We start from the raw sequence: 144,179 nt of genomic DNA, 5'->3' as shown, positions 1-144,179 counted from the left end.
AGGAACCCAATCACAGCTTTGTCATTGTCTGAAAACAGATGAGAAGAGTGGTAAAGGGGCATTTACTCAACAATGTAAAAGCAACACTGAATGCTGTTCAGCCTACAATGAATGGAGGGAGGAGGAGGGATAAATGGCCACTTGTTCATACAGTTCATCAAAGTAATATTATTTTGTTAATTGGAGTCAGAGAAAGGTCATATTCATACAAAGTGTATCATTTCAATCAGTCTGACTTGAGTATATTTATTGCTGGCTTCTGCATAAGATTCTGGAAATGTAAAACTACTTACAGCGAGTAGTAATGTGTGTTTCTATCCGTTTACTCGTGTATTTCCCATTGTATGTAAAGATCTGAAAAAAGAAGACATTCATGTATGATCCTTCCACCACAATAGTTCCTGGTCCCCACAAACCCACTGGGTTAACAGGAACGCACAATAATCAAGCCAATACTCTCGTTAATGATCATCCTGACTATGTGAACACATTACCTGAGAGACATACTGGTGAAACACCATTTCTACATCTTCTGTTTAACTCATCTACATACAGTACATAGAGCATTTCATTCAGCAGTATCTAATGCCACAATATATTACAGCATAGTCAATACATTAGGTTTTACTGTATGAATGTTGAATAACGTACCTGAACTGTGTAGTCTGCTAAATAGCTGAGGTCCGCAAATGTAAAATTGCATTTTTTTTGTTTTTTTTGTTTTGCCTCAGACCCAGTGATCGTTGCAATGTACCAGTTCTCTTTTCCCTTCCACTGAAATGGCTTTAATTCCTCACATGTAATGGTAAAAGCATTGTTCTGAGTATAAGTCACACTCGTTTTCCCCCGCACCTCATCAGGTACTGTCAAACACAAACATAGGCAACAGATTACATTATGGTCATCCTGTTCACAGATCCCAACAGATGTGAAGCAGTTATTTCATATAGGCCTGTTGTGAACTGCATTCTTCCACTTCATATTCTATGATCATTTACTACGGTTCAGAAACAGTTTTACTCAGCACCCTTCACTTCAACATTTGCACCGTGTAAAGATTGCGGCAGTATGTTAAAAATCATCATATTGATATATATTGTGAATGAAATGATATATGCAATGTATGTCACACTTACCTCCAGCTGCAGTTTGGATTGTCTCAGACACGCTTTGGAATGTATCGTAACTCATGTCTTTGTACCTTGGCTCAATTGAACAGATATAATTTGTGAACGGCTGCAATTGATTAAAATCATAATGTAATTCATCCGTGGTGTGACAATCTGAAAAATGGATGAAAAAGGAGTCAAAGCTTGATCTGAAATTCTTATCAATTAGTTGTTTGTTTTAAATATATATATAAATGATCTCATCTCCCACCTGAGGCAACTGCTTGTTCGACAAGCTGCCAGGGACATACAATTGTAAAGGCAACCACATCTTTAGGAAAACATACATGCCTGTGTATTCCATAGGGACTTATCATTAAAATAAGGTTAATTTGTTTGGTGGGTAAAATAATTACTTAACATGTAGCTTACCTTTAACTTTAACAGTCTCAATTCTACAGGAAACGCAGGAGTGAAATAGCTGAGTATTTTTGGGGCAGTTATTGCTCTGATTGGTCCATTTAAGGCTTATGGAGGTATTTGTGTTTGAAGACGTTTGGGTAATGTCCACTTCTACGGAGTGAAATATAAGAATAATATGATCATAGTGATACTGAAATAAATGCATGTTATGTCATGTTATAGGCTATTTTCAGTATTCAAATGTTTAAGTCGAGGGAGAGTTTATCTTAATATATGTTTTTATAATAACTTACTACACTTGATTTCAACGTCAATGGACTTGGTATTGATGACTTTACTGTTGTGAGTAATCTTTCCACTACAGTTGTATTTCTGAAAGGGTTCCAAATCAGTCAAGTTAATCGACCCGTTGTTTCCTGGACAAAAACAAGAGTGTTAGTGATTTCTTCCTTTGAAAAAATAAATTGTTATCATGTGTAAATTCATGTGAAATGTGGAAACATAATTTTTTACCTTCACAGGTGTAATGAATGTCCAGATCTTTAGGGCTACAGTTTTTTGGCTTGTTTTTCCATACTATTTCAACAGGGAGTACATTGTTGTATTCCAGATTGGGAGAGTGTTTGACTGTAGAATACTCTGTTTCAAAATAGGAAAGATTTAATTGTAGCCATGCACAAAAGAGACACAATAGTGATCCTGGTTAACACATGATGGTTTATCAGCAGCCGTGTACAATGTGGCCACAGCCTTTGATATTTGACTTTATTAGGATCTCTTTTAGTCCTCATTTGGACTAATCTTATAAGAGTATACAGTGCATTTGGAAAGTGTTCAGACCCCTTCCCTTTTCCACAAGTTGTTATGTTCCAGCATTATTCTCAAATGTATTAAATAAATACAAATCCTGACCAATCTACAAACAATATCCCATAATGACAAAGCAAAAACAAGTTTTTATAAAGGTTTGCACATTAATTATAAGTATTCAGACCCTTTGCTATGAGACTCGAAATTGAGCTCAGGTGCATCCTGTTTCCATTGATCAATCCTTGAGATGTTTCTACAACCTGATTGGAGTCCACCTGTGGTAAATTCAATTGATTGGACATGATTTGGAAAGGCACACACCTGTCTATATAAGGTCCCACAGTTGATAGTGCATGTCAGAGCAAAAACCAATCCATGAGGTTGAAGGAATTGTCCTTAGAGCTCCGAGACAGGATTGTGTCAAGGCACTGGGGAACGGTACTAAAACATTTCTGCAGCATTGAAGGTCCCCAAGAACACAGTAGCCTCCATCATTCTTAAATGGAAGAAGTTTGGAACCACCAAGATTCCTAGAGCTGGCCGCCCGGGGGAGAAAGACCTTGGACAGAGAGGTGACCAAGAACCTGATGGTCACTATGACAGAGTTCTAGAGTTCCTTTGTGGAGATGGGAGAACCTTCCAGAAGGACAACCATCTCTGCAGCACAATCAGGCCTTTATGGTAGAGTGGCCAGACGGAAGCCACTCCTCAGTGAAAGGCACATGACAGCCCGCTTGGAGTTTGCCAAAATCCACCTAAAGGACTCTCAGACCATGAGAAACAAGATTCTCTGGTCTGATGAAACCAAGATTGAACTCTTTGGCCTGAATGCCAAGCGTCATGTCTGGAAGAAACTAGGCACCATCCCTACGGTGAAGCATGTTGGTGGCAGCATCATGCTCTGGGGAGGTTTTTCAGAGGCAGGCACTTGGAGACTAGTCGGGATCGAGGGAAAGATTAATGGAGCAAAGTACAGATAGATCCTTGATGAAAACCTGCTCCAGAATGCTCAAGACCTCAACCTGGGGCCGTTGTCCAACAGGACAACGACCCTCACCACACAGCCAAGACAAAGCAGGAGTGGCTTCGGGACAATGTCCTTGAGTCGCCCAGCCAGAGCCCGGACTTGAACATGATTGACCATCTCTGGAAAGACCTGAAAATAGCTGTGCAGCGACACTCCCCATTCAACCTGACAAAGCTTGAGAGGATCTGCAGAGAAGAAAATGAGAAACTCCCCAAATAAAGGTGTGCCAAGCTTGTAGCGTCATATACTGTACTTTCCGAATGCACTGTACACTGTTGGTCAGGATTGTTTAAATAAAGGATAGCAGGTCATAGTGATTGAGAAATGTCCTTTGCTGTTGAGTAATTCCTGTTTAACATTTTAAATATTTTTCTTTCTGAGTGTTTATAGTAATCTCACCTGCTGTTATGGGTATAGTTTTGCTGATGTTGACACTGCAACCTCCAGGCACAGCTACATTGGTTGTGAAGTTTGTGCAGAAATGTTCATCTGAAAGCTCAAAACACTTGTCTTTGTCCCAGGTGATAACAGGACTGTTCCATTCAGCATCACTGATATCCCATTTCGTCACATAACACAAATATCCCGGCTTCGTGTTGGTGGAAAACTCTAGGTCATCTAAATCGTGCAAACATTTGTTAAAAGAAATATAGATTTTTAACAATTTTTCCAACATGTATTATTTTAGATAAGTATCATAGTCTACAGCTAGTTAACTACAAGTGAATTTACATAATAGTTATTATAAGTAAGTAATTTGTCATTGTATTGAGATTCAACCTAAAAAGATCCCTATATGTTACTACTAAACACAGTGACTGTTACATCCCACAATTTGTTTTCCTCCAAAGCATTATTTAGCCACAGGATTTAATAAGGATTATTAGTTCATATGTAATTAAATTAAACAGTGTATGCTCAGTGCCTTTGACATACCCATTTTCTCAGTCCTCAGAGTGCTATTTCCTTGGAGTTCACATTCAGGCTGAATCTTTGTCAAAGTGTATTTCCTGCAAGGCTTCAATGTTACCACAATAGTGGAGTTCACCGTTTGATGCTCAACAGTCATGTTTTTTCCTGATTCATCCTGGTACGATATGTTGTATGTGTCGGAGGTTGAGGCCTTTAAGTCAATCTGAAAGCCATAGCTGACAGGCATGACCGTGTATGTACCTATAAGATTAAATGAAAAGATTGATCATTATTTATTCATTTATTTATTCAGGTGAACTATCCCTATCATGCACAGTCTTAGAATGCATCTCAAACCAAAGAATTGGAACTCACACTTTGGCGGTGTTGGTTTAGTCTGGCTGCCTGAAAGACAGAACAGACAGGTGAGAATCCACGAGAACAACGTGACATTACAACATCACAACAATCCATTACAACATCACAACAATCCATTACAACATCACAACATTCCATTACAACATCACAACAATCCATTACAACATCACAACATTCCATTACAACGTCACAACAGTAGGAGAAACATGATCTACTATCAATGGACACAACACAGCATCCCATGGAGGAGAGGCCAACCTGTGGGGATAGCTGTAGTGGAAGTCAGGGTGCTTGCAGGTGAGGTTTGGTTGTGGATGGGTGGAGTGCTTGTAGGCAAAGATGGAGAGGTCGAGTTGTTTGTAGGCAAAGCCTGGGTTTGAGAGGTGGAGGTGTTTGTAGGAAAGGCTTGGGTTTGGTTGAGGGTGCTTGCAGGGTCAGATGTCTGGGTTTGGTTGAGGGTGCTTGCAGGGTCAGATGTCTGGGTTTGGTTGAGGGTGCTTGCAGGGTCAGATGTCTGGGTTTGGTTGAGGGTGCTTGCAGGGTCAGATGTCTGGGTTTGGTTGAGGGTGCTTGCAGGGTCAGATGTCTGGGTTTGGTTGAGGGTGCTTGCAGGGTCAGATGTCTGGGTTTGGTTGAGGGTGCTTGCAGGGTCAGATGTCTGGGTTTGGTTGAGGGTGCTTGCAGGGTCAGAAGTGCTTGTGCTCGAGTCGCCAGTTGCTATAAAATAGAGAACGACACTTTTGATGTGAGACAGAAACAACACATTTTACAGCATTAACAGACGTTAATGTAGGAGGTATACATTACCGTTGGAGAGGGTAGCTTGGCTTGATGCCTGAGTGATGATGTTTGAGGTGGGGGTAAGCGAACTGAGTGAAGGTGAGAGGGTGGTAGTGGTCGTCGTGGTGATGGTGGTGGTGTTTGGAAATAAGGGGCCTGATATAAATCATCTCAGTTAGAGAGAGAAATCACAATAAATAACAAAATGAATAAAAATGATGTGATCAGCTACTGGTAATGGCTTATTTTCCAACAGATCCAGCATGACTCGATGAAAGATTCTGCTTTGCAGGTTTACCTATGGAGTCGTTTGCTTTCTTGGTGGATTGTGTGGGTGAAGGAGTGGAGATGTTGCTTTTGTCTGTGGATAAAAGTGACAGAGTGAGTGTTGAAAGTTTATTTTGGGGAGAGTTGAGGCAGGAGAGAAGTGAGTGGATAGTTGGTTGGTTGGTTGGTTGGTTGGTTGGTTGGTTGACTGATGGAGGCTCAAAACTACAATGCTCTTGTTCTTATTCTGAACTTACCAAACCATGTTTCGTCCGTGACATAGACAGTGTGTTCAAAATCACCACAACTGACATTTCACAACTAACACTCTGACTTCACTTTAGAGAGAGAAATCAAACATATCACTGATGTAAACGGAGGTCGCCTACACCCGGACACTCCAGTGTAGTATTTACCTTGCTCATTTATGGGTGGAGGAGTGGTTGAGTTGGATGCTGTCTGAGAGTTTAAAGGTGTGATGGGAATGCTTGTGGGTTGGTTGGCGATGGCTACTATTCCTGGTGGGGGTATTGTTGCTGTGGAGCCTTGGATGAGAGAGTGAGAGTGAGAGTGAGAGGCTGAGATGAAGATTTTACCCCATAGAGCTAAATGTAGAAGCATAGGATCTCTATGGGGTTGACCAACTTTGGAGCTGGACACCTTGTTGCTGCCTCTGAGCATTAATGTGAATAGCATCTGCAATCATGCAACGGTCACCTTCAGATGTGGACAAATCATGACTGATTCTGGGGGATAAAGACATGAATTAGAGAATAATTTTAAGACCAACTGACCTCCTGAAGTTGCATCCCCGTCACCTATAAAATGAGAAGAGAATTATAGTTTTTTACATTCACACATTTAAGTCATCATCAAGGACTTATGGCCAACATTACTATCTAACATTACATCAATCTGAAAACGTATTTATCTGAAATGAACTGCTATAAACATCGACCAACATTGTATTTGGTCAGATTTATCAAGCACATAACTTCCTCCAAAGCTTTACCCTGTACATCACAGGAGGCTGCTGAGCAGAGAATGGCTCATAACCGTGGCTGGAATGTAGAATGGTATCAAACGCATGGAAGCTCTGTGTTTGATGAATTCAATACCATTCCATTCCAACCGTTACTATGAATCCGTCCTCCTCAGTTAAGGTGGCACCAGCCTCCTGTGGTGTATATATTGACTTCCTTACTGCTCGTAGCTAGCCGGGGAGGAAAGGGCGTTGTTAGCAGTGGTGGTTTGTGTGTGAGTGTGAGTGTGGCATAACCTGGTAGCCATGGTAACTCGGAGCAGAGCGAACACTCTATTTCAGCATCCGACCACAGTTTCCTGCTTCGCATCAAGCCCAGAGATGAGAACCCAATCCCCTTTCTGTTCTAAGAACAGCAATCGTTCATCTTCAGTTTTGTCCCAACTGCAGATGTACAGTATGATGTTTGACTATAATGCACACAGGTGTGAACGCACCAAGGCTCTTGACCATTTTAAATATATATATATATATATATATATATGTTGTTGTTTTTACATCACATGAGATAAGTATGGAATTTCGCTACACTCGCATTAACATCTGCTAACCATGTGTATGTGACAAATAAAATTTGATTTGATTTGATTTGATTTGAATGTTCCAGACCCAATTACACCTTTAAGGTCTGGTCTACTTTAGATGATTTGTGCTGTTAACATTGTACTGGATTTCCTGTAACCAAAACCCTGAGCTTCTAAGGCAAAATGCAAAATGCAGCAACTTCAAATGTTTACTTCCTTATTTCAATACAATAAGGTTGTCACAATGTTTCAGCATACACTTGCTTTGGTTTGGCTTGACCCGCAAGTATTTTCCTACATAGGACTCATACAAAACGACACACTTAGAGCTGTAGAAGTATTCAACCCAAAATGAACTGCTATAACACTGTGTTTCTCTTCCATTTGAACAGAGACCTACAGCAGAAATGAGAATGTGACAGAGGCTGCTTGAACAATAATTAGACTTCAGGAAGTGTTTTTTTTTTTGCTCAACTCTGGTTTATGTGTTTTAGTGTTTCCAAGGGAGATGGGTGCACCCTGCACTGCCATTTTACTGGTCCGCCCACCCAATGAAAACCTGGTAAGATGCTGCTGTTGTGACTGGCTGGGGATTCTTTTTGTTACTTTTTCACACGACTACACCTCTTCAGGCTTGAAAGGTATTACTCTCAGTTTGTGAATATGTAACTGAGGTAGTGGGTGAACCACCAGTGAGTCTGCTATCAAAGTTTGATTGCAGAAGTGAAATGTCTTCACACATCCAGTGTAGGTTGTTTGCAATTGCAAAAAAAAATCGACCATTAAGAGGAAGCTATGCATTTACTTAAAGGAGAGCTAGTTGCTAGGTACTTTGCATAGAGGCCTGTAGGGGTTCTGGTGGCCCGTTCTCATCAATGGCATGATGGCCAAGTTGGGGTGTGATAACGTGATAAAGATGGCCAAGGTGGGGTGTGATAACGTGATAAAGATGGCCAAGGTGGGGTGTGATAACGTGATAAAGATGGCCAAGGTGGGGTGTGATAACGTGATAAAGATGGCCAAGGTGGGGTGTGATAACGCGATAAAGATGGCCAAGGTGGGGTGTGATAACGCGATAAAGATGGCCAAGGTGGGGTGTGATAACGTGATAAAGATGGCCAAGGTGGGGTGTGATAACGTGATAAAGATGGCCAAGGTGGGGTGTGATAACGTGATAAAGATGGCCAAGGTGGGGTGTGATAACGCGATAAAGATAGCCAAGGTGGGGTGTGATAACGTGATAAAGATGGCCAAGGTGGGGTGTGATAACGTGATAAAGATGGCCAAGGTGGGGTGTGATAACGCGATAAAGATGGCCAAGGTGGGGTGTGATAACGCGATAAAGATGGCCAAGGTGGGGTGTGATAACGCGATAAAGATGGCCAAGGTGGGGTGTGATAACGTGATAAAGATGGCCAAGGTGGGGTGTGATAACGTGATAAAGATGGCCAAGGTGGGGTGTGATAACGTGATAAAGATGGCCAAGGTGGGGTGTGATAACGTGATAAAGATGGCCAAGGTGGGGTGTGATAACGTGATAAAGATGGCCAAGGTGGGGTGTGATAACGTGATAAAGATGGCCAAGGTGGGGTGTGATAACGTGATAAAGATGGCCAAGGTGGGGTGTGATAACGTGATAAAGATGGCCAAGGTGGGGTGTGATAACGTGATAAAGATGGCCAAGGTGGGGTGTGATAACGTGATAAAGATGGCCAAGGTGGGGTGTGATAACGTGATAAAGATGGCCAAGGCGACATGTGACGAAGGCTATCTCCCCCAATCTCTCTCTCAAAAGCTACATTTAATCCATTTTAAATTCAACACCACTAAATGTTGAAAAAATCGAATGATGGGAAACTTTCTTCAGAAAATATTCTCACCCCTGTATATATAAATATATATACAGTAACTTCAGAAAATATTCTCACCCCTTGATTTGTTCCACATTTTATTGTGTTACAGCCTAAATTTAAAAATAATTAAATTGAGATTTTGAGTCACTGGTCTACACATAATACCCCATAATGTCAAAGTGGAATATATCATTTTTGTTTTACAAATGAATAACAAATTAAACGTTTAAAATGTCTTTACTCAATGAGTATTCAACCACTTTGTTATGGCAAGTCTAAATATATTCAGGAGTTAACATGTGTTAAACAAATCACATAATAAGTTGCATGGACTGAACAATAATAGTGTTTAACATGACTTTTAAATGACTTCCTCATCTCTGTACCCCACCCATACAATGTCTCGCAAAGAAGGGCACCTAAATGCATTTTTAAAAAGCAGACATTGAATATCCCTTTGAGCATGGTGAAGTTATGAATTACACATTGGATGGTGTATCAATACACCCAGTTACAAACAAATATAGTTGCCAGAGAGGAAGGAAACCGCTCAGGGATTTCACCATGAGACCAATGTTGTCTTTAAAAAAGTTAGAGTTTAATGATGTGATGGTAGAAAATTGAGGATGGATCAACAACATTGTAGTTACTCCACAATACTCACTCACATTAATAATGACAGAGTGAAAAGAAGGAAGCCCATACAGAATACAAATATTCCAAAACAATACAACAAACACATCCTGTTTGCAATAAGGCACTAAAATAAAACTGCCAAAATGTGACAAAGAAATGTACTTTATGTCCTGAATAAAAAGTGTTTTGTTTGGGGAAAATCTAATACAACACATCACTGAGTATGATCATGTTAAACGCTATTATTGCACAGAGTGATTCCATGCAACTTATTAAGCAAATGTTTACTCCTGAACTTATTAAGCAAATGTTTACTCCTGAACTTATTAAACAAATGTTTACTCCTGAACTTATTAAACAAATGTTTACTCCTGAACTTATTAAGCAAATGTTTACTCCTGAACTTATTAAGAAAATGTTTACTCCTGAACTTATTAAGCAAATGTTTACTCCTGAACTTATTAAACAAATGTTTACTCCTGAACTTATTAAGCAAATGTTTACTCCTGAACTTATTAAGCAAATGTTTACTCCTGAACTTATTAAACAAATGTTTACTCCTGAACTTATTAAGCAAATGTTTACTCCTGAACTTATTAAGCAAATGTTTACTCCTGAACTTATTAAACAAATGTTTACTACTGAACTTATTAAGCAAATGTTTACTCCTGAACTTATTAAACAAATGTTTACTCCTGAACTTATTAAGCAAATGTTTACTCCTGAACTTATTAAACAAATGTTTACTCCTGAACTTGTTAAGCAAATGTTTACTCCTGAACTTATTAAGCAAATGTTTACTCCTGAACTTATTAAACAAATGTTTACTCCTGAACTTATTAAGCAAATGTTTACTCCTGAACTTATTAAACAAATGTTTACTCCTGAACTTATTAAGCAAATGTTTACTCCTGAACTTATTAAACAAATGTTTACTCCTGAACTTATTAAGCAAATGTTTACTCCTGAACTTATTAAGCAAATGTTTACTCCTGAACTTATTAAGCAAATGTTTACTCCTGAACTTATTAAGCAAATGTTTACTCCTGAACTTATTAAGCTTGCCATAACAAATGAGATGACTACTTTTTGACTGAGGACATTTCTGCATTTCATTTTTTATTCATTTGTAAAAATGTCAAAAAACACAATTCCACATTATGGGGTATTGTGTGTGAATACTTTCTGAAGGCACTATATATATATATATATATATATATATATATATAGTCATATATAGTCATATATAGTCATATATACTAGTCATATATATAAATATACAGTGCATTTGGAAAGTATTCAGACCCCTTGACTTTTTCCACATTTTGTTACATTGCTCTATTTCCTCATCAATCTACACAAAATACCCCATAATAACAAAGCAAAAACTGTTTTTTGGTAAGGTTTGAAAATGTATAAAAAAATAAAATAAACAGACATACTTTATTTACATCAGTATTCAGACCCTCTGATATGAGACTCCAAATTGAGCTCAGGCACATCCTGTTTCTATTAATCATGCTTTAGATGTATCTACAACTTGATTGGAGTCCACCTGTGGTACATTCAATTGATTGGACATGATTTGGGAAGGCACACACCTGTCTATATAAGGTCCCACAGTTGACAGTGCATGTCATAGCAAAAACCGAGCCATGAGGTCGAGGGAATTGTACGTAGAGCTCCGAGAGAGGATTGTGTCGAGGCACAGATCTGGGGGAGGGTACCAAAAAATGTCTGCATCGTTGAAGGTCCCCAAGAGCACAGTGGCCTCCATCATTCTTAAATGGAAGAAGTTTGGAACCACCAAGACTCTTCCTAGAGCTGGCCACCCAGCTAAACTGAGCAATAGGGGAGAAGGGCCTTGGTCAGGAAGGTGACCAAGAACCTGATGGTCACTATGACAGAGCTCCAGAGTTCCTCTGTGGAGATGGGAGAAAATTCCAGAAGGACAACCATCCCTGCAGCACTCCACCAATCAGGCCTTTATGGTAGGGTGGCCAGACAAAAGCCACTCCTCAGTAAAAGGCACATGGCAGCCAAATGGAGTTTGCTAAAAGGCACCTAAAGCACTCTCAGACCATGAGAAACAAGATTCTCTGAACTGATGAAACCAATACTGAAGTGAATGCCAAACGTCACTTCTGGAGGAAACCTGGCACCATCCCTATGGTGAAGGATGGTGGTGGCAGCATCTTGCTGTAGGGATGTTTTTCAGCGGCAGTGACTGGGAAACTAGTCAGGATTGAGGGAAAGATGAACAGAGCAAAGAACATAGATCCTTGATGAAAACCAGCTCCAGAGCGCTCAGGGCCTCAGAGTGGGGCGAAGGTTCACCTTCCAACAGGACAACAACCCTAAGTACACAGCAAATACAACTCAGGAGTGGCTTCGGGACAAGTCTCTGAATGTCCTTGAGTAGCTCAGCCCGAGCCCGGTCTTGAACCCGATCTAACATCTCTGGAGAGACCTAAAAATAGTTGTGCAGCAACGCTTCCCATCCAACCTGACAGAGCTTGAGAGGATCTGCAGAGAAGAATGGGAGAAACTCCCGTGCCAAGCTTGTAGCGTCATACCCAAGAAGACTTGGGGTTGTAATTGCTGCTAAAGGTGCTTCAACAAAGTACTGAGTAAAGGGTCTTGAATACTTAAGTACATTTGACATTTTATTTTTTATACATATGCAAACTGTTTTAAAAAACTGTTTTTGCTTGTCATTATGGGGTATTAATATAGAATATATTAATATATTAATATGAGAATAAAAAATCGAATAAAAATTTAGAATAAGGCTGTAACGTAACAAAATGTGGAGAAAGTCAAGGGATCTGAATACTTTCCAAATGCACTGTATGCTTCAGAACCCAAAAGTTGCTGACTTGATTGTTGACCAATGACTAGTCACCGGCATTGGCGCGCAAAGGTGAATGCGCATATCCTGATTCGTGACTAGAAATAACTTGTTTCATTTCCTCCAGATTTTCCTGGCAAACAGTTGGCTTATGTTAATCATCCATATGAAATACAGTTTATCAATCTACTACAGACTCATCTCTGCTAGAACATGGAAAGTACTGTATAGATGGAAAGCCTGATGTATTGATTTTAACTTTTAGTTTTTTGTTTAATATTCACTTTCATTTGCAATCTTCTGCTTTTAAAGAGCAACTATTTTAGTTTATCATTGAAGTCAAAGACCATTTCTTTCCCTTGATGTTAAAACAAGACTATGGCTTTAAATGTGATATTGTACCTTGACTTTAAATGTGATATTGTACCTTGACTTTAAATGTGATATTGTACCTTGACTTTTAAAAATTAAAACAGTATGTGATTGTATATTTTACTTTGTGATTTGATTGATCATTGTCATATTTCAGATGAGCCAAGATAGTGACCATTCTTTTTTGGGGCGTTGAGGGTCGAAATGTCAGCAAGACCACTGGGATACATGATAATGGTAACAAATGGAGTTGGTTTGGATATAATAATTGATATAGTAATGGGTATAGTAATGGATATAGTAATGTATATAATAATGGATATAGTAATGGGTATAGTAATGGATATAATAATTGATATAGTAATGGATATAGTAATGGATATAATAATGGATATAGTAATTGATATAGTAATGGATATAGTACTGGATTTAGTAATGGATATAATAATTGATATAGTAATGGATATAGTAATGGATATAACAATGGATGTAGTAATGGATTTAGTAATGGATATAATAATTGATATAGTAATGGATTTAGTAATGGATATAGTAATGGATATAATAATGGATATAATAATGGATATAATAATGGATATAGTAATTGATATAGTAATGGATATAGTAATGGATTTAGTAATGGATATAATAATGGATATAGTAATGGATATAGTAATGGATATAATAATGGATATAGTAATGGATTTGGTAATGGATATAATAATTGATATAGTAATGGATTTAGTAATGGATATAATAATGGATGTAGTAATGGATATAGTAATGGATTTAGTAATGTATATAATAATTGATATAGTAATGGATTTAGTAATGGATATAATAATTGATATAGTAATGGATATAGTAATGGATATAATAATGGATGTAGTAATGGATATAGTAATGGATATAATAATAGATATAGTAATTGATACAGTAATGGATATAGTAATGGATTTAGTAATGGATATAATAATGGATATAGTAATGGATATAGTAATAGATATAATAATGGATGTTGTAATGGATATAGTAATGGATGTAGTAATGTATATAATAATGGATATAGTAATGGGTATAGTAATGGATATAGTAATTGATATAGTAATGGATATAGTAATGGATTTAGTAAGGGGTATAATTATTGATATAGTAATGGATATAGTAATGGATATAATAATGGATATAGTAATGGATATGGTAATGGGTATAGTAATGGATATAATAATGGATATAGTAATGGGTATAGTAATGGATATAATAATGGATATAGTAATGGATATAGTAATGGATATAGCAATGTATATAATAATGGATATAGTAATGGGTATAGTAATTGATATAGTAATGGATATAGTAATGGATTAGTAATGTATATAATTATGGATATCGTAATGGATATAAAAATGGATATAGTAATGGATATAGTCATGGATATAATAATAGATATAGTAATGGATATAGTAATGGTTATAATAATGGATATAGGAATGGATATAGTAATGGATATAGTAATGGATATAGTAAAGGATATAGTAATGGATATAATAATGGATATAATAATAGATATAGTAATGTATATAGTAATGGATATAATAATGGATATAGTAATGGATATAGTAATTGAAATAGTAATGGATATAATAATGGCTATAGTAATGGATATAGTAATGGATATAGTAATGGTTATAATAATGGATATAGTAATGGAAATAGTAATGGATATAATCATGGATCTAGTAATAGATATAATAATGGATATAGTAATGGATATAATAATGGATATAGTAATGGAAATAGTCATGGATATAGTCATGGATATAGTCATGGATCTAGTAATAGATATAATAATGGATATAATAATGGATATAGTAATGGATATAGTAATGGATTTAGTAATGGATATAATAATTTATATAGTAATGGATATAATAATGGATATAGTAATGGATTTAGTAATGGATATAATAATTGATATAGTAATTGATAAAGTAATGGATATAGTAATGGATTTAGTAATGGATATAATAATTTATATAGTAATGGATATAGTAATGGATATAATAATGGATCTAGTAATAGATATAATAATGGATATAATAATGGATATAGTAATGGATATAGTAATGGATTTAGTAATGGATATAATAATTGATATAGTAATGGATATAATAATTGATATAGTAATGGATATAGTCATGGATATAATAATGGATACAGTAATGGATATAATAATGGATATAGTAATTGATATAATAATGGATATAGTAATGGATATAGTAATCGATATAATAATGGATATAGCAATGGATATAGTAATGGATATAATAATGGATATAGTAATGGATATAATAATGGGTATAGTAATGGATATAGTAATGGATATAGTAATGGATATAATAATGGATATAGTAATGGATATAGTAATGGATATAATAATTTATATGGTCATGGATATAGTAATGGATATAATAATGGATATAATAGTAATGGATACATTTTTCTTGTTTTTGCATTATACCCCCCCACCCCCCCAAAAAAGGTCTATGCACAGCCTTGCTCTCTCTCTGTCTCTCTATAATTTACATTTACAGATAAGATGTTGCTCTGCTACGCCTCATCCTCCTCTTCACCACATCCCCCTCTCCTTCCTGAAACACTGTTTTAATCATACAGCTCTATGAACATTTCAACACCGCTTCTTCATTTCAAAGGCTTCTGCTTTTCTCTCGTCATTTTCTTAAGTTTCATCTCAGCCACCGCCGGGACACGTTTATTAGGCAGGAATAGGCCATCGCCTATTGCGGAAGATTGACGAGGGTGGAATTTTCTGAGCTGTACTGATCAAGATGTACCTCCAACAACAATACATTAAACCTGACGTAATTCTGCCCCAAAATAATGACAGCTTTTTAGGGCGGCGTTGATGCCGTCCTGTGATAAGCAGTATCCACTTTGTCAAAGGTTGGGGCACAAAATATTTTTGCTTGTCCACTCCCAGCGCGCCTCTCCAGGATGCTGTTGAAGAGATGCATCGCTTCTAACATAAATCATGTAGCAGACATTGACATCTACATATACGGAAGAAAGAGTATGTGGCCTTTTCTGTAGCCTACAGGCTGGAGATAAAATGGATGACAATGTAATGAGACAGACACTTTTTACATCAGGTTTCTCCAGATCAAATAGCCTAAAGTAAAGTATGCCCAATCAAATAAAAAATGTGCTGTCATGTTAACAAACAACATATCCTAAAACCAAGACAGGTTCAAGTAAAATGGACAATATAGAATGGACAATCACAAGTTTCACCTCATTGTCATGATCAGTGGTTTCGAGTGTGTATCCTAAACATTTTTCACAATCTGAAAATAGTGAAAAAGAAAATTCTTCTGCATTTCCCACTGTGTAAACACATTGCAAATAGGCTCACGATAACTCCAGATAACGTTGGGTAGCTGATATTCATAGCTTAAATAGCCAAATTGATTAGTTACAGGAATCAGGATTAATAAAGCCAACTCAACGGCCTGTTTTACAAAATGGTGGGCCTACCACATGGATGGGCATTCATAAAATTCCATCGTGACCGACACGGTAGGCTACACCCCACTAAGCACGTGCCCTCTTTTTTTCTTATTTTTTTTGTGTTTTAAAAACGGTAGGCTTACCACATAGATGGGCATTCATAAAATTGAATTTCAGGCAATACTGTACGCTACACCTCAGTGAGCACGGGCCGACGCCTTTTGGAATTATTTTTTTGGACCGGCCTGACCTCAACGTCCACGGACATTGATTTTTGGTCCGGTCCAGACCAAATCTAAATCAATAATGTTTGGTTCACATTTTGTACGGTCTGGACAAGTCTTGATTTGTCCCAAATAAATCAAGGCTATAAATGACATATTTTCAACTTTCATTCAGAATCAAAGCTGAGCCTGATTTCAACATCCGGGAAACACATCTTTTCAACTGTCATTCAGAACCGAAACCTGATTTCAACATCTGGAAAATATGTTTTTTTCAACGTCCTGGAAAATATTTATTATAAACATATGGAAAACACATATTTTCACCTTTCATTCAGAACCTAAATTGATCCTAACTTCAGCACCTGGAAAATATATATTTAAAATATATATTTTATTTTAATTTTGCTTACTGGGACTATTCTAGTTTTGCCGGTGCATTTTTTGGTCTCGCCTAGTGTGGCAGAACAGCAAGGACCGGCCCTGACCTCAGCTATAGCTTTACCAGGAAGTGCAGACAGGCCGCTCAAAATGGAACACGGAAGTGGTTGAGCTGTGATCTGTCTAAAAAGAACCCCACATCTGAACTCTGTGTGTCTTACTGCAGTTGATAGAAGTACATTCTACATTCAGAACATTCACATGTATTGGAGATTCACGCTAAATATACACAAACAAGGGTGTACTTTTGCACACAGAGCAAGAGGTTTTGAATGTAGCGTTGTTGCACAGTGAAAGGCAGGTATTAGCTTCAGATTATTACTTAGACGTTAAGTCCCTGATCTAGATAGATATCCAATCACTGAATGCATTTTAGTGGACCAAGTTAAGAGTAAGAATTTGACTAATCACTAATCAGGTGTGTCCTTTCTCTGAGGGGAACATGAGGGGACCAACTCAGCAGACTTCTCTTTAAAAGCTAGTCCTCCAGGTGACGCCCACCCAGACAGTTTTGAGAAGGACTTGACAATCTCAGTTACTCTATTCCAACTCCGTTTTAATAGTTAAACCTAACAAAGTTATTTGCATTTTGATTGGTCTGAAAATAAGTATACCATATCCTGCTTGAACCACAGCCCTTTATCCCTCTCTCAAACATGATTGATCAATTGTCAACATTAGAAATTCCTGTAGAAAATGCCTCAAGTAAATTAGATTTGATCAACCTTATTAAATGCACCTCTTACACTCCTTGAGTGATCGCATCGGGCTACATTTTCTTAAACAATTCCATGTACTTTATTGGTGAATTTAGGCCCCACAGCCCTGTCACCATTAAAGGGATAACAGCCCTCCCATCAGCTCCATCCCCTGGGTATCATACTGTACTTACATATGGCCAGCTCTATGAGCCCAGTACATAGCAGCAGGATCTTCAGTCCATAGAGCCCTGCCATGTCCAGGAGCGACGATCACACTACCCAGAGACCATACGTCCTAAAGGTAACGCCAAAAGAAACTCTTACAAATTATCCGTCTTATTCTCAACAACAAAAAAACAAAAAAAAACGTTGAAATTGTGTGTATTTGTCTTTACGTATGTCTTCCCTCCGGTCTTATCAGCGGACACAGCTTCCTGAATGTGTTCCCCTAACCCTAAACCTCGCCTCTGGTCCCTCAGCGCTACGCGACAAGTGATGTCACAGCAAGCTGAGACTCTGTACTTTACCTTATTTTACAGGAAGTTCCATTTCATCTACGCCACACATCTCCTTCCCTCCACTTCTGCACTTTCCTCTAAGGTGCACAGCATCAGATACATACAAAATACATATGTTTGTTTAGTGTAGCCTGGATTTAAGTGTGTTTAGACATTTAACTAATCTTCAGAGAAGGAGAGGGTCTCACAGTGAGACATGGCTGATTTGTCCGTAAAAGTGTTAAACAAAAGGTTCTCTGAACTCACAAACGAGGATTACTTCCATATAACAGAGTTATAAGTGTTGAATAGTATAGTTTGTCCTGTGTGGTTCAGTTGGTCTTGCATGGTGCTTACGATGCCAAGAGTCGTGGGTTCGATTCCCACCGGGGCCACACATACAAAATGTATGCACACATGACTGTAAGTTGCTTTGGATAAAAGTGTCTGCCAAATGGTATATTAGTTTGTTCTGTGTGTTTTCACACAAAAGCAATTATTACTGCTACATAATGTTTTTTACATTTCAACTCTGTTGGCCTGTTGTACATATTTTGACAAGTGCTCTACTCTTTTGAAGTGACAGTCATCTTTGCAAAAAGTGTGGGGACTTTGGGGTCTGTGACACACCATGAAACCTGTAGTGGTTTCAGCATTTCTTCTCTTCATCTGACTCCTCCCCACTAGTTGAGAAGAAGAAGAGTATGCTCACATACTAGGCCTACATCGCTACTTCCTGTACTGGCCCCCCCCCACCTGCCCCTCTCTCTCTCTCTCTCTCTCTCTCTCTCTCTCATATCACCGGGGACCACCTGCCCTCTGGGACACCTACGGCACGTGATGTCACAGGAAGGCCAAAAAGATAATCAAGGACAACAACCACCCAAGCCACTGCCTGTTCCTCCCACTACCATCCAGAAGGCGAGGTCAGTACAGGTGCATCAGAGCTGAGACCGAGAGACTGAAAAACAGCTTCTATCTCAAGGCCATCAGACTGTTAAACAGCCCGACTCGACTCGAATCATTGGCCACTTTAATAAATTAAATAAATGAATTACTAGTCACTTTAAATAATGCCACTTTAATACTATTTACATATCTTACATTGCTCATCTCATATGAAAATATTGTATTTTATACCATCTATTGTTTCTTGCCTGTACATATTCTAATTCCATCCCTTTACATTTCAAATAAAATCAATTTGTATTAGTAACATGCGCCGAATACAACAGGTGTACTTACAGTGAAATGCTTACTTACAAGCCCCTAACCAACAATGCAGTTAAAAAAATTCTGGATAAGAATAAGACAAAAAGTAACAAATAATTAAAGAGCAGTAGTAAAACAACAATAGTGAGACTATATACAGGGGGGTACCGGTACAGAGTCAATGTGCGGGGGCACCGGTCCATTGAAATAATATGTACATGTAGGTAGAGTTATTTGAAGTGACTATGCATAGATGATAACAACAGAGAGTAGCAGCGGTGTAAAAAGGGGGGGGGGGCAATGCATATAGTCTGGGTAGCCATTTGATTAGATGTTCAGGAGTCTTATGGCTGGGGGGGTAGAAGCTGTTTAGAAGCCTCTTGGACCTAGACTTGGTGCTCCGGTACCACTTGCCGAGCGTTAGCAGAAGGAACAGTCTATGAATAGGGTGGCTGGAGTCCTTGACCATTTTTAGGGCCGTCCTCTGACATCGCCTGGTATAGAGGTCCTGGATGGCAGGAAGCTTGGACCCAGTGATGTACTGGGCTGTACGCACTACCCTCTGTAGAGCCTTGCAGTCGGAGGCCGAGCAGTTGCCATACCAGACAGTTTTGCAACCAGTCAGGATGCTCTCGATGGTGCAGCTGTAGAACCTTTTGAGGATCTGAGGACCCATGCCAAATCTTTTCAGTCTCCTGAGGGGGAATAGATTTTAGACTTCACCACTGTCTTGGCGATCTTGGACTATGGTGGTTTGTTGGTGATGTGGACAACAAAGAACTTGAAGCTCTCAACCTGCTCCACTGCATCCGGCAAACTTAATGATGGTGTTTGAGTCGTGCCTGGCTGTGCAGTCATGAGTAAACAGGGAGTACAGGAGGGGACTGAGCACGTGCCCCCGAGGGGCCCCTGTGTTGAGGATCAACGTGGTGGGTGTGTTGTTACCTACCCTTACCACCTGGGAGCGGCCCGTCAGGACGTCCAGGATCCAGTTGCAGAGGGAGGTGTTTAGTCCCAGTGTCCTTAGCTTATTGATGAGTTTTGAGGGCACTATAGTGTTGAACGCTGAGCTATAGTCAATGAATAGCATTCTCACATAGCTGTTCCTTTTGTCCAGGTGGGAAAGGGCAGTGTGGAGTGCAATAGAGATTGCATCATCTGTGGATCTGGTGGGGCGGTATGCAAATTGGAGTGGGTCTAGGGTTTCTGGGATAATGGTGTCGATGTGAGCCATTACCAGCCTTTCAAAGCACTTCATGGCTACAGACGTGAGTGCTACGGGTTGGTAGTCATTTAGGCAGGTTACCCCAGTGTTCTTGCACACAGGCACTATGGTGGTCTGCTTAAACATGTTGGTATTACAGACTCGGACAGGGAGAGGTTGAACATTTCAGTGAAGACACTTGCCAGTTGGTCAGTGCATGCTCGCAGTACACGTCCTGGTAATCCGTCTGGCCCTGCGGCCTTGTGAATGTTGACCTAAGGTCTTACTCACATTGGCTGCGGAGAGCGTGATCACACAGTCTTCCAGAACAGCTGGTGCTCTCATGCATGTTTCAGTGTTATTTGCCTTGAAGCGAGCATAGAAGTAGTTTAGCTCGTCTGATAGGCTCGTGTCACTGGGCAGCTCTTGGCTGTGCTTCCCTTTGTCTGTAATTGTTTGCAAGACCTGCCACATCCGACGAGCGTCAGAGCCGGTGTAGTACGATTCGATCTTAGTCCTGTATTGACGCATTGCTTATTTGTTGGTTCGCCAGAGGGCACAGCGGGATTTCTTATAAGCTTCCGGGTTGGAGTCCTGCTCCTTGAAAGCGTCAACTCTATCTTTTAGCTCAGTGAGGATGTTGCCATGGCTTCTGGTTGGGGTATGTACGTATGGACACTGTGGGGACATCATAATCGATGCACTTATTGATGAAGCCAATGACTGATGTGGTGTACTCCTCAATGCCATCGGAGTAATCCCAGAACATATTCCAGTCTGTGCTGCAAAACAGTCCTGTAGCTTAGCTTCTGTTTCATCTGACCACTTTTTTTTATTGATCTAGTCACTGGTGCTTCCTGCTTTCATTTTTGCCTGTAAGCAGGAATCAGGAGGATAGAATTATGGTCAGATTTACCAAATGGAGGGCGAGGGAGAGCTTTGTATGCGTCTCTGTGTGGGGAGTAAAGGTGGTCCAGAGTTTTTTTTATCCCTCTTGTTGCACATTTAATATGCTGATAGAAATGTGGTAAAAATGGATTTAAGTATCCCTGCATTAAAGTCCCCACCTACTAGGAGCGCCGCCTCTGGGTGAGCATTTTCTTGCTTGCTTATGGCGGAATACAGCTCATTCAATGCTGTCTTAGTTCCAGCCTCTGACTGTGGTGGTATGTAAACGTCTACGATAAATACAGATGAAAATTCGCTATGTAGATAGTGTGGTCTACAGCTTATCTTGAGATACTCTACCTCAGGCGAGCAAAACCTCGCGACTTCCTTAGATATCGTGCACCAGCTGTTATTTGCAAAAATACATAGTCCGCCTCCCCTTGTCTTACCAGACGCCACTGTTCTATCTTGTTCTGTTCTGTGCCTCGGATACAGCGTATAACCAGACAGCTGTATGTTGATATTGTCGTCATTCAGCCACAACTCCGTGAAGCATAAGATATTACAGTTTTGAATATCCCGTTGGTAGTTTAATCTTCCGCGTAGGTCATCTATTTTATTTTCCAAAGATTGCACGTTTGCTAGCAGAATGGAAGGAAGTGGGCATTTATTCGATTGCCTACGAATTCTCAGAAGGCAGCCCACCCTCCGGCCCCTTTTTCTAAGCCTCCTCTTCACGCAAATCACGGGGATCGGGGCCTGTTCCCGAGAAAGTAGTATATCGTTTGTGTCGGGCTCGTCAGACTCGTTAAAGAAAAATAAGGATTCTGCCAGTCCGTGGTGAGTAATCGCAGTCCTGATGTCCAGAAGTTATTTTCGGTCATAAGACACGGTAGCGGCAACATTATGTACAAAATAAGTAAAAAAATAAGTTACAAACAAAAACAAGCAAAAAAAACAATAGGTTGGGGACACGTAAAACATCTTCTTTCTTCTCTGGAGCCATTTTGTGTTTATTAGGTAGTTGTTGTGGAATTGTTAGATTAGTCGTTAGATTTTACTGCACTGTCAGAACTAGAAGCTCAAGCATTTCACTACACTTACATTAATATCTGCTAACCATGTGTATGTGACCAATACAATTTGATTTGATTTGATATACTGTATCTATGTGCTGAGGGAGGGGCTACAACTAGCAGAGTGATATACTCCAGAGGAAAAAAAGCTTGAGAAAATGTGTCACCCACCACTATATTCTGCGGACCCTGTAGTCTGTCTGTCCCTAATGATAACGAGTCATCTATGGCTGAGGAGGTGATCCTGGCTTGGGGATCTGTCCTTTGACTACTGATGAGAAGCAGGGCCTACTGTGAGTCCACAGACATAGTATGATACTAATCTGGTTCTATTTAAGGTGTAAACCCTTTATATACTGTATCTATGTGCTGAGTGAGGGGCTATAACTAGCAGAGTGATATACTCCACCACTCTCTACACTTCCCTGATCTCTTAACATCTCTTCTCTATCTTGTTCAGTCCTCATGCGTCCTCACAGTATCTCAATAGTCCACAGTGGCTTCCTCTACAACTTCTCATCTCCAGGTCATCTGCACTCTTTTGAAATATCAGGATAGATGAGAGCTATATGGTGGGACGTAACATGGTGAATGTCTACCAGTAATTAAACTATCAATTTTTTATTTTTTTTACATCAGTGCAGATGAAGGAAAGGAGACAAGGGGAAGAAGTCACTTTAGACTATCGAGACGCAGCCCGGGCCTCAGTTCCTCTGTTCTGAGACAGCTGTGGCCACAGGGAGGTGAGAATATAACATGGAACGTTGGTGATGCGCCTCTACAGCACGCAAAGCTCTCGCTGCTGTTTGCATGGCGCACCGTCACTTTGTATGTGGGTTACCCACGTAGGGCTTCAGACTTTAGTCAGAGACATACTGTAGGCTGGGTGCACCAGACATGTTCATCTCTTTACTGTTACAACTACGGACACAAACAAGTGTCTTTCTTAATGTTAATATTTAATGAATATTATATTTATATATTATTTTCCTTTCAATTTTAGCCCGAGACAACCAGGTGACGGGAGTTCTTTACTAATGATTCCTTCTATCTACAGTATCAGTGAAATGTCAATAACCATTTAAAGGACTGTTAGTTTGTTGGTGGGCACTGTGCAGTTAGTCTGTGGGTGGTAGTTTCACAGGGTTGCCTGAGTCTGTGGGTGGTAGTTACACAGGGCCGCCTGAGTCTGTAGGAGTGTTGAAACCACAGAAGCTCTCTGAAGGCTATAACGTCATTACTCAATCAGAAAGTTTCAATGACACCAACATTATTAGTAACTCACAGGGGTTTGTATTGTCCTCTGTACATATCTGCATGTTCTCTGATAGGCTTAGCTGGCATTACATTCAGACGAACAGTATATTTCAGAGAAAATAAGAAAAGTGTGGCGGAAGGAGGGACATCACACCCTCACTCTCACTTCCCTATTCTCTCTTCCTGGTCAGAACTCTGGGGAAGAGCTTGTCAGCCTCTGATAGGCTACAGACGTTTAAGAAACATTTCAACTACTATAATCTTTCTAAAAAATATTGAACCTCTATGGGATCGGTGTCACCCCCATGGGACGGATGAGCTAATGTAGGCTAATGTGATTAGCATGAGGTTGTAAGTAACAAAAACACGTCCCAGGACATAGACATATCTGATATGGGCAGAAAGCTTAAATTATTGATAATCTAACTGCACTGTCCAATTTACAGCTATTAGTGTCAGGATTTGGCCAGGGTTGTTCCGGGTTTTGGTCACTAGATGCCCCCATTGTGCTTTTTGACCTTATGTTTTTTCCCTTGTTCCCCATTATTATTTGCACCTGTACCTCGTTTCCCCTGATTGTATTTAAACCCTTAGTTTCCCTCAGTTCTGTGCTCTGTGTTTGTATGTTAGCACCCAGCCCTAGTGTTCTGTGTTTTCCTGTCGATTCCGGTGGATGCTCTTGTGGAATTCTGTTTTTGTTTTTGAGTGTCTCTTGAGGCTTTTTTGTGCTATTCCTACCACCTTTTGGATTTGCCATTTTTGTATTTAAGGACTTCTCCTTTTTACTTTATTAAATACACCGTCTTAAGTACTGCTGTGTCTGCCTCATCTTCTGGGTTCTGCTGACTATTCGTGGCTCAGTTGGTTAAGTGACTGTTTCTCACTCCGGAGACCCAGGTTCGTAACCGGGTCCTGACAATTAGAGTGAAAGAATACCATGCTATTGTTTGAGGAGAGTGCACAACTATGAACTTGAAAATGTATTAATAAACCAATTAGACACATTTAGGCAGTCTTGATACAACATTTTGAACAGATATAAAATGTTTCATTGGATCAGTCTAAAACTTTCCACAGACACTGCTGCCATCTAGTGGCCAAAATATAAATTGAGCTTGGGCTGGAATAATACATTATGGCCTCTCTCTTGCATTTCAAATATGATAGTACAAAAAAACCTGCAGGTTTTTTTCTTTGTATTATCTTTTACCAGATCTAATGTGTTATATTCTTCTACATTAATTTCACATTTCCACAAACTTCAAAGTGTTTCCTTTCAAATGGTATTAAGAATATGCATATCCTTGCTTCAGGTCCTGACCAATAGGCAGTTAGATTTGGGTATGTCATTGAAATAAAATCTAAAAAAGGGTCCGATCCTTGAGAGGTTTTTAAATTAAAATATTTTCACTCTTTGTTAATGTCATAGTGTTAAGCCGGACGGAGTAATTTGGTGTTATTTGGACTTACGGTTCATGAGAAGTCCTTCAAAGGTTTTCCAAAATTTCCAAGATGGAGGAACATCTATTCTGACGGATCTTATTGGTCCTTGATGCAAATTTGTTCAGCATGAAGAAAGACACCTACATACAAAGTTGCAGTGGTGGAAAAAGTATCACATTTTCATACTTTGGTAAAAGTAAAGATACCTTAAAAGAAAATGTAAAAGTGAAAGTCACCCAGTAAAAGACTACTTGAGTAAAAGTCTGAAAGTATGTGGTTTTAAATATACTTAAGTATCAAAAGTAGAAGTATAAATCATTTAAAATGTGTTATATTAAGCAAACCAGACGACACGATTTACTTGTTTTTAAAATGTACCGTTAGCCAGGGGCACAGTTCAACACACACCATTTACAAATTAAGCATTTGTGTTTAGCGAGTCTGTCAGATCAGAGGCGGTAGGGATGACCAGGCATGTTCTCTTAATAAGTGTGTGAATTAGACCATTTTCTTGTCCTGCTAAGCATTCAAAATGTAACGAGTACTTTTGGGTGTCAGGGAAATGTAAGGAGTAAAAAGGTACATTATTTTCTTTAGGAATGTAGTGAAGTAAAAGTAAAAGTTGTCAAAGATATAAATAGTAAAGTAAAGTACAGATACCCCCAAAAAAACTACTTAAGTAGTACTTTAAATTATTTTTACTTAAGTACTTTACACCACTGCAAAGTTTTAGGTCTCCAGTACAAAACAAGGTGTCGGATATGAGGGTTTAAGTAAGACTGCTTATAACAGCGTGACCCATTGGCCAATCGGTGGCATTCATTTGACCAAGTTACTCATGGCCTCTAATTTTTGTGTGCCAAATTAGGGAAAAAAAGTGACCAATCTATGTGTTACATTTGTAGAGACATTTGGATGGGTGGGACCTACACTGCTAAAATTATGTTTTAAGTTCAAATATATTCTGCGGACCCTGTAGTCTGTCTGTCCCTAATGATAACGAGTCATCTATGGCTGAGGAGGTGATCCTGGCTTGGGGATCTGTCCTTTGACTACTGATGAGAAGCAGGGCCTACTGTGAGTCCACAGACATAGTATGATACTAATCTGGTTCTATTTAAGGTGTAAACCCTTTATATACTGTATCTATGAGCTGAGGGAGGGGCTACAACTAGCAGAGTGATATACTCCAGAGGAGAAAAAGCTTGAGAAAATGTGTCACCCACCACTCTCTACACTTCCCTGATCTCTTAACATCTCTTCTCTATCTTGTTCAGTCCTCATGCGTCCTCACAGTATCTCAATAGTCCACAGTGGCTTCCTCTACAACTTCTCATCTCCAGTTCATCTGCACTCTTTTGAAATATCAGGATAGATGAGAGCTATATGGTGGGACGTAACATGGTGAATGTCTACCAGTAATTAAACTATCCATTATTTTTTTTTTTACATCAGTGCAGATGAAGGAAAGGAGACAATGGGAAGAAGCCACTTTAGACTATCGAGACGCAGCCCGGGCCTCAGTTCCTCTGTTCTGAGACAGCTGTGGCCACAGGGAGGTGAGAATATAACATGGAACGTTGGTGATGCGCCTCTACAGCACGCAAAGCTCTCGCTGCTGTTTGCATGGCGCACCGTCACTTTGTATGTGGGTTACCCACGTAGGGCTTCAGACTTTAGTCAGAGACATACTGTAGGCTGGGTGCACCAGACATGTTCATCTCTTTACTGTTACAACTACGGTGTGTTACGTTGGAGGTCTAGAGACCAGTGTAAATCCTGTGTAAATGTCTAAAGATCATGTCACAAACAAGTGTCTTTCTTAATGTTAATATTTAATGAATATTTTATTTATATATTATTTTCCTTTCAATTTTAGCCCGAGACAACCAGGTGACGGGAGTTCTTTACTAATGATTCCTTCTATCTACAGTATCAGTGAAATGTCAATAACCATTTAAAGGACTGTTTGTTGGTGGGCACTGTGCAGTTAGTCTGTGGGTGGTAGTTATTATTAGTTTCACAGGGTTGCCTGAATCTGTGGGTGGTAGTTACACAGGGTTGCCTGAGTCTGTGGGTGGTAGTTACACAGGGCTACCTGAGTCTGTGGGTGGAAGTTTCACAGGGCTGCTTGAATCTGTGGGTGGTAGTTTCACAGGGCTGCTTGAGTCTGTGGGTGGTAGTTTCACAGGGCTACCTGAGTCTGTGGGTGGTAGTTTCACAGGGCTGCCTGAGTCTGTGGGTGGTAGTTTCACAGGGCTGCTTGAGTCTGTGGGTGGTAGTTATACATGGCTGCCTGAGTCTGTGGGTGGTAGTTTCACAGGGTTGCCTGAGTCTGTGGGTGGTAGTTTCACAGGGTTGCCTGAGTCTGTGGGTGGTAGTTTCACAGGGTTGCCTGAGTCTGTGGGTGGTAGTTACACAGGGTTGCCTGAGTCTGTGGGTGGTAGTTTCACAGGGTTGCCTGAGTCTGTGGGTGGTAGTTTCACAGGGTTGCCTGAGTCTGTGGGTGGTAGTTTCACAGGGTTGCCTGAATCTGTGGGTGGTAGTTTCAGAGGGCTGCCTGAGTCTGTGGGTGGTAGTTACACAGGGCTGCCTGAGTCTGTGGGTGGTAGTTTCACAGGGCTGCTTGAATCTGTGGGTGGTAGTTTCACAGGGCTGTCTGAGTCTGTGGGTGGTAGTTACACAGGGCTGCCAACACTGTAGGAGTGTTGAAACCAAATTACCTCTCTGAAGGCTATAGCGTCATTACTCAAACAGAAAGTGTCAATGACACTGACATTATTAATAACTCACAGGGGTTTGTATTTTCTTCTATACATATCTGCATGATCTCTGACAGGCAAAGCTGGTAATACCTTCAGACACAGTACATTTCCGAGAAAATAAGAAACGTGTGGCGGAAGGAGGGACATCACACCCTCACCCTCACTCTCACTTCCCTATTCTCTCATCCTGCTCAGAACTCTGGGTAAGAGCTTGTTAGCCTCTGATAGGCTACAGACTGACGTACAGCATGTTTCAGAAACATTTTAACTACTGTGCTCTTTAAATTAATAACGTGGAATATTTTCACTGTTTATTAATGTTGTGAGAAGCCAGAAGCTTCTAGCCACTGGGATTTTTGCTCATTCTTCGAGGCAAAACTGCTCCAGCTCCTTCAATTTGGATGGGTTCCTCTGGTGTACAGCAATCTTTAAGTCATACCACATATTCTCAATTGGATTGAGGTCTGGGCTTTGACTAGGCCATTCCAAGACATTGAAATGTTTCCCTTTAAACACTCGAGTGTTGCTTTAGCAGTATGCTTAGGATCATTGTCCTGCTGGAAGGTAAACCTCCATCCCAGTCTCAATTCTCTGGAAGACTAAAACAGGTTTCCATCAAGAATTTCCTTGTATTTAGCGCCATCAATCATTCCTTCAATTCTGACCAGTTTCTCAGTCCCTGCTGATGAAAATGATGTTCTCAGGGTGATGAGAGGTGTTGGGTTAGCGCCAGACATAGAGTTTTCCTTGATGGTCAAAACGCTCAATTTTAGTCTCATCTGACAAGAGTATCTTCTTCCATATGTTTGGGGAGTTTCCCACAAGCCTTTCAGCGAACACCAAATGTGTTTGCTCATTTTTTTCTTTAAGCAATGGCATTATTTTGTCCACTCTTCCATAAAGCCCAGCTCTGTGGAGTGTACGGCTTAAAGTGGTCCTATGGACAGATACTCCAATCTCCGCTGTGGAGCTTTGCAGCTCCTTCAGGGTTAGCTTTGGTCTCTTTGTTGCCTCTCTGATTAATGCCCTCCTTGCCTGGCCCATGAGTTTTGATGGGCAGCCCTCTCTTGGCAGGTTTGGTGTGGTGCCATATTCTTTAAAATGTTTAATAACGGATTTAATGGTGCTCTGTGGGATGTTCAAAGTTCTGAAGGTAATTGGTTGCACCAGATCTTATTTAGGGGCTTCATAGCAAAGGCGGTGACTACATATGCACGCACCACTTTTCCATTTTTTAGAATTTTTTGAAACAAATTTGGACTATTTTGTGTATGTCCATTACATGTAATCCATTTAAATTGCAGGCTGTAATGCAACAAAACAGGAAAAACGCCAAGGGGGATGAATACTTTTGCAAGGCACCGTATGCGTCCTTACTCCACATTGACCGGAACGTTTCGAACAAAAGACAACGAATAAACTGACAGAACTCGTAAATGGAAATAAACTAAAACTTGTTTCTGACGAGTGTAGCATAGGTTGTGATTTCTGCAAAACACATGTCCACTCTGACAACGAGGACTGTAAATTACTACTAATAATAATATATTGAATGTATTAACCGAAATTAAATCCAACCAAACAAACACTGCAGTTCAGAAATGATGTGAATTAACGGTAAATCTAAGTTTTCTACTGGTGATACATGTCAGGGGTTCCCAAGCTCTTTCACGCAGTATTGGGGAACATCCTGCGCCTCCCATGCATGCATCACTTCTCTTTCTATGGGCACAAGCACTGTTCATGACACTAATTGTTCACACCCTTCTTGTTTGTGGAGAGAACCTTTCAGGTTTATTAAAGCTTAGTTCCTGCAATTCTACACATTTTTGTCATGTGGTGCTAAGACAATGTTGCCGTTTTAAAGCAAATTTTCTTGCAATTCTGTACATTTTGCCATGTCTAATGTGCATTCATGTGATATTTGAGTGACAAAAAAACCTGAACCAAAAACATCAGCTGACATCTGGATGTTTCTGACAGGTTATAAATAACTAACATGACAAGTGGAAATTGATGATGCAATACCCAAAATTGATGATGCAATACCCAAAATTGATGATGCAATACCCAATTTCGAAATTGCACATAGTGCATTCTACTATTACAACTTCCGAAAGTAAGTTGAAAGCCGGATTGAGTTGCAAAATGTTTTTTTGGGGGGGGGGTGGAGGGGATATCCGCACCCGCCACCGACCCCTAAAGCCCCCCACAGTTTGAGAATCATTGATATATGTAATGGGGAATTGATAGACACAGCAAACAGTGCACACAATGAAGTTATGAAACAATGAATAGCCATAAAATGGCGAGAGAGAGAGAGAGCGCATTCGGGAGAGAGATGTGCCTTGTTCATCTGAGGCACAATCCACATATTCTTGGACCGTGGCATCCACGTGGCCTCCAAGGGACTAGTCCACTGAGACAGGCGCAAATCAGACAGGTGTCTCGTGTGCCATGAAAAAAGTATCTATTTGCAACTGATAGACAATTTTTTTTTGTTTTCAATACAGACCCCTTTTGTCATACAGTATTCCATATGAGGACCCCAGACCTTATGAAAGTTGCACAGCATACCCTTAGTCTAGTGATGCATAATTTGACATTTCTGCCATCCATTGTGACATTGTGGGAGGATAACCAACCTTCCAATGAATAGCAATGCGCTATAACTTTTAGGCTACACAGTTTCTTCTGATAAGTCTCCAGTATCAACATTTCCAAGCAACAGAAACAGGGAGAAGGGAGAATCTGTAGACATGCTGAGATAAAATAACATACTCTTTTGCCAGAATTCAGCCATCCTTCACAAGACCATAACATATACAAATATGTCCCCTTATTGTGTTTTGCACCTCCAGCGGAGGAATTACATTTCTGAGTGATGATATTCAGTTTCACTGGTATATAGTAAATACTATGGATGGTGTTAAACTGCAGTCATTTACAGTTGAAGTCAGAAGTTTACATACACTTGGGTTGGAGTCATTAAAACTCGTTTTTCAACCACTCCACAAATGTCTTGTTAACAAACTATAGTTTTGGCAAGTCGGTTAGGACATCTACTAAGGACGTTCTGTACAAACAATAGTACCCAAGTACAAACATCATGGGACCACGCAGCCGTCATACCGCTCAGGAAGGAGACCCGTTCTGTCTCCTAGAGATGAACGTACTTTGGTGCGAAAAGTGCAAATCAATCCCAGAACAACAGCAAAGGACCTTGTGAAGATGCTGGAGGAAACATGTACAAAAGTATCTATATCCACAGTAAAACGAGTCCTATATCGACATAACCCGAAAGGCCGCTCAGCAAGGAAGAAGCCACTGCTCTAAAACCGCCATAAAAAAGCCGAAGAACACCACCCCAACCGTGAAGCACGGGGGTGGCTGCATCATGTTGTCGGGGTGCTTTACTGCAGGAAGGACTGGTGCACTTCACAAACTAGATAGCTTCATGAAAAAGGAAAATTATGTGGATATATTGAAGCAACATCTCAAGACATCAGTCAGGAAGTTAAAGCTTGGTTGCAAATGGGTCTTGCAAATGATAAATGACCCCAAGCATACTTCCACAGTTGTGGCAAAATGGCATAAAGACAACAAAGTCAAGGTATTGGAGTGGCCATCACAAAGCCCTGACCTCAATCCTACAGAAAATTTGTGGGCAGAACTGAAAAGCGTGTGCAAGCATGGAGGCCTACAATCCTGACTCAGTTACACCAGCTCTGTCAGGAGGAATGGGCCAGAATTCACCCAACTTATTGTGGGAAGCTTGCGGAAGGCTACCCGAAACATTTGACCCAAGTTAAACAATTTAAAGGCAATGCTACCAAATACTAATTGAGTGTACGTAAACTTCTGAGCCACTGGGGACGTGATGAACGAAATAAAAGCTGAAATAAATCCTTCTCTCTACTATTATTCTGACATTTCACATTCTTAAAATTAAGTGGTGATCCTACCTGACCTAAGACAGGGCATTCTTATTCAGATTAAATGTCAGGAATTGTGAAAAACTGAGTTTAAATGTATTTGGCTAAGGTGTATGTAAACTTCTGACTTCAACTGTATCCATTCATCATCATCAATAGTGTCTCCCAGGGCCTCCTGGGTGGCTAGTGGTCCCCTAGAAAAGGCCTTCCGGGTGGCACAGTGGTTAAGGGCGCTGTACTGCAGCGCCAGCTGTGCCACCAGAGACTCTGGGTTTTCACCCAGGCTCTGTCACAGCCGGCCGCGACAGGGGGGTCTGCGGGGCAACGCACAATTGGCCTAGCATCGTCTGGGTTAGGTAGGGTGTGTCCGGTAGTGATATCTCTGTGTACATGTCTCATCGAGCACTAGTGACTCCTGTGGCAGGCTGGGAGCAGTGCACGCTAACCAGGTCGCCAGGTGCACGATGTTTCCTCCGACACATTGGTGTGGCTGGCTTCCGGGTTGGATGCGCACTGTTTTAAGAAGCAGTGCGGTTTGGTTGGGTTGTGTTTCGGAGGACTTATGGCTTCATCTTCATGATACACCTTCACCTTCATCTCTCCCGAGCCCATACGGGAGTTGTAGCGATGAGACAAGATAGTAGCTACTAACAATTGGATACCACGAAATTGGGGAGAAAAGGGGGTAAAATAAAAATAATAAAAATAAAAATAAATAGTGTCTCCCAGGTCTTCTTCACATTTTAGTTTGACATGTTTTGTGTCATCTAGAAAAGCCTATCAACCATTGATACAGTTTGGCAATCAACTTTAGAGGTTTGTCAAACTGCCTTAAAATAGATTCACAGAGAGAATAAAGTGTTGTATCTGCCATATCCATAGCACCATGAGACTGGTCTTCCCTGGTTGCCTGGACCTGCTGAGAACTCTGTCACCATCTGATCCTCCTCAGGTGACACATTAAAAATAATGACCTTTGTGTACATTTCTACATTATATTATCCAATAATAGAATCAATGGTTCAATAATTGAATGTATATTTTTTCCTTCTGTGAAGTCAAACAGCAGTTACCTCGTCAGCCACATCAATCAAATAAAGAGTAGCCAGTTCCTGCTTTGCTTGCTTTTACAACTCAGAGAAAAAGTGCAACACACACAGACACCAGCTACAGACAGTATAATATAATAATAACAGCTTTGCGTTCCCAACGGGCACAGTTCGTCATAATGATGTCTTTTCCAGACGATGGTCAGATTTTGGTTGATTTGGAAAATGATGTGGACACTTGCTTGTCAAACAGCTTATTCCAAAATCACGGGCATTAACATGGCGTTGGTCCCCCCTTTGCTGCTATAACAGCTTCCACTTTTCTGGGAAGGCTTTCCACTAGATGTTGGAACATTGCTGCTATAACAGCTTCCACTCTTCTGAGAAGGCTTTCCACTAGATGTTGGAACATTGCTGCGGGGACTTTTACATTCTAGCAGACGCTCTTAGTGCATACATTTCCGTACTGGCCTCCCATGGGACTCAAACCCACAACCCAGGTGTTGCAAGCGCCATGCTCTACCAATTGAGCCACACAAGACTAATTGCTTCCATTCACCTCAAGAACATTAGTGAGGTTGGACACTGATGTTGGGTGATTAGGCCTGTTAACATTTTCCTTCACTGGAACTAAAGGGCCGAGCCCGAACCATGAAAAACAGCCCCAGACCATTATTCCTCCTCCGCCGAACTTTACAGTTGGCACTATGAATTGGGGCAGATGACATTCTCCTGGCATCTGCAAAACCCAGATTTGTCCTTCACCCAGATGCCGTGATTCATCACTCCAGAGAATGTTTCCACTGCTCCAGTTTGGAACTCGGTATTGAGTGTTGCAACCGAAGACAGACGATTTTTATACACTACGCGCTTCAGCACTCAGCGGTCACATTCTGTGAGCTTGTGCGGCCTACTACATCGTGGCTGAGCCGTCGTTGGTCCTAGACGTTTCCACTTCCCAACAGCAATCACAGTTGACCAGGGCAGCTCTAGCAGGGCAGAAATTTGACAAACTGACTTGTTGGAAAGGTGGCATCCTATGACGGTGCCACGATGAAAGTTACTGAGCTCTTCAGTAAGGCCATTCTACTGCCATTGTTAGTCTACAGAGATTGCATGGCTGTGTGCTCAATTTAATACACCTGTCAGAAACGGGTGTCGCTGAAATAGCCGAATGCACTAATTTGAAGGTGTGTCCACACACATTCTCAGTATGACGCCTTCTAGGAAACGTTTAAAAAACATTCATATGCAACCAGAATCCGACCTGATTTAGACGGCTTATTTCTGACGTCCTTATAACTCAAATCCAACCAAAATATGACCCGTTTAGAACCTCCCGGTATTTCTCATGTCATGCATCTCACAGCAGCAATGTTACCCGTTTCAGACATACTTAATATTTCACATCTATACTCAGAGGCTAAAATAAATGTTGAGGATGCATGCCAGCAAAGCCACAACACAACACTAAACAATACATTCATTGCACTATAATGGTGACAAACTGTGCCCACAATCTGTTAGGGCCTACATAAAGCTGTCCCAACAGCAGTCCCAACACCTTACCTGGCTATCAGCGGAGCCTTGTCTGGCAGCGAAACAGTTAATTTAGCCTCATTTACTACCTTTAAAAAAAACAATGCTGATATGGTTGACTTGCTTAAATAAATGTGGTTTCTACTGAAAATTGAGATGTATAAACTATGTCCTTTGTGGGCAAATTATTTCATCAAACTTTGTCATCAAAGTCTGTCATTCTCTGGATTTATAGTGCTTTCAAGACAACTGGGAACTCTGAAAAAAACAAGGTTGAATCATGATGACATCAGTGATCTTCAGGTCATAGCTCTAGAAAGAGGCCCAAGTTCCCGACTCACAATTCCAAGATGTATGAACGTTCAAAACATATTTTCCCAGTCTGAGCTTGTTTTTCCCCGAGATTCCCAGTTGCCTTGAACTCATTGAAGATAGATTTGCCAGTTCTGAGTTAACAGTTGTTTTGAACGTGGCAGAAATCATGCTGAATTGACAGCATGGCCAATGTTGAATGTTTATAATTTTAAGCTTGGAAAAGAGACCCTTAAATCCAGAATTGGGACCATGAACCCACTCGGGCTATTTCTTTGCAATGTTTGCAGTTAGCCACTGATTCTTTCCAAACCAGTCATTGTTGAATTAGCGATTTCCAACTTGTTGTGTAATGTTTTTGTCCAAAGGCCGATGAGCACCGATACATTTGATCTATAATTTCTCTTCATATGACAAGGATTGAAAAGGATTTGCCAGTAAATTGTTGACTTAATTCATGATGATGACTGCTAGCCAAGATTTTGAAACTATGATGTTGTCATGATCAGTCCAATCAAAGGTACTGTACATATAACATGATTTGACATCATTGTATCTGTAGCCAATGACCCTGAACCTTCTTGGACAGGCACTTCTAATGTAACTCTATGGCAGCATCCAAGGGGCTTGAATTTTCCAGCACTACCCTTAGATTTTGCAGTGACTTTAGTGTCCCCATGAGTGACAGAACACTGAGCCAATCACGGTGCAACTAGAGAATATTGCCAACCCCTACTCTCCGTATTTTCCGCTGGCTGCCCCACCACCACAGAGAGCACTGAGCGAGGCTGAAACACCTGCATTTTGGAGCTGCCTTCCTCAAGAAATCAAAACAGAGACCATGTTTGTCTGCGGCTTTATTAATATATATATTTTTTTTACATTGTTTGCGAACTGAAATGTGACACATATTAATGGCAAAATAACATGCAAAACAGGCACCCCCCCACCCCCCAAAAACAAACATTTATGTTATGTTTTTTAGCTAAAAATGTGTGACTCCAAAAAGGTGGGACTCTGCTCCACCTGCCCTGAATGTCGGGTCGTCACTGGCAAAAAGTATGTCATATCAAGTTACATTTCACCTGGGAAATCCCTCTTTCCCTAAATATAGTGAATTGTGTATATCAACAAAATTGCATCGGATGTCTGAAATACAGTAGACCATCTAGGAAACCATTAAACTAAAATGTGGCCTAATATCATTGTCAATACAGGATTCCTGCTTTGTCTGTTATCTTCAGCGGCTGCAGATGTAGAGTTGAGCCGTCCTGGTCTCCGACGCCGCTTTCTCAGGTTCCCGAGGCGTTCCTCAAGGAAACCAGTAGAAGTGGCATCATCTAAGGGTGTACCAAGCATCCTTGAACATAAAAGTCTGTGTTATTTTTATTTTTTAAAGACCCCTTTGTGTTCAATATGGCTAGGATTTCGTCAAGCCAATCCAAAGGTATTACACCTTCAAGGGCACCATTTTAGTGGAAATAGCAGAGCTCATGCATGAAAGATAATACAGTGAGTTTCAAAATGGAAACCTAACTTACAGTTTTTACCCCTCTGAATCCTCGAGGCAAAGGGACTGTTCCACTAATGAAAATGACAGTTGTCTTTGTCTCAGATGTTGTGCTGAAAGAAAAGAGGGTTAAACAGAAAAGACAAATTAAATCAAAGATGCAATATTTACAAAACAATCACAGTCACAATTCCCGTCATTAGTCGAATAATATTTTGGAGATAAATACACAACGCAGAGACAGAGGACGAGAGGTCAGTACAGTACTAACGATCAAGGGAAATAGTGTATTTTCTGTAACGGGGGATTAACGTGGAGAGAAGGCAGGAATTTGCCTATATATTGACTCTGAAATAGGATACTTGTTGTTTGGCCATTGGCCCAGTTTTATTACAAGTTATTCTAATTGGTCAACCACAGGGCTGGGTTATAAACTACATCCTGTTCCTTTGTTCACTGGAGAGAATCACAGGAGAGAATCACAGGAGAGAATCACTGGAGAGAATCACAGGAGAGAATCACAGGAGATAATCACTGGAGAGAATCACAGGAGAGAATCACTGGAGAGAATCACTGGAGAGAATCACAGGAGAGAATCACAGGAGAGAATCACAGGATAGAATCACAGGAGAGAATCACAGGAGAGAATCACTGGAGAGAATCACAGGAGAGAATCACTGGAGAGAATCACTGGAGAGAATCACAGGAGAGAATCACAGGAGAGAATCACAGGAGAGAATCACAGGAGAGAGTCACAGGAGAGAGTCACAGGAGAGAATCACAGGAGAGAGTCACAGGAGAGAATCACAGGAGAGAATCACAGGAGAGAATCACAGGAGAGAATCACAGGAGAGAATCACAGGAGAGAATCACAGGAGAGAGTCACAGGAGAGAGTCACAGGAGAGCACCACTGAGGACAGGGGAGAATGACCATCTACTTCCAAACATGATTTGTCCTATTTGAATAAACCTATTTTCCTCCCCCTGATTTGCTTTGAGGTCTGTATTATTAAAGAATAACACGAACTGCTAACATTTGGTGCCATGATCCGGATGAATTGATCTCAACAAAAACAAGAAAAACGTATCAACTGTATGTTGATCCAGAAAAAAGAGAGAATGCTGAGCGCAACCCACTTTGGGGAGTCAACACCTAATCTCCTGATAAATGGCATAAGTGCAGGGTGAGTCTATTTTAAAAGAACCAAATCAGGTTCAAATTAGTGCGTGCGATGAGTGATATGTATCGGTTATGTACAAGGGGTCGAGTCCTTTGTTCCATTACAGACTTCCTTTGTTCTCTATGAAAAGGTTTGAGGCCTTTGTCTTTGTTCTCTATTATAGGGGTTCAAGTCCTCTATTAAAAGGTTAGAGTATTTTCTTTTTGGTGAAACCTTCTTGTCGCATAGAAGTGAGTTGCTCGTTGAGTAGCAATTTTTTACAGGCGTGGTTAATGTAGGCCTTCAAGAAGCTTTTTGAAGTGAACACACATTTTTATGGGTAGCCAAGCCCTACAGAAACATGTTTGGTTCTAGAAGAGGTTTGAATCCTTAAAAGGGGTTACATTTTAGGATGAACTAAATATATAAAGATAGAGATATACATATTATACAGCTTTTGAAGTTAATGTAATGTCATTGTAAAGTGAGAAAACCACTCACTGTCTTGTGATATGAAGAACCATTTCAAAGTAGAGAAGTGTAGGCAAGAGATAATAAAGAAATATTCCTTCATTGTTGACAAAGATGGAATATGGAATCTGTCTGATACACAAAAAGCTTGGGGAAAAATTCAGAGGATGTCTAAATGGCTGACAAAAACAAGATGGTCTTTAACTGTTTTAGCCAAAGTAAGAAAATGGGATGAGAAATTATTTCAGGACAATCATGACATGACATTGAAGAGAGATACAGATACAGCTCTTGGTGAACAGATCAAAACCTTGAAAGAAGAAATTCAACAATTACAGACAAGGGTCGTAAAAAACAACTTGACCCCCATCTGAGGATCATTTGTTCCCTCAATCTTTCCTCAGGCTGAGTTGTGCAAAAGGCAGATCAGGTTTCAAGCATCTGGTCAGCACTGCCTGGCTTTGAATCAACATATACTGACAGCGGTGACGAAAGGATGGTAATAGAGGGGAGGTACGTGAGGCAACGTTGGCTCCCTCTGCTGGGAATACAGGAGCTGGGCACCCCGACTCGGACAGCTCCAAGTGGAGGTAATTAGAGGAAAGTGCCAACCAACGGTGAAGGCTAAATAAAAGGAGCACGATGGCACAACGGGGAGAGCACCACTGAAGACAGGGGAGAATGACCATCTACTTCCAAACATGATTTGTCCTATTTTAATAAACCTATTTTCTTCCCCCTGATTTGCATTGGGGTCTGTGTTACTAAAGAATAACATGCCAGTAACCAAAATGTCTCTGGTTTGAATTCCCAAGCAGACTAGGTGAAAAATCTGTTGATGTGCCCTTGAGCAAGACACAACCCTAATTGTGCCTGTAAGTCACTCTGGATAACAATGTTTGGGCACTGCATCTCAGTGCTGGAGACGTCACTGCAGACCCTGGTTCGATTCCATGCTGTATCACAACCGGCCGTGATTGGGAGTCCCATAGGGCGGTGCACAAATTAGGGGGCCGTCATTGTCAATAAGAATTTGTTCTTAACTGACTTGTCTAGTTAAATAAAGGTTAAATAGTCTGCTAAAATGTAATGCAAAGCCCTGCATTGAGGCTGGCCACAATGACCTTTGCCCTCCGGTGTTTGTCTATGTTCAAAACAGTGCCATTTGAGTCTTACACTTGATCTGCAGCCAATAAGAGAACTGCCACAACAGATGCAGAGCCTTAAAGAAGAATATAAAAATGTAATCAGTCACTGTTTTCACATAGTCAAACTACGTGTTAGATAATACATACAACCTGCAACAGCCCTCCTGACGGCATAAAGAAGTAACTGGAAGCCATGTTGAGATGGTGTACTGCACTTAGATGTGTGAAGAGATCTTTACAGTTATCGGCAACGTTTTCTTCTACAATAATCCCCATCCTTATCTACCATGCATTCACTGTTAACCAATCTTTGTGACGCAGGGCTCTACAGTGTGACCATTTTACTCCCGTACTGTATGTGTCAAAAAAAATAGATGTGAAAAACTGAAAAAAAAAGTCAAGTATTTGCAGGTGTGAGTTGTGCTTTGCATCAACAAATTGCTGTCATAGTTATTTTCAAAGTATTTAGTTTTCTGCCGTTTTGTTTCATAGAGGTAGCTAATCACACAAACTTCTATGAGTCGCATAAAGCCCACCTCAAGCAGCAACAGTACTTGGTGGGGGCTGTGCGCACTGAGTAAAGTGCTGAAAGAAACATATTTACAAGCACACAGGCACAAAAGTTGGTCTAACTTAACCACAAGTCTACTAAAGTGTGACTGTACATGTGTTCCTTGGCTATTTACATAATTCTGTTCACACACTAGTGTTTTTCAATGTTAGTTTAAGCTTGCTCAACCGCTAGCGAATAGACACGTCAGAGAATCTGATCTCTCACAAACAGACGTGTGAGTGCGAGTCCCACCAGAGTTGAGAGTTTTTATTCAACAAGTGCTTTTATGATAAGAAATTACTAACAGTTAACGAATAAAACTTTTTATTCAACAAGTGTTTGTCATTTATTATGATAAAATCACTCTCCCTCAAATATTTTCATTGTGCTCCTAAATGTATTTAGGACAACATGTGTTCCTTGTAGCCTGGGTTTCACTGTTGGTTTGTTTCCGTGTCTGTGTTTGTCGCCACACGGTACTGTTTTGGTCTGGTATTTTCACGTATTTGTTTATTGTTTCTTGTATTTCATTAGTGTTCAATTTCTGTTTTTAAAATAAATGATATGAACACGTACCACGCCACATCTTGGTCCGATCCTTACTCCTCTTCAGAAGAAGAGAAAATCTGCCGTTATACTATACTTATCTGTTTATTTATTCTCCCTTTCATATTTCAACTATTTGCTAATTATTGTCTATTCAATTTGCTTTGGCAATGTAAACATATGGTTTCCACACCAATAAAGCCCTTTGAATTCCATGTAATTGAATAGTGGGGCAGCTGAGGGGAAAAAAAATGTTTTTTTTTGCATTTTTGGCACAAATGTAGATTCATGGACCTTGAAAAGATTTGGATATGGAGCCAACACAGCTTCAGCCCCTGTGGAGCATGGCAGACCATACACTTGAATAAAGGAGGTCAGGTCCAAGCCACTAGTAAATTAGCTGGTTAGTTCCAGGGCTTTTAATGCTGTACCTTCTCCTGATAACACTCTTCTTCAAAGGGTGTATATTGTCTGTTGCTGTGTTTGGAAGCACTGACCCAATAATTATTATTTTGAATGATGAGGTTGGAGGTCCCTTAGAATGCAGGAAGTGATGGAACACCTCATAGGAGCTTAACTGCCATAGTGGACAGTTTGATTCTACAAGTGGACAGAACACTAGTCTGTCACAGGGCCTTGCCCCACTCCAGTTGCTTAATGCTGTGGTGGCTCCAAGCAGAGACGGTCTCATTTTTACTGTCTTAGGTACGGCTTGGCTGGGAATCTAATTAAGAACCTTCCACTCTCAGGGCAAACACTCTCACCAAAAAGCCACTGAGTTGGATATATACTACATGGCCTTTAATTTACAGAACATATTCAGCTGAAATTAGAAAAACTAGTGTGTCATACTTTGTTCATGTGTCACTTATACTCCCTCTCCAGGCTCTAGGTCACCAGGCTGCTCAATATCCCGCACACTTGTGCCTCATGACAATCACCAGGACTCCATCACCTCCATGATTATTTACATTTACATTTACATTTAAGTCATTTAGCAGACGCTCTTATCCAGAGTGTTTTGCTGACTTATATCTTCCCTATATCTGTCCCCCTATATCTGTCCCTCCCCTTGGTGCTTTCCTCAGGTGTTATTGACTCTGTTTCATGTCGGGGCCCTGGTTTGTGTTTATTTATTGATTAAAACACTTCCTGTACTTGATTCCTGACTCTCGTTGCACTCGTTACATCATGAAACAGGTTGACAGTAAAATATTTTGTGCCAGGCTCAGTTCTGACAAACACAGCTTAAGATTGTCCACAGCAATTGTGAACTATTCCAACTTAATGGCTGTGATATTTTCCAGCTTCCGCAGCCATTTGTTTACATGCTCATGTTACTGGTAGGATGTGAACCCCAGACATTAGACCTGAACAAATATTTAGAATATGGCCAAGGGTGGTTGTAAGTTGCAGGCAGGGCTACTTCATCACTAGAACATTTTAACTCACCTCTGCTACACTTAGCTTAAAAAAATTATAATAAATAAATAAAATGTTTGGCCTAAATGACTGTGTTTTCCTCTATAATTGTAATATCCTGTGTTACTGTCAAACCTTTTGGTTTTCAGGGGATCCAGGGCCAGAAATATGGGCAAGAAGTGTATTAATTTTAAAAGGCAATTACTTTTTGAAGATTAAAGATTTGTAAAATAGTGGTACAGTCTGCAGCCTTTTAGTAAAATGGCTGACACGGCCCCCTGGGGCCAAAGCTGTGGGGGTTCCATATCTAAATCTTTTCAGGGTACCTACATTTACCTCTGTGTCACATTTGGTGTGTTCATCTCAAAATAGGTCAACTGTAATTGTATTACTGTCTGTGGCCATTTCAAAAGATGACCACCACGCCCCTGGGTTGTCCATAAGCCCACCTCTGTTCCAAATTGTACCTCTCTTCTGAATTGGAAGATAATGGTAGGCCAACCGCTGGTGGCCATTTTGAAAAATGGCTGCCACACCCCCCCAGGATCCAAATCTGGAGTGGCTCTATATCTGAATCTTTTCAGGTGGGTAGGTAGCCTAGCGGTTAAGAGCGTTGGGCCAGTAACCAAAGGTTGATGGTTTGATTCCCAGAACAGACTATGTGAAAAATCTGTTGATGTGCTCTTGAGCAAAACACTCAACCCTAACTGCTCTGGATCAGAGTTTCTACTAAAATGTCAAGATTTGACAGGAATCTATCTCTGTGCATAATGTAGCGCTTTTATCACAAAATGCATGATCGTTCCAGATTTTTCATCTTAAAAGCTTGATGAGAAGATTCAGGGCCATGCACAGAGGTTTTTGGGTACATGTGCTCAGACCAAACATGGCACCTCAAAAATAACATTTCCTGCGACTGTGGTCCCAGACTTGTTGAGAAAGTTTTACTAACAAAAAGGGGAAAGCAGCACAGTCTTAACAATTTGAGGAGTAAAGTATTTTACGAAACTATTTTGAAACGGAATCAATTCTGCACTCATTAACAATAACCAACACAATTCCAGTCAAAATAGATGTAAGATGTACTGTACTATATCGAACCTAACTCCAAATGTTGCCTGTCATTACAACCATAAAGGTATTTTCAAAACGCAAGAGAGGCTACAGAAATAAACTGCATTTTACACCTGCATTTGGAGCAGAAAGTCATTCATGTTAGAAGCCAATAACAAGTAGGTATACATTATGTCACATCTCTGGAGTCCAGAGCAAGCTAAATCATACAACCATACGGCCTGCTTGTAGCAGAGGTTTCAGGGTCGGATGGAATGCATGTTCTGTGTGCACCATCACGTTGGAGGGGGTTTTCTATGGTGTTTATTCTATACAACAGCAAGGTAATGTTGATTATGAAGTATTTACTTCAACATCACTCTGTAGCGTGCATACAGTTCCATTCAGTGCATAGTAAGTCATGTCTAACTTGGCTCACTAGTACTATATAGTATCACACTCAGAAACACATAACAGCAGCACCATCTATTGGCTTGGCGACATCGAGTAACATCTTCCTTTAGCCCACAAATGAAGATAACTCCTATTCGACTCATTGAACAGGAGAACTGGGGTTAGACCCGTGCCAATGAAAACATTACCCTGGTAAGAAAAACACAGAACTAACTGTGTCTCATTCAAGTACCTTCAGAAGCATCAACTTTAAAGTCAACAAGCAGACGACCCTCTTCCATCTGGCAGTGGGACTGCTTCCATATCAGCAGCCTGTTGTTCACCACCTGCTGGGTTGACGGGTTCGTTCCATGGTCTTCAGTTATCCTCATCCGTGTTTGTTTGGTGGTCGATCGGGGGGTTGTTGTTCACCACCTGCTGGGTTGGCGGGTTCGTTCCATGGTCTTCAGTCATCCTCATCCGTGTTTGTTTGGTGGTCGATCAGGGGGGTTGTTGGCGGGTTCGTTCCATGGTCTTCAGTCATCCTCATCCGTGTTTGTTTGGTGGTCGATCAGGGGGGGGGGGGGTTGTTGTTCACCACCTGCTGGGTTGGCGGGTTCGTTCCATGGTCTTCAGTCATCCTCATCCGTGTTTGTTTGGTGGTCGATCAGGGGGGTTGTTGTTCACCACCTGCTGGGTTGGCGGGTTCGTTCCATGGTCTTCAGTCATCCTCATCCGTGTTTGTTTGGTGGTCGATCGGGGGGGTTGTTGTTCACCACCTGCTGGGCTGGCGGGTTCGTTCCATGGTCTTCAGTCATCCTCATACGTGTTTGTTTGGAGGTCGATCGTGTTTGTTTGGGGGGGGGTTGTTGTTCACCACCTGCTGGGTTGGCGGGTTCGTTCCATGGTCTTCAGTCATCCTCATCCGTGTTTGTTTGGTGGTCGATCAGGGGGGTTGTTGTTCACCACCTGCTGGGTTGGCGGGTTCGTTCCATGGTCTTCAGTCATCCTCATCCGTGTTTGTTTGGTGGTCGATCGGGGGGGGTTGTTGTTCACCACCTGCTGGGCTGGCGGGTTCGTTCCATGGTCTTCAGTCATCCTCATCCGTGTTTGTTTGGTGGTCGATCGGGGGGGGGGTTGTTGTTCACCACCTGCTGGATTGGCGGGTTCGTTCCATGGTCTTCAGTCATCCTCATCCGTGTTTGTTTGGTGGTCGATCGGGGGGGGGGTTGTTGTTCACCACCTGCTGAGTTGGCGGGTTCGTTCCATGGTCTTCAGTCATCCTCACCCGTGTTTGTTTGGTGGTCGATCGGGGGGGGGGGGTTGTTGTTCACCACCTGCTGTGTTGGCGGGTTCGTTCCATGGTCTTCAGTCATCCTCATCCGTGTTTGTTTGGTGGTCGATCGGGGGGGGTTGTTGTTCACCACCTGCTGAGTTGGCGGGTTCGTTCCATGGTTTTCAGCCACCCTCATCCGTGTTTGTTTGGTGGTCGATCGGGGGGGGGGGGGTTGTTGTTCAGCCAGTCGGTTTCTGTTTCTGCTGTATTTTTCTACCATTCGCTAGTACTTCATATGACCGGTCGCTGAGTTGTTGGAGTGGAGAGTAACTCTGACTGTTTGTCCTTGGAGGGTTTTGGGTCACAGGCATGTGGTGTTTTGCTGTCAGCCCTTGGGCTTGTTTACTCAGAATTACATTTTGTACCACTTGGGGTTTGAGCAGTATTGTTCATGGTGGGTAAGATCGTGTGTGTGTTCGTCTGGACATGAGTCGCTGTACCGGAGAACTGTTAAGTTCCTCTGTTGGAACTATTCCTCCATGCCAACACTGCTTTCTATGGGTCTTCACCATCCTATCGCAGCCTTTTTTAAGAACGTTTTGGACATTTTCACTGCTGATTTCACTTTGCCATTGCCTCGGCTGTGAAACGGTGATGATGTCACAGGTTTAAAGTCATCAGCACAGTTTTGAAAGTCCATTCCGGAGAGGAAGGGGAGGGGGGGGGGAATTATCAGAAACAACAGTGTGGGTAACACCATGTCTGCTGAACTGCTATTATCAGAATTCAATGATGGTGTCTGATGTGGTGTCAGTCAGTTCGTCGAGCTCCCAGTAGTCAGAGTAATAACCGACCATGATGAAGTAGTTGCTTTTATTGACTGTGAGTGAGTCCATCCCGATCTTTTTTTACATGTCTTTTTTATTTCACCTTTATCTTGGGCCATGAGAGGGGAGGGATTTGGTGGGGGATGAGTGTCTCCTTGTGTTGTCTCTTCCGGATGGAGTTGCAGGTTGCACATTTGCTGATAAAGATCTTTATGTCCCCCGTAATCCTCGGCCAGAAAACAGCATCACGTGCCTTTCTGAGACAAGCCTCTATATCTGAGCGGCCATAGTGTATTTTGTGTAGAAAGTCAGTGTGTAACATGTCAGGTTTGAAGACGCTGTTTCCTTTAATTATCAGTCCATTTTCTGTGGTGAGCTCCTCTTTGTACATCCAGAAATCTTTCAGTGTGTGACTCACAGCCTGTTTGGGTCCAGGCCAACCGTTTTTGAATTGTGTGTACAGAGCCTGAAACAGTGGGTCCTGGGAACAGTGTGCTTTGATTGACTCCATTGTCTTAGTTGAAATGTTGACGTGATAAGTGCCGTCCACCATCGTTACGCACACCTGCTACTCATGACAATCACCTGGACTCCATGACCTTCCTGATTACCTCCCCTATATCTGTCACTCCCCTTGGTTCTTTCCTCAGGCATTATTGACTCTGTTTCATGTCTGTATGCTTTTTTTGTGTTTCTTGTTAAGTATTATGTTCTATTTATTATTACATTATCACTCCTGGTTTTGCTTCCTCACTCCCAGCGTGCACGTTACAAAGATAGATTCTGTGTATTGTGATGAACTCTCTGCCATGCAGAATCCGGTCAAACTTGTCACATGCAAAACAATGGAGAGAAATTCTTTCTCAATCTGTGCACATCTTTATTCTGTCTGAATCAATGTTCTGGAGGCAAAGGCAACAGGTTGTCCTTTCTGTATAAGGGCTGTGCCCAAACCTGTCTCACTGGCATCACACTGCGGTGTGACTTCATCATTCAGGCCGTAGTATTTGAGCAGTGGGTGTTGTGTGACTAACTGTTTGATAGTCTCAACTGACGTCGGTCGATGTACCCATGTTCTGAATGGCTGTTATTTTCTCTGGGTCAGGGCGAAGGCCCTCTGTGGTTTCTTTTTGTTCAGCTTCAGGTTGACATCTCTTGCTCTCTGCAGGAGAGTTGTAATGTTTCTGGGATGTGCAGAGCACATTCTAGGTGAAGCTGGTTGAGAGAATGCCAAGAGTGTGCTAAGCTGTCATCAAGGCAAAGGGTGGCTACTTTGAAAAATATAAAATACATTTAATTTGTTTACTACATGAATCCGTATGTGAAGCTCTCCCTCGTTCTCCATTTGGCAAATCTGATCATAATTCAATCCTTCTGATTCCTGCTTACAAGCAAAAATTAAAGCAGGAAGAACCCGTGACTATATCAATAAAAAAGTGGTCAGATGAAGCAGATGCTAAGCTACACGACTGTTTTGCTAGCACTGACTGGAATATGTTCCGGGATTCCTCCAATGGATTTATGGCTGATTTAAGATGAAATGTTACTTTATTTGGCACTTAATAGGGTCATTTGTTTAACTTCATAAAAAAAACAAGTTCACGTAAAACAAATGACCCTATTAAGTGCCAAATAAAGTAACATTTCATCTTAAATCAGCCATAAATCCATTGGAGGAATCCCAGAACATATTCCAGGATTTTATAACTGAATGTAAAAAATTAAGTGAAATCAACGTTTTTTCTTCTTTACTTCCTAACTAAAGGCTAGAGCTGACGCTTTCGAGGAGCGGGACTCTAACCCGGAAGCTTAGCAGAAATCCCTATATCCCTTATCCCGCTATGCTCTCTGACGAACCATCACACAGGCAAAGCGTCAATACAGGACTAAGATCGAGTCTTACTACACCGGCTCTGACACTCGTCGGATGTGGCAGGGCCTGCAAACCATTACAGACTACAAAGGGAAACACAGCCGAGAGCTGCCCAGTGACACGAGCCTACCAGATGAGCTAAACTACTTCTATGCTCGCTTCGAGACAACAACAAAAAACACTGAAACAGGCATGAGAGCACCAGCTGTACCGGAAGACTGTGTGATCACGCTCTCCACAGCAGATGTGTGTAAGACCTTTAGACAGGTCAACATTCACAAGGTCGCAGGGCCAGACGGATTACCAGGATGTGTACTGCGAGCATGCAATGACCAACTAGCAAGTGTCTTCACTGACATTTTCAACCTCTCCCTGTCCGAGTTTGTAATACCAACATGTTTTAAGCAGAACACCATAGTGCCTGTGCCCAAGAACACTAAGGGAACCTGCCTAAATGACTACCAACCCGTAGCACTCACGTCTGTAGCCATGAAGTGCTTTGAAATGCTGGTCATGGCTCACATCAACACCATCATCACAGAAACCCTAGACCCACTCCAATTTGTATACCACCCCAACAGATCCACAGATGATGCAGTCTCTATTGCACTCCACACTGCCCTTTCCCACCTGGACAAAAGGAACAGCTATGTGAGAATGCTATTCATTGACTACAGCTCAGCGTTCAACACCATAGTGCCCTCTAAGCTGATCTCTAAGCAAAAGACATCCGCAACGCTGATCCTCAACCCAGGTGCCCCTCAGGGTGCGTGCTCAGTCACCTCCTTTACTCCCTGTTCACCCATGACTGCACGGCCAGGCACGACTCCAACACCATCGTTATGTTTGCACCGACAACAATGAGACAGCCTATAGGGAGGAGGTCAGAGACCTGGCCGAGTCGTGCCAGGACAACAACGTCTCCCTCAACGTGATCAAGACAAAGGAGATGATTGTGGACTACAGGAAAAAGAGGACCGAGCACGCCCTCATTCTCATCGACGGGGCTGCAGTGGAGCAGGTTGAGAGCTTCAAGTTCCTTGGTGTCCACATCACCAACAAATTAACATGATCCAAGCACACCATGACAGTCGTGAAGAGGCACGACAAAACCTATTCCCCCTCAGGAGACTGAAAAGATTTGGCATGGATCCTCAGGTCCTCAAAAGGTTCTACAGCTGCACCATCGAGAGCATCCTGTCCGGTTGCATCACTGTCTGGTATGGTAACTACTCGGCCTCTGACCGCAGGGCACTACAGAGGGTAGTGCGTACAGCCCAGTACATCACTGGGTCCAAGCTTCCTGCCATCCAGGACCTCTATACCAGGCGATGTCAGAGGACGGCCCTAAAAATGGTCAAGGACTCCAGCCACCCTATTCATAGACTGTTCCTTCTGCTAACGCTCGGCAAGTGGTACCGGAGCACCAAGTCTAGGTCCAAGAGGCTTCTAAACAGCTTCTACCCCCCCAGCCATAAGACTCCTGAACATCTAATCAAATGGCTACCCAGACTATATGCATTGCCCCCCCCCCCTTTTTACACCGCTGCTACTCTCTGTTGTTATCATCTATGCATAGTCACTTTAAATAAAGGACTCCAGCCACCCTATTCATAGACTGTTCTCTCTGCTACCATATGGCAAGCGGTACCGGAGTGCCAAGTCTAGGTCCAAGAGGCTTCTCAACAGCTTCTACCCCCAAGCCATAAGACTCCTGAACATCTAGTCAAAAGTCTACCCAGACAATTCGCATTGCCCCCCTCCCCTCTCCACATCACTGCCACTCTCTGGTTTCATCTATGCATAGTCACTTTAATTAACTCTACCTACATGTATATACTACCTCAACTAACCGGTGCCCCTGCACATTGATTCTGTACGGGTACCCCCCTGCATATATTGTTATTTTCTACTGCTGCTCTTTAATTTCTTGTTACTTTTTATCTCTTATTCTTATCCATATTTCTTAAAACTGCTATGTCGGTTAGGGGCTCGTAGCTAAGTATTTCACTGTAAGCTCTCAAACTGTGGTATTCGGCACATGTGACTAATAATATTTGATTTGATATTTCATAGTTTTGATGTCTCCACTATTATTCTACAGAGCAGAAAATAGTGAAACATAAAGTAAAGCTCTGGAATGAGTAGGCGTGTCCAAACGTTTTACTGGTACTGTCCAACAACGGGACATTTGTTCGAGCACAATGGGACATGTGCTCTGCACAGATAGAGTGTACCTGAGAAGATTAAATATTTAAATATGTATTTTATATAACGACTGCCATGAGACTGGTAATGATGTCTGGAATGAGTCAGTTTGGAAGCTGTTAGGCAAATGACGTCATAAAATTGCCATATTTTGGTCATAATAAAGACGTCTCAAAAAATACGTCTTAAACTGGTCATATTTTTGATCATATGACGTTGCGATCAGAATATACTCAGAATAAGAAATCAAAATTACGTTGTGTGCCAGTTGGGTTCACACAGCCTGCCCGTTGGGTTCACACAGCCTGCAGGTTAGGTTCACACAGCCTGCCCGTTGGGTTCAGACAGCCTGCACGTTCGGTTTACACAGCCTGCCCGTTGGGTTCACACAACCTGCACGTTGGGTTCACACAGCCTGCACGTTGGGTTCACACAGCCTGCCAGTTGGGTTCACACAGCCTGCCAGTTGGGTTCACACAGCCTGCCAGTTGGGTTCACACAGCCTGCCCGTTGGGTTCACACAGCCTGCAGGTTAGGTTCACACAGCCTGCCCGTTGGGTTCACACAGCCTGCAGGTTAGGTTCACACAGCCTGCCCGTTGGGTTCACACAGCCTGCACATTGGGTTCACACAGCCTGCCAGTTGGGTTCACACAGCCTGCAGGTTAGGTTCACACAGCCTGCCAGTTGGGTTCACACAGCCTGCACGTTGGGTTCACACAGCCTGCCAGTTGGGTTCACACAGCCTGCCAGTTGGGTTCACACAGCCTGCCAGTTGGGTTCACACAGCCTGCCCGTTGGGTTCACACAGCCTGCAGGTTAGGTTCACACAGCCTGCCCGTTGGGTTCACACAGCCTGCAGGTTAGGTTCACACAGCCTGCCCGTTGGGTTCACACAGCCTGCCCGTTCGGTTTACACAGCCTGCCCGTTGGGTTCACACAGCCTGCACATTGGGTTCACACAGCCTGCCAGTTGGGTTCACACAGCCTGCACGTTGGGTTCACACAGCCTGCCCGTTGGGTTCACACAGCCTGCAGGTTAGGTTCACACAGCCTGCCCGTTCGGTTCACACAGCCTGCCCGTTCGGTTTACACAGCCTGCCCGTTGGGTTCACACAGCCTGTCCGTTGGGTTCACACAGCCTGCACGTTGGGTTCACACAGCCTGCCCGTTGGGTTCACACAGCCTGTCCGTTGGGTTCACACAGCCTGCCCGTTGGGTTCACACAGCCTGCCCGTTGGGTTCACACAGCCTGCCCGTTGGGTTCACACAGCCTGCCCGTTGGGTTCACACAGCCTGCCCGTTGGGTTCACACAGCCTGCTCGTTGGGTTCACACAGCCTGTCCGCAGCTCTTACGACATGTTATTGTAATATTTGAGTAAAGTTACTTGTGTTACTCGTCTGTGCTGTCCTGACTATATTGGTCCCATTGACTGGGTGTAGCTGGTCTGGGTGTAGCTGCACCAGCTTCACCCAGACCACTACATGATGGCCACAATTAGGAATTACTGCAGGGTCTTACTATCACCCAAAACAACCCAAATGTTTCCCAAAATATCCATAAGAACCCCAAAGTACCCAAAACAACCCCAGACAGGTACCCAAAAGAACCCCAAACAGGTACCCAATAGAACCCCAAACAGGTGCCCAATAGAACCACAAACAAGTACCCAATAGAACCCCAAACAGGTGCCCAATAGAACCCCAAACAGGTACCCAATAGAACCCCAAACAAGTACCCAATAGAACCCCAAGCTGTTTTGCTGAAATCTGTGCAAATGACACATGAATTGCTTTTCCTAAGATAACCCTTTACTTATCTGTAAGACATAGCGGTCACATGTAGAGGATGGAGTTCGGTTGCAAAAGCTCTATGGTGAGATCAGCAAACATAAATTGCATTACCAGGTTTTGTTGGCACCCCCTAATCGACAACCTTTCTATTTTTCATACCAATGCAAAGCTGACAACTTCAACCTTTCAAATCTAGATCCCAATGCGAACAGTTAGAATTATGATTTCTATAGGAAAGGACTAAAACATCACACTAAGATGATATATATATATTTGGTTATTACTGCATTGTTTGGTTCTTACTGCATTGTCGGAACTAGAAGCACAAGCATTTCGCTACACTCGCATTAACATCTGCTAACCATGTGTATGTGACAAATAAAATTTGATTTGATTCGATTTTGATTTGATTTTTGATATATTAGGACATGCTGGTAAAGTTCTTTCAAAATGTAGACAATTTCAGCTAATTGAACCCTGCAGATTGTCCTCAGACAACACAAAACAAAACTAAGCAAATAGTATAGAAGTTGAAACGGTGTAATCGCCAAATCCTACCCAGGTCTATTTTTATATAAAAAAAAATTTTTTTAATTAAGCAATTAACATCCCATCATGCTTAGGGTCATGTATAAATAAGTCCAGTTGCCCATTATATTGTCTACCACGGCTAGAAGAAGAGATCTCAGAGACTTTGAAAGAGGGGCCACGAACACTTATGGGAGATTCTGGAGTGGTGCCTAGACAGCGTTTTCCACCACCATCAACAAAACACCAAACGATGGAATTTCTCATGAAAGAATTGTGTTGCATCCCTCCAATAGAGTTCCAGACAATTGTAGAATCTATGCCAAGGTGGATTGAAGCTGTTCTGGTGGTTTGTGGGCCAACACCCTATTAAAACACTTTATGTTGGTGTATCCTTTATATTGTCAACAGTATATATTAGCCTATTATCTACACTTTATCTGATATTATGGTCTCTCCTCCCTCTACTGGTCGAGAGCTATATAATTCTGATGAGTACTCTTACTGAAAGACATAGGTCGGTCTTAGTGTCCTCCTTTTAGGTCTAGAAGCGTCAAATATGGGAGTTAATACCTTTTGAGGGCTTATTTTATATAGCCAAATGTAGGTGGAAATCACAGGAGGCTGCAGAGAGGAGAACGGCTCATAATCATGTCGGGAACATAGTTGACCGAATATAAGTGTATTATTTACAGTCTGCATAATATCTTTGAAAGATTCCCTGTGGCGTAAATGTTGATCAATAAGGCTTGTTTCACTTCATTATCCATTGTCAATAAACGTTAACGTGCCGGATTCACCTGTAAAATACTGAGGTCAAGTGAGCCAACGCTGGCAAAACGCAGTAAAGCCATTTGAACTTTAGTCTGCTACTGAATTCAGGTGCATGAATACACAACATTTTAGAGTATTGCATGTTTTCCCGGAGGGAACAGTAGGCACTCTCATGCTCAGATAAAGGTGATAGCTACAAATCATTCCAAGCAAACAGATTTATTCAATCTTCCACAATAGAAATTATACCCAATTTGTTTATTTAATTTCTGTGCCATATTTAAAAATGACTCTGATATCACAGGTTGTGTGAGGCAGCAGAGCCATATTACAGAGAACTTTGAGGGCATATAACTCACGTTTTCCACAGACAAAATGTATTTATAAATATATTTTGCGATGTGTACCATTAGTAGATCATTAATCCAGAGTGATGACTACAGTATACTATAAAATGCCCATATTATGCCAAAGAGGTTTTGCGACGTGTTTTACTATCAGATCAATAATCAACATTCATGAACATTTCAAAATATAACATGCCCATATTATGCCAGCTGCAAGATTAGAAAAATACTTATTTTATTATATTATAGTAAACTTTTGTCCTTCTTCAACAAGAAATTATTAAGTGTCCCACTTTGGTCTCAGGACAATTTGTGTTTGAAGAAAAGTCATTGATCCTGTGTTTATTTAGTGTTTAGTGTAGTAGAGTTCTGAAGCTATGTAGAATGTAATCAAGTTGGGAGTTAAGACAATGGGACGATTCTGGAAGGTGTTCTGGAAAGCATGTTTTCAGAAAGGGCCAATACTCACCCTACTTAAAAGGGAAAAATATCCTTCCCATATTTTGTCAATCGATCTACTGTTTCTTCTTTCTCTTGTGAATGTTGATACTGGTGTTATACATAGAATAATAGGCAATCATTTGGAAAGGTGGAATTATATTATGTTTATAATAATTGACCGCTATCTAAAGGATCAATGTATTTATACAGCTATATTTTATATTATATTAGACCACGGCTCCCGATTGCCGCAGTGGTCTAAAACACTGCATCTCAGTGCAAGAGGAGTCACTACAGTACCTGGTTTGAATCCAGGCTGCATCACATCCGGCCGTGATTGGGAGTCCCATAGGGAGGCGCACAATTGGCCCAGAGTCATCGGGGGTTTGGACGGGGTAGGCCGTCATTGTAATTAAGAATTTGTTCTTAACTGACATGCCTAGTTAAATCAAATTTATAAAAAATTTAATTACTGTGCTGATAATGTATTATGTATTATTATGATGTATTATGTATTATATTATTCAAGAATATAACACAAGAGCTTTGTGCAATAGTTTTACGAGAAATAAATAAATAAATAAAAACATTTTTACAGTCTGGATTACACCCAGATTGATTATGAAATTACACTTAAATAAAATGTACATGTATTTATTTCTGCAATAATACACTAACATATAAATAAAGGCATAATAACATAAGGAGCCATTTGAAACCCACTAACCCACATGTAGTTTTCACCTCCACCATTCCTACTGTACAGCACCACATGGTTTGACGTTTTTCAAGCTATAACATATACAATTTCCTGAAATTAATTACAATTATTTATTTTTCTAAACAAACACCAGGCAACAGAGAATTAGTGTATGTGTTGGTACCCTCTTCTCTTTGACATAGGGGTTATCAATGTCGACTGTAATATGACTACTTCATTTATTTTTTTAAATATAAAGAATTGATAGACCAAGAAAAAGGTAGTTCTTTACAGTGACACAACTTTGGTTTTAGAACAGTCTACCTGCCCGCTCGGAGGCGTTCGCATGGTCCTAAAGCACACCGTGCCCTTTCTGAACGTAATTTATTATTTATTTCATCCATTCTGAACGTTAATGTATAATTTATGCTTAATTTCAACGATTAAAACAAATGATGGTCTTCTACGCTAATGTAAATAAATGTATGTCTATTGTAAGAACTACACATTTTTAAACCTTATATCACATTATCTGTAAAATAGTAAATTAGTAAAATAGTTCATTTTCTAAGTGATTCATCTACTCCATCCTTTCAGGTCCTGCAGACTTCCAAACCAACAACCATTGGCTATAACAGAGCAGGCTTAAGTTAACTGGTACACCACTTGGCGGTCCCTATGGCAGTATCCTTTGAAGAACCCTTTTGGGATCCATGTAGAACCCTTTGGGGTTCTATGTAGAACTCTTTCCACAGAGGGTTCTACATGGAACCCAAAAGCATTTTACCTGAACCTAGAGCCCTTTTCCTAGAACTGTAGCCTAGGTTACTGACACAGTCCAGTAGCCTTCCTTTTATCCTGTTGAATCTAGGGGGCACTATTTTCATTTTTGGAAAAATAACATTCCCAAAGTAAACGGGCTATTTTGTCAGGACAAGATGCTAGAATATGCATATAAATGACAGCTTAGGATAGAAAACACTCTAAAGTTTCCAATACTGTAAAAATATTGTCTGTAAGTATAACAGAACTGATATTGCAGGCGAAAGCCTGAGAAAAATCCAATCAGGAAGGGACTCTTATTTAGAAAGCTCTGCGTTCCTATGCGTTCCCATTGAGCAGTGAATGAGATATCAACCAGATTCCCTTTTCTATGGCTTCCCTAATGTGTCTAGTGTCACAATACATAATTTCAGGCTTTTATTTTGAAAAATGAGCCTGAAAGTCAACATTGCGTCAGTGGTCAGCTGGAGGCTCTCAGAGTGTTTTGTGCGTAAAAGACAAATGCGGCCATTGTTCCTCTCTTTCCTACTAGGAAGCCACCTGTCCCGGTTGATATGTTATCGAATAGATGTTTGAGAAACACCTTGAGGATTGATTATAAACAATGTTTGCCATGTTTCTGTCGATATGATGGAGCTAATTTTGAATATTGTTTGGCGTTGTCGTGACCGCAATTTCCGGTCGAATTCTCAGCCAAACGTGAAGAACTAACAGAGTTATTTCGGCTACAAAAATAATATTTTTGGAAAAAAGGAACATTTGCTATCTAACTGGGAGTGTCGTGAGTGAAAACATCCGAAGCTCATCAAGGGTAAACAATTTAATTTGATTGCTTTTCTGATTTTCATGACCAGGTTGCCTGCTGCTAGCTAGGCATAATGCTATGCTAGGCTATCGATAAACTTACACAAATGCTTGTCTTGTTTTGGCTGTAAAGCATGATTAAGAAAAGGCTAAGCTGTGTTTCAATATATTTCACTTGTGATTTCATGAATATGAATATTTTCTATTAATATTTTTTTGTCCATTGCGTTATGCTAATTAGTGTCAGTTGATGACAATTCTCCCGGATCTGGGATGGGTCGTTCCAAGAGGAGTGAAAATGATCAACTTTCACAGGATGAGAGAAAGAAAAAGGACAAGATGTCAAGCAGAGGCTCAAAAGGTAACTGATATTTTTACATTGTCTCCAGACACACACGTTTTATTGAGCCAAGTCATGGATCCAAGTGTCCACTGTGATTTATCATGTACATTATGGCCATGGTCTCTCTTGTGAACAGAGTAAGCCTCAGCCAGAGAACTTGTTTGAACCAGAGGCTGGAACACCTGGCAGACCAGAAGAGGATCATCAGCAAGCTGAAGGCTGGATTTCCCCCTACAGAGAAAGAGAAGCTGGCTGACAGCAAGGACAGCCAGAAGCTACTCTTGAAAACTGTGGCAGCTCACAAAAATATCAAACATTTTAAGGCTGAAGTAGTAACTGTGGTCTGGAAGTCCCGAGTGGCCTAGTGGTCTAAGGCACTGCATCTCAGTGCTAGAGGCATCACTACAGACACCCTGGTTGGAATCCAGGCTGTATCCCAACCGGCTGTGATTGGGAGTCCCATAGGGCGGAACACAATTGGCCCAGCGTCGTCCGGGTTTGGCTGGTGTAGGTTGTCATTGTAAATAAGAATGTGTTCTTAACTGACTTGCCTAGTTAAATACAGGATTTAAAAAATCCATCACTGTTCAATGGACCACAAGGAAGGTAAATCAGTCATATGTGTGTAAAGTATCGAGAACAGTGTGGTAGAAAGTTGTTGCACCTTAAAACAGTCCAGCAGAATTTGGGTGCGCAGTAGGACAGAGATATAGTGTATTTTGGTGAGCAGTAGGACAGAGATATAGTGTATTTGGGTGACCAGTAGGACAGAGATAAAGTGTATTTTGTTGAGCAGTAGGACAGAGATATAGTGTATTTGGGTGAGCAGTAGGACAGAGATATAGTGTATTCTGGTGAGCAGTAGGACAGAGATATAGTGTATTTTGGTGAGTAGTAGGACAGAGATATAGTGTATTCTGGTGAGCAGTAGGACAGAGATATAGTGCCTTCTGATGAGCAGTCGGACAGAGATATGGTGTATTCTGGTGAGCAGTAGAACAGAGATATAGTGTATTTTGGTGAACAATAGGACAGATATATTGTGTATTTTGGTGAGCAGTAGAACATAGATATCGTGTATTTTGGTGAGCAGTAGGACAGAGATATAGTGTATTTTGGTGAGCAGTAGGACAGAGATATTGTGTATTCTGGTGAGCATTAGGACAGAGATATAGTGTATTTTGGTGAGCAGTAGGGCAGAGATATAGTGTATTCTGGTGAGCAGTAGGACAGAGATATATTGTATCTTGGTGAGCAGTAGGGCAGAGATATAGTGTATTCTGGTGAGCAGTAGGACAGAGATATAGTGTATTTTGGTGAGCAGTAGGACAGAGATATAGTGTATTCTGGTGAGCAGTAGGACAGAGATATAGTGTATTCTGGTGAGTAGTAGGACAGAGATATAGTGTATTCTGGTGAGCAGTAGGACAGAGATATAGTGTATTCTGGTGAGCAGTAGGACAGAGATATAGTGTATTTTGGTGAGTAGTAGGACAGAGATATTGTGTATTCTGGTGAGCAGTAGGACAGAGATATTGTGTATTCTGGTGAGCATTAGGACAGAGATATAGTGTATTTTGGTGAGCAGTAGGGCAGAGATATAGTGTATTCTGGTGAGCAGTAGGACAGAGATTTAGTGTATTTTGGTGAGTAGTAGGACAGAGATATTATGTATTCTGGTGAGCAGTAGGACAGAGATATAGTGTATTCTGTTGAGCAGTAGGACAGAGATATAGTGTATTTTGGTGAGCAGTAGGACAGAGATATAGTGTATTTTCGTGAGTAGTAGGACAGAGATATAGTGTATTCTGGTGAGCAGTAGGACAGAGATAGTGTATTCTGGTGAGCAGTAGGACAGAGATAGTGTATTCTGGTGAGCAGTAGGACAGAGATATAGTGTATTTTGGTGAGCAGTAGGACAGAGATATAGTGTATTCTGGTGAGCAGTAGGACAGAGATATTGTGTATTCTGGTGAGCAGTAGGACAGAGATATAGTGTATTTTGGTGAGCAGTAGGACAAAGGTATAGTGTATTTTGGTGAGCAGTAGGACAGAGATATTGTGTATTTTGGTGAGCAGTAGGACAGAGATATAGTGTATTTTGGTGAACAGTAGGACAGAGATATTGTGTATTTTGCTGAGCAGTAGAACAGAGATATAGTGTATTTTGGTGAGCAGTAGGACAGAGATAGTGTTTTTGGTGAGCAGTAGGACAGAGATATAGTGTATTTTGGTGAGCAGTAGGACAGAGATATAGTGTATTTTGGTGAGCAGTAGGACAGAGATATAGTGTATTTTGGTGAACAGTAGGACAGAGATATAGTGTATTCTGGTGAGCAGTAGGACAGAGATATTGTGTATTCTGGTGAGCAGTAGGACAGAGATATAGTGTATTTTGGTGAGCATTAGGGCAGAGATATAGTGTATTCTGGAGAGCAGTAGGACAGAGATATAGTGTATTTTGGTGAGTAGTAGGACAGAGATATTGTGTTTTCTGTTGAGCAGTAGGACAGACATATTGTGTATTCTGGTGAGCATTAGGACAGAGATATAGTGTATTTTGGTGAGCAGTAGGGCAGAGATATAGTGTATTCTGGTGAGCAGTAGGACAGAGATATAGTGTATTTTGGTGAACAGTAGGACAGATATATTGTGTATTTTGGTGAGCAGTAGAACAGAGATATTGTGCATTCTGGTGAGCAGTAGGACAGAGATTTTGTGTATTCTGGTGAGCAGTAGGACAGAGATATAGTGTATTTTGGTGAGCAGTAGGACAGAGATATAGTGTATTTTGTTGAGCAGTAGGACAGAGATATTGTGTATTTTGCTGAGCAGTAGAACAGAGATATAGTGTATTTTGGTGAGCAGTAGGACAGAGATATAGTGTTTTTTGGTGAGCAGTAGGACAGAGATATTGTGTATTTTGGTGAGCAGTAGGACAGAGATATAGTGTATTCTGTTGAGCAGTAGGACAGAGATATAGTGAATTTGGGTGAACAGTAGGACAGAGATATAGTGTATTTTGGTGAGCAGTAGGACAGAGATATAGTGTATTTTGGTGAACAGTAGAACAGAGATATAGTGTATTTGGGTGAGCAGTAGGACAGAGATATATTGTATTTTGGTGAACAGTAGGGCAGAGATATAGTGTATTCTGGTGAGCAGTAGGACAGAGATATAGTGTATTTTGGTGAGCAGTAGGATAGAGATATAGTGTATTCTGGTGAGCAGTAGGACAGAGATATAGTGTATTTGGGTGAGCAGTAGGACAGAGATATATTGTATTTTGGTGAGCAGTAGGGCAGAGATATAGTGTATTCTGGTGAGCAGTAGGACAGAGATATAGTGTATTTTGGTGAGCAGTAGGACAGAGATATAGTGTATTCTGGTGAGCAGTAGGACTGAGATATAGTGTATTCTGGTGAGTAGTAGGACAGAGATATAGTGTATTCTGGTGAGCAGTAGGACAGAGATATAGTGTATTCTGGTGAGCAGTAGGACAGAGATATAGTGTATTTTGGTGAGTAGTAGGACAGAGATATTGTGTATTCTGGTGAGCAGTAGGACAGAGATATTGTGTATTCTGGTGAGCATTAGGACAGAGATATAGTGTATTTTGGTGAGCAGTAGGGCAGAGATATAGTGTATTCTGGTGAGCAGTAGGACAGAGATTTAGTGTATTTTGGTGAGTAGTAGGACAGAGATATTATGTATTCTGGTGAGCAGTAGGACAGAGATATAGTGTATTCTGTTGAGTAGTAGGACAGAGATATAGTGTATTTTGGTGAGCAGTAGGACAGAGATATAGTGTATTTTCGTGAGTAGTAGGACAGAGATATAGTGTATTCTGGTGAGCAGTAGGACAGAGATAGTGTATTCTGGTGAGCAGTAGGACAGAGATATAGTGTATTCTGGTGAGCAGTAGGACAGAGATATAGTGTATTTTGGTGAGCAGTAGGACAGAGATATAGTGTATTCTGGTGAGCAGTAGGACAGAGATATTGTGTATTCTGGTGAGCAGTAGGACAGAGATATAGTGTATTTTGGTGAGCAGTAGGACAGAGATAGTGTATTTTGGTGAGCAGTAGGACAGAGATAGTGTATTCTGGTGAGCAGTAGGACAGAGATATAGTGTATTTTGGTGAGCAGTAGGACAGAGATATAGTGTATTCTGGTGAGCAGTAGGACAGAGATATTGTGTATTCTGGTGAGCAGTAGGACAGAGATATAGTGTATTTTGGTGAGCAGTAGGACAGAGATAGTGTATTTTGGTGAGCAGTAGGACAGAGATATTGTGTATTTTGCTGAGCAGTAGAACAGAGATATAGTGTATTTTGGTGAGCAGTAGGACAGAGATAGTGTTTTTGGTGAGCAGTAGGACAGAGATATAGTGTATTTTGGTGAGCAGTAGGACTGAGATATAGTGTATTTTGGTGAGCAGTAGGACAGAGATATAGTGTATTTTGGTGAACAGTAGGACAGAGATATAGTGTATTCTGGTGAGCAGTAGGACAGAGATATTGTGTATTCTGGTGAGCAGTAGGACAGAGATATAGTGTATTTTGGTGAGCATTAGGGCAGAGATATAGTGTATTCTGGAGAGCAGTAGGACAGAGATTTAGTGTATTTTGGTGAGTAGTAGGACAGAGATATTGTGTTTTCTGGTGAGCAGTAGGACAGACATATTGTGTATTCTGGTGAGCATTAGGACAGAGATATAGTGTATTTTGGTGAGCAGTAGGGCAGAGATATAGTGTATTCTGGTGAGCAGTAGGACAGAGATATAGTGTATTTTGGTGAACAGTAGGACAGATATATTGTGTATTTTGGTGAGCAGTAGAACAGAGATATTGTGTATTCTGGTGAGCAGTAGGACAGAGATATAGTGTTTTTTGGTGAGCAGTAGGACAGAGATATTGTGTATTTTGGTGAGCAGTAGGACAGAGATATAGTGTATTCTGTTGAGCAGTAGGACAGAGATATAGTGAATTTGGGTGAACAGTAGGACAGAGATAAAGTGTATTTTGGTGAGCAGTAGGACAGAGATATAGTGTATTTTGGTGAACAGTAGGACAGAGATATAGTGTATTCTGGTGAGCAGTAGGACAGAGATATAGTGTATTTTGGTGAGCAGTAGGACAGAGATATAGTGTATTCTGGTGAGCAGTAGGACAGAGATATAGTGTATTCTGGTGAGCAGTAGGACAGAGATATAGTGTATTTTGGTGAGCAGTAAGACAGAGATATAGTGTATTTTGGTGAGCAGTAGGACAGAGATATTGTGTATTTTGGTGAGCAGTAGGACAGAGACATAGTGTATTTTGGTGAACAGTAGGACAGAGATATTGTGTATTTTGCTGAGCAGTAGAACAGAGATATAGTGTATTTTGGTGAGCAGTAGGACAGAGATATAGTGTTTTTTTGGTGAGCAGTAGGACAGAGATATAGTGTATTTTGGTGAACAGTAGGACAGAGATATTGTGTATTTTGCTGAGCAGTAGAACAGAGATATAGTGTATTTTGGTGAGCAGTAGGACAGAGATAGTGTTTTTGGTGAGCAGTAGGACAGAGATATAGTGTATTTTGGTGAGCAGTAGGACAGAGATATAGTGTATTTTGGTGAGCAGTAGGACAGAGATATAGTGTATTTTGGTGAACAGTAGGACAGAGATATAGTGTATTCTGGTGAGCAGTAGGACAGAGATATTGTGTATTCTGGTGAGCAGTAGGACAGAGATATAGTGTATTTTGGTGAGCATTAGGGCAGAGATATAGTGTATTCTGGAGAGCAGTAGGACAGAGATATAGTGTATTTTGGTGAGTAGTAGGACAGAGATATTGTGTTTTCTGGTGAGCAGTAGGACAGAGATATAGTGTATTCTGGTGAGCAGTAGGACAGAGATATAGTGTATTTTGGTGAACAGTAGGACAGATATATTGTGTATTTTGGTGAGCAGAAGAACAGAGATATTGTGCATTCTGGTGAGCAGTAGGACAGAGATTTAGTGTATTCTGGTGAGCAGTAGGACAGAGATATAGTGTATTTTGGTGAGCAGTAGGACAGAGATATAGTGTATTTTGGTGAGCAGTAGGACAGAGATATTGTGTATTTTGCTGAGCAGTAGAACAGAGATATAGTGTATTTTGGTGAGCAGTAGGACAGAGATATAGTGTTTTTTGGTGAGCAGTAGGACAGAGATATTGTGTATTTTGGTGAGCAGTAGGACAGAGATATAGTGTATTCTGTTGAGCAGTAGGACAGAGATATAGTGAATTTGGGTGAACAGTAGGACAGAGATATAGTGTATTTTGGTGAGCAGTAGGACAGAGATATAGTGTATTTTGGTGAACAGTAGAACAGAGATATAGTGTATTTGGGTGAGCAGTAGGACAGAGATATATTGTATTTTGGTGAACAGTAGGGCAGAGATATAGTGTATTCTGGTGAGCAGTAGGACAGAGATATAGTGTATTTTGGTGAGCAGTAGGACAGAGATATAGTGTATTCTGGTGAGCAGTAGGACAGAGATATAGTGTATTTTGGTGAGCAGTAGGACAGAGATATAGTGTATTTTGGTGAACAGTAGGACAGAGATATAGTGTATTCTGGTGAGCAGTAGGACAGAGATATTGTGTATTCTGGTGAGCAGTAGGACAGAGATATAGTGTATTTTGGTGAGCATTAGGGCAGAGATATAGTGTATTCTGGAGAGCAGTAGGACAGAGATATAGTGTATTTTGGTGAGTAGTAGGACAGAGATATTGTGTTTTCTGGTGAGCAGTAGGACAGAGATATAGTGTATTCTGGTGAGCAGTAGGACAGAGATATAGTGTATTTTGGTGAACAGTAGGACAGATATATTGTGTATTTTGGTGAGCAGTAGAACAGAGATATTGTGCATTCTGGTGAGCAGTAGGACAGAGATTTAGTGTATTCTGGTGAGCAGTAGGACAGAGATATAGTGTATTTTGGTGAGCAGTAGGACAGAGATATAGTGTATTTTGGTGAGCAGTAGGACAGAGATATTGTGTATTTTGCTGAGCAGTAGAACAGAGATATAGTGTATTTTGGTGAGCAGTAGGACAGAGATATAGTGTTTTTTGGTGAGCAGTAGGACAGAGATATATTGTATTTTGGTGAACAGTAGGGCAGAGATATAGTGTATTCTGGTGAGCAGTAGGACAGAGATATAGTGTATTTTGGTGAGCAGTAGGACAGAGATATAGTGTATTCTGGTGAGCAGTAGGACAGAGATATAGTGTATTTGGGTGAGCAGTAGGACAGAGATATATTGTATTTTGGTGAGCAGTAGGGCAGAGATATAGTGTATTCTGGTGAGCAGTAGGACAGAGATATAGTGTATTTTGGTGAGCAGTAGGACAGAGATATAGTGTATTCTGGTGAGCAGTAGGACAGAGATATAGTGTATTCTGGTGAGTAGTAGGACAGAGATATAGTGTATTCTGGTGAGCAGTAGGACAGAGATATAGTGTATTCTGGTGAGCAGTAGGACAGAGATATAGTGTATTTTGGTGAGTAGTAGGACAGAGATATTGTGTATTCTGGTGAGCATTAGGACAGAGATATAGTGTATTTTGGTGAGCAGTAGGGCAGAGATATAGTGTATTCTGGTGAGCAGTAGGACAGAGATTTAGTGTATTTTGGTGAGTAGTAGGACAGAGATATTATGTATTCTGGTGAGCAGTAGGACAGAGATATAGTGTATTCTGTTGAGCAGTAGGACAGAGATATAGTGTATTTTGGTGAGCAGTAGGACAGAGATATAGTGTATTTTCGTGAGTAGTAGGACAGAGATATAGTGTATTCTGGTGAGCAGTAGGACAGAGATAGTGTATTCTGGTGAGCAGTAGGACAGAGATAGTGTATTCTGGTGAGCAGTAGGACAGAGATATAGTGTATTTTGGTGAGCAGTAGGACAGAGATATAGTGTATTCTGGTGAGCAGTAGGACAGAGATATTGTGTATTCTGGTGAGCAGTAGGACAGAGATATAGTGTATTTTGGTGAGCAGTAGGACAGAGATAGTGTATTTTGGTGAGCAGTAGGACAGAGATAGTGTATTCTGGTGAGCAGTAGGACAGAGATATAGTGTATTTTGGTGAGCAGTAGGACAGAGATATAGTGTATTCTGGTGAGCAGTAGGACAGAGATATTGTGTATTCTGGTGAGCAGTAGGACAGAGATATAGTGTATTTTGGTGAGCAGTATGACAGAGATAGTGTATTTTGGTGAGCAGTAGGACAGAGATATTGTGTATTTTGCTGAGCAGTAGAACAGAGATATAGTGTATTTTGGTGAGCAGTAGGACAGAGATAGTGTTTTTGGTGAACAGTAGGACAGAGATATAGTGTATTCTGGTGAGCAGTAGGACAGAGATATAGTGTATTTTGGTTAACAGTAGGACAGATATATTGTGTATTTTGGTGAGCAGTAGAACAGAGATATTGTGCATTCTGGTGAGCAGTAGGACAGAGATTTAGTGTATTCTGGTGAGCAGTAGGACAGAGATATAGTGTATTTTGGTGAGCAGTAGGACAGAGATATAGTGTATTTTGGTGAGCAGTAGGACAGAGATATTGTGTATTTTGCTGAGCAGTAGAACAGAGATATAGTGTATTTTGGTGAGCAGTAGGACAGAGATAGTGTTTTTTGGTGAGCAGTAGGACAGAGATATTGTGTATTTTGGTGAGCAGTAGGACAGAGATATAGTGTATTCTGTTGAGCAGTAGGACAGAGATATAGTGAATTTGGGTGAACAGTAGGACAGAGATATAGTGTATTTTGGTGAGCAGTAGGACAGAGATATAGTGTATTCTGGTGAGCAGTAGGACAGAGATATAGTGTATTTTGGTGAGCAGTAAGACAGAGATATAGTGTATTTTGGTGAGCAGTAGGACAGAGATATTGTGTATTTTGGTGAGCAGTAGGACAGAGACATAGTGTATTTTGGTGAACAGTAGGACAGAGATATTGTGTATTTTGGTGAGCAGTAGGACAGAGATATAGTGTATTTTGGTGAACAGTAGAACAGAGATATAGTGTATTCTGGTGAGCAGTAGGACAGAGATATAGTGTATTTTGGTGAGCAGTAGGACAGAGATATAGTGTATTCTGGTGAGCAGTAGGACAGAGATATAGTGTATTCTGGTGAGCAGTAGGACAGAGATATAGTGTATTCTGGTGAGCAGTAGGACAGAGATATAGTGTATTTTGGTGAGCAGTAAGACAGAGATATAGTGTATTTTGGTGAGCAGTAGGACAGAGATATTGTGTATTTTGGTGAGCAGTAGGACAGAGACATAGTGTATTTTGGTGAACAGTAGGACAGAGATATTGTGTATTTTGCTGAGCAGTAGAACAGAGATATAGTGTATTTTGGTGAGCAGTAGGACAGAGATATAGTGTTTTTTTGGTGAGCAGTAGGACAGAGATATAGTGTATTTTGGTGAACAGTAGAACAAAGATATAGTGTATTCTGGTGAGCAGTAGGACAGAGATATAGTGTATTTTGGTGAGCAGTAGGACAGAGATATAGTGTATTCTGGTGAGCAGTAGGACAGAGATATAGTGTATTTGGGTGAGCAGCAGGACAGAGATATAGTGTATTTTGGTGAGCAGTAGGACAGAGATATAGTGTATTCTGGTGAGCAGTAGGACAGAGATATAGTGTATTCTGGTGAGCAGTAGGACAGAGATATAGTGTATTTTGGTGAACAGTAGGACAGAGAAATAGTATTTCTGGTCTTATAAAAAAAGGAAAACATCCCAATGCCCCAGGGCTGACACTGCCCTGTGTAGGGTGCTGTCTTTCGGATTGGACATTCAAGGGGTGTCTTCTGAGGTCATTAAAGATCCCGTGGCACTTATCGAAAGAGTATGGTTATTAACCCTGTTGTCCTGGCTAAATTCCCAATCTAGCCCTCAAACCATCATGGTCACCTAATCATCCCCAGTTTACAATTGGCTCAAACTGCTGTTCACAAATGCTCTCCATCCAACCTCACTGAGCTCGAGCTGTTTTGCAAGGAGGAATGGGAATAAATTTAGTCTCTCGATGTGCAAAACTGATAGAGACATACCCCAAGCGACTTACAGCTGTAATCGCAGCAAAAGGTGGCGCTACAAAGTATTAACTTAAGGGGGCTGAATAATTTTGCACGCCCAATTTTTCAGTTTTTGATTTGTTAAAAAAGTTTGAAATATCAAATAAATGTCGTTCCACTTCATGATTGTGTCCCACTTGTTGTTGATTCTTCACAAAAAAATACAGTTTTATATCTTTACGTTTGAAGCCTGAAATGTTGCAAAAGGTCGCAAAGTTCAAGGGGGGCGAATACTTTCGCAAGGCACTGTAGACCAGTTCCCTTGGCGTTCCTAGGCACAGGGACTATGTTGGTCTGCTTGAAACATGTAGGTATTACAGACTGGGTCAGGGAGAGGAACATGTCAGTGAAGACACTTGCCAGCTGGTGAGCACAAGCTCTCAGTACATGTCCTGGTAATCTGTCTGGCCCTGCGGCCTTGTAAATACTTACCTGTTATAAGGACTTACTCACATCGGCTACGGAGAGCATGATCACACAGTTGTCCGGAACAGCTGGTATTTAGTGTTGCTAGCCTTGAAGTGAGCAAAGAAGGTATTTCGCTCGTCTGGTAGGCTCGCGTCACTGGACTACTCATGGCAGGGTTTCCCATTGTAATCCGTGATAGTTTGCAAACACCTGCCACATCCGACGATCGTACAAGCTGGTGTAGTAGAATTCAATCTCAGTCCTGTATTGACGTTTTTCCTGTTTGATGGTGGTCGGATGATGTAGCGAGATTTTTATAAGCGTCCGGATTAGTGTCCCACACCTTAAAAGCTTCAGCTCTAGCCTTTAGCTCAGTGAGGATGTTGCCTGTAATCCATCGCTTCTGGTTGGAATATGTACAGTCGTGGCCAAAAGTTTTGAGAATGACACAAATATACATTTTCACAAAGTCTGCAGCCTCAGTTTGTATGATGGCAATTTGCATATACTCCAGAATGTTATGAAGAATGATCAGATGAATTGCAATTAATTGCAAAGTCCCTCTTTGCCATGCAAATGAACTGAATCCCCCCAAAACATTTCCACTGCATTTCAGCCCTGCCACAAAAGGACCAACTGACATCATGTCAGTGATTCTCTCATTACCACAGGTGTGAGTGTTTACAAGGACAAGGCTGGAGATCACTCTGTCATGCTGATTGAGTTCGAATAACAGACTGGAAGCTTCAAAGGGAGTGTGGTACTTGGAATCATTGTTCTTCCTCTGTCAACCATGGAGGTTTCCTGCAAGGAAACATGTGCTGTCATCATTGCTTTGCACAAAAAGGGCTTCACGGGCAAGGATATTGCTGCCAGTAAGATTGCACCGAAATCAACCATTTATCGGATCATCAAGAACTTCAAGGAGAGCGGTTCAATTGTTGTGAAGAAGGCTTCAGGGCGCCCAAGAAAGTCCAGCAAGCGCCAGGACCGTCTCTTAATGTTGATTCAGCTGCGGGATTGTGGCACCACCAGTACAGAGCTTGCTCAGGAATGGCAGCAGGCAGTTGTGAGTCCATCTGCACGCACAGTGAGGCAAAGACTTTTCGAGGATGGCCTGGTGTCAAGAAGGGCAGCAAAGAAGCCACTTCTCTCCAGGAAAAACATCAGGGACAGACTGATATTCTGTAAAAGGTACAGAGATTGGACTGCTGAGGACTGGGGTAAAGTCATTTTCTCTGATGAATCCCCTTTCCAATTGTTTGGGGCATCAGGAAAAAAGCTTGTCCGGAGAAGACAAGGTGAGCGCCACCATCAGTCCAGTGTCATGCCAACAGTAAAGCATCCTGAGACCATTCATGTGTGGTGTTGCTTCTCAGCCAAGGGAATGGGCTCACTCACAATTTTGCCAAAGAACACAACCATGAATAAAGAACGGTATCAACACATCCTCTGAGAGCAACTTCGCCCAACCATCCAGGAACAGTTTGGTGACCAACAATGCCTTTTCCAGCATGACGGAGCACCTTGCCATAAAGTGATAACTAAGTGGCTCGGGGAACAAAACATCAATATTTTGGGTCCATGGCCAGGAAACTCCCCAGACCTTAATCCCATTGAGAATTTGTGGACAATCCTCAAGAGGCGGGTGGACAAACAAAACCCCACAAATTCTGACAAACTCCAAGCATTGATTATGCAAGAATAGGCTGCCATCAGTCAGGATGTGGCCCAGAAGTTAATGCCAGGGTGGATTGCAGAGGTCTTGAAAAAGAAGGGTCAACACTGCAAATATTGACTCTTTGTCTCAACTTCATGTAATTGTCAATAAAAGCAAACGACACTTATAAAATGCTTGTCATTATACTTCAGTATTCCATAGTAACATCTGACAAAAATATATAAAGACACTGAAGCAGAAAACTTTGTGGAAATTAATATTTGTGTCATTCTCAAAACTTCTGGCCACGACTGTACACAGCTACCTCTTCAAATACAATCTGAAGGTAATCTGAAGCCTACTGTAGCATTTGAAGACTTCCTGTCAGACAGGAACTGACTAAATACTCACTTGGACGTCTTGCGCTGCGGGTTGTAGATCTTGTAGAGAAAGAAGAGGAGAGCCAGAGACATCAGGATGATGAAGAACACAAGGAACCCAATCACAGCTTTGTCATTGTCTGAAAACAGATGAGAAGAGTGGTACAGGGGCATTTACTCAACAATGTAAAAGCAACACTGAATGCTGTTCAGCCTACCATGAATGGAGGGAGGAGGAGGGATAAATGGCCACTTGTTCATACAGTTCATCAAAGTAATATTATTTTGTTAATTGGAGTCAGAGAAAGGTAATATTCATACAAAGTGTATCATTTCAATCAGTCTGACTTGAGTATATTTATTGCTGACTTCTGCATAAGATTCTTTGGACACTGTGTTAACAACCCTCCAGGCAAGCTTCAATGCCATACAATTCTCCTTCCATGGCCTCCAATTGCTCTTAAATACAAGTAAAACTAAATGCATGCTCTTCAACCAATCGTAGCCTGCACCTGCCCGCCTGTCCAACATCACTACTCTGGACGGATCTGACTTAGAGTACGTGGACAACTACAAATACCTAGGTGTCTGGTTAGACTGTAAACTCTCCTTCCAGACCCACATCAAACATCTCCAATAAAAAGTTAAATCTAGAACTGGCCTCCTATTTCGCAACAAAGCATCCTTCACTCATGCTGCCAAACATACCCTTGTAAAACTGACCATCCTACCAATCCTCGACTTCGGCGATGTCATTTACAAAATAGCCTCCAATACCCTACTCAACATATTGGATGCAGTCTATCACAGTGCAATCCGTTTTGTCACCAAAGCCCCATATACTACCCACCATTGCGACCTGTACGCTCTCGTTGGCTGGCCCTCGCTTCATACTCGTCGCCAAACCCAATGGCTCCATGTCATCTACAAGACCCTGCTAGGTAAAGTCCCCCTTTATCTCAGCTCGCTGGTCACCAAAGCATCACCCACGCGCTCCAGCAGGTATATCTCTCTGGTCACCCCCAAAACCAATTCTTTCCTTGGCTGCCTCTCCTTCCAGTTCTCTGCTGCCAATGACTGGAACAAACTACAAAAATCTCTGAAACTGGAAACACTTATCTCCCTCACTAGCTTTAAGCACCAACTGTCAGAGCAGCTCACAGATTACTGCACCTGTACATAGCCCACCTATAATTTAGCCCAAACAACAACCTCTTTCCCTACTGTATTTATTTTATTTATTTATTTATTTTGCTCCTTTGCACCCCATTATTTTTATTTCTACTTTGCACATTCTTTCTTCCACTGCAAATCTACCATTCCAGTGTTTTACTTGCTATATTGTATTTACTTCACCACCATGGCCTTTTTTTGCCTTTACCTCCCTTATCTCACCTCATTTGCTCACATCGTATATAGACTTGTTTATACTGTATTATTGACTGTATGTTTGTTTTACTCCATGTGTAACTCTGTGTCGTTGTATGTGTCGAACTGCTTTGCTTTCTCTTGGCCAGGTCGCAATTGTAAATGAGAATTGTTCTCAACTTGCCTACCTGGTTAAATAAAGGTGAAATAAAATTAAAATAAAAAAATCTGGAAATGTAAAACTACTTACAGCGAGTAGTAATGTGTGTTTCTATCCGTTTACTCGTGTATTTCCCATTGTATGTAAAGATCTGAAAAAAGAAGACATTCATGTATGATCCTTCCACCACAATAGTTCCTGGTCCCCACAAACCCACTGGGTTAACAGGAACGCACAATAATCAAGCCAATACTCTCGTTAATGATCATCCTGACTATGTGAACACATTACCTGAGAGACATACTGGTGAAACACCATTTCTACATCTTCTGTTTAACTCATCTACATACAGTACATAGAGCATTTCATTCAGCAGTATCTAATGCCACGATATATTACAGCATAGTCAATACATTAGGTTTTACTGTATGAATGTTGAATAACGTACCTGAACTGTGTAGTCTGCTAAATAGCTGAGGTCCGCAAATGTAAAATTGCATTTTTTTTGTTTTTTTGCCTCAGACCCAGTGATCGTTGCAATGTACCAGTTCTCTTTTCCCTTCCACTGAAATGGCTTTAATTCCTCACATGTAATGGTAAAAGCATTGTTCTGAGTATAAGTCACACTCGTTTTCCCCCGCACCTCATCAGGTACTGTCAAACACAAACATAGGCAACAGATTACATTATGGTCATCCTGTTCACAGATCCCAACAGATGTGAAGCAGTTATTTCATATAGGCCTGTTGTGAACTGCATTCTTCCACTTCATATTCTATGATCATTTACTACGCTTCAGAAACATTTTTACTCAGCACCCTTTCACTTCAACATTTGCACCGTGTAAAGATTGCGGCAGTATGTTAAAAATCATCATATTGATATATATTGTGAATGAAATGATATATGCAATGTATGTCACACTTACCTCCAGCTGCAGTTTGTATTGTCTCAGACACGCTTGGGAATGTATCGTAACTCGTGTCTTTGTACCTTGGCTCAATTGAACAGATATAATTTGTGAACGGCTGCAATTGATTAAAATCATAATGTAATTCATCCGTGGTGTGACAATCTGAAAAATGGATGAAAAAGGAGTCAAAGCTTGATCTGAAATTCTTATCAATTAGTTGTTTGTTTTAAATATATATATAAATGATCTCATCTCCCACCTGAGGCAACTGCTTGTTCGACAAGCTGCCAGGGACATACAATTGTAAAGGCAACCACATCTTTAGGAAAACATACATGCCTGTGTATTCCATAGGGACTTATCATTAAAATAAGGTTAATTTGTTTGGTGGGTAAAATAATTACTTAACATGTAGCTTACCTTTAACTTTAACAGTCTCAATTCTACAGGAAACGCAGGAGTGAAATAGCTGAGTATTTTTGGGGCAGTTATTGCTCTGATTGGTCCATTTAAGGCTTATGGAGGTATTTGTGTTTGAAGACCTTTGGGTAATGTTCACTTCTACGGAGTGAAATATAAGAATAATATGATCATAGTGATACTGAAATAAATGCATGTTATGTCATGTTATAGGCTATTTTCAGTATTCAAATGTTTAAGTCGAGGGAGAGTTTATCTTAACAAATGTTTGTATAATAACTTACTACACTTGATTTCAGCGTCAATGGACTTGGTATTGATGACTTTACTGTTGTGAGTAATCTTTCCACTACAGTTGTATTTCTGAAAGGGTTCCAAATCAGTCAAGTTAATCGACCCGTTGTTTCCTGGACAAAAACAAGAGTATTAGTGTAAATTCATGTGAAATGTGGAAACATAATTTTTTACCTTCACAGGTGTAATGAATGTCCAGATCTTTAGGGCTACAGTTTTTTGGCTTGTTTTTCCATACTATTTCAACATTGTTGTATTCCAGATTGGGAGAGTGTTTGACTGTAGAATACTCTGTTTCAAAATAGGAAAGATTTAATTGTAGCCATGCACAAAAGAGACACAATAGTGATCCTGGTTAACACATGATGGTTTATCAGCAGCCGTGTACAATGTGGCCACAGCCTTTGATATTTGACTTTATTAGGATCTCTTTTAGTCCTCATTTGGACTAATCTTATAAGAGTATACAGTGCATTTGGAAAGTGTTCAGACCCCTTCCCTTTTCCACAAGTTGTTATGTTCCAGCATTATTCTCAAATGTATTAAATAAATACAAATCCTGACCAATCTACAAACAATACCCCATAATGACAAAGCAAAAACAAGTTTTTATAAAGGTTTGCACATTAATTATAAGTATTCAGACCCTTTGCTATGAGACTCGAAATTGAGCTCAGGTGCATCCTGTTTCCATTGATCAATCCTTGAGATGTTTCTACAACCTGATTGGAGTCCACCTGTGGTAAATTCAATTGATTGGACATGATTTGGAAAGGCACACACCTGTCTATATAAGGTCCCACAGTTGATAGTGCATGTCAGAGCAAAAACCAATCCATGAGGTTGAAGGAATTGTCCTTAGAGCTCCGAGACGGGATTGTGTCAAGGCACTGGGGAAGGGTACTAAAACATTTCTGCAGCATTGAAGGTCCCCAAGAACACAGTAGCCTCCATCATTCTTAAATGGAAGAAGTTTGGAACCACCAAGATTCCTAGAGCTGGCCGCCCGGGGGAGAAAGACCTTGGACAGAGAGGTGACCAAGAACCCGATGGTCACTATGACAGAGTTCTAGAGTTCCTTTGTGGAGATGGGAGAACCTTCCAGAAGGACAACCATCTCTGCAGCACAATCAGGCCTTTATGGTAGAGTGGCCAGACGGAAGCCACTCCTCAATGAAAGGCACATGACAGCCCGCTTGGAGTTTGCCAAAATCCACCTAAAGGACTCTCAGACCATGAGAAACAAGATTCTCTGGTCTGATGAAACCAAGATTGAACTCTTTGGCCTGAATGCCAAGCGTCATGTCTGGAAGAAACTAGGCACCATCCCTACGGTGAAGCATGTTGGTGGCAGCATCATGCTCTGGGGATGTTTTTCAGCAGCAGGGACTGGGAGACTAGTCGGGATCGAGGGAAAGATTAATGGAGCAAAGTACAGATAGATCCTTGATGAAAACCTGCTCCAGAACGCTCAGGACCCCAACCTGGGGCCGTTGTCCAACAGGACAACGACCCTGAGCACACAGCCAAGACAAAGCAGGAGTGGCTTCGGGACAATGTCCTTGAGTCGCCCAGCCAGAGCCCGGACTTGAACACGATTGACCATCTCTGGAAAGACCTGAAAATAGCTGTGCAGCGACACTCCCCATCCAACCTGACAAAGCTTGAGAGGATCTGCAGAGAAGAAAGTGAGAAACTCCCCAAATAAAGGTGTGCCAAGCTTGTAGCGTCATATACTGTACTTTCCGAATGCACTGTACACTGTTGGTCAGGATTGTTTAAATAAAGGATAGCAGGTCATAGTGATTGAGAAATGTCCTTTGCTGTTGAGTAATTCCTGTTTAACATTTTTAATATTTTTCTTTCTGAGTGTTTATAGTAATCTCACCTGCTGTTATGGGTATAGTTTTGCTGATGTTGACACTGCAACCTCCAGGCACAGCTACATTGGTTGTGAAGTTTGTGCAGAAATGTTCATCTGAAAGCTCAAAACACTTGTCTTTGTCCCAGGTGATAACAGGACTGTTCCATTCAGCATCACTGATATCCCATTTCGTCACATAACACAAATATCCCGGCTTCGTGTTGGTGGAAAACTCTAGGTCATCTAAATCGTGCAAACATTTGTTAAAAGAAATATAGATTTTTAACAATTTTTCCAACATGGATTATTTTAGATAAGTATCATAGTCTACAGCTAGTTAACTACAAGTGAATTTACATAATAGTTATTATAAGTAAGTAATTTGTCATTGTATTGAGATTCAACCTAAAAAGATCCCTATATGTTACTACTAAACACAGTGACTGTTACATCCCACGATTTGTTTTCCTCCAAAGCATTATTTAGCCACAGGATTTAATAAGGATTATTAGTTCATATGTAATTAAATTAAACAGTGTATGCTCAGTGCCTTTGACATACCCATTTTCTCAGTCCTCAGAGTGCTATTTCCTTGGAGTTCACATTCAGGCTGAATCTTTGTCAAAGTGTATTTCCTGCAAGGCTTCAATGTTACCACAATAGTGGAGTTCACCGTTTGATGCTCAACAGTCATGTTTTTTCCTGATTCATCCTGGTACGATATGTTGTATGTGTCGGAGGTTGAGGCCTTTAAGTCAATCTGAAAGCCATAGCTGACAGGCATGACCGTGTATGTACCTATAAGATTAAATGAAAAGATTGATCATTATTTATTCATTTATTTATTCAGGTGAACTATGCCTATCATGCACAGTCTTAGAATGCATCTCAAACCAAAGAATTGGAACTCACACTTTGGCGGTGTTGGTTTAGTCTGGCTGCCTGAAAGACAGAACAGACAGGTGAGAATCCACGAGAACAACGTGACATTACAACATCACAACAATCCATTACAACATCACAACATTCCATTACAGCATCACAACATTCCATTACAACATCACAACAATCCATTACAACATCACAACATTCCATTACAACAGTAGGAGAAACATGATCTACTATCAATGGACACAACACAGCATCCCATGGAGAAGAGGCCAACCTGTGGGGATAGCTGTAGTGGAAGTCATGGTGCTTGCAGGTGAGGTTTGGTTGTGAATGGGTGGAGTGCTTGTAGGCAAAGCGTTTTTGTAGGCCTGGGATTGAGAGGTGGAGGTGTTTGTAGAAAAGGCTGGGGTTTGGTTGAGGGTGCTTGCAGGGTCAGATGTCTGGGTTTGGGCGACTGCAGTGCTTGCAGGGTCAGAAGTGCTTGTGCTCGAGTCGCCAGTTACTATAAAATAGAGAACGACACACTTTTGATGTGAGACAGAGACAATACATTTTACAGCATTAACAGACGTTAATGTAGGAGGTATACATTACATCAATCTATTTGACTATAATGCACACAGGTGTGAACACACCAAGGCTCTTGACCATTTTAAATATGTATATATTTTTTTTTACTTCACATGAGAGAGGTATGGAATGTTCCAGACCCAATTACACCTTTAAGGTCTGGTCTACTTTAGATGATTTGTGCTGTTAACATTGTATTGGATTTCCTGTAACCAAAACCCTGAGCTTCTAAGGCAAAATGCAAAAAGCAGCGACTTAAAATGTTTACTTCCGTATTTCAATACAATTAGGTTGTCACAATGTTTCAGCATACACTTGCTTTGGTTTGGCTTGACCCGCAAGTATTTTCCTACATAGGACTCATACAAAACGACACAAAATGAAACAGAAAAAAGCACTTAGAGCTGTAGAAGTATTCAACCCAAAATAAAACACTGTGTTTCTCTTCCATTTGAACAGAGACCTACAACAGAAAAAAACACTTAGGGCTATAGAAGTATTCAAGTGTTTTTCCTTGCTCAACTCCAAGGGAGACGCACCCTGCACTGCCATTTTACTGGTCCGCCCACCCAATGAAAACCTGGTAAGATGCTGCTGTTGTGACTGGCTGGGGATTCTTTTTGTTACTTTTTCACACGACTACACCTCTTCAGGATTGAAAGGTGTTACTCTCAGTTTGTGAATATGTAACTGGGGTAGTGGGTGAACCACCAGTGAGTCTGCTATCAAAGTTTGATTGCAGAAGTGAAATGTCTTCACACATCCAGTGAGGGTTGTTTGCAGTTGCGTTTGAGACAACAAAAAAATTGACCATCAAGAGGAAGCTATGCCTTTACTTATTAATGGAGAGCTGGATGCTATGTACTTTGCATAGAGGCTTGTGGGGGTTCTGGTGGCTTGTTCTCATCAATGGCAAGATGGCCAAGGTGGGGTGTGATAACGTGATGAAGATGGCCAAGGCGAGATGTGACGAAGGCTATCTCCCCCAATCTCTTTCTCAAAATCTACATTTAATCCATTTTAAATTCAGACTGAAACACCACTAAATGTTGAAAAAAATGGAATGATGTGAAACTTTCTTCAGAAAATATTCTCAGCCCTGTATATATAAATATATATTCAGTGAATTCAGACTTCAGAAAATATTCTCAGCCCTGTATATATAAATATATATTCAGTGAATTCAGACTTCAGAAAATATTCTCAGCCCTGTATATATACATTTTTATACAGTGACTTCAGAAAATATTCTCAGCCCTGTATATATACATTTTTATACAGTGACTTCAGAAAATATCCTCAGCCCTGTATATATACATTTTTATACAGTGACTTGTCACTAATCTCGCCGAAGATGGTGCCTCTTTCTGTTCGGGGGACGCTCGGCGGTCGTCGTCGCCGGCCTATTAGCTGCCATCGATTCCCTTTCCGTTTGTTTCTGTTTATTGGGTTTAATTGGGTACACCTGTCTTGAGTAAGTGTTTGTTTGTAGGGTATTTAAGGGCACTAGGCCCGCTGGGTATTTGTGCGGGCTTGTTCTCTGTTATTTTGGTGTTGGTGTAGAAGTGTATTCCTCATTATTTTCCGGACAGTTTTAGTCCGGTGTACTTTGGTCGGTGGTTTCTTACGCCCTAGTGTTGGCATGTCCATGTCTCCGCTGTCATTGGAATAAATAGATTCACGTACGACCTTACCTGCTCTCTGCGTTTGACTCCTCCACCGCACCATTTGTAGAAGTCATAACATGACTTCAGAAAGTTCACACCCCTTGATTTGTTCCACATTTTATTGTGTTACAGCCTGAATTTAAAAATATTTCAATTGAGATTTTGAGTCAGTGGTCTACACACAATACCCCATAATGTCAAAGTGGAATATATCATTTTTGTTTTACAAATTAATAAAAAATGAAACGTTTAAAATGTCTTTACTCAATGAGTATTCAACCACTTTGTTATGGCAAGCCTAAATATATTCAGGAGTTAACATGTGTTAAACAAATCACATAATAAGTTGCATGGACTGAACAATAATAGTGTTTAACATGACTTTTAAATTACTTCCTCACCTCTGTACCCCACACATACAATTATCTGTAAGGTTCCTCAGTTGAACAGTGAATTTCAAACACAGATTCAATCACAAAGACCAGGGAGGTTTTCCAATGTTTCGCAAAGAAGGGCACCTATTGGTAAATGCATTTTAAAAAAGCAGACATTGAATATCCCTTTGAGCATGGAGAACAATTATCTGTAAGGTTCCTCATACACACAGTCAATACAAATATAGTTGTCAGAGAGGAAGGTGACCGCTCAGGGATTTCACCATGAGGCCAATGGTGTCTTTAAAAAACTTTGTTTAATGATGAGATGGGAGAAAACTGAGGATGAATCAACAACGTAGTAGTTCACAATACTAACCTAAATGACAGAGTGAAAAGAAGAAAGCCTATACAGAATACAAATATTCCAAAGCATGCTCCTGTTTGCAACAAGGTACTAAAGTAATACTGCTAAAAACTTGTACTTTATGTCCAGAATACAAATTGTTATGTTTGGGGAAAATACAATACAACACATCACTGAGTATGATCATGTTAAACGCTATTATTGCACAGAGTGATTCCATGCAACTTATTAAGCAAATGTTTACTCCTGAACTTATTAAGCTTGCAATAACAAATGGGTTGACTACTTATTGACTGAGGACATTTCTGCGTTTCATTTTTTATTCATTTGTAAAAATGTCAAAAAACACAATTCCACATTATGGCGTATTGTGTGTGAATACTTTCTGAAGGCACTGTATATATATATATATATATATATATATATATATATACAGTGCCTTGCGAAAGTATTCGGCCCCCTTGAACTTTGCGACCTTTTGCCACATTTCAGGCTTCAAACATAAGGATATAAAACTGTATTTTTTTGTGAAGAATCAACAACAAGTGGGACACAATCATGAAGTGGAACGACATTTATTGGATATTTCAAACTTTTTTAACAAATCAAAAACTGAAAAATTGGGCGTGCAAAATTATTCAGCCCCCTTAAGTTAATACTTTGTAGCGCCACCTTTTGCTGCGATTACAGCTGTAAGTCGCTTGGGGTATGTCTCTATCAGTTTTGCACATCGAGAGACTGACATTTTTTCCCATTCCTCCTTGCAAAACAGCTCGAGCTCAGTGAGGTTGGATGGAGAGCATTTGTGAACAGCAGTTTTCAGTTCTTTCCACAGATTCTCGATTGGATTCAGCTCTGGACTTTGACTTGGCCATTCTAACACCTGGATATGTTTATTTTTGAACCATTCCATTGTAGATTTTGCTTTATGTTTTGGATCATTGGAAGACAAATCTCCGTCCCAGTCTCAGGTCTTTTGCAGACTCCATCATGTTTTCTTCCAGAATGGTCCTGTATTTGGCTCCATCCATCTTCCCATCAATTTTAACCATCTTCCCTGTCCCTGCTGAAGAAAAGCAGGCCCAAACCATGATGCTGCCACCACCATGTTTGACAGTGGATATGGTGTGTTCAGGGTGATGAGCTGTGTTGCTTTTACGCCAAACATAACGTTTTGCATTGTTGCCAAAAAGTTAAATTTTGGTTTCATCTGACCAGAGCACCTTCTTCCACATGTTTGGTGTGTCTCCCAGGTGGCTTGTGGCAAACTTTAAACTACACTTTTTATGGATATCTTTAAAAAATGGCTTTCTTCTTGCCACTTCCATAATGGCCAGATTTGTGCAATATACGACTGATTGTTGTCCTATGGACAGAGTTTCCCACCTCAGCTGTAGATCTCTGCAGTTCATCCAGAGTGATCATGGGCATCTTGGCTGCATCTCTGATCAGTCTTCTCCTTGTATGAGCTGAAAGTTTAGAGGGACGGCCAGGTCTTGGTAGATTTGCAGTGGTCTGATACTCCTTCCATTTCAATATTATCGCTTGCACAGTGCTCCTTGGGATGTTTAAAGCTTGGGAAATATTTTCGTATCCAAATCCGGCTTTAAACTTCTTCACAACAGTATCTCGGACCTGCCTGGTGTGTTCCTTGTTCTTCATGATGCTCTCTGCGCTTTTAACAGACCTCTAAGACTATCACATTGCAGGTGTATTTATACGGAGACTTGATTACACACAGGTGGATTGTATTTATCATCATTAGTCATTTAGGTCAACATTGGATCATTCAGAGATCCTCACTGAACTTCTGGAGAGAGTTTGCTGCACTGAAAGTAAAGGGGCTGTATTCAGACCCCTTGACTTCTTCCACATTTTGTTACATTACAGCATTATAGAATTGATAAAATTGCTTTTTTCCCTCATCAATCTACACAACATATCCCATAATGACAAAGCAAAAACAGGTTTTTGCAAATGTTTGCAAATGTATAAAAAAATTAAATAAACAGACATACTTTATTTACATCAGTATTCATACCCTTTGATATGAGACTCCAAATTGAGCTCAGGCACATCCTGTTTCTATTAATCATGCTTTAGATGTATCTACAACTTGATTGGAGTCCACCTTTGGTAAATTCAACTGATTGGACATGATTTGGAAAGGCACAAACCTGCCTATATAAGGTCCCACAGTTGACAGTACATGTCAGAGAATAACCAAGAAATAAAGTCGAAGGAATTGTACGTAGAGCTCCGAGAGAGGATTGTGTCGAGGCACAGACTTGGGGAAGGGTACCAAAAACTGTAATGGATAGTAATGGATATAATAATTGATATAGTAATGAATATAGTAATGGATATTATCATGGATATAATAATGGATATAGGGAAAGATATAGTAGTGGATATAGTAATGGATATAATAATTGACATAGTAATGGATATAATAATGGATTTATGGTAATGGATATAATAGTGGATATATTAATATCCATTACCATGGATATGGTAATGTAAATAGTAATGGGAATAGCAATGAATATAGTAATGGATATAATAATGAATTTAATAACGGATATAGTAATGGATAGAATAATTGATATAGTAATGGTAATGGACATAATAATGGATATAATAATGGATGCGGTAATGGTTATAATAATGGATATGGTAATGGGTATGGTAATGGGTATAGTAAAAGATATAATAATGGATACAGTAATGGATATAGTAATGATAGAATAATGGATATGGTAATGGATAAAATAATTGTTATAGTAATGGATATAGTAAAGGATATAGTAATGTATATGATAATGGATATAGTAATGGATAAGTAATGGATACAATAACTGATATGGCAATTGATATAGTAATGGATATGGTAATGGTTATAATAATTAACATGGTAATGGATAGCATAATGGATATAGTAATGGATATAATAATGGATTTAGTAATGGATAAAGTAATACATATTATAATGGATATAGTAATGGATATAATAATGGATACGGTAATGGATGTAATAATGGATATGGCAATGGATATAATAATGGGTTTGGTAATGGATTCTTTAATGAATATAGTAATTCATATAGTAATGGATATGGTAATGGATACGGTAAAGGATATGGTAATGGATATAGTAATGAATAAAATAATTGACATGATAATTGATATGGTAATGGATATGGTAATATATATACATTAATGGATATAGTAATGGATAAAGTAATATATATAATAATGGAAATAGTAATGGATATAGTAATGGATGTAATAATATAAATAATAATTGATATAGTAATGGCTATAATAATTGATGTGGTAATGGATATAGCAATGGATAAAGTAATGGATATAATAATTGATATGGTAATAGATATAGTAATGGATATAGTAATGATATAATAATGGATTTGGTAATGGATATAGTAATGGATATAGTAATATATATAGTAATTGATATAGTAATGGATAAAGTAATATATATAATAATGGATATAGTAATGGGAATAGTAATGAATATAGTAATTGATATAATAATGGATATAGTATTCGATGTGGTAATGGTTACAGTAATGATATGGTAATGGATATGGTAATGGGTATAGCAAAGGATATAATAATTGATTTAACAATGGATATAATAATGGATATAGTAATGGATAGAGTAATGGATATAGTAATGATAGAATAATGGATATAGTAATGGATAGAATAATTGATATAGTAATGAATATAGTAATGGATATGGTAATGTAATGGTAATGGATTTGGTAATGGATATCGTAATGGATATAGTAATGGATTTAGTCATGGATATAATACCTGATATGGTAATGGTTATAGTAATGGATATGGTAATGGAAATAGTAATGGGAATAGTAATGAATATAGTAATTGATATAATAATGGATACAGTATTCGATGTGGTAATGGTTACAGCAGTGATATGGTAATGGATATGGTAATGGATATAGTAAAGTATATAATAATGGATATAATAATGGATAAAGTAATGGATATAGTAATGGATAAAGTAATATATATAATAATGGATATAGTAATGGATATGGTAAAGGATATAGCAATGGTTATAGTAATGGATATGGTAATGGATAAAGTAATGGATAAAGTAATGGATATAATAATTTATATGGTCATGGATAACGTAATGGATATAATACTTGATATGGTAATAACATAGTAATGGATATAGTAATGGATATGATAATGGGTATAGTAATCGATATAGTAATGGATAAAGTAATAGATATAATAATTTATATGGTAATGGATATAGTAATGGATATGGTAATGTAATAGTAATGGATAAAGTAATGGATATAGTAATGGATATACTATCGGATGTAGTAATGGATATGGTAATGGCTATGGTAATGTAAGTAGTAATGGGAATAATAATGAATATAGTATTTGCCATAATAATGGATATAGCGATCGATGTGTTAATGGTTATAGTAATGATATGGTAATGGGTATAGTAAAGGATGTAATCATGGATATAACAATGGATATAGTAATGGATACAGTAATGTATATAGTAATGATATAACAATGGATATAGTAATGGATAGAATAATTGATATAGTAATGGATTTAGTAATGATATAATAATTGATATGGTAATGGATATGGTAAAGTATATACTAATGAATATAGTAATGGATAAAGTCATGGATATAATTTCGGATATAGTCATGGATATGGCAATGGCTATGGTAATGTGAGTAGTATTGGGAATAGTAATGAATATTTTAATTGATATAATAATGGATATAGCAATCGATGTGTTAATGGTTATAGTAATGATATAGTAATGGATATGGTAATGGGTATAGTAAAGGATATAATAATGGATATAATAATGGATATAGTAATTTATATAGTAATGGATATAATAATGGATATAGTAATGGATATGGTAATGGATATAGGAATGGATATAATAATGGATATAATAATGGAAAAAGTAATGGATACAATAACTGATATGGTAATGGATATAGTAATGGATAAAGTAATGGATAAAGTAATGGATATAATAATGTATATGGTCATGGATAACGTATGGATATAATAATTGATATGGTAATAACATAGTAATGTTATTTGGTGATGTTTTCTCACTTTTGCAAAGTCACTGTGCATTTGCAATATGGCTCAATGGGCATTTACCATCACGAATTTGTCATGCTCAAAAATCATGCAGAAATGCAAAATTGACTGGCCTGATGAACACAGGATGGCCTGGCAGTGATAGTTGTGTTGATTTCATTATGTCCATTTGTTTATGACTTTTTTCATTTTATGGTTCCATTTGAATTTTATGTTTTCAGAAATCACTTTGAACAAGGATGGTCACTGATTTCATTATGTCCATTTGTTTTGCACTTTGCAAAGTCATGTGCATTTGCAATATGGTTCAATGGGCATTCACCATCACAAATTTATCATGCTATAAAAATCGTGCAGGAATGCGAAATTGACTGGTCCGATGAACTCGGGATGGTTGGGCAGTGATTCTGGTACCTCTCCATCGCTCGTTAGGGTTGATTTCAGAATGTCACTTTTGGTGATGATACCTCACTGTTTAAACATATTGCAAATGGACAAGAGTCACCAGCAAGTCAACGTCCATCAGTCAATTAGATATCATTCTGACACCAAACTGATACAAACTGACACCAAACCCACTTTTCCCAACTCGTTTAGTAGCCAACTATCACATACTTCAGAGCTGGCTCAAAATTCACAACGCCTTCGGTTCAAACCATAAAAAAAACATAAAACACGTAGTTACGTTCTAGCTGCGGGTCCATTTCCTGTGTAATGTGTAGGCCTAGCTGAGGCGACCCCGAATCCCAAGTTTCGGCTCGATAGGTCATTTGGTGTCCGAGCAAAACCCTAATTGGTGCTGAAAATCCCTTTTTTCCATGACTTGCTACGGGGTCCTTGAATGAGCTATCGGACAGAAACGTTGGGTTCTGTCTCTATGGGCCGAGACGGTCACAATGCACCTAGTCCTGTGACTCTGAGACATTTCTAAATGTCGACATTTTCGTGATGCAAAAATGAATTGAAGTCATTGCAAATGTACGAGGCTGTTTCTCGGTCCGAGAACCTTCTAGAGCGACGTAACTCACCACGCACTATCGACCTGAGGTCTAGAATAGGATTCTAAAGTTTCGGAACTCTAGGTCTGACGGTTCTTTAAAAGTTCCAACAAGGTTAACTAATGCAGGGAGTGTATGTCTCTACGCACCCCAATGGGTCCCTCCTTCCAAGCTGTGTGTGTGTGTGTGATTTAGTTTTCCTTTGAAATTTTATGGGAAAAATGACTGATTTACAGTTCATGGGGGTTGCCTAATCACACATATGAAGTTTTGGACAGATCTGATTTTTTTAACCCTTCCAAACAGCCCCTGAGACACCAATTATGGCACTTCCGGTTGGCACAGGAAGCTATAAGTCAACACATATCCTCATTGGGGTATGCTTATACGGAATCCTGAGTTGTAAGTCTTTACGTTAAGAATTGACGGATTTACACAGGGTTCAATGCACTATGTCTATCAAATTGCAGGCAGGGTATGGATATACACTTTCATGGTGATTTTAAGCACTTCCGGTTGGTCCAGGAAGCTTAGAATCGACACAGGTAGACCTCATAGTGTCCTGATGGACTGTGATCAAAGACAGGTTCATAAGGCATTCATAACCCATATAGGCTTCAGGTTGAATTAAGGGGTGCAGGCAATGTATTCCTATGGGGAGAGAAGTCAATGCAAACTGTTTGATGTAAACCCCTTATTTTAACTGTGAAGGGTTAATGCAACACGGTCAAGGTTAGGCTTGCACGGATCGGGGGGACCTTAGGAACGTACCAGAGGTCGAATTTTTTCTCTCACCCTAACGGTTCTCTCACTGTCACCCAAAAGCAAATGACATTGTGGGGCAGGCTTCATTTTGGGCCTACTGTTCTAATGGTCGCTGTGCTTAGACCGAGCGAGCTACGGTCAAGCGGGATATCTCGTTGAACTCGGCACGGCCTAGGGATTATGGTAATGCCATTGCCTGCTCTCTGTGTCTTTAAGCACCGCACTTTGTCACTCCATCCTTGCTGTGTGTGTGTGTGTGTGAGAGCTTTTCTTTGACATCTGTTGGGAGAAATGACTGATTTTACAGTTCAGGAGGGTTGCCTAATCACACATATGAAGTTTTGAAAAGATCTGACCTTTTTAACCCTTGGAAACAGCCACTATGACACCATTTAAGGCACTTCCTGTTGGCACAGGAAGCTATAAATAAACTCATATCCTGATTGGGGTATGCCTTTACAGAATCCTGAGTTTTAAGTCTTTACGTTAAGAACTGAGTTATTTACAGAGGGTTTAGTGAGTGTGTGTTATTTCAGAAAATCATAGAAAATCACAAAAATCTCGCAGAGCTCCGCAGCACACTTTAAAAATATTCATATGAACACCCTGCAACTGGATCTGTAACTGTTGAAAAAAAACACCTATATTTGAACATCACCAATCTGTCATTGTACAATTTCTCTTAAATGACGATAGATAAATGGCTGATTTTTTTTATTGACACCGGAGGCTCCTTGACTTTGACGTGAAGTGAAAAAATAATTTCTCTATTTTCATTTTGGACCTTTAATCCCAGAAAAATGGCCATAACTCAAAAACCGTTGAGGCCTAGACGCCATCTTGTTCGGAGCCAACTGCCCATTATGCCAAGCCTACGCTCACCAAGTTTCGGCTTCGAAATATTTTCCGTTTTCGAGATAAGGCCCCGTTGTGATTCGTGATGTTTTGTCAAATTGCAATATGATTGCTTATGCCCTCTTGTGGGATTTTCCGGGATAGCGGAAAAATGACCAAAATTTGATTATTTTATAAAACGAAAACCGAATGTCCGACAAATTTCATTTGATGACTTCCCGGTAGGTCCGGCCCTGCCGCTCGGCCCGACGCCGTCCCCGAATTTTACAAATGTTTTCGGACGTCTAGTAAGGGACCGTACATTTGCAATATGGACTTTCTCACTAACCATAGAGCGAATGTCGAAATGTTCCCTTAAGGTATGTAATGGATATGGTAATGGCTATGGTAATCGAAATAGTATTGGGAATAGTAATGAATATAGTAATTGATATAATACTGGATGTAGTAATCGATGTGGTAATGGTTAAAGTAATGATATGGTAATAGTTATGGTAATGGGTATAGTAATCGATATAGTAATGGATTAAGTAATGGATATAATAACTAATATGGTAATGGATATAGTAATGGATATGGTAATGGATATAATATCGGATATAGTAATGGATATGGTAATGCTATGGTAATGGAAATAGTAATGGGAATAGTAACTAATATAGTAATTGATATAGTAATCGATGTGGTAATGGTTATAGTAATGAATAGAATAATGGTTATAGCAATGGATATAATAATGGATATTGTAATGGATTTCATAATGATATGGTAATGGATGTAGAAATGGATATAGTAATGGATATAATAATGGATATGGTAATGGCTATATATATATATATATATATATATATATATATATATATATATATATATATATATATATATATATAATATATATATATATATATATATATATATATATATATAATAATGTATATATTAATGCTATAATAATGGATATGATAATGGATATAATAATTGATATAGTAAAGGATTTAGTAATGGATATAATAATTGATATGGTAATGGATATAGTAATGGATATAGTAATGGATACAGTAATGGATATAGTAATGGATTCAACCTAAAAAGATCCCAATATGGTACTACTAAACACAGTGACTGTTACATCCCACGATTTGTTTTCCTCCAAAGCATTATTTAGCCACAGGATTTAATAAGGATTATTAGTTCATATGTAATTAAATTAAACAGTGTATGCTCAGTGCCTTTGACATACCCATTTTCTCAGTCCTCAGAGTGCTATTTCCTTGGAGTTCACATTCAGGCTGAATCTTTGTCAAAGTGTATTTCCTGCAAGGCTTCAATGTTACCACAATAGTGGAGTTCACCGTTTGATGCTCAACAGTCATGTTTTTTCCTGATTCATCCTGGTACGATATGTTGTATGTGTCGGAGGTTGAGGCCTTTAAGTCAATCTGAAAGCCATAGCTGACAGGCATGACCGTGTATGTACCTATAAGATTAAATGAAAAGATTGATCATTATTTATTCATTTATTTATTCAGGTGAACTATCCCTATCATGCACAGTCTTAGAATGCATCTGAAACCAAAGAATTGGAACTCACACTTTGGTGGTGTTGGTTTAGTCTGGCTGCCTGAAAGACCAAACAGACAGGTGAGAATCCACGAGAACAACGTGACATTACAACATCACAACAATCCATTACAACATCACAACATTCCATTACAGCATCACAACATTCCATTACAACATCACAACAATCCATTACAACATCACAACATTCCATTACAACAGTAGGAGAAACATGATCTACTATCAATGGACACAACACAGCATCCCATGGAGAAGAGGCCAACCTGTGGGGATAGCTGTAGTGGAAGTCAGGGTGCTTGCAGGGTCAGATGTCTGGGTTTGGGCGACTGCAGTGCTTGCAGGGTCAGAAGTGCTTGTGCTCGAGTCGCCAGTTACTATAAAATAGAGAACGACACACTTTTGATGTGAGACAGAGACAATACATTTTACAGCATTAACAGACGTTAATGTAGGAGGTATACATTACATCAATCTATTTCACTATAATGCACACAGGTGTGAACACACCAAGGCTCTTGACCATTTTAAATATGTATATATATTTTTTTTACTTCACATGAGAGAGGTATGGAATGTTCCAGACCCAATTACACCTTTAAGGTCTGGTCTACTTTAGATGATTTGTGCTGTTAACATTGTATTGGATTTCCTGTAACCAAAACCCTGAGCTTCTAAGGCAAAATGCAAAAAGCAGCGACTTAAAATGTTTACTTCCTTATTTCAATACAATTAGGTTGTCACAATGTTTCAGCATACACTTGCTTTGGTTTGGCTTGACCCGCAAGTATTTTCCTACATAGGACTCATACAAAACGACACAAAATGAAACAGAAAAAAGCACTTAGAGCTGTAGAAGTATTCAACCCAAAATAAAACACTGTGTTTCTCTTCCATTTGAACAGAGACCTACAACAGAAAAAAACACTTAGGGCTATAGAAGTATTCAAGTGTTTTTCCTTGCTCAACTCCAAGGGAGACGCACCCTGCACTGCCATTTTACTGGTCCGCCCACCCAATGAAAACCTGGTAAGATGCTGCTGTTGTGACTGGCTGGGGATTCTTTTTGTTACTTTTTCACACGACTACACCTCTTCAGGATTGAAAGGTGTTACTCTCAGTTTGTGAATATGTAACTGGGGTAGTGGGTGAACCACCAGTGAGTCTGCTATCAAAGTTTGATTGCAGAAGTGAAATGTCTTCACACATCCAGTGAGGGTTGTTTGCAGTTGCGTTTGAGACAACAAAAAAATTGACCATCAAGAGGAAGCTATGCCTTTACTTATTAATGGAGAGCTGGATGCTATGTACTTTGCATAGAGGCTTGTGGGGGTTCTGGTGGCTTGTTCTCATCAATGGCAAGATGGCCAAGGTGGGGTGTGATAACGTGATGAAGATGGCCAAGGCGAGATGTGACGAAGGCTATCTCCCCCAATCTCTCTCTCAAAATCTACATTTAATCCATTTTAAATTCAGACTGAAACACCACTAAATGTTGAAAAAAATGGAATGATGTGAAACTTTCTTCAGAAAATATTCTCAGCCCTGTATATATAAATATATATTCAGTGAATTCAGAATTCAGAAAATATTCTCAGCCCTGTATATATAAATATATATTCAGTGAATTCAGACTTCAGAAAATATCCTCAGCCCTGTATATATACATTTTTATACAGTGACTTGTCACTAATCTCGCCGAAGATGGTGCCTCTTTCTGTTCGGGCGGCGCTCGGCGGTCGTCGTCGCCGGCCTATTAGCTGCCATCGATTCCCTTTCCGTTTGTTTCTGTTTATTGGGTTTAATTGGGTACACCTGTCTTGAGTTAGTGTTTGTTTGTAGGGTATTTAAGGGCACTATGCCCGCTGGGTATTTGTGCGGGCTTGTTCTCTGTTATTTTGGTGTTGGTGTAGAAGTGTATTCCTCATTATTTTCCGGACAGTTTTAGTCCGGTGTACTTTGGTCGGTGGTTTCTTACGCCCTAGTGTTGGCACATGTCCATGTCTCCGCTGTCATTGGAATAAATAGATTCACGTACGACCTTACCTGCTCTCTGCGTTTGACTCCTCCACCGCACCATTTGTAGAAGTCATAACATGACTTCAGAAAGTTCACACCCCTTGATTTGTTCCACATTTTATTGTGTTACAGCCTGAATTTAAAAATATTTCAATTGAGATTTTGAGTCAGTGGTCTACACACAATACCCCATAATGTCAAAGTGGAATATATCATTTTTGTTTTACAAATTAATAAAAAATGAAACGTTTAAAATGTCTTTACTCAATGAGTATTCAACCACTTTGTTATGGCAAGTCTAAATATATTCAGGAGTTAACATGTGTTAAACAAATCACATAATAACTTGCATGGACTGAACAATAATAGTGTTTAACATGACTTTTAAATTACTTCCTCACCTCTGTACCCCACAAATACAATTATCTGTAAGGTTCCTCAGTTGAACAGTGAATTTCAAACACAGATTCAATCACAAAGACCAGGGAGGTTTTCCAATGTTTCGCAAAGAAGGGCACCTATTGGTAAATGCATTTAAAAAAAGCAGACATTGAATATCCCTTTGAGCATGGAGAACAATTATCTGTAAGGTTCCTCATACACACAGTCAATACAAATATAGTTGTCAGAGAGGAAGGTGACCGCTCAGGGATTTCACCATGAGGCCAATGGTGTCTTTAAAAAACTTTGTTTAATGATGAGATGGGAGAAAACTGAGGATGAATCAACAACGTAGTAGTTCACAATACTAACCTAAATGACAGAGTGAAAAGAAGAAAGCCTATACAGAATACAAATATTCCAAAGCATGCTCCTGTTTGCAACAAGGTACTAAAGTAATACTGCTAAAAACTTGTACTTTATGTCCAGAATACAAATTGTTATGTTTGGGGAAAATACAATACAACACATCACTGAGTATGATCATGTTAAACGCTATTATTGCACAGAGTGATTCCATGCAACTTATTAAGCAAATGTTTACTCCTGAACTTATTAAGCTTGCAATAACAAATGGGTTGACTACTTATTGACTGAGGACATTTCTGCGTTTCATTTTTTATTCATTTGTAAAAATGTCAAAAAACACAATTCCACATTATGGCGTATTGTGTGTGAATACTTTCTGAAGGCACTGTATATATATATATATATATATATATATATATATATATATATACATATATACAGTGCCTTGCGAAAGTATTCGGCCCCCTTGAACTTTGCGACCTTTTGCCACATTTCAGGCTTCAAACATAAGGATATAAAACTGTATTTTTTTGTGAAGAATTAACAACAAGTGGGACACAATCATGAAGTGGAACGACATTTATTGGATATTTCAAACTTTTTTAACAAATCAAAAACTGAAAAATTGGGCGTGCAAAATTATTCAGCCCCCTTAAGTTAATACTTTGTAGCGCCACCTTTTGCTGCGATTACAGCTGTAAGTCGCTTGGGGTATGTCTCTATCAGTTTTGCACATCGAGAGACTGACATTTTTTCCCATTCCTCCTTGCAAAACAGCTCGAGCTCAGTGAGGTTGGATGGAGAGCATTTGTGAACAGCAGTTTTCAGTTCTTTCCACAGATTCTCGATTGGATTCAGCTCTGGACTTTGACTTGGCCATTCTAACACCTGGATATGTTTATTTTTGAACCATTCCATTGTAGATTTTGCTTTATGTTTTGGATCATTGGAAGACAAATCTCCGTCCCAGTCTCAGGTCTTTTGCAGACTCCATCAGGTTTTCTTCCAGAATGGTCCTGTATTTGGCTCCATCCATCTTCCCATCAATTTTAACCATCTTCCCTGTCCCTGCTGAAGAAAAGCAGGCCCAAACCATGATGCTGCCACCATCATGTTTGACAGTGGGGATGGTGTGTTCAGGGTGATGAGCTGTGTTGCTTTTACGCCAAACATAACGTTTTGCATTGTTGCCAAAAAGTTAAATTTTGGTTTCATCTGACCAGAGCACCTTCTTCCACATGTTTGGTGTGTCTCCCAGGTGGCTTGTGGCAAACTTTAAACAACACTTTTTATGGATATCTTTAAAAAATGGCTTTCTTCTTGCCACTTCCATAATGGCCAGATTTGTGCAATATACGACTGATTGTTGTCCTATGGACAGAGTCTCCCACCTCAGCTGTAGATCTCTGCAGTTCATCCAGAGTGATCATGGGCATCTTGGCTGCATCTCTGATCAGTCTTCTCCTTGTATGAGCTGAAAGTTTAGAGGGACGGCCAGGTCTTGGTAGATTTGCAGTGGTCTGATACTCCTTCCATTTCAATATTATCGCTTGCACAGTGCTCCTTGGGATGTTTAAAGCTTGGGAAATATTTTCGTATCCAAATCCGGCTTTAAACTTCTTCACAACAGTATCTCGGACCTGCCTGGTGTGTTCCTTGTTCTTCATGATGCTCTCTGCGCTTTTAACAGACCTCTAAGACTATCACATTGCAGGTGTATTTATACGGAGACTTGATTACACACAGGTGGATTGTATTTATCATCATTAGTCATTTAGGTCAACATTGGATCATTCAGAGATCCTCACTGAACTTCTGGAGAGAGTTTGCTGCACTGAAAGTAAAGGGGCTGTATTCAGACCCCTTGATTTCTTCCACATTTTGTTACATTACAGCATTATAGAATTGATAAAATTGCTTTTTTCCCTCATCAATCTACACAACATATCCCATAATGACAAAGCAAAAACAGGTTTTTGCAAATGTTTGCAAATGTATAAAAAATTAAATAAACAGACATACTTTATTTACATCAGTATTCATACCCTTTGATATGAGACTCCAAATTGAGCTCAGGCACATCCTGTTTCTATTAATCATGCTTTAGATGTATCTACAACTTGATTGGAGTCCACCTTTGGTAAATTCAACTGATTGGACATGATTTGGAAAGGCACAAACCTGCCTATATAAGGTCCCACAGTTGACAGTACATGTCAGAGAATAACCAAGAAATAAAGTCGAAGGAATTGTACGTAGAGCTCCGAGAGAGGATTGTGTCGAGGCACAGACTTGGGGAAGGGTACCAAAAACTGTAATGGATAGTAATGGATATAATAATTGATATAGTAATGAATATAGTAATGGATATTATCATGGATATAATAATGGATATAGGGAAAGATATAGTAGTGGATATAGTAATGGATATAATAATTGACATAGTAATTACCAGCCAGCCACTACCAGCTAGCCTACAAAGTCAACAACGCAGCCACTGCCAGCTAGCCTACTCCAGCAGTACTGTAGCATTTCAATCATTTTAGTCAATAAGATTCTTGCTACGTAAGCTTAACTTTCTGAACATTCGAGACGTGTAGTCCACTTGTCATTCCAATCTCCTTTGCATTAGCGTAGCCTCTTCTGTAGCCTGTCAACTATGTGTCTATCTATCCCTGTTCTCTCCTCTCTGCACAGACCATACAAACGCTCCACACCGCGTGGCCGCGGCCACCCTAATCTGGTGGTCCCAGTGCGCACGACCCACGTGGAGTTCCAGGTCTCCGGTAGCCTCTGGAACTGCCGATCTGCGGCCAACAAGGCATAGTTCATCTCAGCCTATGCCTCCCTCCAGTCCCTCGACTTCTTGGCACTGACGGAAACATGGATCACCACAGATAACACTGCTACTCCTACTGCTCTCTCTTCGTCCGCCCACGTGTTCTCGCACACCCCGAGAGCTTCTGGTCAGCGGGGTGGTGGCACCGGGATCCTCATCTCTCCCAAGTGGTCATTCTCTCTCTCTCCCCTTACCCATCTGTCTATCGCCTCCTTTGAATTCCATGCTGTCACAGTTACCAGCCCTTTCAAGCTTAACATCCTTATCATTTATCGCCCTCCAGGTTCCCTCGGAGAGTTCATCAATGAGCTTGATGCCTTGATAAGCTCCTTTCCTGAGGACGGCTCACCTCTCACAGTCCTGGGCGACTTTAACCTCCCCACGTCTACCTTTGACTCATTCCTCTCTGCCTCCTTCTTTCCACTCCTCTCCTCTTTTGACCTCACCCTCTCACCTCCCCCCTACTCACAAGGCAGGCAATACGCTCGACCTCATCTTTACTAGATGCTGTTCTTCCACTAACCTCATTGCAACTCCCCTCCAAGTCTCCGACCACTACCTTGTATCCTTTTCCCTCTCGCTCTCATCCAACACTTCCCACACTGCCCCTACTCGGATGGTATCGCGCCGTCCCAACCTTCGCTCTCTCTCCCCCGCTACACTCTCCTCTTCCATCCTATCATCTCTTCCCACTGCTCATACCTTCTCCAACCTATCTCCTGATTCTGCCTCCTCAACCCTCCTCTCTTCCCTTTCTGCATCCTTTGACTCTCTATGTCCCCTATCCTCCAGGCCGGCTCGGTCCTCCCTCCCGCTCCGTGGCTCGATGACTCATTGCGAGCTCACAGAACAGAGCTCCGGGCAGCCGAGCGGAAATGGAGGAAAACTCGCCTCCCTGCGGACCTGGCATCCTTTCACTCCCTCCTCTCTACATTTTCCTCCTCTGTCTCTGCTGCTAAAGCCACTTTTTACCACTCTAAATTCCAAGCATCTGCCTCTAACCCTAGGAAGCTCTTTGCCACCTTCTCCTCCCTCCTGAATCCTCCCCCCTCCCCCCCCTCCCTCTCTGCAGATGACTTCGTCAACCATTTTGAAAAGAAGGTCGACGACATCCGATCCTCGTTTGCTAAGTCAAACGACACCGCTGGTTCTGCTCACACTGCCCTACCCTGTGCTCTGACCTCTTTCTCCCTCTCTCTCCAGATGAAATCTCGCTTCTTGTGACGGCCGGCCGCCCAACAACCTGCCCGCTTGACCCTATCCCCTCCTCTCTTCTCCAGACCATTTCCGGAGACCTTCTCCCTTACCTCACCTCGCTCATCAACTCATCCCTGACCGCTGGCTACGTCCCTTCCGTCTTCAAGAGAGCGAGAGTTGCACCCCTTCTGAAAAAACCTACACTCGATCCCTCCGATGTCAACAACTACAGACCAGTATCCCTTCTTTCTTTTCTCTCCAAAACTCTTGAACGTGCCGTCCTTGGCCAGCTCTCCCGCTATCTCTCTCAGAATGACCTTCTTGATCCAAATCAGTCAGGTTTCAAGACTAGTCATTCAACTGAGACTGCTCTTCTCTGTATCACGGAGGCGCTCCGCACTGCTAAAGCTAACTCTCTCTCCTCTGCTCTCATCCTTCTAGACCTATCGGCTGCCTTCGATACTGTGAACCATCAGATCCTCCTCTCCACCCTCTCCGAGTTGGGCATCTCCGGCGCGGCCCACGCTTGGATTGCGTCCTACCTGACAGGTCGCTCCTACCAGGTGGCGTGGCGAGAATCTGTCTCCTCGCCACGCGCTCTCACCACTGGTGTCCCCCAGGGCTCTGTTCTAGGCCCTCTCCTATTCTCGCTATACACCAAGTCACTTGGCTCTGTCATAACCTCACATGGTCTCTCCTATCATTGCTATGCAGACGACACACAATTAATCTTCTCCTTTCCCCCTTCTGATGACCAGGTGGCGAATCGCATCTCTGCATGTCTGGCAGACATATCAGTGTGGATGACGGATCACCACCTCAAGCTGAACCTCGGCAAGACGGAGCTGCTCTTCCTCCCGGGGAAGGACTGCCCGTTCCATGATCTCGCCATCACGGTTGACAACTCCATTGTGTCCTCCTCCCAGAGCGCTAAGAACCTTGGCGTGATCCTGGACAACACCCTGTCGTTCTCAACCAACATCATGGCGGTGGCCCGTTCCTGTAGGTTCATGCTCTACAACATCCGCAGAGTACGACCCTGCCTCACACAGGAAGCGGCGCAGGTCCTAATCCAGGCACTTGTCAACTCCCGTCTGGATTACTGCAACTCGCTGTTGGCTGGGCTCCCTGCCTGTGCCATTAAACCCCTACAACTCATCCAGAACGCCGCAGCCCGTCTGGTGTTCAACCTTCCCAAGTTCTCTCACGTCACCCCGCTCCTCCGCTCTCTCCACTGGCTTCCAGTTGAAGCTCGCATCCGCTACAAGACCATGGTGCTTGCCTACGGAGCTGTGAGGGGAATGGCACCGCAGTACCTCCAGGCTCTGATCAGGCCCTACACCCAAGCAAGGGCACTGCGTTCATCCACCTCTGGCCTGCTCGCCTCCCTACCATTGAGGAAGTACAGTTCCCGCTCAGCCCAGTCAAAACTGTTCGCTGCTCTGGCCCCCCAATGGTGGAACAAACTCCCTCACGACGCCAGGACAGCGGAGTCAATCACCACCTTCCGGAGACACCTGAAACCCCACCTCTTCAAGGAATACCTAGGATAGGATAAGTAATCCTTCTCACCCCCCCCTTAATGATTTAGATGCACTATTGTAAAGTGGCTGTTCCACTGGATGTCAGAAGGTGAATTCACCAATTTGTAAGTCGCTCTGGATAAGAGCGTCTGCTAAATGACTTAAATGTAAATGATATAATAATGGATTTATGGTAATGGATATAATAGTGGATATATTAATATCCATTACCATGGATATGGTAATGTAAATCGTAATGGGAATAGCAATGAATATAGTAATGGATATAATAATGAATTTAATAACGGATATAGTAATGGATAGAATAATTGATATAGTAATGGTAATGGACATAATAATGGATATAATAATGGATGTGGTAATGGTTATAGTAATGGATATGGTAATGGATATGGTAATGGGTATAGTAAAGGATATAATAATGGATACAGTAATGGATATAGTAATGATAGAATAATGGATATGGTAATGGATAAAATAATTGTTATAGTAATGGATATAGTAAAGGATATAGTAATGGATATGGCCATGGATATGGTAATGGATATAGTAATGGATATAGTAATGTATATGATAATGGATAGAGTAATGGATAAGTAATGGATACAATAACTGATATGGCAATGGATATAGTAATGGATATGGTAATGGTTATGTCAGGATTTGGCCAGGGTTGTTCCGGTTGTTGGTCAGTAGATGCCCCCATTGTGCTTTTTGTCCCTATGTTTTTCCCTTGTTCCCCATTATTATTTGCACCTGTGTCTCGTTTCCCCTGAGTGTATTTAAACCCTTAGTTTCCCTCTGTTCTGTGCTCTGTGTTTGTATGTTAGCACCCTGCCCTAGTGTTCTGTGTGCTCTTGTCGATTCCGGGTGACGTTCTTGTGGTATTCTGTTTTTTGTTTTTGTTTATTTTTTGTGAGTTTCTTTTGAGGTCTTTTTGTGTTTTACCTACCACCTTTTGGATTTGCCATTTTTTGTATTTTAGGATTTTTTCTTTATTAAATACACCGTCTTAAGTACTGCTGTGTCTGCCTCATCTTCTGGGTTCTGCTGACTATTCGTGGCTCAGTTGGTTAAGTGACTGTTTCTCACTCCGGAGACCCAGGTTCGAAACCGGGTCCTGACAGGTTATAATAATTAACATGGTAATGGATATAGTAATGGATATAATAATGGATTTAGTAATGGATAAAGTAATACATATTATAATGGATATAGTAATGGATATAATAATGGATATAATAATGGATACGGTAATGGATATAATAATTGATACGGTAATGGATGTGATAATGGATATGGTAATGGATATAATAATGGGGTTGGTAATGGATTCTTTAATGAATATAGTAATTCATATAGTAATGGATATGGTAATGGATATGGTAATGGATACGGTAAAGGATATGGTAATGGATATAGTAATGAATAAAATAATTGACATGATAATTGATATGGTAATGGATAAAGTAATGGATACAATAACTGATGTGGCAATGGTTATAGTAATGGATATGGTAATGGATGAAGTAATGGATGTAATAATTGATATGGTAATGGATCAAGTAATGGATACAATAACTGATATGGTAATGGATATAGTAATGGATATGGTAATATATATACATTAATGGATATAGTAATGGATAAAGTAATATATATAATAATGGAAATAGTAATGGATATAGTAATGGATATAATAATATAAATAATAATTGATATAGTAATGGCTATAATAATTGATGTAGCAATGGATAAAGTAATGGATATAATAATTGATATGGTAATAGATATAGTAATGATATAATAATGGATTTGGTAATGGATATAGTAATATATATAGTAATTGATATAGTAATGGATAAAGTAATATATATAATAATGGATATAGTAATGGGAATAGTAATGAATATAGTAATTGATATAATAATGGATATAGTATTCGATGTGGTAATGGTTACAGTAATGATATGGTAATGGATATGGTGATGGGTATAGCAAAGGATATAATAATTGATTTAACAATGGATATAATAATGGATATAGTAATGATAGAATAATGGATATAGTAATGGATAGAATAATTGATATAGTAATGAATATAGTAATGGATATGGTAATGTAATAGTAATGGATTTGGTAATGGATATCGTAATGGATATAGTAATGGATTTAGTCATGGATATAATACCTGATATGGTAATGGATATGGTAATGGAAATAGTAATGGTAATAGTAATGAATATAGTAATTGATATAATAATGGATACAGTATTCGATGTGGTAATGGTTACAGTAGTGATATGGTAATGGATATGGTAATGGATATAGTAAAGGATATAATAATGGATATAATAATGGATAAAGTAATGGATATATTAATGGATATAGTAATGGATTTAGTAATGGATAAAGTAATATATATAATAATGGATATAGTAATGGATATGGTAAAGGATATAGTAATGGTTATAGTAATGGATATGGTAATGGATAAAGTAATGGATAAAGTAATGGATATAATAATTTATATGGTCATGGATAACGTAATGGATATAATACTTGATATGGTAATAACATAGTAATAGATATAGTAATGGATATGATAATGGGTATAGTAATCGATATAGTAATGGATAAAGTAATATATATAATAATTTATATGGTAATGGATATAGTAATGGATATGGTAATGTAATAGTAATGGATAAAGTAATGGATATAGTAATGGATATACTATTGGTTATAGTAATGGATATGGTAATGGCTATGGTAATGTAAGTAGTAATGGGAATAATAATGAATATAGTAATTGCCATAATAATGGATATAGCGATCGATGTGTTAATGGTTATAGTAATGATATGGTAATGGATATGGTAATGTGTATAGTAAAGGATGTAATCATGGATATAACAATGGATATAGTAATGGATACAGTAATGTATATAGTAATGATATAACAATGGATATAGTAATGGATAGAATAATTGATATAGTAATGGATTTAGTAATGATATAATAATTGATATGGTAATGGATATGGTAAAGTATATACTAATGAATATAGTAATGGATAAAGTCATGGATATAATTTCGGATATAGTCATGGATATGGCAATGGCTATGGTAATGTGAGTAGTATTGGGAATAGTAATGAATATTTTAATTGATATAATAATGGATATAGCAATCGATGTGTTAATGGTTATAGTAATGATATAGTAATGGATATGGTAATGGGTATAGTAAAGGATATAATAATGGATATAGTAATTTATATAGTAATGGATATAATAATGGATATAGTAATGGATATGGTAATGGAAATAATAGTGGATATATTCATGGATATAGTAATGTAAATAATAATTGATATAGTAATTGATTTAATAATGGATATAGTAATGGATATGGTAATGTAAATAGTAATGGGAATAGCAATGAATATAGTAATGGATATAATAATGAATTTAATAATGGATATAGTAATGGATAGAATAATTGATATAGTAATGGTAATGGACATATTAATGGATATAATAATGGATGTGGTAATGGTTATAGTAATGGATAAGGTAATGGATATGGTAATGGGTATAGTAAAGGATATAATAATGGATACAGTAATGGATATAGTAATGATATAATAATGGATATGGTAATGGATAAAATAATTGTTATAGTAATGGCTATAGTAAAGGATATAGTAATGGATATGGCCATGGATAGGGTAATGGATATAGTAATGGATAAGTAATGGATACAATAACTGATATGGCAATGGATATAGTAATGGATATGGTAATGGTTATAATAATTAATATGGTAATGGATAACATAATGGATATAGTAATGGATATGATAATGGATTTAGTAATGGATAAAGTAATACATATTATAATGGATATAGTAATGGATATAGTAATGGATAGAATAATGGATATAATAAAGGATACGGTAATGGATATAATAATGTATATGGTAATGGATGTAATAATGGATTTGGTAATGGATATAATAATGGGTTTGGTAATGGATTCTTTAATGAATATAGTAATTGATGTAGTAATGGATATGGTAATGGATACCTTAAAGGATATGGTAATGGATATAGTAATGGATAAAATAATTGATATGATAATTGATATGGTAATGGATAAAGTCATGGATACAATAACTGATATGGCAATGGTTATAGTAATGGATATGGTAATGGATAAAGTAATGGATGTAATAATTGATATGGTAATGGATCAAGTAATGGATACAATAACTGATATGGTAATAGATATAGTAATGGATATGGTAATATATATAATAATGGATATAGTAATGGATAAAGTAATATATGTAATAATGGATATAGTAATGGATATAGTAATGGATGTAATAATATAAATAATAATTGATATAGTAATGGCTATAATAATTGATGTGGTAATGGATATAGCAATGGATAAAGTAATGGATATAATAATTGATATGGTAATGGTTATAGTAATGGATATAGTAATGATATAATAATGGATTTGGTAATGGATATAGTAATGGATATAGTAATATATATAGTAATTGATATAGTAATGGATAAAGTAATATATATAATAATGGATATAGTAATGGGAATAGTAATGAATATAGTAATTGATATAATAATGGATATAGTATTCAATGTGGTAATGGTTACAGTAATGATATGGTAATGGATATGGTAATGGATATGGTAATGGGTATAGCAAAGGATATAATAATTGATTTAACAATGGATATAATAATGGATATAGTAATGGATAGAGTAATGGATATAGTAATGATAGAATAATGGATATAGTAATGGATAGAATAATTGATATAGTATTGAATATAGTAATGGATATGGTAATGTAATAGTAATGGATTTTGTAAGGGATATCGTAATGGATATAGTAATGGATTTAGTAATGATATAATACTTGATATGGTAATGGATATAGTAATGGATATGGTAATGGAAATAGTAATGGGAATAGTAATGAATATAGTAATTGATATAATAATGGATATAGTATTCGATGTGGTAATGGTTACAGTAATGATATGGTAATGGATATGGTAATGGGTATAGCAAAGGATATAATAATTGATTTAAAAATTGATATAATAATGGATATAGTAATGGATAGAGTAATGGATATAGTAATGATAGAATAATGGATATAGTAATGGATATAATAATTGATATAGTAATGAATATAGTAATGGATATGGTAATGTAATAGTAATGGATTTTGTAATGGATATCGTAATGGATATAGTAATGGACTTAGTAATGGATATAATACTTGATATGGTAATGGATATAGTAATGGATATGGTAATGGAAATAGTAATGGGAATAGTAATGAATATAGTAATTGATATAATAATGGATATAGTATTCGATGTGGTAATGGTTACAGTAGTGATATGGTAATGGATATGGTAATGTGTATAGTAAAGGATATAATAATGGATATAATAATGGATAACGTAATGGATATATTAATGGATATAGTAATGGATTTAGTAATGGATACAGTAATATATATAATAATGGATATAGTAATGGATATGGTAAAGGATATCGTAATGGATAAAGTAATTGATACAATAACTGATATGGTAATGGTTATAGTAATGGTTATAGTAATGGATATGGTAATGGATATAGTAATGGATAAAGTAATGGATATAATAATTTATATGGTCATGGATAACGTAATGGATATAATACTTGATATGGTAATAACATAGTAATGGATATAGTAATGGATATGATAATGGGTATAGTAATCGATATAGTAATGGATAAAGTAATAGATATAATAATTTATATGGTAATGGATATAGTAATGGATATGGTAATGTAATAGTAATGGATAAAGTAATGTATATAGTAATGGATATACTATCGGATATAGTAATGGATATGGTAATGGCTATGGTAATGTAAGTAGTAATGGGAATAATAATGAATATAGTAATTGCCATAATAATGGATATAGCGATCGATGTGTTAATGGTTATAGTAATGATATGGTAATGGATATGGTAATGAGAATATAGTAAAGGATGTAATAATGGATATAACAATGGATATAGTAATGGATACAGTAATGTATATAGTAATGATATAACAATGGATATAGTAATGGATAGAATAATTGATATAGTAATGGATTTAGTAATGATATAATAATTGATATGGTAATGGATATGGTAAAGGATATACTAATGAATATAGTAATGGATAAAGTCATGGATATAATTTCGGATATAGTCATGGATATGGTAATGGCTATGGTAATGTGAGTAGTATTGGGAATAGTAATGAATATAGTAATTGATATAATAATGGATATAGCAATCGATGTGTTAATGGTTATAGTAATGATATAGTAATGGATATGGTAATGGGTATAGTAAAGGATACAATAATGGATATAATAATGGATATAGTAATTTATATAGTAATGGATATAATAATGGATATAGTAACGATATGGTAATGGATATAGTAATGGATATAATAATGGATATAATAATGGATAAAGTAATGGATACAATAACTGATATGGTAATGGATATAGTAATGGATAAAGTAATGGATATAAAAATTTATATGGTCATGGATAACGTATGGATATAATAATTGATATGGTAATAACACAGTAATGTTATTTGGTGATGTTTTCTCACTTTTGCAAAGTCACTGTGCATTTGCAATATGGCTCAATGGGCATTTACCATCACGAATTTGTCATGCTCAAAAATCCTGCAGAGATACAAAATTGACTGGCCTGATGAACACAGGATGGCCTGGCAGTGATAGTTGTGTTGATTTCATTATGTCCATTTGTTTATGTTTTCTCACTTTGCAAAGTCACTGTGCATTTTCAATATGGTTCAATGGGCATTCAACATCACAAATTTGTCATGCTATAAAAATAGTGCAGGAATGCGAAATTGACTGGCCCGATGAACTCGGAATGGCTGGGCAGTGATTCTGGTACCTCTTCATCGCTCGTTAGGGTTGATTTCAGAATGTCACTTTTGGTGATGATACCTCACTGTTTAAACATATTGCAAATGGACAAGAGTCACCAGCAAGTCACCGTCCATCAGTCAATTAGATATCATTCTGACACCAAACTGATACAAACTGACACCAAACCCACTTTTCCCAACTCGTTTAGTAGCCAACTATCACATACTTCAGAGCTGGCTCAAAATTCACAACGCCTTCGGTTCAAACCATAAAAAAACATAAAACACGTAGTTACGTTCTAGCTGCGGGTCCATGTCTTGTGTAATGTGTAGGCCTAGCTGAGGCGACCCCGAATCCCAAGTTTCGGCTCGATAGGTCATTTGGTGTCCGAGCAAAACCCTAATTGGTGCTGAAAATCCACTTTTTTCCATGACTTGCTACGGGGTCCTTGAATGAGCTATCGGACAGAAACGTTGGGTTCTGTCTCTATGGGCCGAGACGGTCACAATGCACCTAGTCCTGTGACTCTGAGACATTTCTAAATGTCGACATTTTCGTGATGCAAAAATGAATTGAAGTCATTGCAAATGTACGAGGCTGTTTCTCGGTCCGAGAACCTTCTAGAGCGACGTAACTCACCACGCACTATCGACCTGAGGTCTAGAATAGGATTCTAAAGTTTCGGAACTCTAGGTCTGACGGTTCTTTAAAAGTTCCAACAAGGTTAACTAATGCAGGGAGTGTATGTCTCTACGCACCCCAATGGGTCCCTCCTTCCAAGCTGTGTGTGTGTGTGATTTAGTTTTCCTTTGAAATTTTATGGGAAAAATGACTGATTTACAGTTCATGGGGGTTGCCTAATCATATATATGAAGTTTTGGAAAGATCTGATTTTTTTAACCCCTCGAAACAGCCCATGAGACACCAATTATGGCACTTCCGGTTGGCACAGGAAGCTGTAACTCAACATACATCCTCATTGGGGTATTCCATTACAGAATCCAGAGTTTTAAGTCTTTACCATTAAAACTGACTGATTTACACAGGGTTGAATGCACTATGTCTATCAAACTGCAGGCAGGTTATGGGTATACACTTTTAGGGCGATTTTAACCACTTCCGGTTGGTCCAGGGAGCTTAGAATCGACACAGGTAGACCTTATAGTGGCCTGATGGACTGGTACCGAAGACAGGTTCATACAGCATTCATAACCCATATAGACTCCAGGTTGTATTTAGTGGAGCAGGCGATGTATTCCTATGGGGAGAGAAGTCAATGCAAACTGTTTTTATGTAAACACCTTCTTTTAACCTTGAAGGGTTAATGTCACACGGTCAAGGTTAGGCTTGCACAGATCAGGAGGACCTTAGGAACAGTCCTGTGTTTGAATTGTCCTTCTAAACCTAACGATTCCGCCGCTGTCACCCAAAATCAAATGACGTACTGGTGCAGGCTTCATATTGGGCCTATTTTTCTCATGGTCGCTGCGCTCAGACCGAGCGAGCTACGGTCAAGTGGGGCGTCTCATTGGACTCGGCACAGTCTGGACACTATGGTGATGCCATTTTTTGTGTTGATTTCAGAATGTCCATTTGGTAATGTTTTCTCACTCTTTCAAAGTCACTGTGCATTTGCAATATGGTTAACTGGGCATTCACCATCACCAATTTGTCATGCCATAAAAATCATGCAGGAATGCCAAATTGACTGGCCCGATGACCTCGGGATGGCTGGGCAGTGATACTGGTACCTCTCCATCGCTCGTTAGGGTTGATTTCAGAATGTCGCTTTTGGTGATGGTACCTCACCGCTTAAACATATTGCAAATGGACAAGAGTCACCTGCAATTCACCGTCCATCAGTCAATTTGATATCATTCAAAGCTAACTATTGGAGGCACTGTCAATCTCTACGCACCCCAATAATACGTCCCTCCATCCAAGTTGTGTATCTGTGTGATTTAGTTTTCCTTTGAATTTTTATGGGAAAAATGACTGATTTACAGTTCATGGGGGTTGCCTAATCACACATATGAAGTTTTGGACAGATCTGATTTTTTAACCCTTCCAAACAGCACCTGAGACACCAATTATGGCACTTCCGGTTGGCACAGGAAGCTATAAATACACACATGTCTTGATTGACATAGAAACCTACTGAATCCTGAGTTTTAAGTCTTTAAGTTGAGAATTGACTGATCTACACAGGGTTGAATGCAGAGTCATTTTCACCTTTGGTGGTGATGTACATCCAAATACCTTTTGGGTGAATTTAACCACTTCCGGTTGCTCCAGGAAGCTTAGAATCGACACAGGTAGACCTCATAGTGGTCTGATGGAATGTCATAGAAGACAGGTTCATAAGGCATTCATAACCCACATAGGCCTCAGGTTGAATTTCGAGGTGAAGCCAATGTATTCCTATGGGGAGAGAAGTCAATGCAAAACTTTTGATGTAAACACCTTCTTTTAACTGTGAAGGGTTAATGTCACACGGTCAAGGTTAGGCTTGCACAGATCGTGAGGACCTTAGGAACAGTACTGTGTTTGAATTGTCCTTCTAAACCTAACGGTTCCGCCGCTGTCACTCAAAATCAAATGACGTTCTGGTGCAGGCTTCATATTGGGCCTACTTTTCTCATGGTCGCTGCGCTTAGACCGAGCGAGCTACGGTCAAGCGGGATATCTCGTTGAACTCGGCACGGCCTTGGGATTATGTTTATGCCATTGCCTGCTCTCTGTGTCTTTAAACACCACGCTTTGTCACTCCATCCTTGCTGTGTGTGTGTGTGAGAGCTTTTCTTTGACATCTGTTGGGAGAAATGAGTGATTTTACAGTTCAGGAGGGTTGCCTAATCACATATGAAGTTTTGAAAAGATCTGACCTTTTTAACCCTTGGATACAGCCACTATGACACCATTTAAGGCACTTCCTGTTGGCACAGGAAGCTATAAATAAACTCATATCCTCATTGGGGTATGCCTTTACAGAATCCTGAGTTTTAAGTCTTTACGTTAAGAACTGAGTTATTTACAGAGGGTTTAGTGAGTGTGTGTTATTTCAGAAAATCATAGAAAATCACAGAAATGTCGCAGAGCTCCGCAGCACACTTTAAAAATATTCGTATGAACACCCTGCAACTGGATCTGTAACCGTTGAAAAAAAAACACCTATATTTGAACATCACAAACCTGTCATCGTACGATTTCTCTTAAATGACGATAGATAAATGGCTGATTTTTTTTAAATTGACACCGGAGGCTCCTTGACTTTGACGTGAAGTGAAAAAATCATTTCTCTATTTTCATTTTGGACCTTTAATCCCAGAAATATGGCCATAACTCAAAAAACGTTGAGGCCTAGACGCCATCTTGTTCGGGGCCAACTGCCCATTATGCCAAACCTATGCTCACCAAGTTTCGGCTTCGAAATATTTTCAGTTTTCGAGATATGGCCCGTCGTGATTCGTGATGTTTTGTCAAATTGCAATATGATTGCTTATGCCCTCTTGTGGGATTTTCCGGCATAGCGGAAAAATGGACCAAAATTTGATTATTTTATAAAACAAAAACCGAATGTCCGACAAAGTTCATTTGATGACTTCCCGGTAGGTCTGGCCCTGCCGCTCGGCCCGACGCCGTCCCCGAATTTTAAAAATGTTTTCGACGTCTAGTAAGGGACGGTACATTTGCAATATGGACTTTCTCACTAACCATACGGTAATTGTCGAAAAGTTCCCTTAAGGTATGTAATGATATGGTAATAGTTATGGTAATGGGTATAGTAATCGATATAGTAATGGATTAAGTAATGGATATAATAATTAATATGGTAATGGATATAGTCATGGATATGGTAATGGATATAATATCGGATATAGTAATGGATATGGTAATGCTATGGTAATGGAAATAGTAATGGGAATAGTAACTAATATAGTAATTGATATAATAATTGATATAGTAATCGATGTGGTAATGGTTATAGTAATGAATAGAATAATGGATATAATAATGGATATTGTAATGGATTTCATAATGATATGGTAATGGATGTAGAAATGGATATAGTAATGGATATAATAATAGATATGGTAATGGCTATATTAATATGTATAATAATGTATATATTAATGCTATAATAATGGATATAATAATGGATATAATAATTGATATAATAATTGATATAGTAAAGGATTTAGTAATGGATATAATAATTGATATGGTAATGGATAACGTAATGGATATAGTAATGGATAAAATAAATGATATGGTAATAACATAGTAATGGATATGGTAATGGGTAGAGTAATCAATATAGTAATGGATAAAGTAATGGATATAATAATTGATATGGTAATGTATATAGTAATGGATATAGTAATGGACATGGTAATGTAATAGTAATGGATAAAGTAATGGATATTATATCGGATATAGTAGTGGATTTGGTAATCGCTATGGTAATGGAATTAGTAATGGGAATAGTAATGAATATAGTAATTGACGTAATAATGGAGATAGTAATCGATGTGTTAATGGTTATAGTAATGATATGGTAATTGATATGGTAATGGCTATAGTAAAGGATAGAATAATCTATATAGTAATGGATATAGTAATGGATATAGTAATGAATATGGTAATGGATATAATAATGGTTATGGTAATGGATATGGTAATGGATGTAGTGATGGATATAGTAATTGATATAATAATTGATATGGTAATGGATATAGTAATGGATAGAATAATGGATATAGTAATGGATGTAGTAATGGATGTATTAGTATAATAATGGATATAGTATTTGATATGGTAAATGATATAGTAATGCATATAGTAATGGATAAAGTAATGCAGAAGAATTTTCTTTTTCACTATTTTCAGATTGTGAAAAATGTTTAGGATACAAACTTGAAACCACTGATCATGACAATGAGGTGAAACTTGTGATTGTCCATTCTATATTGTCCATTTTACTTGAACCTGTCTTGGTTTTAGGATATGTTGTTTGTTAACATGACAGCACATTTTTTTATTTGATTGGGCATACTTTACTTTAGGCTATTTGATCTGGAGAAACCTGATGTAAAAAGTGTCTGTCTCATTACATTGTCATCCATTTTATCTCCAGCCTGTAGGCTACAGAAAAGGCCACATATTCTTTCTTCAGTATATGTAGATGTCAATGTCTGCTACATGATTTATGTTAGAAGCGATGCATCTCTTCAACAGCATCCTGGAGAGGCGCGCTGGGAGTGGACAAGCAAAAATATTTTGTGCCCCTACCTTTGACAAAGTGGATACTGCTTATCACAGGATGGCATCAACGCTCACCTAAAAAGCTGTCATTTTTGGGGGGCAGAATTACGTCAGGTTTTATGTATTGTTGTTGGAGGTACATCTTGGTGAATTCAGCTCAGAAAATTCCTCCCTCGTCAATCTGCCTCCATAAGGCGATGGCCTCTTCCTGCCTAATAACCATGCCGGCCGTGGCTGAGATGAAACTTAAGAACATGACTAGAGAAAAGCAGAAGCATTTGAAATGAAGAAGCGGTGTTGAAATGTTCATAGAGCTGTATGATTAAAACAGTGTTTCAGGAAGGAGAGGGGATGTGGTGAAGAGGAGGATGAGGCGTAGCAGAGCAACATCTTATCTGTAAATGTAAATTATAGAGAGACAGAGAGAGAGCAAGGCTGTGCATAGACCTTTTTTGGGGGGGTGGGGGGGTATAATGCAAAAACAAGAAAAATGTATCCATTACTATTATATCCATTATTATATCCATTACTATATCCATTACCATATAAATTACTATATCCATTACTATATCCCTCTCCCTCTCCCTCTCTCTCTCTCCCTCTCTCTCTCCCTCTCTCTCTCTTTCCCTCTCTCTCTCTATATCCATTACTATATCCATTACTAAATCCATTATTATATATATTAGTATATCCATTATTATATCCATTATTTGATCCATTATTAAATCCATTACTATATAAATTATTATATCATTACTATATCCATTACCATATAAATTATTATATCCATTACTATATCCATTATTATATGCATTAATTTATCCATTACTATATCGATTATTATATCCGTTACTCTATCCATTACTATTTCAATTATTATATCTATTACTTTATCCATTACTATATCCATTATTATATTCCATTAGCATATCAATTATTACATCCATTACTTTATCCATTACTATATACATTACTATATACATTAGTATATACATTATTATATCCATTATTATATCCATTACCAGATCCATTAGTATATCCATTACCAAATCAATTATTATATCCATTACTATATCCAATACTATATCCATTAGTTATCCATTATTATATCCATTATTATATCCATTACTATATCCATTACTTTATCCATTGCTATATCCATTACTTTATCCATTACCATAACCATTACTATATCCATTATTATATCCATTGCCATATTCATTACTACATCCATTACTTTATCCATTATTATATCCATTACTAAATCCATTACTATATAGGCTCACGATAACTCCAGATAACGTTGGGTAGCTGATATTCATAGCTTAAATAGCCAAATTGATTAGTTACAGGAATCAGGATTAATAAAGCCAACTCAACGGCCTGTTTTACAAAATGGTGGGCCTACCACATGGATGGGCATTCATAAAATTCCATCGTGGCCGACACGGTAAGCTACACCCCACTAAGCACGAGCCCTCTTTTTTTCTTATTTTTTTGTGTTTTAAAAACGGTAGGCTTACCACATAGATGGGCATTCATAAAATTGAATTTCAGGCAATACTGTAGGCTACACCTCAGTGAGCACGGGCCGACGCCTTTTGGAATTCTTTTTTTGGACCGGCCTGACCTCAACGTCCACGGACATAGATTTTTGGTCCGGTCCAGACCAAATCTAAATCAATAATGTTTGGTTCACATTTTGTACGGTCTGGACTAGTCTTGATTTGTCTCAAATAAATCAAGGCTATAAATTACATATTTTCAAATTTCATTCAGAACCGAAATTAACCTGATTTCAACATCAATAAAATATGTTTTTTTCAAGTCCTGGAAAAAATGTATTTTTTTACGTATGGAAAACACATCTTTTCACCTTTTATTCAGAACCTAAATTGAACCTAACTTCAGCGTCTGGAAAATGTATATTTTAGACCTCTTTTCAAATTAATTTTGCTTACTGGGACTATTCTAGTTTCGCTGGTGCATTTTTTTGGTTTCGCCTAGTTTGGCAGAACGGTAAGGACCGGCCCTGATCTCAGCCATAGCTATACCAGGAAGTGCTGTTGGGGATGAATCATAATTAGTTGGGTAACATAGATAAGATTGACATAATAATGCTTATGTGAGATATTTGTCATTAGAATGTCTTCTTTTTGGACTATAGTGTTGGCAGTTTGCAGTTATCCTTTCTCTGCTTGGGCTCAGTTACTTGGGCCCCAGAGAGGGGAGAGGTCAAGCTTGTCATCATATGTGAATGTATCTTTTAAACCATGTGAAGGGATGATTGAGGGGGAACCAATTTTCTCTTGGCTCCACAATGTTTGTGTGCTAGTCACTCCCTACTTTTCTCATTAGGGGGAGGAGGATGGCAGTATCTGGAAACAGTGTATGTCCCCTCTAAGGTTGCCCTTATCTTGACCTAGGATATGACCTAAGAGGCTCACTGTCTTCAGGAGGAGTTGTATTTGAGATGGGAGTATCGAGAATTGACAATTGATATATTCATTGAGGTAATGTTTTGGTATTATGTTGTACCAAGAAACAGATTAGAACTTCGTTTAGGAGACCAAACTGAACAATAATTTATAGCTAATGCTGTCTGGCTATGGGATACTCCTCTCTCAAGTAAAAATCTTTCTTTGTGAAGTTCCTATTATCTGTGGTTTGTCATGCCGACTAGGGGGTGGATCTTTGCTATAAAAGAACTCAGTTGCCATTATGTTGACCACTCTCAACTTTTCATTAGATATACTGAAATGTTGAAAGTCAAATGCTATTGCAAAAGCTTAATTATTATTAAAGGTGAAGTTTAACCTCTTACATCTATGGGGGCGCTATTTCATTTCTGGATGAAAAACGTTCCCGTTTTAAACAAGATATTTTGTCACAAAAAGATGCTCGACTATGCATATAATTGATAGCATTCGAAAGAAAACACTCTGACGTGTCCAGAAATACCAAGATATTCTCTGTGCGTGCCCTAGAACGTGAGCTTCAGGCAAAACCAAGATGAGATGGCATCCAGGAAATGACAAGGATTTTTGAGGCTCTATTTTCCATTGTCTCCTTATATGGCTGTGAATGCGAGAGGAATGAGCCTGCCCTTTCTGTCGTTTCCCCAAGGTGTCTGCAGCATTGTGACGTATTTGTAGGCAGATCATTGGAAGATTGACCATAAGAGACCACATTTATCAGGTGTCCGCCCGGTGTCCTGCGCCGAAATTGGTGCGCAAAAGTCATGTTTCGGTCGATATTATGTAGTTAATCCGGAAAAAGTTTTACGTTGTAGGTGACGGAATTTTCGGTTCGTTTCGGTAGCCAGACGCAATGTAGAAAACGGAACGATTTCTCCTACACACAGACGCTTTCAGGAAAAACTGCGCATTTGGTATGTAACTGAGAGTCTCCTCATTAAAAACATCAGAAGCTCTTCAAAGGTAAATTATTTTATTTATTTGGTTATCTGGTTTTTGTGAAAATGTTGCGTGCTAAATGCTACTCAAAATGCTATGCTAGCTTTGCATACTCTTACACAAATTAGTCAATTTCTATGGTTCAAAAGCATATTTTGAAAATCTGAGATGACAGTGTTGTTAAGAAAAGGCTAAGCTTGAGAGCAGACGCATTATTTTCATTTTATTTGCGATTTTCAGAAATCGTTAACGTTGCGTTATGCTAATGAGCCTGAGGCTTTAGTCACAAACCCGGATCCGGGATGGGGAGTTTCAAGAAGTTAATAAGTGTTTTATTTGCTCTCTCATTTCTTGGTGATACAGGAAATTTCCACGCCACAAGAGATCCATAGGTTTTGGACTTTCTAGGGAGTTTTTCCTAGCCAGGACCTAGGATCAAGAGAGACGCTCAAGTGTTTTAGTACTATATCTCTTGACACAATGATGAAAATAATCATGGCCTCTAAACCTTCAAGCTGCATACTGGACCCTATTCCAACTAAACTACTGAAAGAGCTGCTTCCTGTGCTTGGCCCTCCTATGTTGAACATAATAAACGGCTTTCTATCCACCGGATGTGTACCAAACTCACTAAAAGTGGCAGTAATAAAGCCTCTCTTGAAAAAGCCAAACCTTGACCCAGAAAATATAAAAAACTATCGGCCTGTATCGAATCTTCCATTCCTCTCAAAAATCTTAGAAAAGGCTGTTGCGCAGCAACTCACTGCCTTCCTGAAGACAAACAATGTATACGAAATGCTTCAGTCTGGTTTTAAATCCAATCATAGCACTGAGACGGCACTTGTGAAGGTGGTAAATGACATTTTAATGGCATCGGGCCGAGGCTCTGCATCTGTCCTCGTGCTCCTAGACCTTAGTGCTGCTTTTGATACCATCGATCACCACATTCTTTTGGAGAGATTGGAAACCCAAATTGGTCTACACGGACAAGTTCTGGCCTGGTTTAGATCTTATCTGTCGGAAAGATATCAGTTTGTCTCTGTGAATGGTTTGTCCTCTGACAAATCAACTGTAAATTTCGGTGTTCCTCAAGGTTCCGTTTTAGGACCACTATTGTTTTCACTATATATTTTACCTCTTGGGGATGTTATTCGAAAACATAATGTTAACTTTCACTGCTATGCGGATGACACCCAGCTGTACATTTCAATGAAACATGGTGAAGCCCCAAAATTGCCCTTGCAAGAAGCATGTGTTTCAGACATAAGGAAGTGGATGGCTGCAAACTTTCTACTTTTAAACTCGGACAAAACAGAGATGCTTGTTCTAGGTCCCAAGAAACAAAGAGATCTTCTGTTGAATCTGACAATTAATCTTAATGGTTGTACAGTCGTCTCAAATAAAACTGTGAAGGACCTCGGCGTTACTCTGGACTCTGATCTCTCTTTTGAAGAACATATCAAGACCATTTCAAGGACAGCTTTTTTCCATATACGTAACATTGCAAAAATCAGAAACTTTCTGTCCAAAAATGATGCAGAAAAATTAATCCATGCTTTTGTCACTTCTAGGTTAGACTACTGCAATGCTCTACTTTCCGGCTACCCGGAAAAAATAATTAAATAAACTTCAGTTAGGATTCTAGCAGCCGTATTTAGCACTGACTAGAACCAAAAAATTTGATCATATTACTCCAGTGCTAGCCTCCCTACACTGGCTTCCTGTCAAAGCAAGGGCTGATTTCAAGGTTTTACTGCTAACCTACAAAGCATTACATGGGCTTGCTCCTACCTATCTCTCTGATTTGGTCCTGCCGTACATACCTACACGTACGCTACGGTCACAAGACGCAGGCCTCCTAATTGTCCCTAGAATTTCTAAGCAAACAGCTGGAGGCAGGGCTTTCTCCTATAGAGCTCCATTTTTATGGAACGGTCTGCCCTACCCATGCCAGAGACGCAAACTCGGTCTCAACCTTTAAGTCTTTATTGAAGACTCATCTCTTCAGTGGGTCATATGATTGAGTGTAGTCTGGCCCAGGAGTGGGAAGGTGAACGGAAAGGCTCTGGAGCAACGAACCACCCTTGCTGTCTCTGCCTGGCCGGTTCCCCTCTTTCCACTGGGATTCTCTGCCTCTAACCCTATTACAGGGGCTGAGTCACTGGCTTACTGGGGCTCTCTCATGCCATCCCTGGAGGGGGTGCGTCACCTGAGTGGGTTAATTCACTGATGTGGTCATCCTGTCTGGGTTGGCGCCCCCCCTTGGGTTGTGCCATGGCGGAGATCTTTGCGGGCTATACTCAGCTTTGTCTCAGGATGGTAAGTTGGTGGTTGAAGATATCACTCTAGTGGTGTGGGGGCTGTGCTTTGGCAAAGTGGGTGGGGTTATATCCTTCCTGTTTGGCCCTGTCCGGGGGTGTCCTCGGATGGGGCCACAGTGTCTCCTGACCCCTCCTGTCTCAGCCTCCAGTATTTATGCTGCAGTAGTTTATGTGTTGGGGGCTGGGGTCAGTTTGTTATATCTGGAGTACTTCTCCTGTCCAATTCGGTGTCCTGTGTGAATCTAAGTGTGCGTTCTCTAATTCTCTCCTTCTGTCTCTCAGAGGACCTGAGCCCTAGGACCATGCCCCAGGACTACCTGACATGATGACTCCTTGCTGTCCCCAGTCCACCTGGCCGTGCTGCTGCTCCAGTTTCAACTGTTCTGCCTTATTATTATTCGACCATGCTGGTCATTTATGAACATTTGAACATCTTGGCCATGTTCTGTTATAATCTCCACCCGGCACAGCCGGAAGAGGACTGGCCACCCCACATATGCTCTCTCTAATTCTCTTTCTTTCTCTCTCTCGGAGGACCTGAGCCCTAGGACCATGCCCCAGGACTACCTGACATGATGACTCCTTGCTGTCCCCAGTCCACCTGGTCGTGCTGCTGCTCCAGTTTCAACTGTTCTTACTTATTATTATTCGACCATGCTGGTCATTTATGAACATTTGAACATCTTGGCCATGTTCTGTTATAATCTCTACCCGGCACAGCCAGAAGAGGACTGGCCACCCCACATAGCCTGGTTCCTCTCTAGGTTTCTTCCTAGGTTTTGGCCTTTCTAGGGAGTTTTTCCTAACCACCGTGCTTCTACACCTGCATTGCTTGCTGTTTGGGGTTTTAGGCTGGGTTTCTGTACAGCACTTTGAGATATGGGGATATGGGGATCTGCTGAAAGACACCCTGGTGAGGGGTCTGACACCAGGCCTGGAGAAAGCTGTGATGACTACCTGCATCAGTTGGGAGACTGAGCCATTGGGAACGGTGGTACAGCACTGCAAGCATGCTGAGAGACAATAAAGTACTCAGAAGAAGAAAAAATAAAGGAAGAAAAAGTAAAGACACAGAAACTACAGGCTGCCCAGATGACGTTTTACCAGGGAGCAGCCCCAACAGGGACAGGACGAGGGGGTGGAGTGCGCAGGTGCTACAACTGTGGGAAGCCGGGTCATTTTGCTGCTGACTGCTCCGAGCCAATGAATCCACAGAGGAACAAAGGCAGGAGCGGACCGAGAAGAGGGGCCCGAGAGGAGGGAGCAAGAAGAGGAGGAAAAGGAGCACATGCATGGACAGCCCCATTCCAACAACAGCCGTGGCAGCCACCTCCCAAGCAATGGCAGGTCGGGCCACCTCACGGGGTCCAGCAACAGCAACAGTGGGGACCACAAGGAGTCCCTCCAGGCAGAGGACAAACTGGAGCCTGGCAGATGGGGCCGCCGGCACAGACTACCCTGTACAATCCAGGACAGGGACAGGAGGAAAAGTATTGACATGATGAGGAGACAGGGACAGTTGTGCCTAAATCCTCAGAGCAACAAGAGCATTTGTTTTTAAAGTGTCACACCCTTCTGAGAGTAGAGCCAACAGTGGAGGCTTGCGTCAATGGTGAGTCACTAATATTTCTTGTTGATACTAGGGCTGCTATGTCTGTCATTAACTGCAAGGCTATGATAAAACCTCCCATGTCTAATGAAATAGTCACAACTGTAGGGGCTTCAGGCCTCCCACTCAGAGAGCAGGTAACAATGCCACTGCCTGTCTCCCTTTGTGAGGAGAAGTGTCAACATCAATTTCTCTACTCTGACCACTGTCCTGTCAATCTGATGGGCAGGGACCTCCTGTGTAAACTGGGCATCAACATAACATGTGGCCGAACCGGTTTAACTGTTATTCATGAAGAAGAGGAGGAAGGGGTAACAATTGATGTTAATGTCTGGGGGTTGTGACTGGTATTATGCATGGGATGTTGATGATGAGGTGCCCAATATTGCTCGTGTTTTCTCAATGGCCAAAACCCATTGGGGCCACGAGGGCAGTTTCATGTCTGAAGCAGGCTTACATTGCACCTCCCATTTTTCACCATTGACAAGAGATCTCCATTATGAGAAACAATGGCTGTGTGATACATTACAGGATGAGTCAGGTCAGTGTGAGGGTTTATACTGTAGCAGTGATTTCTGTGCTTTAGGGGTTAATCTAACCCTGCACAGAAAGAGCTCTACCTGTTTGAGTACAGCGCACCAAATGTGTCCCTGGCAAAATCAGACAGAGTAGAATGGGTGGATACTGGAATTTGGGTGAAATGCTTGGTTGATGCTACAGACTGGGAGATGCGCCCTGATGGGTCAACTTATTCACCCAGCACACTGACAAGTTGTTACCCACTCAGTTGTGGAACTCCAACTGAGAGGGGTGTGCATGGTGTTGATCAGGTTTCTTTTTGTACCAATATCATGTTGTTGAGTGAAGACTCACCCCTCCTGAGAGGGGTCCCTGAATGCCTATGGGCAAGGGACAAGTATGATTTTGGGAGAATAAAGGGAGCTGAGCCAATGGTAGTCACTCCTAAAGATACCAGGCACCCATCTAGGGCAGAGTATCCACTCAGTAGGGAGGCAATAGCAGTTATTACTCCTGTTCATGCATCCTTGTTAGCTAATGGTGCTTTAATTCCCTGTCCAGAATCACCCTGTAACACCCCTATCTTGCCTGTTAGAAAACCTTCAGGTGATTGGAGATTTGTCCAGGACTGAACAATGCAGTTTTTGCCCATGCCCCGGTGGTTCCTAATGTTACTACACTGTTGAGGGTGGTTCTCTGTGATTGATTTGACAAATGCATTTTTCAGTATTCTAGTGTCACCAGAATCTCAGTTCTGGTTTGCCTTCACGTTTCTAGGAAAGCGATTTACTTGGACTCCAATGGGTTATGTGGAATCCACCGCTATTTTATCAGTGGTTTTAGAACAAAATCTGGAGGGTTTTCTACCCCCTGAGGGCAGCTCTCTGATTCAGTATGTGGATGAATCAGCTCTCTGATTCAGTATGTGGATGAATCAGCTCTCTGATTCAGTATGTGGATGAATCAGCTCTCTGATTCAGTATGTGGATGAATCAGCTCTCTGATTCAGTATGTGGATGAATCAGCACTCTGATTCAGTATGTGGATGATTTGTTGTTGTGCTCCAGCTCAATGGAAACATGTGAAACTGATACTCGGGCTCTGTTGGTATTTCTCGCTGAGAATGGCCAAAAAGATGTTACAGTTGGTTTCACAGACTGTGATGTATTTGGGTCATGACATCTCTCCCAATGGCAGGCAGCTGGGTAAAGAGAGGATACAGGCTACTCTCTCTGTCCCACAGCCGGTTACTAAACGACACATGATGTCATTGACTGGTATGGCAGGGTATTGTAGGGCGTGGTTACCTGACTATGCTGAGGTGGTGCAGCCGCTTGCTGACCTTATTTATGGCCACAAAAATGGCAATGATTGACAAAATTAAGTGGACAACAGAGGGACTGACTGCTCTGACCAGACTGAAACAACTCATGACTACTTCTCCCTGTTTGGGGCTCCCTGACCATTCCAAACCTTTTAACCTCTTTGTTTGTGACAAAAATGGTTTTATGTCATCTGTTTTAACACAGGAACATGGAGGAAAGCAGCGCCCAGTTGGGTATTATTCCAAACAGCTGGACAGTGTGGCCAGAGGTCTGGTTTGTTGTTTGAGAGCTGTGGCTGCTGCTACTGAAGCTGTGTTGGCTTGTGCAGACATTGTTGCCATGTGTGAACTCACTGTACACGTTCCTCATGCTGTACATGCTCTTATTTCACAGGCAAAGACGGCCCATCTATCACCAGCTTGACTGCTCCATTATCAGAATGTTCTTCTGACAATGTGTCATGTGACCCTGAAGAGGTGCACTGTGTTAAAATCTGCTACTCTGTTGCTCACCGAGGACGATGGAGAGCCTCACGACTTTGCTGAACTGGTGGAGCTTGTCTCGAAACCAAGTCGGATTTAACTGATGTCCCTTTGCAAAATGCACATTTGGAACAGTTTGTAGATGGCTCTGCTCGGCGTTCTGAGAAAGGAGAACCATTGGTTGCGTATGGGGTTACTACTGCCTCAACCACACTGGAAAGTGCTAAATTACCCTCCCACCTTTCTGCTCAAGCAGCAGAATTCTTTGCACTCACTAGAGCTGGCACATTAGCTCAAGGCCAGGTGCCATACTGCCCACCAGACCCTGAGGATGGAGGACCAGAGACGCCGGAAGTCACCGACTAGATGGGAGGATCAGGCCCAGACTCTAACCATAACGTTTCTTGCTCTGGTCTTGAGCCTTCTCATTACAGTTGCCATATGGACAGTGACTCAAGGACAACCGGTCCTGGAAAGACAACATGGTACGGACTCGACTGATGACCGTTCAGTCCCACTGCGGGACTTAAATAACAGCCTCTCCAGCTCGAGCCAACGGCAGGCTCAGGACAGGAGTCCAGCAAACAATAGCCGCTCCCATATCCAAAGAAGAAGGTTGATGCATCCACTGGATGAGCATCACAGTAGGAATCACGAGGGAAACACTTGGTGGTCACTGCTTAACTACATAGTAAAGACTGAACTGATGTTAGGAAATACCTCCTGTTATGTATGTAGTTTGTTTCCACTTTCAGCGATCTCCCCATTCTTCCCCATCTTTGCAATTAAAGATCTCAGTTGCCATTATGTTGACCACTCTCAAAATTTCATTAGAGATACTGAAATGTTGAAAGTCAAATGCTATTGCAAAAGCTTAATTATTATTAAGTGTGTGATTTGCTATCTCATTTCTTGGTAATACAGGAAATTTCCACGACAGTGCAGACAACATGGAAAAGGCCGCTCAAAATGGAACAGAACATGGAAGTGGTTGAGCTGTGAACTGTCTAAAAAGAAACCCACATCTAAACTCTGTGGGTCTTACTGCAGTTGATAGAAGTACATTCTACATTCAGAACATTCACATGTATTGGAGATTCACGCTAAATATACACAAACAAGGGTGCACTTTTGCACACAGAGCAAGAGGTTTTGAATGTAGCATTGTTGCACAGTGAAAGGCAGGTATTAGCTTCAGATTATTACTTAGATGTTAAGTCCCTGATCTAGATAGATGTCCAATCACTGAATGCATTTTAGTGGACCAAGTTAAGAGTAAGAATTTGACTAATCACTAATCAGGTGTGTCCTTTCTCTAAGGGGAACATGAGGGGACCAACTCAGCAGACTCCTCTTTAAAAGCTAGTCCTCCAGGTGACGCCCACCCAGACAGTTTTGAGAAGGACTTGACAATCTCAGAGTTACTCTACTCCAACTCACTTTTAATAGTTAAACTTAACAAAGTTATTTGCATTTTGATTGGTCTGAAAATAAGTATACCATATCCTGCTTGAACCACAGCCCTTTATCCCTCTCTCAAACATGATTGATCCATTGTCAGCATTAGAAATTCCTGTAGACAATGCCTCAAGTAAATTAGATTTGATCAACCTTATTAAATGTACCTCTTACACTCCTTGAGTGATCGCATCGGGCTACATTTTCTTAAACAATTCCATGTACTTTATTGGTGAATTTAAGCCCCACAGCCCTGTCACCATTAAAGGGATAACAGCCCTCCCATCAGCCCCATCCCCTGGGTATCATACTGTACTTACATATGGCCAGCTCTATGAGCCCAGTACATAGCAGCAGGATCTTCAGTCCATAGAGCCCTGCCATGTCCAGGAGCGACGATCACACTACCCAGAGACCAGACGTCCTAAAGGTAACGCCAAAAGAAACTCTTACAAATTATCCGTCTTATTCTCAACAACAACAACAAAAAAAACGTTGAAAATGTGTGTATTTGTCTTTACGTATGTCTTCCCTCCGGTCTTATCAGCGGACACAGCTTCCTGAATGTGTTCCCCTAACCCTAAACCTCGCCTCTGGTCCCTCAGCGCTAGGCGACAAGTGATGTCACAGCAAGCTGAGACTCTGTACTTTACCTTATTTTACAGGAAGTTCCATTTAATCTCCGCCACACATCTCCTTCCCTCCGGTCTTATCAGCGGACACAGCTTCCTGAATTTGTTCCCCTAACCCTAAACCTCTCCTCTGGTCCCTCAGCGCTACGCGACAAGTTATGTCATAGCTAGCTGTGGGAAGGAGATGTGTGGCATAGATTAAATAGTATTTCATGTAAAATAAGGTAAAGTACAGAGTCTCAGCTAGCAAATCAAATCAAATGTAATTTGTCACATACACATGGTTAATGTTAGCAGATGTTAATGCGAGTGCAGCGAAATGCTTGTCAAATCAAAATCAAATCAAATTTTATTTGTCACATACACATGGTTAGCAGATGTTAATGCGAGTGTAGCGAAATGCTTGTGCTTCTAGTTCCGACAATGCAGTAATAACCAACAAGTAATCTAACTAACAATTCCTAAACTACTGTCTTATACACAATGTAAGGGGATAAAGAATAAGTACATAAGGATATATGAATGAGTGATGGTACAGAGCAGCATAGGCAAGATACAGTAGATGGTATCGAGTACAGTATATACATATGAGATGAGTATGTAAACAAAGTGGCATAGTTAAAGTGGCTAGTGATACATGTATTACATAAGGATGCAGTCGATGATATAGAGTACAGTATATACGTATGCATATGAGATGAATAATGTAGGGTAAGTAACATTATATAAGGTAGCATTGTTTAAAGTGGCTAGTGATATATTTACATCATTTCCCATCAATTCCCATTATTAAAGTGGCTGGAGTTGAGTCAGTGTCAGTGTGTTGGCAGCAGCCACTCAATGTTAGTGGTGGCTGTTTAACAGTCTGATGGCCTTGAGATAGAAGCTGTTTTTCAGTCTCTCGGTCCCAGCTTTGATGCACCTGTACTGACCTCGCCTTCTGGATGATAGCGGGGTGAACAGGCAGTGGCTCGGGTGGTTGATGTCCTTGATGATCTTTATGGCCTTCCTGTAACATCGGGTGGTGTAGGTGTCCTGGAGGGCAGGTAGTTTGCCCCCGGTGATGCGTTGTGCAGACCTCACTACCCTCTGGAGAGCCTTACAGTTGAGGGCGGAGCAGTTGCCGTACCAGGCGGTGATACAGCCCGCCAGGATGCTCTCGATTGTGCATCTGTAGAGGTTTGTGAGTGCTTTTGGTGACAAGCCGAATTTCTTCAGCCTCCTGAGGTTGAAGAGGCGCTGCTGCGCCTTCTTCATGATGCTGTCTGTGTGAGTGGACCAATTCAGTTTGTCTGTGATGTGTATGCCGAGGAACTTAAAACTTGCTACCCTCTCCACTACTGTTCCATCGATGTGGATAGGGGGGTGTTCCCTCTGCTGTTTCCTGAAGTCCACAATCATCTCCTTAGTTTTGTTGACGTTGAGTGTGAGGTTATTGTCCTGACACCACACTCCGAGGGCCCTCACCTCCTCCCTGTAGGCCGTCTCGTCGTTGTTGGTAATCAAGCCTACCACTGTTGTGTCGTCCGCAAACTTGATGATTGAGTTGGAGGCGTGCGTGGCCACGCAGTCGTGGGTGAACAGGGAGTACAGGAGAGGGCTCAGAACGCACCCTTGTGGGGCCTCAGTGTTGAGGATCAGCGGGGAGGAGATATTGTTACCTACCCTCACCACCTGGGGGCGGCCCGTCAGGAAGTCCAGTTCCGACAATGCAGTAATAACCAACGAGTAATCTAAACCAACAATTCACAACAATTACCTTATACACACACAAGTGTAAAGGAATGAAGAATATGTGCATAAAAATATATGAATGAGTCATCTACGCCACACATCTCCTTCCCTCCACTTCTGCACTTTCCTCTAAGGTGCACAGCATCAGATACATACAAAATACATATGTTTGTTTAGTGTAGCCTGGCTTTAAGTGTGTTTAGACATTTAACTAATCTTCAGAGAAGGAGAGGGTCTCACAGTGAGACATGGCTGATTTGTCCGTAAAAGTGTTAAACAAAAGGTTCTCTGAACTCACAAACGAGGATTACTTCCATATAACAGAGTTATAAGTGTTGAATAGTATAGTTTGTCCTGTGTGGTTCAGTTGGTCTTGCATGGTGCTTACGATGCCAAGAGTCGTGGGTTCGATTCCCACCGGGGCCACACATACAAAATGTATGCACACATGACTGTAAGTTGCTTTGGATAAAAGTGTCTGCCAAATGGTATTTAGTTTGTTCTGTGTGTTTTCACACAAAAGCAATTATTACTGATACATCATGGTTTTACATTGGACCATTACACCAAGAAACTTGAAGCTCTCAATCTGCTCCAATGCAGCCCAGTCAATGAGAATGGGGGCGTGCCCAGTCAATGAGAATGGGGGCGTGCCCAGTCAATGAGAATGGGGGCGTGCCCAGTCAATGAGAATGGGGGCGTGCCCAGTCAATGAGAATGGGGGCGTGCCCAGTCAATGAGAATGGGGGCGTGCTCGGTCCTCTTTTTCCTGTAGTCCACAATCATCTCCTTTGTCTTGATCACCTTGAGGGAGACGTTATTGTCCTGGCAGTGTGGTCTCTGACCTCCTCCCTATAGGCTGTCTCGTTGTTGTCGCTGATCAGGCTACAGGCCTGCTGCATTGGGTTATAGGCTACAGGCCTGCTGCGTCAGGTTATAGTCTACATGCCTGCTACGTCAAGTTATAGGCTACAGGTCTGCTGCGTCATGTTATAGGCTACAGGCCTGCTGCGTCATGTTATAGGCCTGCTGCGTCATGTTATAGGCTAAAGGCCTGCTACGTCAGGTTAAAGGCTACAGGCCTGCTGCGTCAGGTTATAGGCTACAGGCCTGCTGCGTCGGGTTATAGGCTACAGGCCTGCTGCGTCGGGTTATAGGCTACAGGCCTGCTGCGTCGGGTTATAGGCTACAGGCCTGCTGCGTCAGGTTATAAGCTACAGGCCTGCTGCATTGGGTTATAGGCTACAGGCCTGCTGCGTCAGGTTATAGGCTACAGGCCTGCTGCGTCAGGTTATAGGCTACAGGCCTGCTAAGTCAGGTTATAGGCTACAGGCCTGCTGCATTGGGTTATAGGCTACATGCCTGCTGCGCCAGGTTATAGGCTACAGGCCTGCTAAGTCAGGTTATAGGCTACAGGCCTGCTAAGTCAGGTTATAGGCTACAGGCCTGCTGCATTGGGTTATAGGCTACAGGCCTGCTGCATCATGTTATAGGCTACAGGCCTGCTGCGTCAGGTTATAGGCTACAGGCCTGCTGCGTCAGGTTATAGGCTACAGGCCTGCTGCATTGGGTTACAGGCTACAGGCCTGCTGCGTCAGGTTATAGGCTACAGGCCTGCTGCGTCAGGTTATAGGCTACAGGCCTGCTGCGTCAGGTTATAGGCTACAGGCCTGCTACGTCAGGTTATCGGCTACAGGCCTGCTGTGTCAGGTTATGGGCTACAGGCCTGCTGCGTCAGGTTATGGGCTACAGGCCTGCTGCGTCAGGTTATAGGCTACAGGCCTGCTGCGTCAGGTTATAGGCTACAGGCCTGCTGCATCAGGTTATAGGCTACAGGCCTGCTGCGTCAGGTTATAGGCTACAGGCCTGCTGCATTGGGTTACAGGCTACAGGCCTGCTGCGTCAGGTTATAGGCTACAGGCCTGCTGCGTCAGGTTATAGGCTACAGGCCTGCTGCATTGGGTTACAGGCTACAGGCCTGCTGCGTCAGGTCATAGGCTACAGGCCTGCTGCGTCAGGTTATAGGCTACAGGCCTGCTGCGTCAGGTTATAGGCTACAGGCCTGCTGCGTCAGGTTATAGGCTACAGGCCTGCTACGTCAGGTTATAGGCTACAGGCCTGCTGCGTCAGGTTATAGGCTACAGGCCTGCTGCGTCATGTTATAGGCTACAGGCCTGCTGTGTCAGGTTATAGTCTACAGGCCTGCTGCGCCAGGTTATAGGCTACAGGCCTGCTAAGTCAGGTTATAGGCTACAGGCCTGCTGCGTCAGGTTATAGTCTACAGGCCTGCTACGTCAGGTTATAGGCTACAGGCCTGCTGCGTCAGGTTATAGTCTACAGGCCTGCTGCGCCAGGTCATAGGCTACAGGCCTGCTAAGTCAGGTTATAGGCTACAGGCCTGCTGCGTCAGGTTATAGTCTACAGGCCTGCTGCGTCAGGTTATAGGCTACAGGCCTGCTGTGTCAGGTTATAGTCTACAGGCCTGCTGCGCCAGGTTATAGGCTACAGGCCTGCTAAGTCAGGTTATAGGCTACAGGCCTGCTGCGTCAGGTTATAGGCTACAGGCCTGCTGCATTGGGTTATAGGCTACAGGCCTGCTGCATTGGGTTATAGGCTACAGGCCTGCTGCATTGGGTTATAGGCTACAGGCCTGCTGCGTCAGGTTATAGGCTACAGGCCTGCTGCATTGGGTTATAGGCTACAGGCCTGCTGCATCATGTTATAGGCTACAGGCCTGCTGCATTGGGTTAAAGGCTACAGGCCTGCTGTGTCAGGTTATGGGCTACCGGCCTGCTTTGTCATGTTATAGGCTACAGGCCTGCTGCATTGGATTATAGGCTACAGGCCTGCTGCATCATGTTATAGGCTACAGGCCTGCTGCATTGGATTATGGGCTACAGGCCTGCTTTGTCATGTTATAGGCTACAGGCCTGCTGCATTGGATTATAGGCTACAGGCCTGCTAAGTCAGGTTATAGGCTACAGTTCTGCTGAGTCAGGTTATGGGTTACAGGCCTGCTACGTCAGGTTATAGGCTACATTCCTGCTGCATCATGTTATAGGCTACAGGCCTGCTGCGTCAGGTTATAGGCTACAGTTCTGCTGAGTCAGGTTATGGGTTACAGGCCTGCTGCATTGGGTTATAGGCTACAGGCCTGCTGTGTCAGGTTATAGGCTACAGGCCTGCTGCGTCAGGTTATAGGCTACATTCCTGCTGCATCATGTTATAGGCTACAGGCCTGCTGCGTCAGGTTATAGGCTACCTGCCTACCTGGTTAAATAAAGATTAAATAAATAAATCAATGTTAACTATAATATGACTACTTGATTTTTTTTTAATGATAAAGAACGTGGTGATAGACCAAGAAAAAGGTTGCAATTTACAGTGACGCAACTTTCGTTTTATTTGGAGGCATCCGCATGGTCCTAAAGCACACAGGTTCCCCGTTCTGTATCAAATTCCAATGATAAAACTGGGGGCAACAAAAATGCAATTTTAGAATTTCAGACATGTCCCCCATTTGTCATTTATAATCTCTCATTTATAATCTCTCATTTATAATCTCTCATTTATAATCTCTCATTCATAATCTCTCATTTATAATCTGTCATTTATAATCTGTCATTTATAATCTCTCATTTATAATCTCTCATTCATAATCTCTCATTCATAATCTCTCATTTATAATCTCTCATTTATAATCTCTCATTTATAATCTCTCATTTATAATCTCTCATTCATAATCTCTCATTTATAATCTGTCATTTATAATCTCTCATTCATAATCTCTCATTTATAATCTCTCATTCATAATCTCTCATTCATAATCTCTCATTTATAATCTGTCATTTATAATCTCTCATTTATAATCTCTCATTCATAATCTCTCATTTATAATCTCTCATTTATAATCTCTCATTCATAATCTCTCATTCATAATCTCTCATTTATAATCTCTCATTTATAATCTCTCATTTATAATCTCTCATTCATAATCTCTCATTTATAATCTCTCATTTATAATCTGTCATTTATAATCTCTCATTTATAATCTCTCATTCATAATCTCTCATTTATAATCTGTCATTTCTCTAATTTATAAACTCTCTTTAATGAAATAAAAATAAAAACCTATCAAGCTCACTAAGATCTTGCTGTGAAGCTGTGTGTTTCTTTTAAAGGGCACCCTAATTCCCTATATAGGTTCGTACACTACTTTTGACCAGAGCCCTATACGACCGGGTCAAAAGTGGTGCACTACATTAGGAATAGGGTGATATTTGGGATAAAGACCTTTCTGAACGTTGATGTATAATTTATGATTTATTTCACCCTTTCTGAACGTTAATGTATAATTTATGCTTAATTTCAACGATTACAAAAAATGATGGTCTTCTACGCTAATGTAAATAAATGTATGACTATTGAAATAACCACATTTTTAAACCTTATATCACATTATCTGTAAAATAGTTCATTTTCTAAGTGATTCATCTACTCCATCCTTTCAGGTCCTGCAGACTTCCAAACAAACAACCATTGGCTATAACAGAGCAGGCTTAAGTTAACTGGTACACCACTTGGCGGTCCCTATGGCAGTATCCTTTGAAGAACCCTTTTGGGATCCATGTAGAACTCTTTTGGGTTCTATGTAGAACTCTTTCCACAGAGGGTTCTACATGGACCTAGAACCTTTTTCCTAGAAGTGTAGCCAAGGTTACTGACACAGTCCAGTAGCCTTCCTTTTAAGTCTGAAAATGATCATAAACTTTCACAGGATGAGAGAAAGGAAAATGACAAGATGTCAATCAGAGGCTCAAAAGGTAACTGATATTTTTACATTGTCTCCAGAAACACACGTTTTATTGAGCCAAGTCATGGATCCAAGTGTCCACTGTGATTTATCATGTACATTATGGCCATGGTCTCTCTTGTGAACAGAGTAAGCCTCAGCCAGAGAACTTGTTTGAACCAGAGGCTGGAACACCTGGCAGACCAGAAGAGGATCATCAGCAAGCTGAAGGCTGGATTTGCTGCCAAGTCTCAGCGGCTGATACGGCCCCCTACAGAGAAAGAGAAGCTGGCTGACAGCAAGGACAGCCAGAAGCTACTCTTGAAAACTGTGGCAGCTCAGAAAAATATCAAACATTTTAAGGCTGAAGTAGTAACTGTGGTCTGGAAGTCCCGAGTGGCGCAGCGGTCTAAGGCACTGCATCTCAGTGCTAGAGGCATCACTACAGACACCCTGGTTGGAATCCAGGCTGTATCCCAACCGGCTGTGATTGGGAGTCCCATAGGGCGGAACACAATTGGCCCAGCATCATCTTGGTTTGGCCGGTGTAGGTTGTCATTGTAAATAAGAATTTGTTCTTAACTGACTTGCCTTGTTAAATAAAGGTTAAAAAAAACAGTGTGGTAGAAAGTTGTTGCTTGTTGCCCATTAAAACAGTCCAGCAGTATTTGGGTGAGCAGTAGGACAGAGATATAGTGTATTTGGGTGAGCAGTAGGGCAGGGATATAGTGTATTTGGGTGAGCAGGAGGACAGGGATATAGTGTATTTGGGTGAGCAGTAGGACAGAGATATAGTGTATTCTGGTGAGCAGTAGGACAGAGATATAGTGTATTCTGGTGAGCAGTAGGACAGAGATATAGTGTATTTGGGTGAGCAGTAGGACAGAGATAGTGTATTTGGATGAGCAGGAGGACAGAGATATAGTGTATTTGGGTGAGCAGTAGGACAGATAGTGTATTTTGGTGAGCAGTAGGACAGAGATATAGTGTATTCTGGTGAGCAGTAGGACAGAGATATAGTGTATTTGGGTGAGCAGTAGGACAGAGATAGTGTATTTGGATGAGCAGTAGGACAGAGATATAGTGTATTTGGGTGAGCAGTAGGACAGAGATATAGTGTATTTTGGTGAACAGTAGGACAGAGATATAGTGTATTTGGGTGAGCAGTAGGACAGAGATTTAGTATATTTGGGTGAGCAGTAGGACAGAGATATAGTGTTTTTAGGTGAGGAGTAGGACAGAGATTTAGTGTATTTGGGTGAGCAGTAGGACAGAGATATAGTGTATTTGGGTGAGCAGTAGGACAGAGATACAGTGTATTTGGGTGAGCAGTAGGACAGAGATTTAGTGTATTTGGGTGAGCAGTAGGACAGAGTTATAGTGTATTTGGGTGAGCAGTAGGACAGAGATATAGTGCAACATGTCAGCACCTCAAGAGTAAATGTCAGTTGGCTTTTCATAGCTGATCATTGAGAGCATCTCTACTGCTCCTGCTGTCTCTAGAAAGTTGAAAACAGCAGGTCCGGGACAGGTAGCACGTCCGGTGAACAGGTCAGGGTTCCATAGCCGCAGGCAGAACAGTTGAAACTGGAGCAGCAGCACAGCCAGGTGGACTGGGGACAGCAAGGGTAGTCCTGAATGCAATTCCATATTGCATTCTGTCTCTGCTGTTTATTCAGTTAATCCAGTTCTCGATTGAACTACTATTGAGTGAACTGGTCACAGTAATTCTGCTGTTCTTTGGGTGATTTAATATGTTGCAGAAAGAGGATGGCTAAAATAATATATTGTGTTACAGGTGCCTGTGTGCCCTGAGGTCCTCAGTGATGATAGGAGGGACTCAGAGCTGGCCTCACAGAGAGGCTATGGTAAGCGCGAGGTCAGCCAAAGCTTCTCTTCAGGCCTCACTAGCTGAGGAGCAGTAGAAGCAACGTCAAGCTCCAGCTGGCAGCCAATAAAATGGCCTCAGCTTTCGAGGCAGAGAAGACTCACAGTTCCAACATGCACAGCATCCTACTGGCATTGAAGGCCTTGCAGGAGCAGAACACAGCGAAGGAAGCTTCCCTGGATTCCCTGCTCCTTAAAGCCGACCAACAGGACTCTGAGCTGTTGGAGGAGGAGAGCCAGCACCTCCAGGCTGCCCTCCCTCTCTCAGCAGCAAACACCACTAGAGGAGTGTGCTCTTCTGGCCGTGGAGAGTGTCGTGGAAATACTTGGTCAATCATATTTCACAAATACCGGAGCCTGTGAGGTCAAATACTTTTACTTCATAATAAAAGCCGAGCTGGATCATGAAAACAACTCCCTTCCAGCCTTGGCACAGAATACTTATACATTTGTCCTTCTTACGTCATACTCATAGTGACTCCTCTTAATGGCTCGTCACCTCTGGCATTTAGCCACCGTTATCATGTTGCCTTCATATTAGGACATGCAACCTGTAGAGTCACAGAAATTGTTTCATGCATGTAAGACATACGACCAATACATGTCATCCTGCTGACTCCACTGAAAGGGGAACCCCTGTTCTGGAAAAAACCCCAAGAGGTGTAATCACAGTTGGCCATAACATTTACAAGAATAACCAGGTGCATGTCTAATGATGTCCAATGACCTAGAGCACATAGAGTGCACTCGTTTTGCTGGCTCCTTCTGAAATAAATAATTGCCCATATGTACTGAAAAATTCACAATAAGAGGCACGGCAGCATTAAAGAGCTGCAGAAGATGAAGCTGTGGATGCACAGAAAGCACTAAGTGCCTGGCCGGAAGCAAGCCTCCAGAGAGATAGCCTCCAGAGAGAAAGCCTCCAGAGAAAGAGCCTCCAGAGAAAGAGCCTCCAGAGAAAGAGCCTCCAGAGAGAGAGCCTCCAGAGAGAGAGCCTCCAGAGAGAGAGCCTCCAGAGAGAGAGCCTCCAGAGAGAGAGCGTCCAGAGAGAGAGCGTCCAGAGAGAGAGCCTCCAGAGAGAGAGCCTCCAGAGAGAGAGCCTCCAGAGAGAAAGCCTCCAGAGAAAATCAACAGCTCCATGAGCACCCTGGCCTTGGAGAAGAGCAAGATCTCATTTCCTCCCTCCAGGCTGAGCGCAGCGGCTATGAGAGTCTGGCTATGGACAGCCAGACCACAGTCACAGAGCTACAGGAGTTAACGGCCGAACACAGGGCACTGGAGAACGAACACCAGTAACTCTTCTCTGAGTTCCACACCGTGTCAGCCAAACACCAGGAGCTGATCCCAGAAATCGAAGACATCCAGATCAAGCTCCAGGATACAGCTGGTGAGCATTTGAACCTCCAGTCTGAGCTCAAGACCATTGACAGGGAGCATAACAGCCTCCTATCTCAGCATCAGGCCTCACTGAAGGATAAATGCTCCAGCTTGAAGTTTGAACTTCAAGCGAACCAACTCAAATCCCAGATCACAGAGGAGCAGACCAGGAACACAAAGCCCCAGAATGACCTTGATTCTGCCATCACTGAACAACAGAAGGAGACCAGAGCTGTCTGCTCAGAGCTGGAACAGGCTGTGGCCAAGGAACTAGATGAGTCAGAAAAACTCTCAGACCGGTTGAGGGACTTTAACCAGCAGCTTCATGAGCAAACTCTGGCCAGGAGATCAATTTCTCACAAGATGCTGAACTCACACACTCAGAGAGTCTGGCTACTGAGAGCCAGACTACTAATCACAGAGCAACAGGAGTTTAAAGCCAAGCACCAAGTGTTGGAGGGTGACCACCAATACCTCCTCTGTAAGCACCAAAGTCTTCAGGTTTTCCTGACTGAGCAGCAGAAGCTGCTAGAGGAACACCACCAGCTGTCTGCATAGCTACAGGGGTTGAGGGACAGTCTGCTGTCCTAGCACCACACTGCTAGGTCTCTGACCTGCTCCCTGTAGGCCGTCTCATTGTCATCGGTGAACAGGCCTAACACCATAGTGTCATCTGCAAACATAATGACGGTGTTGGAGTCGTGCGCAGCCACGCAGTCAAGGTTGAACAGGGGGTACAGTAGGGGCTCCTGCGTTGAGGGTCAGCCTGGTGGATGCGTTGTTGCCTACCTTCACCACCTGAGGGCGTCCCGTCAGGAACTCCAGCATCCAGTTGTAGAGGGAGGCGTTTAATCCCAGGGTCCTTAGCTTATTGATTGGCTTGGAGAGCACTATGGTTTTGAATGCTTAGCTGTAGTCAATGAACAGCATGCTCACATAGGTTTTCCTTTTGTCCAGGTGGGAGAGGGCAGTGTGGAGTGCAATAGTGATTGCATCATCTGTGTACCTGTTGGGGCGGTATGGAAATTGGAGTGGGAAAAGAGGGTCTGGGTTGATGGTATCGTGAGCCATGACCAGCCTTTCAAAGCATTTCATGGCTAAGATGTGAGCGCTACGGGGTGATAGTCATTTAGACCGGTTACCTTGGCATTCCTGGGCACAGGGACTATGGTGGTCTGCTTGAAACATGTAGGTATTACAGACTGGGTCAGGGAAAGGTTGAACATGTCAGTGAAGACACTTGCCAGTTGGTGAGCGCATGCTCTTAGTATGCATCCTGGTAATCTGTCTGGCCCTGTGAATACTAACCTGTTTGAAGGACTTAGTCACATTGACTACGGCGAGCATGACCACACAGTTGTCCGGAACAGCTGGTATTCAGTGTTGCTAGCTTTGAAGTGAACATAGAAGTTATTTCACTCGTCTGGTAGGCTCGCGTCACTGGACTGCTCACGCTAGGGTTTCCCTTTTGTAATCCGTGATAGTTTGCAAACACTGCATCCGGATTAGTGTCCCACACCTTAAAAGCGTCAGCTCTAGCCTTTAGCTCAGTGAGGATGTTGTCTGTAATCCATGGCTTCTGGTTGGGATATGTACGTACGGTCACTGCGGGGAAGACGTCATCGATGCACTTATTAATGAAGTCGGTGAGTGATGTGGTAAACTCCTCAATGCCATCAGATGAATCCCGGAACATATTCCAGTCTGTGCTAGAGAAACATCCCTGTAGCTTAGCAACCATCATCAGACCACTTCTGTATCAAGAGTCACTGGTACTTCCTGTTTTAGTTTTCCCCCGACACCACTACTCTGTCATTCCGATGTATAGCTATATTTATATTTACCATGTCCTTGTTCAGCCAAGACTCGGAGAAACATAGAATATTACAGTTATTCAGATTGATAGGATAGTCTTAAACCAAGCTCATCCAGTTCACTCTCCAGTGATTGAACGTTCGCCAATAGAACGGAGGGTAGAGGCGATTTATCCACTCTCTGACGTACTCTCGTCAGGTATCTCACACGCCGGCCTCTATATCGCTGTTTCCTCCTTCGAGTGTCAGCCTCCTGGAGAAGTGACTTCAGTGCCCTCCTGGAGCCTCAAAGCAGCAATGCTAACCGGATGGCCAAGGAGACCAAAGTACTGTCCAGAAAGCTCTTGGACCTGAACACCCAGCTGTGCGACAGCCTCCACACTGAGACCTCAACGTGTCACCCTGAGCTATCAAATCAATGCCTGCAGTGATGGGGACACTTACAGCGGAGCATCAGAGTACTGGGCAACAGAGTATTGTGCCAACTGGAGAGACACTGATCGAACACAAGAAGCTCCGCTCTGATCATCGATCCCTCACAGACGAGCACCAGAAGTGGTTATCGTAGGGCACCACAGTGTCCTGCAGCTGGACCCTAAAGGAGCACTTCACTATGGCCACCACAGCCACAGAAGACTCCATACTGGGTATGACAATGGCAATGTGTTCACTGTTGAGAAACCTCAAGGACAAGAGGAGAGTGAAGTGAGCAGATTGTCAGATCTGGAGTTGCCAATCCCTTCCCACTCCTAGCAAACAGCAGTCATAGGTTAATGGTGTTGCCTGATATGTCTACAGCTTCTAAATGTCATTTTGAGGTAAATAATCAACTTTCATTAAAAGGAGAATAGAATTGCACTGATCTTTCGTATTATTGTTTATTGAGATAGACTTGAAAATGGAATACAGGAAAATGTTGCATATACATGAACATAATGAATGTTTAAGTTCACAGTGGATACAGTGGGTAGAGTTGCACCACTCAGTCCACAGCATGTTAAATTCACCTATATGTTGTTTTCTTCTCTGCATTGAGAACATACAAGTAAGTTACAGTACCATGTCAAGTAAGTTTGTACACACTAGACTTCAGTAGGTTATACACGGCATATTCAAATCATTACAGTACCATGTCTAGGGACCAGTGAACAAGGTGAATGAATGAACTGTGTCCCTCTCAATACTGTCAGTCACCAAATGGATGTTTTACAAGACAAGCGATATGCCTCCGTTAGTTTTCTTGACAATCAGTGGTTTTGATCTTTAATACCACATGGGTATTAGGAAAAGGGGAAAATGTAATCATAAGAGAATAGAAGCTGTCAGCTTTTATCCTGTTTTCTTCTGCATCAGCATGTAAGTAGTGAGACAGTCACCAGACATTCAGTCATACAAATACCAGCTGCTCAGTACACTGATAATCAGCCACACAGGATTCCTTGCCGACTGTGTTAGGAAGACAAGCTCAAGTAAACCAATCACAATCCACAGCAGTTAAATACAGTAGTCATGGAGTACATGAGAAATAAATTCAGTTTGATAATAAAATAACTACTAAGTACAGTATTTCAACACCATGTTTGCAAGGCAAGGATATTGGACAATACTACCGGACCTGACAACCGTCTTTCTTTCTCTCCATTAGATTTGATTAACAAACAAAAAGAAGAAGAAAAGAACCATTCAACAACTAAATAAGATTAGCAGAGCTCGGGTAATATTTTGAAGGGAAAAAAATTAAAACATTTTGAATTTAAAAAGACATCATTCATATATACATGTATAACAAAAAACTGAAAAATAAAGTCAATTAATTGCAAGAATTTCTGCCACCTCATGAACTGAAATACTGTAACATGCTTTAGTGAGTGACTGGATGGAAAATGGTTTGAGTTTTTAACACCTTGTTTTAAATTATACAAAAACGCCTCTTTCCCCCAAAATAAGATCTAACAACAATAACATTTTAGGTGTTTGTTCTGTGAATCATGATACAATATACTATATATTATCAGGCTCATTTTAAAATACTGTAATCAGGGGAAAAAAACATGTCCAATCATTTAAAATAATATTTCATCATTCTGAAACAAAGCTTGAAATAGAACTACACAGAGAACATCTTCCAACAAAGAAATAGCAAGATCATTCTCTATTTTGTGAACTCAGTCAGAAAGATCATTGAAATACTAGCAAAGAGAAAAACACTACCAGCACACACAGTAAGCTAAGCTTGTTTATAAACATGGAAAACAGAGATAGAATGACATTTCAACCTATTTGATCTACTAGACTCTATGTTTCATAGGTTAAAGAACTAACAACATACATTTAAGGATGTGGTTTAATCTCTGAGTCTCATCACCGAGTGGGCCAGTGGTTTTACATGCAGAAACACTGCAGACAACAGCTATTGAAATGTTGAGAGGACTTGACCTCTTTTAAAAGATCCACTACGCGGAAATCATTCCTCCATTTCCTGGTTCCTAAAATTCTAACAGTTCATGACAAAACAACCAAGTATTGTATAGAGAATCATCATACCATCTAAACCGCTGTGAAATATCTTTTCAATAACCAAAAAAATTTATTTTCAGCTGTTTGAAGCTGGTGTACAAAATTGAAAAAGTAAAAGACCCATAAACTAAGCATAGAAATAGAGCACATAGAACAGATCTACCGCTTCTAAGACTGGCTTTCAATGAGAACGACAGATCTATAACTCTGAAATTTGTCAGGTCACCCAAAAAGTTACATATAGCAGCTTAAAGACACATTAACAATGGCATTTTCTCCCGAACACCTTGTGTTGACCACACGGAGTATTACTCATATACTGTAAGGCACGCCCTTCATTCTTACACACAAACACGCATTTTGGCCAAATGACAGACGATCTAATGAAACCATCAGTTAATCAATGGATTTACAAATATGATTATCAATCATCTGATCTGATTACAATTCAGGAATAGTGGTAAAGTAAAAATCTATTCAGAATTTGGAAACTTTAAATGTTTTTTTTTGTTTTTTTTGCATAGTATATTGACAGCTTTCAAACTTCAAAACTGTCCAAATAGGTAATATTTTGGGGAGTGAAATAAAACAGGCCAACAAATTGTACACAGGCCCTTTCAAATCCAAATGAATAGCTGAGACGAGGGACTTCTCAGAACCACGGCGAACACTTTACAGCCTCATCGTCAGCACAGCCCAGCAGTCAGGGAGGGAGCTACCGCTAAACTGGCACACCCAACAGCACTAGAGAAAACTGGCTAAACTCATCATCATAACATGACCACAAACAAGCACTGGAAAATAATTCCTTCTGTCTGTATGTACTATAGTGGTAATATAGTGAGTGGTCACAACCTCTGGACATTACCCAAAGGGCTTGCATTCTCTCCATGGGAGATTTTTTTTTTTTTAAATCACTTCAGACATCTGTCCATACTCTCTGAAGAGAGCCGTATTGCTTCGTTATCCTTCTACAATCATCTCAAGCCTTCTGGTAAAACACAGTGTGAAAGCGTCACCTCAGTGTTAAGGAGAAAGCTTGCATTTCATTTGGTGTGCGCACATAGCAACGATTTTAGTTTGTGAAATCTCACTCCACCTAAAGCACTCAACTCTACTGGCCTCCATTTTAGCTGCCAGCCTCCATTTTAGCTGCCAGCCTCCATTTTAGCTGCCAGCCTCCATTTTAGCTGCCAGCCTCCATTTTAGCTGCCAGCCTCCATTTTAGCTGTCAGCCTCCATTTTAGCTGTCAGCCTCCATTTTAGCTGTCAGCACCAAAAACCAGGGGGAAGGACGGAAGAGAGAGGAGAATGGAAAGATATGTAATAAGATGGTGAGCAAGGAAAGGTGAATGAAGGCGAGCAGGAAGAAGTGGAGAGAAGGAGAGAAACAAAGAGAGACATAGAGAAACAGAAAGAGAGATGGAGAGAAACAGAGAGAGAGATGGAGAGAAACAGAGAGAGAGATGGAGAGAAACAGAGAGAGAGGGAGAGAAACAGAAAGAGAGATGGAGAGAAACGGAGAGAGAGATGGAGAGAAACAGAGAGAGAGATGGAGAGAAACAGAGAGAGATGGAGAGAAACAGAAAGAGAGATAGAGAGAAACAGAGAGAGAGATGGAGAGAAACAGAGAGAGAGGGAGAGAAACAGAGAGAGAGATAGAGAGAAACAGAGAGAGAGATGGAGAGAAACAGAGAGAGAGGGAGAGAAACAGAGAGAGAGATGGAGAGAGAGATGGAGAGAAAGGATTGTCTATTTATTCCTATCATGGGTTTACACAGCTCCTCTTCTCCTTTATGTCCTGACTAACAGGAGCATCCTGAGAACCATACATCTCTAAAGAGACTAAATGGAGCAACATATATTAAACTACCTTGACTATCTTTACGTGCGGTGAAAAAGCTGTCCATTTTTCCACATTCATGACATGTGACAGTGGATCTAAGCAGATCAAACATTTCCAAAAGTAACAGCTATAAATATATATTAGACATTTTAAGACTGAGCCGTGCCAAAAGCAAATCACAGCTCTGTTTAAGGCATCGTGTTAGGCAACTATACAACGGAACTGTTACTTAGGTCGGGGGTGGGGGTTACTTTGTGTCTTTACAATACTTTCAGATCTGAGGGAAACTAAATGTCTTCTCTATTAACTAAAACACACATCTTTTAGTACCATGTAAATGAGTAATATGTACCATTTCACGTGAGTTAAAATCCACCACATATTTTCCCTTTGTTTACACGGTCAGTCTGTGTTTACACGGTCAGTCTGTGTTTACACGGTCAGTCTGTGTTTACACGGTCAGTCTTTGTTTACGTGGTAAGTCTTTGTTTACACGGTCAGTTTGTTTACACGGTCAGTTTGTTTACACGGTCAGTCTTTGTTTACGTGGTAAGTCTTTGTTTCATTTATTAGACGGTTTGTTTGAATTCTGTAGCAGGTTAGAAAGAGAACCAAGATGACCGGTCTTCAACTCAGACCCCTAAACTTGGCAGGAAGAGGGGATAAAAACAAGGGTAAGTCAAAGAGTCGTATCAGGGCGAACACACGCATCATCTCCAGTTGCCTGGCAGTGTCACGGCGACTTCCTGGTCTGTTTTTGACTTCCTGCGGTCCAAGGTCTGTTTTTGCATTTCTTCCCTCAGTGGTTAGGATTTGAGGAGGGCAGTCTGATTGTAGATCTGTGGTTAGAGGCAACTTCTACCTCAACCACTCCTGTTCCTTGTCCCTGTCCCTGCTTCTGTCTCAAGACTTGTCTGTGGCTTTGCTGTGGCTGTGGTTGTTGTAATGGGTATTAGCATGTGTGTTGTTGTTTTTGCAGTTGACCTGGGACAGTTGTAGGCTGGTCTGAAAGTCTGAGCCGAGATGACACATGGAATCTATCTCCTCCAGAAGTCCTTTCTCCTGGACATCTGCCCCCGAGACCCTGTCCTGTTCTTGCCCCAGCTGCTCTTCCTGACCCATCTCCTCTGGGCTCTCTCTCTCCCAGGGCACCAGCACTGAAGGCTGCCTGGCCTTCCCCAGACTCTCTCGGTTCTTGCTGCCCTGACTCTGGAGACTCTTGTCCTGGTACTGCCTCATCGTTTCCTTGGACAGCACCTTCCTCCGCAGGATGCTGGAGGTGGTCTGGGGTTTGGACTCAGGGCTGAGCAACTGGGGGTTTGGGGACTCTCTAGTGTGGGTTAGCGGTGGTGTGTGTGTTGCCAGTGGAGGATTGCATGTGGAGGCACGAGTTGGTGCTGGAGACCGGTTGGATGAGATGTGGTGGTCTCCCAGGGATGGTGCTGGAGATCGGTTGGATGAGATGTGGTGGTCTCCCAGGGATGGTGATGGAGACCGGTTGAATGAGATGTGGTGGTCTCCCAGGGATGGTGATGGAGGTGTGGGGAGCGAAGACGCCTCTGGACAGAGCTGAGAGAGACAGATAGCGGGTGTGTCATAAAGGGCCTGGTGATTAGGTTGGATTTTATGCTGGGCCTTGGTCTGAGGGGCCTGGGTCTTGGGCTGGAGATTGGGGACCTGGTTGTCCTGCTCTGAGGCTGGAGCTATTACGGGTGGAGAGGATGTTGAGAGGATATGCTTCTGCCTCTTGAGGCTCATCTTGCCGGGCTGTCTACGTGGGGAGGGGGGCAGGTGCTTCCCGTGGAGGGCACCATCATCCTGCCAGCCCCCTCCCTGTTCTCCTCCTCCAACACCTCCTCTCCCCACCACACCACTGCCACTAGTACACACCTGGGGCAGGTTGCTCTCACTGACAGGGTTGGACGTGTTCTAGAACACAGATACACACAGAGAGTGGTTTAGATATACAAACTTTTTCACTTACCGGTGCCTCATAGTCAATATTGTCCAAGGCGTCCAGGCTCTGTCGATCTACTGTATGTATCTGGGTTTGATTTGTGTGGTTTAGATGTTACAGGTATTTCTCTTACCGTTGCCTTGTAGTTGATGTTGTCCATTGAACTGAAGTCCAGGCTCTTGGCGGCGCTGAGTTTGCCGTGCTCTGTGCTGGTGGTGCTCAGAGAGTCCAGGATCTCCTCCAATAGGTTCATCTGGCCCGTGTGGGAGGAGTCTGTGTCCAGCTCCAACGAATAGGATTCGTCGCTGTCCTCTGTGTAAGATGCCACCTCCACACTGTCCTCAGACGAGATCCTCAAGGTGAGAAAATTACATTAGAAAAAATGTATCAGGAAATCAAATCAGCAAATTAAAATTCAGCAAATGAATCCGCAAATCAATGACTACATAAAATTCAGAAAATACACAAATCAATTCTGTATATAAATAATTAAATAAATAAGCCTGCAAATATTTCATCAGATCAATGATCATTTCATGAATATTGATCTGTCCAAGAGGCTATGATCAAAATGCAATAAGTGTACTTTAGGACTAAACCACTGGAGGGCAGCATTGGTATGATAGGAGGATGAAGAGGGATTAATACATAGATACATGTCAGATATCAGACATATTCAAACTACAGTATACTGGGACTCTATCGGCATCGGCATATTCTAAATCAGAGCCTTACTTGTTAGCAGTGTCCTCTTCATCGCCATCGATGGCAAAGTCAGGACATCCCATGGGACACTTGGTGTCATAATGCTGTAAAAAATCAAAAACACACCAGCGTTCCTCAGGTGACTCATGGTGAATCCCATCTGAACATGACAACATCATGACTCTGGATGGTGATCGTGCTGTACTGTGTTTGTAACATGGAGACAGGGTGTTAATCACAGTCTAGTCCAGTCCACCCTACCAAACCCCACCCCACCCCAGTCCACCCCAGTCCACCCTACCCAACCCAACCCCAGTCCACCCCACCCCAGTCCACCCTACCCAACCCCACCCCAGTCAACCCTACCCCACCCCACTCCACCCAACCCCAGTCCACCCCAGTCCACCCTACCCAACCCACCCTACCCAAACCCACCCCACCCTACCCAACCCCACCCCAGTCCACCCTACCCAACCCACCCTACCCAACCCCACCCCAGTCCACCCTACCCAACCCCACCCCAGTCCACCCTACCCAACCCCACCCCAGTCCACCCTACCCAACCCCACCCCAGTCCACCTTACCCAACCCCACCCCAGTCCACCCTACCCAACCCCACCCCAGTCCACCCTACCCAACCCCACCCCAGTCCACCCTACCCAACCCAACCCCAGTCCACCCTACCCAACCCCACCCCAGTCCACCCTACCCAACCCAACCCCAGTCCACCCTACCCAACCCAACCCCAGTCCACCCTACCCAACCCCACCCCAGTCCATCCTACCCAACCCCACCCCAGTCCACCCCACCACCACGCACCACCCCGAGCAACCCTATTCCAGTTCACCCTAATCCGGTCCAGTCCAGCCCAGCCCAATATAATCCGCCCCACCCAGCCTACCCCAGTCCAGTCCAGTCCACCCCAGTCCACCCCAGCCTACCCCAGTCCAGTCCACCCCAGTCTACCCCAGTCCACCCCAGCCTACCCCAGTCCAGTCCACCCCAGTCTACCCCAGTCCACCCCAGCCTACCCCAGTCCAGTCTACCCCAGTCTACCCCAGTCTACCCCAGCCTACCCCAGCCTACCCCAGTCCAGTCCACCCCAGTCTACCCCAGTCCAGTCCAGTCCACCCCAGTCTACCCCAGTCCACCCCAGTCCACCCCAGTCTACCCCAGTCCAGTCCACCCCAGTCTACCCCAGTCCACCCCAGTCCACCCCAGTCTACCCCAGTCCAGTCTACCCCAGTCTACCCCAGCCTACCCCAGTCCACCCCAGTCCACCCCAGTCCACCCCAGTCCAGTCCACCCCAGTCTACCCCAGTCCACCCCAGCCTACCCCAGTCCACCCCAGCCTACCCCAGTCCAGTCCACCCCAGTCTACCCCAGTCCACCCCAGCCTACCCCAGTCCACCCCAGTCCACCCCAGTCCAGTCCACCCCAGTCTACCCCAGTCCACCCCAGCCTACCCCAGTCCACCCCAGTCCACCCCAGTCCAGTCCACCCCAGTCTACCCCAGTCCACCCCAGTCTACCCCAGTCCACCCCAGCCTACCCCAGTCCAGTCCACCCCAGTCTACCCCAGTCCACCCCAGTCTACCCCAGTCCACCCCAGTCTACCCCAGTCCACCCCAGCCTACCCCAGTCCAGTCCACCCCAGTCTACCCCAGTCCACCCCAGCCTACCCCAGTCCAGTCCACCCCAGTCTACCCCAGTCCACCCCAGTCTACCCCAGTCCACCCCAGTCTACCCCAGTCCACCCCAGTCTACCCCAGTCCACCCCAGTCTACCCCAGTCCACCCCAGTCTACCCCAGTCCACCCCAGCCTACCCCAGTCCAGTCCAGTCCACCCCAGCCTACCCCAGTCCACCCCAGTCTACCCCAGTCCACCCCAGTCTACCCCAGTCCACCCCAGTCTACCCCAGTCCACCCCAGTCCACCCCAGTCTACCCCAGTCCACCCCAGTCTACCCCAGTCCACCCCAGTCTACCCCAGTCCACCCCAGTCTACCCCAGTCTACCCCAGTCTACCCCAGTCCACCCCAGTCTACCCCAGTCCACCCCAGTCTACCCCAGTCCACCCCAGTCTACCCCAGTCCACCCCAGCCTACCCCAGTCCACCCCAGTCCACCCCAGTCCACCCCAGTCCAGTCCACCCCAGTCTACCCCAGTCCACCCCAGTCTACCCCAGTCCACCCCAGTCTACCCCAGTCCACCCCAGTCTACCCCAGTCCACCCCAGCCTACCCCACTCCAGTCCACCCCAGTCTACCCCAGTCCACCCCAGCCTACCCCAGTCCAGTCCACCCCAGTCTACCCCAGTCCACCCCAGTCTACCCCAGTCCACCCCAGCCTACCCCAGTCCAGTCCAGTCCACCCCAGTCCACCCCAGTCTACCCCAGTCCACCCCAGCCTACCCCAGTCCACCCCAGCCTACCCCAGTCCAGTCCACCCCAGTCTACCCCAGTCCACCCCAGTCCACCCCAGTCTACCCCAGTCCACCCCAGCCTACCCCAGTCCAGTCCACCCCAGTCTACCCCAGTCTACCCCAGTCCACCCCAGTCTACCCCAGTCCACCCCAGCCTACCCCAGTCCAGTCCACCCCAGTCTACCCCAGTCCACCCCAGCCTACCCCAGTCCAGTCCACCCCAGTCTACCCCAGTCCACCCCAGTCTACCCCAGTCCACCCCAGTCTACCCCAGTCCACCCCAGTCTACCCCAGTCCACCCCAGTCTACCCCAGTCCAGTCCAGTCCACCCCAGCCTACCCCAGTCCAGTCCACCCCAGCCTACCCCAGTCCAGTCCAGCCCAGCCCAATATAATCCGCCCCACCCAGCCTACCCCAGTCCAGTCCAGTCCACCCCAGTCTACCCCAGTCCACCCCAGCCTACCCCAGTCCAGTCCAGTCCACCCCAGCCTACCCCAGTCCAGTCCACCCCAGCCTACCCCAGTCCAGTCCAGCCCAGCCCAATATAATCCGCCCCACCCAGCCTACCCCAGTCCAGTCCAGTCCACCCCAGTCTACCCCAGTCCACCCCAGCCTACCCCAGTCCAGTCCACCCCAGTCTACCCCAGTCCACCCCAGCCTACCCCAGTCCAGTCCACCCCAGTCTACCCTACCCAACCCCACCCCAGTCCACCCATACCCAACCCAACCCCAGTCCACCTTACCCAACCCAACCCCAGTCCACCCTACCCAACCCCACCCCAGTCCACCCTACCCAACCCAACCCCAGTCCACCCTACCCAACCCAACCCCAGTCCACCCTACCCAACCCCACCCCAGTCCATCCTACCCAACCCCACCCCAGTCCACCCCACCACCACGCACCACCCGAGCAACCCTATTCCAGTTCACCCTAATCCGGTCCAGTCCAGCCCAGCCCAATATAATCCGCCCCACCCAGCCTACCCCAGTCCAGTCCAGTCCACCCCAGTCTACCCCAGTCCACCCCAGCCTACCCCAGTCCAGTCCACCCCAGTCTACCCCAGTCCACCCCAGCCTACCCCAGTCCAGTCCACCCCAGTCTACCCCAGTCCACCCCAGCCTACCCCAGTCCAGTCCACCCCAGTCTACCCCAGTCCACCCCAGCCTACCCCAGTCCAGTCTACCCCAGTCTACCCCAGTCTACCCCAGCCTACCCCAGCCTACCCCAGTCCAGTCCACCCCAGTCTACCCCAGTCCAGTCCAGTCCACCCCAGTCTACCCCAGTCCACCCCAGTCTACCCCAGTCCAGTCCACCCCAGTCTACCCCAGTCCACCCCAGTCCACCCCAGTCTACCCCAGTCCAGTCTACCCCAGTCTACCCCAGCCTACCCCAGTCCACCCCAGTCCACCCCAGTCCAGTCCACCCCAGTCTACCCCAGTCCACCCCAGTCTACCCCAGTCCACCCCAGCCTACCCCAGTCCACCCCAGCCTACCCCAGTCCAGTCCACCCCAGTCTACCCCAGTCCACCCCAGCCTACCCCAGTCCACCCCAGCCTACCCCAGTCCAGTCCACCCCAGTCTACCCCAGTCCACCCCAGTCTACCCCAGTCCACCCCAGTCTACCCCAGTCCACCCCAGCCTACCCCAGTCCAGTCCACCCCAGTCTACCCCAGTCCACCCCAGTCCACCCCAGTCTACCCCAGTCCACCCCAGCCTACCCCAGTCCAGTCCACCCCAGTCTACCCCAGTCCACCCCAGCCTACCCCAGTCCAGTCCACCCCAGTCTACCCCAGTCCACCCCAGTCTACCCCAGTCCACCCCAGCCTACCCCAGTCCAGTCCAGTCCACCCCAGTCCACCCCAGTCTACCCCAGTCCACCCCAGCCTACCCCAGTCCACCCCAGCCTACCCCAGTCCAGTCCACCCCAGTCTACCCCAGTCCACCCCAGTCTACCCCAGTCCACCCCAGTCTACCCCAGTCCACCCCAGCCTACCCCAGTCCAGTCCACCCCAGTCTACCCCAGTCCACCCCAGTCTACCCCAGTCCACCCCAGTCTACCCCAGTCCACCCCAGCCTACCCCAGTCCAGTCCACCCCAGTCTACCCCAGTCCACCCCAGCCTACCCCAGTCCAGTCTACCCCAGTCCACCCCAGTCTACCCCAGTCCACCCCAGTCTACCCCAGTCTACCCCAGTCCACCCCAGTCTACCCCAGTCCACCCCAGTCTACCCCAGTCCACCCCAGCCTACCCCAGTCCAGTCCAGTCCACCCCAGCCTACCCCAGTCCAGTCCACCCCAGCCTACCCCAGTCCAGTCCAGCCCAGCCCAATATAATCCGCCCCACCCAGCCTACCCCAGTCCAGTCCAGTCCACCCCAGTCTACCCCAGTCCACCCCAGCCTACCCCAGTCCAGTCCACCCCAGTCTACCCCAGTCCACCCCAGCCTACCCCAGTCCAGTCCACCCCAGTCTACCCTACCCAACCCCACCCCAGTCCACCCTACCCAACCCAACCCCAGTCCACCTTACCCAACCCAACCCCAGTCCACCCTACCCAACCCCACCCCAGTCCACCCTACCCAACCCAACCCCAGTCCACCCTACCCAACCCAACCCCAGTCCACCCTACCCAACCCCACCCCAGTCCATCCTACCCAACCCCACCCCACCACCACGCACCACCCCGAGCAACCCTATTCCAGTTCACCCTAATCCGGTCCAGTCCAGCCCAGCCCAATATAATCCGCCCCACCCAGCCTACCCCAGTCCAGTCCAGTCCACCCCAGTCTACCCCAGTCCACCCCAGCCTACCCCAGTCCAGTCCACCCCAGTCTACCCCAGTCCACCCCAGCCTACCCCAGTCCAGTCCACCCCAGTCTACCCCAGTCCACCCCAGCCTACCCCAGTCCAGTCCACCCCAGTCTACCCCAGTCCACCCCAGCCTACCCCAGTCCAGTCTACCCCAGTCTACCCCAGTCTACCCCAGCCTACCCCAGCCTACCCCAGTCCAGTCCACCCCAGTCTACCCCAGTCCAGTCCAGTCCACCCCAGTCTACCCCAGTCCACCCCAGTCCACCCCAGTCTACCCCAGTCCAGTCCACCCCAGTCTACCCCAGTCCACCCCAGTCCACCCCAGTCTACCCCAGTCCAGTCTACCCCAGCCTACCCCAGTCCACCCCAGTCCACCCCAGTCCACCCCAGTCCACCCCAGTCTACCCCAGTCCACCCCAGCCTACCCCAGTCCACCCCAGCCTACCCCAGTCCAGTCCACCCCAGTCTACCCCAGTCCACCCCAGCCTACCCCAGTCCAGTCCACCCCAGTCTACCCCAGTCCACCCCAGTCTACCCCAGTCCACCCCAGTCTACCCCAGTCCACCCCAGCCTACCCCAGTCCAGTCCACCCCAGTCTACCCCAGTCCACCCCAGCCTACCCCAGTCCAGTCCACCCCAGTCTACCCCAGTCCACCCCAGTCTACCCCAGTCCACCCCAGTCTACCCCAGTCCACCCCAGTCTACCCCAGTCCACCCCAGCCTACCCCAGTCCAGCAGTCCACCCCAGCCTACCCCAGTCCACCCCAGCCTACCCCAGTCCAGTCCAGTCCACCCCAGCCTACCCCAGTCCAGCAGTCCACCCCAGCATACCCCAGTCCACCCCAGTCCAGCCCAGTCCAGTCCACCCCAGTCCAGCCCAGTCCAGTCCACCCCAGTCCAGCCCAGTCCACCCCAGTCCAGCCCAGCCCAGTCCACCCCAGTCCAGCCCAGTCCACCCCAGTCCAGCCCACCCCAGTCCTCCCCAGTCCAGCCCAGCCCAGCCCACCCCAGTCCAGCCCACCCCAGTCCTCCCCAGTCCACCCCAGTCCAGGGCCTGGTACCTCAGATCCAACGTGTTTAATAAGCCACCTGTGTAACATGTTTAACTACGTCTCC

General features: G+C 41.8%; 3 protein-coding genes across 12 annotated transcripts in view; all 3 read right to left on the bottom strand.

The window, feature by feature from the left end:
* Window positions 1–18,373, bottom strand: part of ptprc (protein tyrosine phosphatase receptor type C) — a 31,044-nt gene extending 12,671 nt beyond the window's left edge. The window contains exons 1-17 of one of the 7 annotated variants that reach the window (XM_064936035.1): window positions 18,274–18,373; window positions 18,070–18,173; window positions 6,501–6,524; window positions 6,123–6,251; window positions 5,738–5,800; window positions 5,467–5,595; window positions 4,918–5,376; window positions 4,657–4,686; window positions 4,306–4,542; window positions 3,769–3,987; window positions 2,046–2,171; window positions 1,826–1,948; window positions 1,542–1,682; window positions 1,137–1,283; window positions 652–863; window positions 294–354; window positions 1–28 (exon numbers count right to left, since the gene is read on the bottom strand). The exon at window positions 1–28 is cut by the window's left edge and continues 81 nt beyond it. In XM_064936035.1, the coding sequence (XP_064792107.1) occupies window positions 1–28; window positions 294–354; window positions 652–863; window positions 1,137–1,283; window positions 1,542–1,682; window positions 1,826–1,948; window positions 2,046–2,171; window positions 3,769–3,987; window positions 4,306–4,542; window positions 4,657–4,686; window positions 4,918–5,376; window positions 5,467–5,595; window positions 5,738–5,800; window positions 6,123–6,251; window positions 6,501–6,524; window positions 18,070–18,133 (2,192 nt within the window). In that variant the 5' untranslated portion in view covers window positions 18,134–18,173; window positions 18,274–18,373. Of the gene's footprint in view, window positions 29–293; window positions 355–651; window positions 864–1,136; window positions 1,284–1,541; window positions 1,683–1,825; window positions 1,949–2,045; window positions 2,172–3,768; window positions 3,988–4,305; window positions 4,543–4,656; window positions 4,687–4,917; window positions 5,377–5,466; window positions 5,596–5,737; window positions 5,801–6,122; window positions 6,252–6,500; window positions 6,525–18,069 lie in introns of all 7 variants that reach the window. The other 6 variants (XM_064936036.1, XM_064936037.1, XM_064936039.1 and 3 more) reach the window with 6 other exon arrangements.
* A 17,637-nt stretch (window positions 18,374–36,010) lies between these two features.
* On the bottom strand, window positions 36,011–119,174 carry LOC135513223 (receptor-type tyrosine-protein phosphatase C-like). 4 transcript variants are annotated; one of them, XM_064936031.1, is made up of 18 exons: window positions 119,092–119,170; window positions 118,891–118,994; window positions 87,084–87,194; window positions 86,831–86,860; window positions 86,480–86,716; window positions 74,767–74,994; window positions 74,514–74,543; window positions 74,163–74,399; window positions 73,626–73,844; window positions 71,912–72,028; window positions 71,728–71,850; window positions 71,444–71,584; window positions 71,039–71,185; window positions 70,559–70,764; window positions 70,201–70,261; window positions 68,614–68,722; window positions 36,597–36,678; window positions 36,015–36,415 (listed from the first exon to the last, which is right to left on the bottom strand). In XM_064936031.1, exons 2-18 carry the CDS (start codon window positions 118,952–118,954, stop codon window positions 36,392–36,394), a joined length of 2,166 nt encoding a protein of 721 aa, XP_064792103.1. In that variant the 5' UTR covers window positions 118,955–118,994; window positions 119,092–119,170; the 3' UTR covers window positions 36,015–36,391. The 4 variants fall into 4 exon arrangements, with proteins under 4 accessions (XP_064792105.1, XP_064792103.1, XP_064792104.1 ...); XM_064936033.1 differs by lacking the exon at window positions 71,912–72,028 and having other exon boundaries at window positions 36,011–36,415; window positions 118,891–119,174; XM_064936032.1 differs by lacking the exon at window positions 87,084–87,194 and having other exon boundaries at window positions 36,019–36,415; window positions 118,891–119,174.
* Window positions 119,175–131,667: 12,493 nt separating this feature from the next.
* LOC135513222 (DENN domain-containing protein 1B-like) overlaps window positions 131,668–144,179 on the bottom strand; it is a 272,795-nt gene continuing 260,283 nt past the window's right edge. The window contains exons 21-23 of the mRNA XM_064936030.1: window positions 137,862–137,935; window positions 137,260–137,479; window positions 131,668–137,098 (exon numbers count right to left, since the gene is read on the bottom strand). Coding sequence (XP_064792102.1) covers window positions 136,073–137,098; window positions 137,260–137,479; window positions 137,862–137,935 — 1,320 coding nt within the window. The 3' untranslated portion in view covers window positions 131,668–136,072. The remainder of the gene's footprint in view (window positions 137,099–137,259; window positions 137,480–137,861; window positions 137,936–144,179) is intronic.

Source organism: Oncorhynchus masou, chromosome 24, assembly GCF_036934945.1.
Source record: "Oncorhynchus masou masou isolate Uvic2021 chromosome 24, UVic_Omas_1.1, whole genome shotgun sequence".
Taxonomy (NCBI): Eukaryota; Metazoa; Chordata; class Actinopteri; order Salmoniformes; family Salmonidae; genus Oncorhynchus; species Oncorhynchus masou.
The sequence above is the reverse complement of the archived record's forward strand: the minus strand, read 5'-3'. Positions and strand labels throughout refer to the sequence as shown.

What these genes read in the sequence shown, in the direction of transcription:
- LOC135513223 (XM_064936031.1), bottom strand. Translation starts at nt 118,954, where the DNA reads ATGGCAGGGCTCTATGGACTGAAGATCCTGCTGCTATGTACTGGGCTC. An exon ending in TAAACCAACACCGCCAAAGT is followed by an intron (nt 74,400 to 74,513) that starts GTGAGTTCCAAT and finishes TTAATCTTATAG; the next exon opens with GTACATACACGGTCATGCCT. An exon ending in CATTCATTACACCTGTGAAG is followed by an intron (nt 71,851 to 71,911) that starts GTAAAAAATTAT and finishes GTTTTTGTCCAG; the next exon opens with GAAACAACGGGTCGATTAAC.